The 104,052-nt window shown below is 36.7% G+C and overlaps 1 protein-coding gene across 4 annotated transcripts; it reads left to right on the top strand.

Annotated features, from left to right (window-relative positions):
• Positions 1-9,209: 9,209 nt before the first annotated feature.
• SS18 (SS18 subunit of BAF chromatin remodeling complex) lies at positions 9,210-84,629 on the top strand. 4 transcript variants are annotated; one of them, XM_060028823.1, is made up of 11 exons: positions 9,210-9,460; positions 12,333-12,409; positions 21,124-21,208; positions 46,286-46,439; positions 50,466-50,687; positions 63,059-63,226; positions 63,898-64,002; positions 66,839-66,931; positions 67,645-67,767; positions 70,090-70,223; positions 83,338-84,629. In XM_060028823.1, the coding sequence occupies exons 1-11, from the start codon at positions 9,392-9,394 to the stop codon at positions 83,362-83,364; spliced, it is 1,257 nt and encodes a 418-aa protein (XP_059884806.1). In that variant the 5' UTR covers positions 9,210-9,391; the 3' UTR covers positions 83,365-84,629. The 4 variants fall into 4 exon arrangements, with proteins under 4 accessions (XP_059884806.1, XP_059884807.1, XP_059884804.1 ...); XM_060028824.1 differs by lacking the exon at positions 66,839-66,931; XM_060028821.1 differs by lacking the exon at positions 63,898-64,002 and having other exon boundaries at positions 9,342-9,460.
• The last annotated feature ends 19,423 nt before the right edge of the window (positions 84,630-104,052 follow it).

Raw genomic sequence — 104,052 nt, 5'->3', positions numbered from 1 at the left:
GTGAGAGGCCCACGTACCGCAAAAAACACAAAACAAAACAAAACTAGTTTCCTGATCTGTAAAACAAGGGTAATAATACTTACTTCATAATCTTGTTGTGAAGAGCAAATAATGTGTTAGTGCACATAGGGCAGTGCCTGACACAGATAAGCACTTGAAAAATGTTAACTATTGTTACTAATCATTGAGTTAACTAAAAAGTTAAGATTATTCTGTAAGAGAGAAATTAGGAAAGTAAAAAAATGTAGCATGAACCCATTTATATATTTTTAATATGTATATATGTATAAATATACATTTGTAAGTATACAGACAAAAAAGAGTGAAAGAACATACACCAATTTGACAAAAGTGGTTTTCTTTGCAGGAGGCCAGGGATTGGAAGGAGAATGGGGAGACATGGTAAGGAAAGAGAAGTTACTGTTCTAAACTTCATATGTATAACTGTATTATTTAAAAAATTTTACAGCAAGCATAGTTTATACTTAAACAATAAAAACAACATTGAGAAAGTTTAATGCTTAGAGGCTTCCAGCAATGACAGCCTTGATGGTTTGAGCCAAATATCCTACTGAGAACAATTAGAAATATTGAACAAAGTATTTTTTTTAAATTATGTATGCTGACTCCAACTAGGGTTTGTGGTGCCAAGATTCAGAAGAGAAGGAAAACTCGTAGAGAGTAAGCCTAGCATCTTCCCTTGGAGGTATTTGCCTATTTCCAAAGCACTCACTAGGTGAGAAGGAGACCTTTGATAAACAAAAACTGGAGTTCAAAGTCTGTCAGGGTATAGAGGTCATGAAAAACACCTAGGCTTTTGTTTGGGACTCAGGGGGCCACAGCCCCGAAGTAAGAGTGAAACAAAAATAGACCTGTTCTCACAGGGACCTACGTTGAGCTTTGAATCATCTCAATCCATGATTGGAATAAAGCAGTGTTTCTCAGACTGTGGTTCAGAGATCTTGGAGGTACCCAGAAAACTTTCAAGGGATTCACAATGTCAAGCCTATAGTGAAAACACTAAAACAGTATTTGCCCTTTCACGGTGTGGATATTTACATTCACAGTGCAAAAGAAATGGGTAAAACTGCTAGAGCCTTAGAATAAATCAAGGCAGTAGTACCAAACTGTGCTAGTAAACATTGTATTTTTTACCACCAAGCACCTATGGAAAAAAATGCCAATTTCATTTTAGAGTATCATTGAATAAGCAGTAAATTATTAATTTTATTAAATCTTGTCTCTTGAGTACCTGTCTTTTTAATATTCAGAATGACATAATGGGCAGTACTCATAAAGCACCTCTGCTGCCTCCAAAGTAAGATAGTTAGCTTGAGAAAAAGCACTTTTTAAAATATTTGAGTTGCTAACCGAACCAGCCCCCTTTCTTGTTGGACACCATTTATACTTGAAAGAATGACTGACACACTGTGGTTATTCAGAGTTATAATTTGGGCAGGCATTTCTTGAAAATGAACAAAATTAGCCTGTCATTTCAAAAAAACAACAGTATGTGTTTCAAAAGATAAATTTCAAGCTTTTAAGCAAAAATTAGAATTTTGGCAGACTTGTATACATCACCATGAACTTGACAACCTTCCCATAATTAAAAACTTTACTGGGACTTCCCTGGTTGCGCAGTGCTTAAGAATCCGCCTGCCAATGCAGGGGACACGGGTTCGATCCCTGGTCCGGGAGGATCCCACATGGCGCAGAGCAACTAAGCCTGTGTGCCACAACTACTGAGCCTGTGCTCTAGAGCCCACGAGCCACAACTACTGAAGCCTGCGCACCTAGAGCCCGTGCTCTGCAACAAGAGAAGCCACCACGATGAGAAGCCTGCGCACCTCAACGAAAGAGTAGCTGCCGCTCACCACAACTAGAGAAAGCCTGTGCGCAGAAGCGAAGACCCAACACAGCCCAAAATAAGTAAATAAAATAAATTTTTAAAAAATTAAAAACTTTACCGGGACTTCCCTGGTGGCACAGTGGTTAAGAATCTGCCTGCCAATGCAGAGGATACAGGCTTGAACCCTGGTCCAGGAAGATCCCACATGCCATGGAGTAACTAAGCCCCAGCACCACAACTACTGAGCCTGTGCTCTAGAGCCCGTGAGCCACAACTACTGAGCCCATGTACCGCAACTACTGAAGCCCACGTGCCTAGAGCCCACGCTCCTCAACAAGAGAAGCCACTGAAAGGAGAAGCCCGCGCACTGCAATGACAAGTAGCCCGCGCTTGCCGCAACTAGAGAAAGCCTGCGCACACCAACAAAGACCCAACACAGCCATAAATAAATAAATAAATAAATAAATAAAATTTATTTTTTAAAAAAAAAGACATTCAAATTGCTGTAGACCAATGGATTTTAATGTAATAATCAAAGTTCACTCATAGGATTCTAAATTGTGTTTCAACCAACTTTGAGAAACTATCACATTTTGAGCACTGGACTAGTATCAAAGGAGACCCAATGATTGAAATTCACTGAATGATTGATGTGCAGTGATTTAAAAAGGCTATAAAAAATACTCCTCTATTTTCTATTACATATCTTTGTGAGTTTTTTCCCTGTATTTCAACCAAAATAACATATTGCAACAGTTTGCATGTAGAAAGAGATATAAGAATACAACTATATTTTATTAAGCCAGACATGAATGAGATTTACAATCTCATTCTTCTCACTAATTTTCCCAATTTGGGAAAATATAGTTTTTTTAATAGAAATACATAAAACATACATATCAATATGTAATGAGTTTACTATTTTAAATGAATTAATAAGTAAAATGTTTTAGTTTCTTATACGATCAATATTGATAGATATAACCCACATAAACAAAAGCTCTTTGAGATCTTCAGTAATTTTTAAGAGGGTAAAGTGTTCCTAAGGCCAAAAAGTTGGGAAGCACTGGGATAAAGCATTGCTAGTGCCCCTAGATGATTAGCTACCTGCCAGAAGCAAAAGTAAATCCTTTGTAGAGGAAGATAAGCTCATGTAGAAGCTCAAATAATTACTACACTTTCTCATTTGCAATATCATGTACTCAATCAAAAATAACCGGGCACACACAAAAAATGGTGTGACCAAAGAACAAGAGAAACAGCAGACAATATAGCATCTAGATAATGGAGTTATCAGATGCAGATTTTTAAAACAAATAAGATAATTATATTCAAGGGGTTAAAGACAAGATCAAGATTTTCAGCAGGAACTAGAACTATCAATAAAGCACATATTGGAAACTGTAGAAATGAAAACTAACTACATACATTAATTGAGATTAAGAGTTCAATAAATGGATTTAAAATCAGCATAGATATAGTTGAAGAGAGAAGTGGAGAACTAGAAGATAGTTTTATATGTATATAAAATCTCCATATCTTGGAAATTCAAAGTTTTCTCTGTGAATTACTAGTAAGAATGATTAAAAATAAAAACTAATGAATAAAGATGTAAAAAAAAAGTAATATAAAATAAAAACTAATGGATGCACCGAAAAAAGAAAAAAAAAACCCTCCATATCAAAGCAGAGAGAGGTAAACGGATAGAGAACACTGAAAAGGAATTTAAAACGTTTTGGATATGCTGAAAAGCCTAATGTTTGTATAGTTTCAGTACCAGAACAATAGCAGATAGAAAAATAGGGCAGAAACACGTAAAGATAGTTTGTTTAGAAATTTTCAAAACTGACAAAAGAATCAAGCAACAGATTCAGGAAAAACTATTAACAACAAGCAGGATAAATGAAAGAAATTCAGCTTAGAAAACCCATAATAAACCTGCATGTATGTATTGGCCACTTCGTTACTGTGAAGTCTTTAAATCTTTTGTCCATTTTTGTTAATAGGGTTGTTTGTCTTCTTACTGAGTTGTAAGGGTTCTTTAAATATTCTAGATACAGGTTCTTTGTTTTCATACATTTTCTCATGGAGTATAACTTGCCTTTACATTTTCTTATAATCCTTTGAAGAGCAGATTTTTTAATTTTATTGAAATCCAATTTATCAATCTTTCTCTTATGCTTCTTGCTTTTGGTTATGTCTAAGAAATATTTAACCTAAGTTCATGAAGATTTTCTCCAATTTTTTGTTTCAGAAGTTTTATAGTTTTATTTTTTACGTTTAGGTCCACAATCTCTTTCAAGTTAACTTTTGTGTCTATGTGAAGAAAAGGTCAAAGTTCATTTTTAAAAACATGGATGAAACATGGATTGTTGTTTCAAAACAATCTTTTCTCTATTGAATTACCTTGGCATCTGTATTAGTTTCCTATAGCTGCCATCATAAATTCCCACAAACCTGGTGGCTTAAAACAGAAATGTACTCTGTCACAATTCTGGAGGCCAGAAGGCTGAAATCATGGTGTCTACGGGACTGCACTATAATATTATGCTATTATTTTTCTTTTATAGAAAATATACAATAAATGTGATTGATAAGTTAGCTTAGTATATAATTAGGACAGTAGTTTGTAACGTATTGAATAACATCAATATTTTAGTGCACATTGCATAATTCAACCATCAATGTTAGATGGGGAATAAACATTGTATTAGTTTCCTATTGCTACTTGAACAAATTATCACAAACGTAAAGCTTAAAACAACACAAATTTATTACTTTACAGTTTTAGAGGTCAGATGTCCAAAAGGGTCTCACTGGGCTATAATTAAGGTGTCGGCAGGGTTTTGTTACTTCTGGAGGCTCTAGGGGAGAATCTGTTTCCTTGCCTTTTCCAGCATCTCGAGGTCACCCACATTCCTTGGCTTATAACCCCCTTCTATCTTCAAAGCCAGCAATGTCCAGTCAATTCTTTCTCAAGGTGCCATCTCTCTGATTACGACTCTTCAGCCTCACTGTTCTCCTTTTAGAGATATCTGTGATTACACTGGGCTCACTCAAATAATTCAGGTTAATCTTTGTATTTTAAGGTCAGCTGGTAAACCACTTTAATTCCATCTGGAAACTTAATTCCATGTTGCCATGTAACCTATCATATTCACAGGTTCTGAAGACTGGGAAGTAGTCATCTTTGTGAGGATGAAATTATTGTGCCTATCATACCCATTCATAGGGAAAGTAGCTATGAATTCATAGGGAAATTATAAATCCTATAAATTGTGAAGTAGTTCAACAGTTATATTCTTTTACTAAAGGTAAAGTAACTGCACATTATGCACAAGGTCAGGAAACATGTTAAACAGGAAAAAAAAATCATATGATCTCTAAATTATTGCCAGAAACTCTCTCAAGGATAGACTACCAAGTATTTTGGACCATTTCTAGCCTTGAAGTATGTATGTCTCTTCTTATTAGATTATTAAGTACAAATCTTATCCTTGTTTGGTAATTTACAATATCACGTGTTTCTGCATATTTTACCTGTTAAAATTGACACAGTCTTAAAGAACCTAAGGTAAGACTATCACTTAGCACAGTGACTGTGCATAATAAATGCTAACTAAATGATTAAACAATTTATTATTTCTAATAGCCTTTTAAATAGGGCGGCTGTTTTTTAGAAAGGTGAATGAGATACAGAAATGCCCTGTCCAGTATCATACCACAGGTGGACGAACTGGGAACTCCAAACTTGGGCATCCATCACAGTGAGTTACGACTGCATAGAGCTTCCCATAGAAACTAATTTTTTTGAAGCAATACTTTCTTATAACATTAAATCCCCAAATATAATTGATTCAGCGCCTTCTTAATTCATTAAATATTTGATACTATAAGAAGAAATGGAAATGCACCAGAGAGGCCTAAGTTATAGTCTACTTTGAATGAAATCTTCTGGAGTATTGAAAATAAAGTCTTTTATGAAGAATTGGGAAAGGTGATTTGTTCTTGCTTGGAATAGTGATTATATATATAGATGTATGCTCTTCACCTTATAGTCTTGAAATCTGTGGAAGCCACAACTCAAAATGACTCATCAAATGCCATGGTGACAGTAAGCAGAGAAATATTTTGAAAGATATGACCTGAGGGGTTTTGCTCTGAGCCCAATTACAATCAGACAGGCTTGGTCTGTGCCTTCCCAATGTATTATAAGAATTTATGGCAGCACTGGGGCTTAAACTATCAGCTAATTTGATAGTACAGAGATTCTACTAATTATAAAACAATAAGTATTAAAGAAATGTTTGTACGAAAGTAATCTCAATTATCTGCAAATTCATGATTTCTTTTGTGGATTGAGGTAATTTTAATGCCATGATTATATAGTTTCACTAAATATTGAGCATATTCCTACAGCACTTCAAGCTATCACTTCAGTGAAATACATTTAAGGAATACAGATTCATGTAAAACAAATAAAAAATTAAAGCATATTTGAAAATCAAGCATGGATAATTTCCTTATTACCTTTTTTTGGTTTGTACTACATTCATTAGTGTGAATAATCAACACTTAATTGTTCATCCAGATTATTTTATTTACTCTGAGCTATTGTATATTCTAAAAAACCTTTCACATCTTCATTATGTGATCTCAATTCCTTTTTCAGATGTCTCAATCCAAGAACAATTTAAATAATGGGACTGATTTTTCTGGTTGGGGAGATGGTTGCCTGGGTAGCTCATTTTTAAGTTCCCAGAGTCATTTCTCAAACTTGGGCCAACTGCTCGTATTCATTCTCTGTTTTCTCCTTAACTAAATGCTGGGGACTCTATTCTTTTCTTTCCAGCTCTGATACCACTCAATCTGTACCTCGGGATTCCTCTCTCTTAATGGTGAAGTGAGACAGGATTTACTAGATGCTTCTATCTTTTTTCTAACTCAGGGCGTTTTACAGGTACAAAGACTCCAAAATTCTAAGAAAGTTCCTCCAGGCTACAACGTTCCATAAGGAATGTTCCATTCACTTTCTGAATTTTCCAGTTTTCCAGGTCAAGCTGATTGATTGGTTTACAGTGGACGCTTAAGAGTAAGATAAAGTCCCTTTTAAAAAGTGTCTTCTCAAAAAAAAAAAAAGTGTCTTCTCTTGGGGAGATCATATGTATTTTTGGATGGATCTTTACACCAGTGCTACCCCTCTGATTTCATGTGATGGACACATAGAAAATACTGGTATTTTTATGGCACACATGGTATCAGAGAAAACTGTGGTCCATGCCTAGAGGCTCGGGGGTGACCTAGGCTCTAGCATGCTACTCTGAAGGAATAAACACCTTAAGCAGATCTCTTACCCATTCTGTTGATTTCCTTTCCTGCTGTTGGGAAACTGTAATTTAGACAAAAAATGTACCCATCTCTGGGTACCTCCTTGGAATAGGAGTCCCCTTGGCACATTTTTTTTTTTTTTCTGGGATATAGTAGTTCAGACAGTGTTCCTACTGGTTCATGTCATTCTTCTAAAATTTCTGTGCTATCTGCCTAGCAGACAGAACTGAAGCAGTAAGAGTATTTTTCATTTCTCCTACTGAAATATTGTTTTTAACTACTAAGGCACGTTTGTGTAAACATCAAGACAAGATGATGGCAGCCAGGCTTTCATCTTGAAAGACTTAGTGATGGATTTCGTTTCTGTTCTGAATTCAATAGGTATAGGTTTTCTAAATTGATGTGTTACATTATGTCCAAATATACCAGAGTATTTTTGTCAAGGCTTAGGGTAGTGAAAGACAATTAAATTCCTAAGAGTAACTCCTATTTGTAGGAGTACAAATCATCTTACTTTTATTCTTAGGATGGCTTGAGCCTTTTCATCCTTTAGGCCTCAGTTTAAATATAACCGAGGGGACTTCCCACCCTAACCCACACGAGTGCCTCTGTCACTCTCTCTCAGTTCCCTGTTTGCTAGTCTTTCTTAGTACTTTAATTTTTTTTTTAGCTGTGCCATGTGGCATGTGGGATCTTATTTCCCCAACCAGGAATAGAACCCGTGCCCCTTGCAGTGGAAGGGCAGAATCCTCACTACTGGACCACCAAGGAAGTCCCTGTTAGTGCTTTACATACGTACATATTTGTTTACTTGTTTCTGGTCTCTCAACTCTATCACAGCTGTATCCTAGGTGCCTAGCATAAAGCCTAGCACATAAAATGCACCCAAATTTGCTGAATGAATGAAACTCATGACCTTTTTGTGAAGAGCATTTATTTGAAACATAAATTTTAAAATATGAAAATTTCCTTTATTTTTTCCGATATAGTTTATACATAAACTAAGGGATTGATTTTTGAGCCTCATTAATGTTGGGTAGGATTGATTTTTGAGCCTCATTAATGTTGGGTAACACTTTTAAACTTTTCCTTTGTGTTACATGAAAGTCTAAATTTACACCATAGTAGTAAACCCCACACCAACACATTACACACATTTGCCCATGTCCCTTACAAAATTTGAAAGCTATGGCTTTTGCCTCACACTGATTGGAAGCCTGGTAGCTTGGGCCTAATTTACAAGCCACTAAATATTGCAAAAGAAAAGAGCAAGGGTGCCCTATTTCAAAAGTTAATTCCGAAGATGCAAGTCAGATGAAATCGACCCACATTTCTAACAAGGGTTTATCCTAAGAGGTGAACTCTTCAACTGTGGCCTTTTCAGCCAACTTGGCCGACTGCCCCGAGTGCAGGACACAGCCTTCGTTTCCCGATTTTGCGTCGCGCTTACTTTCCAATTGTTAAGAACGACTGTGTGTGCGCGCGAGACCGTGGACTCGGAGGTGCGCACTGGGGGCGTAGCTGAGCCATTCAAACCAGCGAATCCGCGTTCCCCTCGTCCTCCCAACTCTGCCTCATCTTGGCAGATGCCCCACGGGTTGGCACGAACTCCCGGGTCCTGACTTCCCTCCTCCCATCTCCGGGGTACCCGGACAGCTCGGGGAGGCCACTTCTTCCCCGGAGGGGGTAAGGATGAAGTTGGAAAAACTAAACGCGGTCTACAGCAGAGCGCCGAAACGGAGGCTGAGGGACGCTCCAGCACGCGGAGCGGGAGGAAAGCGGCCCCGCGCGAAAGGGGCGGGCCGGCTCGGGCGCTCGCATTTCCTGTGACAGGGGCTGCCCTAGCCGCTCCCTCTCCCGCGGCGGCGGGACCATTTCCTGAATCGCTGAAACGGAGGGAGGGCTGGGGCGCGGCCCTACCACAAGCGCAGGGGGCCGGGGGGTGGCGCGGAAGGAAAGGTGGAGGAACGGGAGGGCGATCAAGAGCAGGGAAGTTCTGCCGGGGCTGTGGTTCCAAAGTACCGCGCAGAAACTGGACTAGTACGGGCCAGAGTTCCCCGTCCAGGCTGGGCCGGCCGGCTGCCCGTCGGGCGCTGGAGCATCCCCCCTCCCCGCGCTCTCAACGTGGTTCGGCCCGAGAGACCGGCGTCTTTCCCCCAGTTTGCCGTTCACCCGGAGCGCTTGGGACTTGCCGATAGTGGTGACGGCGGCAACATGTCCGTGGCGTTCGCGGCCCCGAGGCAGCGCGGCAAGGGGGAGATCACTCCCGCTGCGATTCAGAAGGTGAAACCGCGTGGGGTCGGAGATGCCAGGCCCTGCCCGCGTTTGGGAGGGACCCGGGGGCCGGGCCGGGAGTCGGCCGGGCTGGGGGCGGAGGCGGGCCTGCTGGGAGGCGGGTGGGTGTGGGAACCCGAGCCGCGGGCTGCGCCCGAGTGGGTGGCTGAAGGGGGCGAACCAGTTCTCTCGAGGAGTCCCGCGCGCGTTTGGGCTCCTTCCTACAGGCACAAAAGCCCAAGCAACTGGCGCCTGATTTCTCTAGGGATGGGGCGGTGTTCGCGCGGCGGGGCGCGTGCACCCGGCGGTGGCGGCCGCGCGAGGAAGGGCTGTTTTCCGCGGCCCGCGCCCCCCGCGCGTCGCTCCGGAGTTACTTTGGCGTCGCCCCGCCCCGCGCGCCGGGGCGGCTCTGTGCAGACCTCACCTAGGGTCGCCGGGGGCCCGAGGGGAAGCCGGAGCGTTGCTGTCTCTCCGCGCAGAGCTGCAAACTCCGGCCGAGTTGGGGAGCTCTCACCAGAACTTGGGGGACGCGGCAGGGAACCTTAGTCGAGGCTCAGGGGCGGGCGAGGGAGAACTCTCTGGATTTCGGGGTTCTCTCGGAGTCCCTCCTCCCTTCCGGATGCACCCCTTACCTCTACAGCTGTAGCGAATACTCATTGATCGCCTACAGCAGGCGCTGAGGCTGCAGTGGTGAGCATGGTCCTTGCCTTCACGGAGCTTACAGTCGAGTAGTGGAGACAGTCTGATTCTCGTGACCAATTGCAGAAGTAGTGATAAATACACAGGGAGCTGTGCTGTCGTTGCTGTTACTTGCCAGTTGGGGACACAAAGATTCTTTATTCTCTACCCCTTGTTGCCTATGAGCAAGGCAGCGTTCTGAGTTTTAGTTAACCAACTTTGAAAAGTTACTTAGAAAATTTTGCAGTTTACCTTAAATATTTCGGTTTTGTTTTATGCACCGGAACAAAGGTGAAAATTGAAGAGAAGTCAACTTCTGGTACCACTCAGGATACAATCCTACGCCCGGTAGATTATGTTAATTGGCTTCTGTTGACTCTCAGGTTCTTTGTAGTGTGGTATTTGACATTTGCCCAACTGTTGCTTTATTTTTATGAACAAACCGGCTTGGCAGTGCCTGAAAATGCAGTGCTTTTCGTGTAGCGAACTGGGCTAAGTCTGCGGCCTGGCAAACAGCTTCAAGTACACATAGGCAAAACGTGTCTCTGGAAGGCTTCGCTTTTTATTTTTGGCCTGTAGAAAAGTTCTGAGTTTTTCTTTTTCTTTTTCTGTAAAGAGTTTTTCTTACATACATCTAAAGATATTTATCATGGGTGATTAATTCAGGAGATGCTGATCAGTTAAAGTTTTCATCCTCAGCTGAGGAGAGAAAAAGGATTCCAAATTAAGTGCCTCATTCTATAGTGTGAGGGATTGATGTTAGGTATGAGACAAATATTCTAATGGTGAAGTTTATTAGGTTGAAGAATCCGAGAAGATAGGTTGTGAAATCGTTAGAGTGGAGATTGTATTAACACATTTTAAAGACAAATTTTTTGGCATCTGATGATTAAGAAGAAAACTGCATTTTTTAGAAGGGCATGTTAATATTTTTTTCCAGCGATATGAATCATATGCACAGTATTTTCTTCTGCATATGATTCATATGCAGAAAAGTCATACTGTTCAATGGGTTTTCATGTTTAGTTAAAAGAATTACATTAACTCAATTAGTGAGAAAGAGTGGTTATGCTATTATACTTCATGCTTTCGTTGAATCCTGGAAGGGTGGGGCAGTTTTAGGAGGAACATCTACTCCTGTCACTTGATAAATCTGAGACCCTGAAATCTTAAGTTGTTTTCACAGGGTAGCAAAGCTGGCACTAAAACTAACTGGCCTTTTAATTGCTACATCAGTGCTTTTTCCTCAGTGCCACTTTGCTTAGATGAATTATTTAACCCTTAAAGCTAGTTTTGCTTTGAATTGTTATAAGATGATAGTATGATAAATTGATATGCTTCTTACTTTTAAACTTTTGGTACAACTAAATTATAAGGTAGGCTCATAGAGTCTGCGATAAATATTACAGTACTTACCTAGAAATTATTGTAATTATTGCATATTTGGAGAATCACAAAACCATGCTGTATAAAACTTGGAAACTAGCCAGCTATCTCCTTAAGCCTCCTGAGTTGAAGTTTTCATGAGCTTATTCTGGATAAAGACAGATTTTTTTTTCACTAAGACAAAGCATTACAATGATGCAAAGCCAACTTGGACTCTTAACTTTCAGTCTTTATTGTTTGTTTTTTTTGGCTGTACCCCACGGCTTGGGGGCTCTTAGCTCCCCTGCCAGGGATTGAACCTGTGCTCTCTGCAGTGGAAGCTCAGAGTCCTAACCACTGGACCATCAGGGAATTCCCTCTTAACTTTTAGTCTTAATAAGGCTAAAACTTCTATTCAGATAGTAGAGGTAATTAAATGTTTGAACAGAAAAGAAACTCCAAATTTTCTGTGCTGAGCTTCAGGTAATAATTCAGAGGGAGAATAATTGAAATAGAAATATTAGGGAATTCCCTGGTGGTCCAATGGTTAAGACTCCATGCTTCCACTGCAGGGGATGCGGGTTCGATCCCTGGTCAGGGAATAAAATCCTGCAAGCCGGGCGGCACTGCCAAAAAAAAAAAAAAAAAAAAATTAAAAAATGTTGATTAAACATGATAACATTTCAGAGGTATAAAATAAGATCTTTTGTGCTGAGCTATATACTATGTATAAAAAAAGTCCTGTGAATTCAGTTCCTGTAGAGATAAATGTTTCTAGAAATCTGAATTTTTTATTAATTGTTGCACTAGATTTACAATAAACTTTTTCTCATTTCAGATGTTGGATGAAAATAACCATCTTATTCAGTGTATAATGGATTATCAGAATAAAGGAAAGACCTCAGAGTGTTCTCAGTAAGATTGATATGAATTTTTTTGTATTTGTTTTTCTGTGTTGGTTAATTTTTTACTTTTCTTTTTAAGAACAGCTTTATTGAGATGTAATTCACATACCATATAATTCACCTATTTTAAAGTGTACAATTCAGTGGTTTTTAGTATATTCATAGAGTTGTACTATTACTTTAATCAATTTTAGAACATTTTCATCATTCCCAAAAGAAACCGTATCCCATTAGCAGTCACTCCCTGTTCTCACTTCCCAATCCCACACCCCTTGTTAATCACTAATTTGTTTTCTGTTTGTGTAGATTTGCTTATTGTGGACACTTCATATTAATGGATTCATTCAATACATGGTTTTTTTTGACTGACTTCTTTCCCTTAGCATAGTGTTTTCAAGATTCATCCATGTTGAAGCTTGTATCAGTATTTCCTTCCTTTTTATTGCTGAATAATCTTCCATGGTATACCACGTTTTATTTATTCATCAGTGATGTTGTTTGGGTTGGTTCCAATTCTTGACTATGATGAATAATGCTGTTGTGAACATTCGTGTGCAATTTTTTGGGTGACTTTTCTTGATTTTTTATAAAAAAAATTTGTTCTTTGGGATGGAGTGGATATCAGTGTTTTTCTAATACTTCTTATCCTGCATTATAAAATAATGACTTCAAATTTGCATAGTCTGATTTGTGGAAAAGTTAGATCTTCACATTTATAAGGTATTTAGTTACATCCATGTACAGTTGGCTCTTGAACAACATGGGTTTAAACTACACAGGTGCACTTCCATGTGGATTTTTTTCAGTAAAGATGTACTGCAGTGCTACATGATCTGCGGTTGGTTGAATATGTGGATGCGGAACCATGGATACTGGGGGCAGACTGTAGAGTTATACTCAGATTTTCAACTGCGCCGGGCTCAGTCCCTCCTACCACTGTGTGCAAAGGTCAGCTGTATGTGGTTGAGAACGCAAAGTTTATGTCTGGTACAGAATTGATTACCACTCATAAGAACCGAACTTCTTACTCTGAAGTGATGATGCGTCTGAAGTAAACGGTATCCCCTAATAGAATCTGGTATAGTGGAACAAATTGAATATTTTATCAAAAGTCTCTAGAACAACACTATCAGTAGGAATATATTGGGAGCCACATAAGTAATTCTACATTTGCTAGTAGGCACATTAAACCAGTAAAAAGAAACATGAAATTAATTTTTATAATATATTTTATTTAACTTACTATTTCTAAAATAATATCTCTTCAATATGTAATCAGTATAAAAATACTAATGAGTTATTTTGTTCTTTTGTTTCATAATAAGTCTTTGGAATCCATGGTGCATCTTACCCTACTAACATGTCATTTTGTACTAGCCACAAGTTCAGTGTGTCTAGTGGCTACTGTATTGGACAACTCAGCTCTGAATATTTTACTCTCGCCATTGTTTTGGGACACATCTATCTTTCCTAGAGATCTCATTGGTCTGCTCTCAGGAAGATTTTTTCAGCAACCCTGGCTCTTTCTCTGTGTGGCTTTCATGCTGTGCTGGTCGCCTGCTGTCATCCAATTAACTCTTTACCTAGTTTTGAGTCCCTCTCCATGACTTTGTCTCTTTCCCCTTTGTTTAAAATTGTTTTTGAATTAAGAAACTTATAAACCATAAAAGTTTGTAGGGATAAAAGTCGCTTTTTTACTTCTCACTCTTATATCTCTCTTCTCTCCACAGAGGTAATTACTTACAATGGTTTAGTACCTATCTTTCAAAACATTTTTCTGTGCATTTACAAATATGTGCTCACATTTATCTAAACACATTTAGACAGGTATTTTAGTTTTCACAGATTAAGGTTTTCTAAATGGAATGGCTGGGTCAAAGACCGTTCTAAATCTCCAAATTACCCTGCAAAGAGATTGTATTGGTTTGCTTTCCTCCCACTAGGTTTCAAGAGTCCTGGTTTTCAACCATATCTTCCAGCAACGGATACTGGCCATCTTTTAAAATTTTTTTACACATCTGATTGGTGAAAAGCGGTATCTCTTTCTAAAACCTTTTATTTTTAAATAATTTCACTCTTATAAAAAAGTTTCAAAGATAGTAGAAGAAATTGCTGTATGCCCTTCACTGAAATGCCTCAGATGTTAACATATTAGTCCACTATGTCATTCACTTCTTCCCCATGTCGTTTTTCTGAAATATTAGAGAAAAAAGTTGCAGGCATGATTCTCTCTTATCTTTGTAACATCCATGTGTATTTCATAAAAACAAGCACAAATTCTTAGAGTCTAATTGTTAAAATCAAGAATTCAGGGACTTCCCTGGTGCTTTAGTGATTAAATACTGTTATCATATTTTCAGACCTTTCAAAAATTTTGCCAATTGTGCCGTTAGTGTATTTTTTCAGTTCCGTGATCCAGTGCAGGATCAGATGTTATATTTAGGTCTGTGTCTTCAGAATACTTTAATCTGTAACTGTCCTTCAGTTTTTCTGTTATCTTTCGTGATGTTGACATTGTTGAGAGTACAGACCAGTTGTTGTGTTATATGTCCCTCATTTTGGGTTGACTGGTGTTTCTCCTTGATTAGACTCATGTTATACACTTTTGGCAGGAGTACCACAGACAAGATGTTGCGTCCTTCTCAGTGCATCCTCAGTAACCGTGTGATAGCAGTTTGTCCCAATATTCAGGGTAACTTTGGCTACTTCGTTAAGGTGGTGCCTGCCAGGATCTCTACTGTAAAGTTACTATTTCTTCCTTTGTTATTTCTGTGTATGTGTTGGGGAGATACCTTGAGACACACATAACCCTGTTTCTTAGCCTATTTCCACACATTCGTTTTAACATCCACCAGTGATTCTGGACTAAAACAGTTATTACTGTGGCAGTTGCCAAAAGGTGACTGAACCCATCTTTCCTTCTACAGTTATTTGGAATCCTACTGTAAGGAACAAATTTCCCAGCCCCTGTCCCATTCATTCATTCATTGATTTATATCTGAATGAACTTATGGATTCTTACTGTATTCTCTGGGTTTTAATTTGTTAGTCTATTATTTATTTATTTTCTTTTTCAAATTGTCCCAGATGTTGGCCACTGGGAGCCCCTCATGCTGGTTTCTTGACTTGTCTCTATTATTTTTTGAGCATTTAAAAAATTTCTTGTATGACAGAATGTTCCAGGCTCCTCTTGTACTTTTTTCTGCCCCAGTCTGGAATCATTTCTCCAAGCCCTAGTTCTTTTTTTGGAGAATAATATTTAGAAATTAAGATCTGGATGCTAGGATATCTTAATTTCTAATCACTTGTACATTTTGCATTTTATGTGACCATTGCCACTTCTTTTATGTATATTTTCTTTGATGAATCTTGTCTGTTTATATGTGAAAATTTCTTTTAAGAAATTACAACTGTGGATAATCATCAGTGGTTAGGAGATCACTGCCTCATGTCAGCCATGGAATGATAACAACTGAGCGGCACTGATTAGAATAATTATTTTCACTTACGGCTTTTTTTCTTCTTTTTACTACCTTTATCCAGCTCCTCCTCTTCCCCGCCCCCCACCACTGGTAACCACACATCTGATCTCTTTTTCTGTGAGTTTGTCTGTTTTTGTTATTCTGTTATTCTTTTTGGGGGGCTGCACTGTGCAGCATGTGGGATCTTAGTTTCCTGACCAGGGATCGAACCTATGGCCCCTGCGGTGGAAGCGCTGAGTCTTAACTGCAGGACGGCCAGGGAAGTCCCTGTCCGTTTGTTTTTGAAGTATAACTGACCTACATCACTATGCTAGTTCTTGGTGCACAACATAGTGATTTGACATATCTATATGTTACAAAATGGTCATCACACCTGTGGTCTTTTAAAATGCCAGGTAAAGCCACGGGCATAGGACTGGTTCAATTTCCTATAGGCCCTAGCAGTACGTGACAGGGATAAGACATGTTCAGATGTAGAACCCACTTTTCCAACTTGTCGGCAAAAGTTTATACTGTCTTATTCTTCATAGTCTTCAGCTTTTTTGTGTATGTGATCATTTTCCCCTTCTCTGCCTATTGGCATAGACCTCATTTGATCACATATATGTATAAATGGGGCTTAAATTGATTTAGGTAGAATCTTAAATTTTGCCCTTTCTGTTGTATTTAATTTCATTCTTAGAGTTCTTCATATACTCTTTCTTTCTCAAGTTGTCAGAATTGGTTTGTGAGTGAAGAAAAAAAAATTCTCCTCTCAACATTAATAAATGTTCTTGTTTCTCACAGGAGAAGTGAAAGGAGAATAAAGAGAAACATCAATGACAGCCATCTGGGAATTGATAGTTCAATTTTATTTATTTATTTATTTATATTTTTGGCTGTGTTGGGTCTTCGTTTCTGTGCGAGGGCTTTCTCTAGTTTTGGCGAGTGGGGGCTACTCTTCATTGCGGTGCGCGGGCCTCTCACTGTCGTGGCCTCTCTTGTTGCGGAGCTCAAGAACAGGGCTCGAACCCGGGTCGTCTGCATTGGCAGGCAGATTCTCAACCACTGCGCCACCAGGGAAGCCCAAGTTCAACTTTAATTAAACAGTTCAACTTTAATTAAACAGTTCCTTAAGATGTGATAACTGCCTGAAGCAGTGTTTTTTGTTTTTTTTTTTTTTTGCGGTACGCGGGCCTCTCACTGTTGTGGCCTCTCCCGTTGCGGAGCACAGGCTCCGGACGCGCAGGCTCAGTGGCCATGGCTCACGGGCCCAGCTGCTCCGCGGCATGTGGCATCTTCCCGGACCGGGGCACGAAACCGTGTCCCCTGCATTGGCAGACGGCCTCTCAACCACTGTGCCACCAGGGAAGCCCTGAAGCAATGTTTTTTAAAATCAAAAGTAACTTTATTTTTATGAAAGCAGTATAGGCATTGTAGAAAATTAGAAAACACAGATATTTAAAATTTAGAGAACGAACAACATATTCTCACCACCCAAAGATTTTTCACTGGTAACATCTTTGGATATATTACTCTACCCTTATCTACACACACACACACACACACGCTCACACTCACACTCACTCTCACTCTCATATAAGTCAGTGAATCACCTGTAGAGCTCATATGCCCAGATCCTCTTCCCTTTAAATTCTGACAACTTATATGTAAGAATATATTATTGCTCTCTTGTGGTGTTTGGTTTGAGCATTTTCTAAATCATCCCATGTATTTGCTTAAATCAGCCCTTATTTTTTGTATTTCAGGGTGAGTGCACCTATTTCAGAGTGTGTTATAAACAGTTCTCAAGTGAAAAATTTTTGTTCATCATAGTGTAAATGAATTTAGTTTTAAATCTCTAGTTAGGAAGTTAACTTTTATTCTATAAATTGTATTTGTGTTGACCTAAAAATACACTGTTCATAGCTTCTAGGTAAAAGTTTCTTTTTCAAAATGAAATCTGACTTTTTTGGATTCATTTTGTAATTATATCAATAAATTTAATGGTGGTTATTTTACTTTATTCGAGGTAATTCATGTAGTGGCTCTTAGTGGAATCTTTGGGAAGTGAACTGCCTCTCATTTAATAGGTTAATAATTAAGGGTATCTGGAAGTATCTGCCAGTATGTATGAGGAAGTTACCATCATGAAATATAAAATGTCGAATATATTTTATATCTTCCCTTTGCTTACATACTGTTTTCTTTTGTTAACGTATACGTTTTTAGAAATAATAAGCATATAAAAACTGCTTCAGTGACAAATTAATAGTATTTATAGAATTTAAAAAAAGTTTCTCAGGAAAATGTTTAATATTTGTAGAAGAATCTTAGAATAAGCTTATTTGATGAGTGCTGTAAAAAGAATGCAGTTTTTACAAGAAGAAACCCTACTGAAGTTACAAAAGACCATTAAAAACGATCATTTTTACTTACCCCCTTACATTAGGTAAAAAGATTTGGAGCTTTTGGGACAATTGTAGAAATTTGACTGGTTTCTGTGGATTCGATGGTAATATTGTATCAGTATTCATTTCCTTGTTATGATGGTTGTATTGTAGTTATATAGGGGAATGTCCTTGTTTTTGGGAAATTGACACTGAAGTGTTAGAAGTAATGGGGTATTATGCCGGTAACTGACTCTCGATGGTTTTGGAAAAAAGTGTGTCGTTGCATGCACGTGTATGTTGGTGTAGGTGTTTAGAGATAGTGTAAGACAGATGTAAGATGCTGACAGTTGGGGAGCGTGGGAGAAAAATATTTGGGAGTTCTTCATACTATTCTTGAAACTGTAAGTTTGAGAGTATTTCAAGATTAAAAATTAAGATTTGATAGTTGGGGAAATGTCTTTAAAGTATTTCATAAAAGTTGCTATATTTATAGATATTTAGAACCACAAGGACTTTAGAGATCTACCCTCACTGCCATATTTTTTTAAATAAATTTATTTATTTTTGTCTGCGTTGGGTCTTCGTTGCTGGGCGCGGGCTTTCTTTAGTTGGGGCGAGCAGGGGCTACTCTGTTGCAGTGCACGTGCTTCTCATTGCAGTGGCTTCTCTTGTTGTGGAGCACGGGCTCTAGGCGCGCAGGCTTTGGTAGTTGTAGTACGCGGACTCAGTAGTTGTGGCTCGCGGACTCTAGAGTGCAGCCTCAGTAGTTGTGGCGCAGGGGCTTAGTTGCTCCACGGCATGTGGGATCTTCCCGGACCAGGGCTCGAACCCGTGTTCCCTGCATTGGCAGCAGATTCTTAGCCACTGTGCCACCAGGGAAGTTCCTGCCATTATTTTATAAATGAGGCCTCAAGCGTGTGGCAGATTAAACAGTATTTTAACACTGGCTTACCGAGGACCAATAAGCATGAGTAGAATTTTCTTAAAGGGTCATGAGTAAGCCATAGTCTCTGAGTAAAGTTGGTATTTTTATTTTTGATAGGGCAGTCAGCAAATCTCATATCTGAGTACATGTGATAGAGCCATACTAATATTCAGAAGAAAAGAAAAACTTGAAAGAGCAGCCTTTGCAATGGGTTACATGTTCTAATGGCTGGTTGGTTTTTTAAAGATGGCAAGATTGTAGAATCCTGTATCTTAAATTCCATTCAAGATGTCTATGGAATAATGAAGTAGTTCCAGCTAGTGGTGCCTGTTAGTGCTGTTTGAAGAATTTCAATGACATAATTAACCATTATGAATAATTCAGTGCAAAATAATAATTCTTGGTCCTTGTTTGTTTAAGGATCCCTATAACAATATATCATGTCTGATTGAGCAACATAGTGTATATGTGAGGAGGAGCATTAAGAACTTAGACTTGTTTTTAAACAACAACAAAAAAACAAAAACAAAGAAACAAGGAAACCTTGGGAAGTGTTGGATATATCTGTTACCTCCATGGTGGTGATGTTTTCACTGGTGTTCGTGTATGTCCAAGCTCATCAAATTGTACACATTAAATACGTGAAGTTCTTTATATATATCAGTTATATCTCAATAAATTTATAAAAAAACAAACAAGCAAACTATAAAAGTATGATCTTGTTGGTGAAGAAACTTTAAGTTCAGTGAGAAATAAGTTTTTTCCTCCCTAATAAGAAAACAGTAGTGAAACCAGTTTTTCCAGCAGGATATAAATAATGCAGCGAAGAATTTACTAGGATTCCTCTTAAGGGTGTCTGTCTTAGAAAATTACTTCATTTGGGATCCATATTAGAAGACTCTATTTAGCTGAATAAAGTTCTTTTGACTTATTTTCATTATTTTAATTTGTATAGTATTTATTAGTAAATGAAATTCTAAAAGCTTAATTTGATGCACGTTTTACGTTTGTATTATTTTGTGGGTTTACCAGCACTAGTAATTGGATCACTACTAATTTCAATCTGGTTTCATCTGAGTTAATTTTTTAAATTATGAAGAGTGGCTTAGCAAAATTAATTCATAGGTAAGTAAGATCACAATAAACATGTTTAACCACTTGACTCTGATAATGAGAATTTGCTTTATTTTTTAAAGTTAATTTGCAGTGTTGTTGGTGTTGGTGTCCTATTATTTCCTCCATCCCGGTGCTTTAGCATATAACTTTTTTCTTTTGTTTGTAATTGGAGATGCCTCTTTATTGTCCTCTCTATACGTCCTGATAGATGGGCAGCATAACCACGGCAGGCATAGATTGTTGGTCACTGCTGCAGGAATGAGAAGGGAAAAAATGTGTGGTTTCCACCTCCTTTCTGACATTTTAGCAGAGCGTGTTGACTGTACTTGGCTTTGAGGTTTTTGGCAACACGAAAATGGCAGAGGGAAGGGAATAAGCATATCAGTTTTGTTGATTCCTTCATTCTAGATCTCTTTGCATATGTTATATGTGTGGAGCCAGTACCTGTCTCAGTTATTCCATTTACTATGCTGTACAATCTTGTACAAGTTACTAACCTTTCTAAACCTCAATTTCTTTATCTGTGAAATGGAGAAAATAAGAATCTTCACTTCATAGTGTTGGTCTGAGGATTAAATCGGATGTTTAAGTATGTAAAACAACTATAGCAATATCTAGCACATGGTAAGAGCTCCGTGTTTATTATTGTCTTTGAACATACTTATTTGGAATTATTTTGCAGAGGAACTAGGAAAAATTGAAGTGCTGTTGATGTTCAGGTAACAGAAATCACTCATTAAACTTGAGGAATAAAATGCTGTTTGTATAATATGTAAGCAGATAGGAAGAAAATTATTTTTTAATATTGATATTTGTTTTGTTTTAATAGGTATCAACAGATGCTGCATACAAACTTGGTCTACCTTGCTACAATAGCAGATTCTAATCAAAACATGCAGTCTCTTTTACCAGCAGTAAGTACCTTTAAAGTAGTGTGAAGTAGATAATTTTTATAGAGTTCTTTACAGAATAACACATTTTTGTTTGGTGATTCTGAGTTTTGTTTAGCAAATCCTGCCCTCTTCTGAGAACATGAAGATATTCTCCTATATGATCTACAAGCTTTATTATTTTGCCTTCATATTTAATTTGAATTAATTCACCTGGAATTGATTCCCTGACTGAAGAAGTTATATCCATCCATCTATTCACTAACCCACCTATTTATTTATTTATTTATTTATTTATTTAAATGTGTAATTGCACAAATTATTTAGGAACAAATCTGTAATATTTTAAAGCAGATACCCAGCCAATCATATATGTAATTTAATATGCATCTCTGGCAGATAAGGACTATTATCCCACACCACAAAATTAACCAGAATCTCTTAATGTCTTATAATACCCAGGATGTTTTCAATTTTCACCAATTATCTAAAAAACTCGAATGTTTTAATGATTGTTTGCCACAGAATCCAAACAAGGTCCACCTGTTGCATTCGTTGATCTGTGTCTTAAGTTTTTTTTAATCTGTATCAGTTTATATTTTTTATTCTCCATTTATTTGTTGAAGAAACTGGGTCATATATTTTGCAGAACTTCTCACATTTTGGATTTGGCTGATTGTATCCTCGTGGTTCTTTAACGTGTTCCTCCATCTCATCTCTGTTTCCTCTAAACTGATAATTTATAGATTGAGAGGCTCCATTAGAATTAGGTTTAGTTTTATGTTATTTCATTGGTGGCCCCGTGTTTGTGTTGCCTATTGTATCTCGTTAGCAGGGACATATTTTGTTGTCCCGTTTTTAGTGATGTCAGGATTGATCAGTGCACACAGTTGGTATTGGTCTGATCAGTCCATTATAAAGTTCCCCATCTACCTTTCAGTTAGTGGTTTTAGCAGTCATTGGTGCTTGTTGACCAGGTTCGTTGTTTCATTTTAGGATCTAAGAACAATGAGTTTCTAACTTTACAGTTCCTCCTACAATGTACTTCTTTTAAAAAGGAAAATTTCCTTTAATCAAATATTTGGTTATCCTGAAATAGAGAGTTCTATAGGAAAGTCATGATAAAGGCTTGATTCTATTCCTTTATCAATTTTCGGAATAACCAGTTGGTCTCTAGCAACCTGCAAAAGATGACCAAGGATTTTGTCTTTTTTTTATTATCTGAACTTATACATTTTTATATTTTTAATGTGTTTAAATCCATTGAGTCATTTTCTGTGATACTCAAGTTTTCTCACCTGTGGTCAGTGGGTACCCCTTCATTTGGCTCCTGTGTCCTTCTGACATGATTTCGTTATTGTATAGCTTCTTCGCTTCAGAATTTGTGAGAGAGATCAGACTGATTATGTTTTCTGCCCCAGAACTATTCTGCCCCAACTATTTTTCCAACCAGCCTTTTTCCTATGGGAATTGGTATTTAGAAACCACAATTTGGATGTTTGGGGCATTCATTATTACTGAGTTTCCATTTTTTCTTGGCATTTTCAGCAGACAGAGGTAGTAAACACGCTTTTTTAAAAGAAAGAAAATATTAAATTAGTGATATTGCCACTTCAGGAAAAGTTTTTTTACCCAGATTTGATTTTATGTATTAGTATCTCTTCTGTCTTACTCTAAAAATCTTGATACCTCAATGACGTTATTATAGTCACTTGTTTGCTTTATACTACTATATATGTAACATAATTTCAATATAACAATACCAGGATTGCCGCTAACAATAATATGGTTGTCCTTAGATATATCTCACTAGGGATATATAATGAATAAATTTAGTTTTGAATCTGAAAGAATGTTAATGTGATTTTTTGCCATGGATTTCATTATCAGCTAGTATGAGCAATAGATTTGATTTCATTTGCTTCCAGGTAGATAATTCTCTCCCAGCATTATCTGTTAGAAAAATAAAACAAAATGTCTTTTCTCTATTTTGTCATGCCACTTGATATTATATATCAAGTGTCCATATATGTGCGGGTCTGTGTCTAATCTCTCTATTCTGTTCCATTGGCCAGTTTTTATAAATTCCACTATCTTGTCACAGTTGTCATAGTCCAATAAGTCTTGATGTATGTTAGAGAAGTTCTTTACTTATTCCTTATATTCCTTATTTTTTTCAAGAATATCTTGTGTACTGATCCTTTGCATTTCCATATACACTTAAACATCAGCATGTCCAACATAATCCGCTTGTGATTTTCATTGAGGTGAACTTGACTATAAATCAATTTGGGGAGAATTGATGTCTCTACAATACTGAGTCTTTCAAATCATGATCATTGCATGTATTTTGATTTATTTAGTCCTTTACTATCTGTCAATAAAGTTTTGTGATTTTCCTGCAAAGGAAATTTACACATCTCTCTCCTGCAGAGACATTTACACATCTCTCTGGATTTATTGCTAAGTACCTCGTATTTTTGAGGCAATTTGAAATGGAATCGTTGTTTTTTAAGTTTTATTTTGTAACTGTGATTACAGTTTACATAGAAACTCAATTGATTTTGAATCTCACAGCCTTGTTCAACTCTTACTTCTAACAATTTTTCTGTAGATACTTCCAGTTTTCTATATTCACGAACATATTTGTGAATAATGAGTTTTGTTTTTTCTTGCCAATCCTTACACCTTTTATTTCTTTCTCTTGCCTTACTTCTCTGGCTAGGACCTCCAGTACATTCCTGAATAGAAGTGGTGATAGAGGACATCTTAATCTTGTTCCTGATCACAAAGGGAAAGCTTTCACTGTTTGACCATTATGTATGATGCTTGCTGTAGTTTTTTTTGTGGATACCTTTTATCAGGTTAAGGAAGTTCCCTTTCGTTTCTGTTGTGCTAATAGTTTATATATTGAATGGATGTTAAATTTTATTAAATACTTCTATTACATCTAATGAGGTGATCATAGTTTTTTCTTTAATCTGTTAATGTGGTGAATTACATTGATTTACTTCTCAATGCTCAGTCAGTCTTGGATTTTTGTAATTAACCTACTTTTTCATGACCCACTTGGTCATGGTCTTTTTAAAAAAATTGCTGTATTCAGTTTGTTAAATTTTTGATCAAGATTTTTATGGCTGTTCATGAGTGTCATTGATTTTTAATTTTCTTTTCTTATAATGCCTTTGTCTGTTTTTTATTTTGAGGTTATGCTGGCTTCATAAAATGACCTGCAGAATTTTCCCACTTTTTCTTATCTGGAAGAATTTGCAGAGTATAACCGTTTCCTAAATGATTGGTGTAATTCTTTAGAAAAGCCATTTGGATCTGAAATTTTCTTTGTGAGGCTTTTATTTACTGACTCAATTTCTTTATGGTTATAGGACAGTTTATACATTTCTATATCTTATGAGGTAGCTATTTTGGTAAATTGTGCTTTTTAACATTTTATCCAGATTTTCAAATTTATTGACATAAAGTTTGTGAAATAATCTCTTTTTTCTAATGTCTGTGGGATCTGTAGTGATAGTTTATTTTCTTCTTAATGTGGTTTATTTGTGTCTCCTCGTTAAAAAATTTTTTTGATCACTGTTGCCACGTATTTATTGTATTTTCTTCTTTTAGTCTTTAAAGCGTCAGTTTTTGACTTTCTCTGTTGCAGCATTTCTCAAACTTTTTGTTCACAGAACCCCATTATGTTATACTTAAACATTACTGAGCACTCTGAGGAGTTTCATGTGAGTTATATACACTGATATTATTGATTATATTTTACTTATTACACTAATATTCATTTAAAATGAACAACAGTAAACCCATTGCATGTTAATATAAATAACATTCTTTAAAGGAAAAATAACTGTATCTTTGAAAAAAATTTAGTGAGTTAAATGACACTTTAATAATTTTGCAAATTTCTTTTAACTGGCTTAATAGGAAACATCTGTATTCTCATATCTACTTCTGGATTCAATCTAGCATATGTTTTGGTTGAAGTAGAAGAAAATCCAGTCCCACACAGATGTGAAATTTGAAAAGGGAAGAATATTTTTAGCCTTTTTAGGTTGTGGATAATCTGTGATAGTATAGCAGATCTCAGCAAGTGTTTTTTAAAGGTTAGTTGCAGTATGGAATCTGAAATTATATCAGTACATTTTTCTTATTCTGGTACATTAAAGTTCATTGGTCTGTTTTGCATTCTGTATGGATCTTTTACTCATGTGTGATTTCATAACATCATGCTTTGGTCATTTGGAAAATAATAAGTTCACTTAGTTATGCACCTTTTCCAAATACTGATATATTTCATTATATGATACCAAAAAATTGGTGATTTTTTGAAATCACCACCAATCTAATCAGAAAGGTCTCTTAAGTACTGGGATGTTGTCAAGCTCAAGACAGTAAATCTTAGTTTGCCAAATTCCCAGTTCTTCCTTGAAAAGTCAAATTTGATCATTCGCAGAAAATGCCATCAGTTGTTTTCCAGGCTCACGGTGTTCAGTTTTGAGGAAATGTCTGCCAAATACCCAAGCCTGGATAAGTATAATTTGGCTAGATATTGTTCTTTTGTTTGTTTTTTTTTTGCGGTACGCGGGCCTCTCACTGCTGTGGCCTCTCCCGTTGCGGAGCACAGGCTCCGGACGCGCAGGCTCAGCGGCCATGGCTCACGGGCCCAGCTGCTCCGCGGCATGTGGGATCTTCCCGGACCGGGGCACGAACCCGTGTCCCCTGTATCGGCAGGTGGACTCTCAACCACTGCTCCACCAGGGAAGCCCTAGATATTGTTCTTTTAAGTAAAATTGGTGTTCCATGAAAACAGTGCCTAAATCAGCAAGCAGCACAATCACAAAGTGTTTTCATTTTACTTTGATTTGCAGCAGATATGTTTATTATTTTCACATTTTGTCACACAGAATATTTAACTGACACGGAGAATTTAATAAATGAATAATTTTTACTGCTTCGTCAAGGACATTCTTAAGTGAAAATGACTTTTTCTTTCTTTAACTGCTAGTCTGGGGCAGTCAATAGTACGATGATTTACAGTAGAGTTTGATACCTTGATATATGCCAAGGCTCCATCAGTGACATCCACTTTTGCTTTTGCACCATGATGTTGTAAATATCAACATAGCCTAAAAGACAAACATCATCTTAGTATTATTATGGAAATAGTTTTGTCCTTTTAGATTCCCTAAAAGAATCTTGAGAAGCAGACTTTGTGACCATTACTCTTTTGTACGTTTTTGGATATGATTAATTTCTGATCTCATCTTTATTATTTCATTTTATTTTCCTTCAGTGTATTTTGCTGTCCTTTTTCTGAGTTTTAAGATGAATGCCTTCTTCATCAGTTTTAATCCTTCCATACTAATACATGCATTTGAAGGGTGTAAATTTCTGTCTAATTAGTTCTGTTATGTAGTATATTCATATTTATTCAGTTCCAAATAGTTTATAATTTCCGTTGTTATTTCTTCTTTTTACATGGGTTGATAAATATATTAGTTTGCAAACATAGGGAGATTTTATTGTTTTCTTTTTCTTAATGATTTCTGACTTCTTTGCATTGTGGGTAGGTAACACTTTGTATGCTTTCAGTTCTTGGGAATTCTTTGAGATTTGTTTTACAATCCAGCATATGGTCAGTTTTAACAAATGTTCTATGTATTCTTTAGCCCCTGAGTGCAGAGTCCTGTATATGTTCACTAGTTCAGGTGTGTTAATCTTGTTTGAATCTTCTGCATAGCCTTACTGAATTTTTTTTTTTAACTTTGTGATGTTTCATTTGTGTGTTTGTTCTATCAGTTACTGAGAGGTGTATGTTTAAAATGTCCAAGTATAGTTGTGGATTGACTGTTTTTCCTTGTAAATCTTTCGAGTTTATTACATTTTGAGGCACTGTAGTGGATGCATGTATGTTTAGAAATGTTATAGCTTTCTGGTTCTTTGTAACATGTCATTATGAAGTATCCCTCCTTATCTCTAATTATGCTTTTTGTATTAATGTCTGCTTGTCTGGTTTTTGTGTAGCTGAGTCATCTTTCTTTAGCATTTGCATGGTATATCCACCTTTCCATTTCTTTGTGTTAGAGATATGTGTCTTATGAACAGCATGTTGTTTTTTTAAAAAAAATGCAATCCAGCAATCTTTGTTATTTACTTGAAACATCAAATCCATTTACAGTGAACGTAATTGCTTATATATCTTAATTTAAACCTGCCATCATAGAATGCACTTTATTTTTGTCTCATCTGTTTATATTCCTTTTCTTCTGTTCTTTTTGTCTTGATAATTATTTAAAAAAAATTTTTCCCCCACTAGTTTGGAAATTATATACTTATATACTTATTATTATTTTAGAGGTTACTATATAGTTAACAATTCAAGGACCCTCAGATACTTTATTTCAATTAATTCCCTCAATGACTTATCCATTGTGTTACACATTTTAAATCTGTGGATGTTTACTCACAAGTGATTTTTACTTTTTTTTAAAGTTAGTCTTCATTAGGTGATTATCATTGTTACCATTTTTGATGCTTTTCATTCCTCCCTTCATTTACAGCCTTTTCTCTCAGATCATTTCTTTTTTCCTCCCTAGAGAACATATTTCAGTATTTCCTTTTAGCATTGGTTTGGTGGTGACAGATACCTTCAGGTCTTTTTTTGTTTGTTTTTGTTTTTTTGGTGATCTAAAAATGCCTTTTCACTATCATTCTTAAAAGATGTTTTTGCCAGGGACAGGTTTTAGGTTGGCATGTGAGCACATTAAATTAATCATTCTGCTGTTTTCTGGCTTTTATCTATTGACAGTTGAATGTCAGTGTAAACGTTACTATTTTGAAGGCAGTTTGACTGTTTTCTTTGACTGTGTTGAAGATTTTTTGCTTTGTCTAGAGTTTTTTGCAGTTTTACTATGATCTCTCTAGGTGTGCGTTTCTTTTTATTTATCCTGCTTGGTGTTTGTTGAGATTTCTGAAATCTGTGGATTGATATCAGTTTTGGAAAATTCTCAACTGGCTTTCTATATTGGCTAACATGCCCACAGCAAATGTAGCCCCCAAGTTTGGGCCCATGTCTCTAGAATTTTTTTCTTCTGGATCTTGGCCTGTTCATTTCTAACTACTTTGTCTGCTCTTCCATATCTTTAAACATATTTTAAAAGTATTTTCTCCAGCTTTTTTTGTTGTCCGCAGTGGAGGGTTTGAATGACCTAATTTGCTGTTAACCTGTGATTCCTTAGTATTGGAATAGAATTCTGTTTTGCTATCCATAGAATATTAGTTATTTTTAAGGCTTCTTAGATACAACTGTTTCACTGGAGAGAGAACAAACACTTGCAGAAGGACTACTAAGTATTGGGTCCTTTCAATACTTTATTTCATCCTTAGAATTTTTTAAGATATTAGTCCCATTCTATGGTTGAGGAAACTGAGTCTCAGGGTGATTAATGCATCTAGGGACTTGTAGTTGCTAAGTGGTAGCATGGCATTTGAACCCAGGCCTTACTGAAAGCAGTTCATGCATTATGATACCAAGTCATGTTGCTATTAGGATGGAATAGAAATTAAAGTCTGACCCATTTGCTCTTAAGTTTGTGTATCAGGGTAGGACGTGGCTAGATTTTTCAAGAGCTTGAATCTAAATTTTACAACCTGCAGTGTCTTGATTGTTCTACTGTGTTGTTATGGAAATGAATGCCTTGATCATTTTTGTTTCTTTCTTGTCTAGCATTATTCCTGTACTCAGGTGTTAAGTTTAAAAAATAAAGTTAAATGAATGAGTCTGCTTATAGTTTGGGGACTATACTATAGATTTAAGAGGCAGGTTAAGAATTTAGCTTATTAGTGGGAAGCAGCCACATAGCACGGGGAGATCAGCTTGGTGCTTTGTGACCACCTAGAGGGGTGGGATAGGGAGGGTGGGAGGGAGAAGCAAGAGGGAGGGGATGTGGGGATATATGTATACTTATAGCTGATTCACTTTGTTATACAGCAGAAACTAACACACCATTGTAAAGCAATTATACTCCAATAAAGATGTTAAAAAAAAAGAATTTAGCTTATTATCACCATGGTGACCTATAACTCAGTGATTCTTTTTTTTTTTTTTTTGCGGTACGTGGGCCTCTCACCACCGCGGCCCCTCCCGTTGTGGAGCGGACCAGGGCACGAACCCGTGTCCCCTGCATTGGCAGGCGGACTCTCAACCACTGCGCCACCAGGGAAACCCTCTTTTTTTTTTTTTTTTCTCCTGTTCTAGTACATCTGAAAGATGTGACACATTGTGAACATGTTCTCATCAAAACAGTAACGCATTGCACAGGGGTTCTCAAGTCAGGGCACTGAGTGTGAAGAGGGGACGTTCTCCTCCAGATAGTCTTAGAGCCTCGTGGGTGGTTGGGGAATGAGGGTAGTTTGCAGAGTGTTCTCAGGTGATTCTGTTGACCCTTCCGTATCCCTTCTACCCAACCAATTGAGAGTCTCTACGTGACTTATAGTACTGTGCAATTCTGGATTTTGTCATTTTGTCTTGATTTGAAATATTGTCTTCATAATATATGGAAATGTCTTAAAGTCTTAAACATTACAGTTTCTCAGATATGTCCCATATTCTCTCCAGCTTCTATGCAGAACACAAAAATGTTGGGTCATACCACACATCTTGAGATTTAGTTACTCATTTCTCTTGCCCTTCCTCAAGGAGGTGGTAATTATTGAGAAGCCAGTGTGGTAAAATTTAGCTCCCATAGATATTCATTAAGGTGCTGCAAAATCTCTAACTCAGAATTTACTATTCCATTCTCATCTGTTGCTAAGTTATACATTGTTATTGAATTTTTTTCATTTGTTTTTTATAGAGTTTACATTTTTCCCTACAAATCAAATAGGACAGTAAAAATTATTATTTATATTCAGGGAAAGTATTATTTTACCGTCACCTGGTTAAGAACCATTACAAAGGAAAGACACACATTTCATTACAAACCTACCATTGTTTCAGATTCATTTAACACAGTTACTATTTTACATCATATTTTACTAAAGAATACAGTTATTGCCATTTGTGTATTTTGAAATAAAATTTTTCCTTCTTAATATTGGTCAAAGTTTTATTTAAAATGTGTAATCAGGGCTTCCCTGGTGGCGCAGTGGTTGGGAGTCCGCCTGCCGATGCAGCGGACACGGGTTCGTGCCCCGGTCCGGGAGGATCCCACATGCCACGGAGCCGCTGGGCCCATGAGCCATGGCCGCTGAGCCTGCACATCCGGAGCCTGTGCTCCGCAACGGGAGAGGCCACAACAGTGAGAGGCCCGCGTACCGCAAAAATAAATAAATAAAATATGTGATCACATTTTCATTTTAAAAAATGGGTATTTTGAAGGTTAGGTTGCTTGGGAAGCTAAGTTAACAAAGGAAGAGGGGTTTTAGAAAGCCTAGAGATAAATAGATCCTCATAGTAGGGGTAACAACAGAGTTGGACCAATAATAAAAGCGGGGCTAAAGAGGGGGAAAATCAGCAAGAAGGAAACAGTTGGATTAGAAATGAAATAGGAAGAAAGCTGAATTTGAGAAAACTAGAATAGTAGAATACATACAACCAATCTGCCAAAAGGGATAAAATATACTACTTACTAACTGTAGTTTGAGAAATTTTGACCCTGAAAAAGGACTGTATGTTTTAGGGTGATTTTACTGAAGTTTTCCAGAACGGCATTTTTCACTTTATTTAACTGGTTAGTAATGTGCTCATGATTATACATATGCTCAACTTTTAGGTTTTTTAGTGTCCTCCCAAAAGAGGAATTATATATTTATAGTAATATTTCATGTATCTGGAACAAGACCAGATCTAGCAAACTTCTCCTATTTGAAAGAAAGTCAAGAATTAGAAAACCAGGAATAAATGGAAAAAGACCTAAAAGGAGAAAAACAATTTATAAAGCCAGTGTACTAACACTTAGGTATTTTGCTTCTTAGTTTGGGCCCTGGGTGTTCTTTTCTTATTTCAAAGGCATTGTAAGTTTGTAACAGAAACTATTCTTAGTCTTACACATATTTGAACAAGTTTGCTTTTTCAATTTTAAGCCCATAGCCAAAAGCAGCAAATCACACATCAGAACTTGGAGAGTGTATTCCATAGGCAGGCATACTTACAAGCAGTGTACCTGACAGCTGAGGTGGCATTGAAAGAGACCAAATATTTGTACAAAACTGACATAATTCAAAATTTACACTATTCTGACTCCATTTAGTAGAGGTATATAGGGTCCTATCTACCTTGGTAACTGTTGGAGGCATCATTAGAATGTTGGTTTTCAGAGCTGGTATACTTTCTGAAACAACATAAACTATTGACATAATTATTTTCATTATATGAACTAGGAACAATTTTGCCAGTAGAAAATATGACTATATTATGTGTATGTAAGTCCTTCCTACAAATGTACTTTGAAGAAATTGCATTTCTAAGTTTTAGGCTAATATTAGTTATTGTTAGTTTATTTTTGTCATCTGCTAGTATTATGAAGTAGTAAGCACCATTGATTTAAGAAAGAATTATGAGAGAACAATTTAAATTAAAAAAAAGCTTTTATCCATTGATTTAATTTTTCTTTGGGAAAAACTTGGGGAGAAAATAGTCTTTTTATTGTGGTAGTTCATTTTGAAGGCATACAGTCTAGAAATATTTCTACAGAATTAAAAGTTTTAGAACTGGAAGGAGCTTGGATAATCACGTAGTCTAGTGTTTCTTTACCTTGGCTGCACGTTTTAAAAGCTTTTCAGGTGATTCTATTGTGTAACTAGGAATTGAGGATTTTATATTGCTACGCATTTTAAATGGAATATCCAGTGATGTTTGAGGATATGCAAAACTTTGGAAAAATATGATTCCTATTTCTGTAGTATCACCTTCATTTGATGTGTATCATGGCCATTTTTACAGTATGAGAAAGATAATACTTATTCTGTAATGCTGTTAAATGAAGGATTAATTCAGACAATTCATGATGTCCAGTATATAGGAGGTACTCAGTAAATATTGATGGTAATGAAGATGAAGGTAGTACGCAATTGGAATGTGTAAATGGAAAGAGAAGTCAGATTAAGGAGAATTTGAAAGAAGATTAGCAGGTTTCAGTTACTGAATACATATGCAGGATAAGGAAGGAGTTTGGAGACTCGAGTGACATTAATGCCATTCCCTAAGATCGAGTATGTATGCATTTAATTTTCTTTTGTCAGTATGGAAGAAGGCAAAGCATATATTTGTAGAATCAAGTTTTTTTTTAACATCTTTATTGGAGTATAATTGCTTTACAATGGTTTGTTAGTTTCTGCTGTATAACAAAGTGAATCAGCTATATGTATACATATATCCTCATATCCCCTCCGTCTTGCGTCTCCCTCCCACCCTCCCTATCCCACCCCTCTAGGTGGACACAAAGCACGAAGCTGATCTCCCTGTGCCATGCAGCTGCTTCCCACAAGCTATCTATTTTACATTTGGTAGTGTATATATGTCCATGCCACTCTCTTACTTCGTCCCATCTTACCCTTCCCCCTCCTCGTGTCCTCAAGTCCATTCTCTACATCTACGTCTTTGTTCCTGTTCTGCCTGAATGTTCTTCAGAACCGTTTTTTTGGTAAGATTCCATATATATGTGTTAGCATACGGTATTTGTTTTTCTCTTTCTGACTTACTTGACTCTGTATGACAGTCTCTAAGTCCATCCACCTCACTACAAATAAACTCAATTTCATTTCTTTTTATGGTATGCATTTAATTTTAAAAGAAGGCTGAAAGTTGATTGGAATTACTTGTCTTGCTTTTCACTTAATTCATTATGAGCATTGTTTAAAGAAATCTCTAATTTAATCAGATACACTTGAATTTTAAAAGTATTAAAGATCATTTTTGTTTAATAGGTGTTCTGTCCAAAAAATAAAAGTCTTAACTATTAATGAAAATTGGTTAGAGGGAGTAGCCTTACATTTTATATATTTTTTATTTCCTAAATTTCATTTTTTGGTGATACCACACTTGATGTTTTGAGTTAGCATTGGGCACTTGATCAGCCTTTCCTTACACAAGTGTCAGTAAAAACGATAATATATTTGTCTTCAGGTTCAGTGACTGCTGGCAGAGCATCCATCTGTTAAGGTATTTCACTGACTAAAATTTGATATTATAGGATTTACTGTTTACAGGTGTGATCCAAGTGAAGTGAAGGAACACGTGGGAACACGTGGTTAGAGTTGTGGAACATTTTAAAGATTAGCAGAGTTTATCTCATTTATAAATTTTAACTTAATTTTTAGCACAGGTAGTACTTTGATGTGGTTAGAACATTAAAAACTACAAAAAGTCATACAGAAGCCTACTTGCACCTCTGTCTTATACCTGCTTTTTATGCAAATAAAAGCCAATGTAAATACATACTTTCCCCTTCTTTTCTAGGCAGGTAGAACCTTGATTGCCATACACACTGTTCTGTACCTTGTCTTTTTATTACAGTTTTCTTAATGAAAGCGTTTAAGTTCTTATTTAGAATTATGGAAAGAACTTTTCTTCAATATTGTCATCATTTTCAGCATGTCTTAAGTGTTTGATGAACATGATCATATTTATTTGGTCAGTGTGATAATGTTGAAACTTGTATTCTTTAACTTATGTGATAGTTTTCTTTTTTACCTTTCTAGCTGCTCGGCTCCCTGTGTTTTACCTGCCTATCAAATGTTGATGATCTGTACTTGAACAACTTTTTACTATACACACCCGTCCTGGGAGATTTCACCCACACTCCTGATTTTTTATATTCTTGACTTGATGTTCCCCTCCATATTCTTGGCTCCCAAATATGTATCTTCTTGCCCAAGTGTGCCCCATGAATCTAGCTTCTACTTGACATAACCAGTTTGGATATGCCTCCACACAGTGTAGGCAAAAGTCATCCGTCTCAGTTCCCCCTCTGTTCCCTGCTGTTAAAGGAAAAAAAGTGCACAGCCATTTTGCTATTTCCTATCTCAAGTGAGTAGTGTGAACACTGAGTTCTTTTAGTCAGAAACATAGTGATCATCTCAGACTACTCCCCTTTCTTTCACCAGCCACAGCTGTCTTCTTTCTCTTCTACCTAATAAAGTTCTGCAAAATAAAAGGTGTCTAATTAAGACATTTTGGTATTAAAAACAGAAGCAAGACTACAGGTGAAATGGTCTTTTGAAATGTGTATTTTATATGCCAAAAAGTTCTATAAATGATATTAAAGACAGCAGATAGTAATTCTATAGTACACTTATATGCTATTTTAGAATTATGTATATTTAAAGTACATTTGAAACATAGAAGTAATTAGTTCTGTTGAGGATTAGGGAAGGTTTCCTAAAGGAGGTAACCCTGTATTTCATAGAGAATTGATTTATGGGGGCACATTTCTCTACATTAATGTATGATAGGGAGCATTTTGCCAACATTGTTGCCTATCTTGTCTTTTTAGAATCCTAGGAAAAATCATGTTAACTATTTGCTGGATAGCATATATAAAATTCAGAAGACTGTCTGAGTCCAAATATGTAAAGAAATTGGATATATCTTACTGCGAGAAATACAAATGTGTGTGTAATTTTTCTTGCAGAACTATATTAGTGAATGAAGCTTATAAATGTACTAGAGAACCTAAGGGTTGTCCCTTTGTTATTAATTGAAAATAATGTATCTAGCTCACCTCTGTAAAGAGCAGAATTTGCCATATAGCTAAGAAAGTAAAGAACCTAAATGTTGGAAATTAAGTAATTTATTCTTATTTGCACAGAATAAGTACAGAAAAGTATTTGTACAGGGTTGTTTAAGCATTATTTTTATTGGCAAAATAATGAAACAATATAAGGAAAAACTGTCAGTAGTGAGGATGGGTTAAAAACTGTTATATCTTATTCAATTGAGTTCTGTACTTTTGCATGAGATTGAATTATATGCTGATATAGAATAATACCTACAGTAGAGTTAATAACAGGATAGTGTGACCCTACTTTTAAAAACTAAATATATGTTTATATATATGAATTTTGAAAAAGATTCTGGAGATGTGCATACCAAGCTTTTAGCAATGGTTCCCGTGTGTATTGTTTCTATTTTTATAATGATTACACATTATTTTTGTAATTAAGCCAGACTGGTATAGATACAAAAACAATATTTAAAAAATCCAAGATCAAGCAAATATATATTTCTTCATTTTTTTAAAGAAATGTATTTATTTATTTATTAGTTTTGGTTGTGCTGGGTCTTCATTGCTGCACACAGGCATTCTCTAGTTGCGGTGAGCAGGGGTTACTCTTTGTTGCGGTGTGCGGGTTTCTCATTGCAGTGGCTTCTCTTGTTACGGAGCACGGGCTCTAGGTGCGCAGGCTTCAGTAGTTGTGGCTCGCGGGCTCTAGAACACAGGCTCAGTAGTTGTGGTGCATGGGCTTAGTTGCTCCGCAGCATGTGGGATCTTCCTGGTCTAGGGCTTGAACCTGTGTCCCCTGCATTGGCACTGCGCCACCAGGGAAGTCCCAAGCCAAATATATATTTCTTAATGGGCGGTATTATTACAACTTTAAGAAAGGCTTAGGGCTTCCCTGGTGGCGCAGTGGTTGAGAGTCCGCCTGCTGATGCAGGGGACACGGGTTCGAGCCCCGGTCTGGGAAGATCTCACATGCCGTGGAGCGACTAGGCCCGTGAGCCATGGCCGCTGAGCCTGCGCGTCCGGAGCCTGTGCTCCACAATGGGGGAGACCACAACAGTGAGAGGCCCGCGTACCGAAAAAAAAGAAAGGCGTAGAGTCCTATCTCCCAGTGTTTCCGGAGTAGATTAGTTTATTTATTTTTTTCTTTTCTTTTGAAAGAATACTGTAGAGAAATCTTCTGGTCTGTGAAGAAAAAGACATTTACTTTTTGTTCTTTAGATTATATGGTTCTGGAGTGATTGTTTAGTGGTTAACATCATCAGGGTCTGGAAGACTTGGTTTTTCAGAGCTGAGACAGTGTAATGTTGGATTTGTTATGGTAAAAATGTTTGCTGTTTCATAAAGTTGAATTTAGTGGGGAACCTAGTACTAAAACTGGGGAGAGTATTTTTAGTAGGTCAGTCATTCTGGGGCCTAAGCCTTTAGGACAGTTGAAGAATCAAAATGCTGTGAAAATAACTGGGAGATATTATTAGTTATGAAAGTTAAACTGATCACATTTTACGATAGGACTGAATATTAGCCATCTTTTTTGGAACAAGGTGCCATATGACAATTTATGAGATTGCTAAATTGAAGAAATCAATTGGTGAGGTCAAAAGTCAGCATAAATTCAAGGCTACCCATGGTGGCATCCTGAAATTTCTTGTAGGCATGAATGAGGAATCGAGGAAACCTTCCTAAGCTGTTTCAGATATGTGTAAAATTCATTTTGGGGAGACTGATTTTAGGACTAGGAAGTAAGGCAAATATGATACAGATGGGGCTTTTGGATCCAGTCTTGGTTGACTAATCAAGAGTCTTTTGTGTGTATAGGGATCATCTCTTTATCAACTTTTGGAAGTATTTTATCTGTGTATATGTATCTATATATGTAAAATATGTATAGCCTGTTTTGAATAATTTATTTTTAAATCTCCTATTTCTACATGTCACTTTAGTGCCTCCTTTGGGGAACTATTTTGATGACAGCTATACTAATGATAGTTATACAGTTGAAGAATTGTTAAACTAAAATTTGTATTTTTCAGTTTTTTTATATTCTAAAGAAATATTGAATAATTTTATAGTCAAAATTATTTTTAGTTTTATAGTAAATCATTTATATTTGATGGTTTCTTCATTTATTTACTAAATATTAAGTGCCTACTGTGTGTCAGGCAATAGTTTTTGAAACATCAGTGAGCAAAACATTCCTGCTCTCTTGGGTTTTATATTCTAGCAAACGAGGCAAGCATAACAAATAATTAAATCACGTAGTCTGTTGGACAATGGAAAGAGCTAAGGAAAAGGAAAACAAGTAGGAGAGGGAGAGGTGTATTGGAAATACTGGAGGCAGGGGATGGAATTTGTAATATGAAGTAGACTGGTCAGGGTATACCTCTTTGAGAAGGTGACATCTAAGCTAAGACTTGAGGAAGAATGTTTTAGGCAGAGGAAAGAAGCAGTGGAAAGCTCCTGAAGTGAAACTGTGCCTGGCTTGTTGAAGGAACAACATAAAGGCTGTTGTGGCTGGGACAGAATAAGGAGTTTATATGAACAGAACCTATTGTGTAGACTATTGTAAGGACTTTTTCACTCTGAAATCGGAAGCCCTTGGAGGATTTTGAGCCGAAGAGTGAATTGGTATATTTTAATAAGCTCATTCTGCTTACTGTGTGGAGAATTTACTATGGAGAAGTGTGGGTCGGAGCAGGAAATCCAGTAAGGAGGCCCTTGCAGTAATCAACATGAGAGAGGTGATGGTGGCTGGTAGCAGGGTGGTAGCAGAAGAGGTAGTGGTAGAAGTGGTCAAACTGTTGAGTATATGTTAAAGGTAGAGATCAAAGGATATGTTGAAAATTGGATGTAGGGGGCAGAGTGTAAGAAGAAAAGTGTCAAAGATGACCCCATGGTTTTCAGAGCAACTGGACGGATGAAATTGCCATCAGCTGATACTGTTGGGTAAAGGGATTTGAGGCTGAGGCAGAGATATCAGGGAGTCAGTGTTGTAGATTTTAAGTTGAGATGTCTGATAGACTTCCAGATGGAGATGAGGTAGAATAGGGAATTTTGACAATTAAAAAACATGAAAATTACCACAAAGATCTGGCCCCTGATTTAATTTTGAAATGCTATATTTTAAAATCGTTTTTTCATTTAACAAATCTTTATTGAGTACCGTATTTTACACTAGATGATTGGGGGCTACAGTGATAGGCAAATATAATTATGGACTCAGTCCTAACAGAAGTTAACATACAGTGTGGTCGGCAGACATTTATTAAGCAATTACACAAACATTTTAAGTGCCAATTGTAAATGCTATGAAGGAAGGGCATCTAGGACTAAGGGAGCAGATAATGGGGGCTGATGATTCTGGTGGTCTTCCTTGAGGAAATGACATTTGAGGTATAATTTACAGAGAACAAAATTCATTCATTTAAATTGTATAGATGGATTAATTTTGACAAATCCATGTAACCACCACTACAATCAGGATATAGAACAATGCTGCCATTCCAGAAAAGTTTTCCAATGCCTGTTTTTTGCCCATTTTCCATTGGGTTTTCCTTTTTAAAATTTATTTGTAGGGGTTCTTTATTCTAGATACAAATCTTTTATTGGCTATATATATTGCAGATACCTTCTTCCAGTTCGAAAGTTGCTTTTTTATTCTCTTTATGATGTCTTTGGATGAACAGAGTTTCTAATTTAAATGAAATCCAGTTTATCAATCTTTTTTATTTCTTTTTTGTATCTTGTTTAAGAAATATTTTCTTGTATCAGGGTCATGAAGATATGCCTATGCAGTCTTCTAAAAGTTTGTCTATCCATGATTCATTGCAAATTAAATTTGTTTATGATCTGAGCTAGGAGTCAGGGTTCATTTTTGTTCATATGATATTCAACTTACCCGGTACCATTTATTGGAAAGATCAGTTTTTACCCATTGAATATAAGTCGTTTTGTTGTAACGTGACTGTATGTGTTACACTGTTCCTCAACTCTATTCTGTTGGTCTTTTTATTCTATTGGTTTGTTTATCTGTCCTTGCACCAACCAATATCTTAATTATAGCAGAAGATAGTGTTGTTCTTTGAGTGTCCTGGCTATTTTGTCTTTTGTATTTCCATATAAATTTTACAGTCAGCTTGTTAATTTCTACAGAAAGCCTGTTGGGATTTTGATTGAGATTACATGGAATCTCTAAGTCAATACTGGAGAAACTATGAAGATGGCATATCCCTCTGTTTAGTAAACTCCTTAATTTCTCTCAACATTGTCGCAGTGTAGAAGTAGCACATATCTTGCTAGATTTGTTCCTAGCTATTCAGTTTTTTTGGATGCTATTATACATGGTATCATCTTTTAAATTTAAATTTTCTAGTTTATTGGCAATATATAGAAATACAGTTGATTTTTATATATTGACCTTGTCTCTAGTTACCTTAGTGATTCTCATAGTTTGTTACAGATTTTCTTGGGGTTTTCTATGCATTCAATCATGTCATCTTTGAATAATAATTATGTCTTTTCCAATCTTTTATTCCTTCTTATTTTTTTCCTACTTTTTTTTATACTACTGATTTGTTTAGTGGCTTATTTATTTTGTTGAATAGTCTTGGTGTTAATGGATATTCTTGTCTTGTTCCTGAATTCTTGTTTTCTTTCCTGAAAGTCCAGTATTTCATCAGTAAGATGATATTGAGTATACATTTTTTTTGTAAACTAGATTTGTTAGATTAAGGATGCTCCTATTAATTTTTTAAAGTCTTTAGTGGTTGTTGAATTTTATCACATAATTTTCCTTTATTGAGATGATTATATGAATTTTATATTGGTAATTTGGTGAGTTACAATGATCAATTTCCAAAAGTTAAATCAGCCTGTACTCCTGGAATAAATTCCATTGGTTATATAATGTATTGTCTTTTTAATACAGTCTATATTTGATTTGCAAAATTTTGTTTAGGATTTTTGTGTCTGTTCATGAGAAATATTGGCCTGTAAATTTCTTTCTTGTAATGTCATATTGAGGTTTTGGTGTCAGAGTTTTGGTGACCTCATTAAGGATTGGGAATTGTTCTGCATTTTTGTGTTCTCTGGAAGATTGTATATGGTGCATTGAGTACTTGTCTATTTTATTTCCTTCATTATACTACTTTGGGTTTGACTGATGTCTTTTCCTAGCTACTGCACATAGAAGCTTATATCATTAATTTTTCAACTTTTCTTAAAAATGAATTTTAAATATGCATTTTAAAGCTATAAATTTTCCTTTTAGCATAGCTGTAGCTGCGTCTCACAAATTTTGATGTTGCATTTTCATTACCATTCAGTTAAACGTATTTTCTAATTTCCATTGTTGTTTCTTCATTAACAGGTTATTGGTTTTCTGTTATTGATTTCTAGTTTAATTTCACTGTGCTCAAAACATACAGCATAAGATTTCAATCATTTGTTATTTGTTGACTTGCCCTGTGGCCCTGTATATGACCTAGTTTGGTCTATATTCCTTGAGTATTTGAGAAGAATGTGTATTATGCAATTGTTGCATATAGTAGTCTGTGCATGTTAATTACATTGAGTTGTTAATAATGATGTCAAATCTTTCATATTCTCAGGGTTTTTTTTTTCATTTGTTTGTTGTTTTTTTGGTCTCCTTGTTCTGTCAGTTACTAGAAGAAGTATATTAAAATCTCCAACCATTATTATGGATTATTCCTTTTTTCCTTTTACGTTATAGATTTTGAAACTGCAATTATGAGATGTATGCAAATTTATGATTGTTACATTTTTGTTGAATTGATCCTTTTATTATAATAAACTATCCCTTTAGTATTTCTAGTAGTATTCCTTTTTATTTTATTTATTTGTTTATTTGGTCACACTACGTGGCTTGTGGGATCTTAGTTCCCTAACCAGGGACCAGGGATTGAACCCGTGCCCCCTGCAATGGAAGCACAGAGTCCTAACTGGACTGCCAGGGAATTCCCCCAGTAATACGTCTTGATTTAAGTCAACTATCTAATGTATGGTTACATCACCATACTTTTGATTAGAGTTTACATAGTATTCTTTTTCTTTTTTTTTTTTTTTTTTGCAGTACGCGGGCCTCTCACTGCTGTGGCCTTTCCCGCTGCGGAGCACAGGCTCCGGATGCACAGGCCCAGCGGCCATGGCTCACGGGCCCAGCCGCTCCGCGGCATGTGGGATCTTCCCAAACCGGGGCACGAACCCGCGTCCCCTGCATCGCCAGGCGGACTCCCAACCACTGTGTCACCAGGGAAGCCCCCATAGTATTCTTTTTCTTTTAACACATATGTGTCCTTAAGTTTAAAGTGGATCTCTTGTGAACAGAATATAGTTGAGCGTTTTAAAAAATAATTTTGTTTTTTTATTGAAATGAGGGGTCTATATACATTTAATGTTGAACATGATATAGTAGGCTTTCCGTCTATCACCCTGATACTAGTTTCCTGTTTGTCTCTTTCTGGTCCTTCTTTGAATTAGTCAAGCATTATTTGTTCCTCTCTTCTAGTTTTTTAGTTATACATTTTTTATATGTGCATATGCATTTTTAAGTAGTTGCCTAACAGATTACAATATGCATCCTTGGTTTATTAGATTCCGCTCAAATTTGTACTTTTAACAGTTGCTGAAAAATACAGGAAACTTGCAACAATATAACTTCCTGAATTCTGCTGTCCTTTATGTTAGTCTTGTCATATTTTATACTTCCACATATGTTTAAACTATACTATTCATTGTTACTATTATTTAATTAAATTAATTAATTTATTTTTGGCTGCGTTGGGTCTTTGTTGCTGCACGTGGGCTTTCTCTAGTTGTGGCGAGCGGGGGCTACTCTTTGTTGCCGTGCGCATGCTTCTCTTGTTGCGGAGCACAGGCTCTCGGCGCACGGGCTTCAGTAGTTGTGGCACATGGGCTCAGTAGTTGTGGCTCGCGGGCTCTAGAGCGCAGGCTCAGTAGTTGTGGCGCACGGGCTCAGTTGCTCTGCGGCATGTGGGATCTTCCCAGACTAGGGGCTCGAACCCATGTCCCCTGCACTGGAAGGCAGATTCTTAACCACTGTGCCACCAGGAAAGTCCCACTATTATTTTAAATGTTAATATTTTTACTTATCTACATATTTACCTTTCCATTCCTATTAATCCCTCTAGTTCTGTGCCGTTTTCATTTAGCTGGATGAATTCTCTTCATTTGTTACAGGTTATCTTAGCTTTTGTTCATCTGAAACTATTATTGTTTCATTTTTGTGTTTGGAGGTTATTTTCTCTTAGTATAGAATTCTAGGTTGGTTGTTGATTATTTTCTTTTTCTGTCTTAGCACTTTATAGATGTCATTTTTTAAATATTCTATTTCCATTATTTCTGATAAAAAATAGGTTTTTAGTCTAATTGCCATTCACCTGAAGGTAATATGTTTTATTCTCCCTGGCTACTTTTAAGATTTTCACTTTGACTTTGTTTTTTAGGACTTTGAAGTATCTAGCCATGGTTTTCTTCATATCCTGCTGAGGTTTGTAGTGCTTCATACGTTTGCTAGAGACTCATGTCTTTTGTTAGCTTTGGAAAATTCTTGAGCAGTATTCTTATTGCTTATGTGTTATTTTCTCTTCTCTACATTTTTTCTCTTTTTTTGGCTGCACTGCATGGCTTGTGGGATTTTAGTTCCCCAACCAGGTATCAAGCCCATGTCCTTGGCAATGAGAGTACGGAGTCCTAACCTCTGGACCTCCAGGGAATTCTCTCTCTTCTACTTTTGTAACTCCAGTTAGATGTGTTTTAGGCCTTTTCACCATGACGTACATGTCTTTCTTTACATTTTCTGCTCATATTTTCTCTCCTTTATATCTTTTTGATGTGTTGTATTTTCTATATGTTTGTTGCTCCCTTTGACTTAAGAATTCTAGGCTTTGCTGAAATTCTCCATTTGTCCTGTTTGTTTTTTTCCTTGAATATATCAGTCATTTTTAAAGTCTCTCAGATAACTCTAAAATGTGAATGACCTATGTGTCTTCTCCTGTTTTCTATTATTTCTATTTGTTGTCTATCTACTCTTTTTTTTTTAATGGAGATGAAATTCGCATAACATGAGGTTCATCATTTTAACCTTTAAAAATACAGGCACCCCTCAGAGATATTGTGGATTCAGTTCCAGACCACCACAGTACAATGAATATTGCAATAAAGCTAGTTACAGAAATTTTTTAGTTTCCCAGAGCATATAAAAGTTACGTTTAGACTGTACTGTAGCCTATGAAGTATGCAGTAGCACTGTGTCTAAAAATCAATGTACATACCTTAATTAAAAAATATTTTATTGCTAAAAAATGCTAACCATAATCTGAACCTTCAGTGAGTGATAATCTTTTTGCAATAGTAACATTAAAGGGCACTGCTCACAGACCACCATAACATATATAATAATCATGAAAAAGTTTGAAGTATTGTGAAAATTATCAAAATGTGACACAAAGACACGAAATGAGCAGATGCTGTTGGAAAAATGGTGCCGATCCACTTGTTCCACATAGGGTTGCCCCAGACCTCTGATTTGTAGAAAAACATGGTATCTGTGAAGCACAATAAAATGAGGAATCCCTGTATACAATTCAGTGGGTGTTAGTATATTCATAGTGCTGTGCAGCCATCACCGTTATCTTATTCTAGGACACCATCACCCCAAAGAAGAAAACTCATGACCAGTGACAGTCAACCTCAATTCTCCCCTCTGCCCGTCCCCTGGCAAAGACTGATCAGTCTACTTTCTGTCTCCGGCTTTGTCTATTCTGGACAGTTGATAGAAATGGAATCATACAATGTATGGCCTTTTGAGTCTGACTTCTTCACTTAGCGTAGTGTTTTCAAGATTTATCCATGTTGTAGCGTGTATCACTACTTCATTCCATTTTGTGGCTGAATAATATTCCATTGTGTGGATATTTACCACATTTTGTTTATCAATTCATCAGCTGAAGGACATTTAGGTTTTTTTCTACCGTCTGGCTATTATGAATAGCGCTGCTGTGAACATTCACGTATAAGTTTTGTGTGAATGTACGTCTTCAGTTCTCTTGGGTCTATACCAGGAGTGGAATTGCTAGGTCATATGGTACCTCTGTTTAACTCTTTGAGAAACTGCTAAAGTGTTCTCCACAATAGTTGCACCCTTTTACAATCCCATCAGCATGTACAAGAGATTTTCTCTGCATTCTTGCCAACACATGTTACTTTCTGTAGTTTTTTTTTTTAATTATTATAGCCATCCTAATGGGTGTTGGCCATTTATTCTTATTTTTTTTAGAATGCCTTGTAACTTTTAATTGAGGACTTATTGACTTGTTAGGGCTGATCTGTTTCAATTTTTACCTTAGTCCAAGGAGAGGCTTTTTTGAAGTCTCAACAGAGAGACTGAATTGGTTTTGAAGGCCCTTCTGATTTGGTGGGGCCTACACTCCAATCTTTGTCTCCCTCGAACTGGGCAGAAGCTGAAATCTCTTTTCAGCTCTTTTGCTTCCGAACTGCTGTTTTCTGCTAGTTTTCTTGAATTTACCCCTCTTTGTGTTTCTTCCTCTCTGGAACTTGGTTCTTTAATTTCCAGCTCTCTGTTAGCCAAAAATTCTCTCTTCTCTCAGTCTAGTAGGACTGCCACTTTCTACTTGGACTCTATTTTCCTGTTATACAGCAAAGTAAAGGAAAAGCCAAGTTGATTATGGGACTGATTTTCTATTTTTCCCTTCTTTAAAGAGTTGTAGCCCCCTCTTGTTCCTCTCTGTGTACATTACTCTTCAGTGCCTTCAGATGGTTTCTACATTTGTCTAGATTTTATAACTTTTATTAGCAAGAGGGTTGGTTTGGTACAAGCTAGTCTGTTATGATGGGAACCACGCATATTGATGTTTCATGAATTGAATCACAAGAAAATGAAAAACTGATACCTATTGAGAGTGAGAGCATGAATTTTCAAGAGAAAATCTGGACAAGGATATAGGAGAAAGGAATTTTATTTTCAAGCAAGAGGGCCAAGTCAGCCATACTGAAGGATGGTAAAGGATGATTTAAAGTGAGATATGTGACACTAAGTTGATATTTAGTAAGTTTTTTGAAAATGGAACAAAGTGTTTAAAGAATACGAATTGGATGAAGAATTTAACATAAGAATTGAAGAGAAAATATTTAATGAGCAATTATTGGATTGGATTTAGTAGTGAAGAAATTAAGATTATGAATTTGGAACGAGTGCTATTAGAGTAGTACTTGGTTAATTTTGTAAATGTTAGTGGTTATTAGGTAGTTGGAGATTTGAGTGTTTACTGTGATGTCTAAAGAACAATGTATATCTGGTAAGTATGCCAGGGAGGATTGTGTTCGCAAAATCTGGGTGGTACAGACACAGTAAACATATGGGCGGAAGAGAATGACTGAAGTTCTAGGAATGGACATTACGTTTAAAACATAGACAAGTAGAGAAAGAAGGCAGAAATAGATTTGTAAAGAACAATACTTCCCTATCCTCTTGTAGGATTAAAAAACTGGGGTTTGGAAAGAAACTATGTGCTTTCTCTACCCAAATATTCCCAAGAAGGGAGCCAGGTGTTATAGAGCACCTTGTATCTGTGTTTTTCCTTTCGCCCTTTTGTGAACTCTCAAGGTTAGTCAGTGATTTTTTTCACACTTTCATTAGGAAATTTGCCAAAGGCATCCTTTTGAGGCAGCTGTCTCTGTACCCTTGGAGGCCATCAGTAATGTTTCCAATCCATAGGAGTAGTCGGCACAAAAATGTTGGGCTGAGCTGAGTCTTTGTGGTTTAAAACATTTCCCCTCCAAAACCAGTCCCCCTCCTCAAACAGTATAATATATCACATTTTGAAGCTTCTGGTCCTTAGTCTTTTGTTACTATATCTTTTCAGGTAAAATTCATCATTAATAGTAAATATATCCAAATATATTAATAATGAAAGGAGACTTAATTTTTAAAACATAATTTAAATAACAACAATAGTGGGCACATTAGAAATCCTTATACATAAATAAATAAGAATTCTTTTTGTATAGAATGTTATAATTTTTAACTTTCACTGTAAAGTAGAATATACTTGAATCATGGTGTTCTTTTGGTCTAAGGTGGTCGGATGATATATTCATGCTAACAATCTTGTGAAGTCTTTTGAATCTTGTGAAGCATATTAAATATGCTGTTGTTAAGTTCATGATTAAAATGCATTAGAATAAGTTGAAATGCATTTGTGTTTTTGTCCCTATTCAACTGAATAGTATAGGCAACTGTTATACCATATGCATCTTTAGTATATTAGTCTGACTGTTTTTCTTATTTTACTAAACTGTCTTCTTTCAGCCACCCACACAGAATATGCCTATGGGTCCTGGAGGGATGAATCAGAGCGGCCCTCCCCCACCTCCACGCTCACACAACATGCCTTCAGATGGAATGGTAGCTGGGGGTCCTCCTGCACCACACATGCAGAACCAGATGAACGGCCAGATGCCTGGTAAGTTTTTCTCCTCTAAGACATTAACACCGGAGTTGCTTAGCAACTGAAACGACGTGGGGGCTCAAGGGATACTAGATTGTTGATGACAAAACTGCTTTGAATGCCCCCGAGTCCAAGCTCTCTTAGAGTTTGTTAGCTACAGAGCTACGTGACCTGTATTCAGTGTTTATCAGGCTGCCCTTGGGCTTTGATGTAGCTGACACACAGCATTCCTCTGATGAACAGAACTGGCTAAATTTAGTCTGTCTGAAACTATGCAATACAGCTGGCTTTAGAAGCTTTTGGGGGAAAAAAGGCATTGTGCCATGGCTTAAGAATTAAGATCTGTTTATGAAAATGTGTAACATTTCTCTGAGTTTTGTATTTACTTAAAAATTTATTGGTCTCAGAAACAGTATTGCTGGAAAAGACACATAGGGAGAAAAAACAAAACAGGCTCTAAAGTGCTCATGTATTTAGTATTTCCTCATTGGTCTTTTGAAACTGAGTATGCATTTTTATGAATACATATGTTTATAGTATAGTAGAAATATGGAAATTGATATTGAAGCAAAATTAAAAGCTGAAAAGTGTCAGGTTTCTTATATAATGAACCATTTACTATTTATCCATTTTAAGTTTAGAGCCGCTTAAAATATCCTTGAGACCATTGGATGCTTATTTAGTTACCTTTTGCTGGTTTGAATTTTTAATCTGAAAAGTATCAGTATCTTTAAACTATTTTGTTTTTGTAACATCAGTCACACCCATACCTATAATTCATATTTTTACTTTCTAAAGACAAAGGTTGTTTTCATTAACAAAAAGAAAGTATTAAACAAATAGCAATAAAGAGAGTAAATTAAAATAACAGAGCAATTTATTTTTTAAATTAGTAATATTAGCATCCTTAGGATAGTGTTGTCTTAACTGATTATGTTGGTTGGTAGCATTGGTGTCCAGGGACTATGGGTGTAAAAAATGAAGCAAAAGAGAGCACAGAGCAAAAGAGGCCAGATAGCCTGGCTTATAGGAGATTGATGTGTGATGGGTCATGTAGGAGGGCTGTGGTGTCTTGGTGGCAACCTTCTCTTTCCTGCCAAGGCTTCCACGGTCATGGCCCAGTGGCCCTCTACCATGTGGAGGTAGGAATAAAGAGGTAACTACTTGTCTGGTTGTGGTCAGAAGCAAGCTTCTTGCTTAATCCACATCTAGCTCATTAGGACACATTGTTTTTAAAACTGGTGGGGTAGTGCTAATGCAGGTTAGCATGTTAGAGGAGTTTTGTGACTTTTTATGGTGGTACATTTTTTTTTTTTTTTTTGCGGTACACGGGCCTCTCACTGTTGTGGCCTCTCCCGTTGCGGAGCACAGGCTCTGGACGTGCAAGCTCAGCGGCCATGGCTCATGGGCCCAGCCGCTCCGCGGCATGTGGGATCTTCCCAGACCAGGGCACGAACCCATGTCCCCTGCATTGGCAGGCGGACTGCCAACCACTGCGCCACCAGGGAAGCCCGGTGGTATCTTTAATTAGGATTTTGACTCAAGTTCTCCAGATAACATTCAAGCCTAAGGCTGAGGAAGCAAGCAGCAGCAATATAATTATTGTTAACGTGACATTTTCGTTTTTGTGTAAGGCTGTCTGGAGTAAGATATACTCTTTATGAGCCAGAGATTTTCAACCACTTATGACCTAGATTGTCCAGAATACCATAGAGCTTCTAAAACAATTTATAGTTAGAGAGTTTACAGTTAGGTGTAGGAGAAATTGGAAGTCCAGTTACTTATATTGTCTTTATTTAATAAGTTTTGTATAGTATTTAGCCAACCTTTTTATGCACACAAATTTATAGCTAGGCTTTTAATGTCCGATTTTAGTTTTGTTTTTAATATTTTATAATGTAAGTTGTAGTGCTTCTTATATGCTGTTTGATTTGTTCGTATATCCTCTTAGTCTTAGGTTCCTTTTAAAAAAAATTAATTGATTAGAAAAAATAGATAATATGTATCTATGGCACCAAAATAAAAAAGGTACAAAAAGGCGCATACAGCCCCTACCTACCTACCCAGACTCTTTGTTCCAGACAGGCATTGGTACCCAGTTATCCTTGAAAAACATATGCATGTGCATGTATACATTCTATTTTCTTTCTTCTTATTCTTTTTTTAAAAACACAAATGGTAGCATATAGTAGATATTACTAGATATCATTTTTTAACCTCTTAAAGGTTTCTCTTGGAGACCATGAGTATATAAACATATATTTTGGAGACCACTCGGTATATAAAGAGCTGCCTCATTCCTTTTGATGACTGCATTACATTCTTTTTGATGGATGCCTCTTAATTTACTTGGACAGTTCCCTTCTGATAGAAATATAGGTTATTTCTAGTCTTTTGGTGTTAAAAATTATGCTCTTGTGACTATGCCTGTAAAATATAAATAAATAAGTAAACAGATAAACTAAAAATTTTGCATCCATATACGTACACACACAAAAACTTGTATATTTATAGGATAAGTTCCTAGAACTGAAATTGCTAGGTTAAAGGTACATGCATTTTATTTTTATTCATTCATTCATTCATTCATTCATTCATTTATGGCTGCGTTGGGTCCTTGTTGCTGCATGCAGGCTTTCTTTAGTTTCAGGGGGCTACTCTTCGTTTCGGTGTGTGAGGGCTTCTCATTGTGGTGGCTTCTCTTGTCGCGGAGCACGGGCTTTAGGCGCGCAGGCTTCAGTAGTTGTGACACGCGGGCTCAGTAGTTGTGGCATGCAGGCTCAGTAGTTATGGTGCATGGGCTTAGTTGCTCCGAGGCATGTGGGATCTTCCTGGACCAGGGCTCAAACCCGTGTCCCCTGCATTAGCACCACTTCCCCTGCACTGCGCCACCAGGGAAGCCCTAAAGGTATATGTATTTTAAAATATGGTAGTTATTACCATATTGGTCTACATAAAAATAGTAGACCAATTTATAGTAGATTTATTTATACATTTATATTCTCTCAACAAAGTATGAAAGTGCTTCTTCATAATATAATTGGAACAAAACTTTTGATCTTTGTAAATCTAATAGGTGAAAAATGGATCTCATAGTTTAAATTTGCCTTTTTATTATATTAAATAAAGCAAGCAATTTTCTCATGTTTTATGACCCCTTTTGTAGTTTTCTTGTGAAGTGATCATTCATATACTTGGCCCTTTACTGCTGGTGGTCTTTTACTTGCTTTATATGTTAAGTAAGTAGTTTGGTCTGTGATATTTCTTGTAAATAATTTTTTCCCAGTTTATCTTTTTATTACTTAATTTTGTTTTGTTGGTCATATGCAAATGTTTTATTTTTATGTACTCTACTTTATAAATCTTTCATGGTTCTGGGTTTTTTGGCATACTTAAAAAGGCCCTTACAGTCCAAGATTATTTTTAAAATTCTCTGTTTTGCAATACTCTGTTATGATTTCTTTGCTTTTTCTTCTTTTTTAATGTTTAATTTTTTTATTCATCTGGACTTAGTTTTGGTAGAAGGAATGTGGTAGGGACCCAACCTGTATTTTTCCAGATTATCTACTCAGTTGTTAAACATCATTTATTGAATTATCTATTCTTCTGCTCATTGATACTTAACGTTCAGCGCCATTGTTATTTACCAAATTATGCATTTTGGTCACTTTCAGACTGTGCTCTAGGTTTATTGATCTGCATTTATGTGTTAATACTACATAGTTTTAATTCAGCTTTATATGTTTTGGTCTCTTACAAAGCAAGTCCTCCTTCATTACTCTTTTTTTTTTTTTCCAGGATGTTCCTGGCTTTTCAAAAGCAACAGTTTCTTAATCTGTAAAACGATAATAATGTCTACCTCACAGTATTTGCTATCATTCATGTAAAGCATTTACTTTGTTTGCTATTGATTAAATACTCAAGTTATTGTTTGTGTTCTTGTTACATTAATGCAAAAAAATAAATAAGCTTTTTAAGGTACTTTTGTATAGGTCATCTGTTTAACTTTCATATTTTGGTTCTGATCACTTTTCTTCAAAGGGCCTAACCATATGCCTATGCAGGGACCTGGGCCCAATCAACTCAATATGACAAACAGTTCCATGAATATGCCTTCAAGTAGCCACGGGTCCATGGGAGGTTACAGCCATTCCGTGCCATCGTCCCAGAGCATGCCGGTACAGAACCAGATGACCATGAGTCAAGGGCAGCCAATGGGAAACTATGGCCCCAGACCAAATATGAATATTCAACCAAACCAAGGTAAGTAAGCTTTATAAAATTCTTGACTAGGATGCTCCATTAGCCTTCGAAAATCGAACAGTTTTTTCAAAATGTTAGCTGATTTGCAAAATTACAAGTTTGAAGTGAGGAACAATAATACCCATAGAAAAGGAACATCAAGTTCGAAACCAACTTAAAATAATTTTTTCCTTTTACATTTAGAAATTAAAATGCTCAATTTAGCTTTTTAAGCTTATTTATTTTTATGTCTTTGGACAGTTTGAGATTTTATATTTTTGGATTTTTAAGCTAATCAATGAATAACCAAACATTTGGTTAGAGCTAGAAAACTGAGAAAATACAATTTTATCTTTGTAAGTACACTCCTTAAAAAACATCTGTGGTTCATTTTACTTGTGAAGAATATATTAATTTCTATGAATTTCCCTTGATTTAATATTTTCTGATGCTGTGTTTCAGCATTAAAGGTAATTTTAACATAATTTGTTATTAGAATGTTCAGTGGAGGTGCTGCTGTATTCTTATATTCTTAGAGTGGTGTGAAGTCTATTAAAGTTTATTACCAGCCTCAGAGAATGAAATTGTTATCATGTTTCTCTTTTAAGTATTCTTGTGAATAATAACTAAAAACCAGTAAGTGGCGCTCTGTTCTGCTAATTGCCTGGGAAAACATTTGGCCTGTTGCCAGCCTAAAGCTATTTCAGTTACTAAATGCAGTGAGGTTAAGAGTCTAAGATAGAATTAAATGTATTTGCAATAAAATTTTCTAGATTTTGCTTATGAAAAACACATCACCAGAGTACACCCAGAAAAAGGAAGTTAATCTGTTGATCATGATTTTTGATGAAATAATATATTGTAATTTTAAAATATTAATAAAGATATTTTCTGTAATTTAGATAAAATACACCGGAAACAAAGGGAGATAATAGAACAAATTGTCAATGGATGCAGCTTCACAAAACTGGCACTTGCTCCATTTTTCCCCGCAAAAGTTGTTCAGTGCCCATGGTGGAGTATTTTTTTTTTTTTATTCTATCAATTAAAGGTTCAAAACAACAGCAAGATCCAGTCAGTGCTAGATCAGAAGGGGGTTCAGATGTTTCTCTGTACAGTTTGGTTACCAGGAAAAAGCAGAAAAATTGATAGTGATTCTTTACAGCAACCACCGTAGTTATGGTACACTTCTTAGAAACTACAGTTAAGGAAAGGTAGGATGTGCGCAAAAATGATGTTGCTGCAGCATGATTTGATATGACATTATAAGATCTGAAGAAGAAAAAATAATGCATGCAGCAGTGTGTATGTAGAAAATAGTTAACTGTTTTTGGAGAAAGGACTTGAAGTGTTTATAGGAATTTTTTGTTCAAAACATAGGGACCAACTAGTCTTTCTATTTTTTTTAACTAAAATTATTTTTCTTTTATTGAGTTATAATTAACATACAATATTAGTTTCAGGTGTACAACATCATGATTCGATATTTTCACACATTATGAAATGATCACCACGATAAGTCTAGTTACCAACTGTCATTGAACAAAATTGTTAAATATTATTGACTGTATTCCCTATGTGAAAAATTAAAAAAAAAACATATTAATACAAAGGCTAATATAATAAAAACATGTAGACCTACCACACAAAACATATCATTTCAAAAAGCTGCTCAAAAAGTTGGCCCTATTAAATTTACTGATTATATATTACTATGTTCATGGTCATTATACAAATTTCAAGTTACTATTTTTTTAGCTTTAAAAGAAAAATGAGTTTAGATGACAGTGGCATTGTAATTGGTGCCTACTTTTAGTTGTAGTTTTATTTATTTTTTTTAGTTGTGGTTTTATACATATCTGTGAATTGAGAAAACTGAAATATTTTTTAATTCAGCATTTAGGTTTATTATTTTAGCAGAATATTTCCCTCTAAGTTTTCTTATGAGGACTACTGCTTTTAGGTGAAAGGTTTAACAAGTTTTTAATGTTAATTTCTTTCTTAAATTGCTAGGAAAATATTGTAAATAGTCAATCCAACAAACTTTCCATGTTATTCTCACTGTTATCCAGATAAAGTTCAGTGACCATCACTTTGAACTTTAGGAGTAAGACCTGTGTTCAGAGTGAATCACTGTCTTCTTACGTATTGGATCTACTCACTCATGGAGAGAGAGCGTAAGCTCCACTGGAATTCAGAAAGCTCCAGAAAGGGAGAAGTTTGCCTCTTTTGTTCACACTGTTTTGTTCTGGTGCCTAGAACAAAACCTGAGGGTAGGCATACAAATCTGTCTCTTCAGTGAATAGGAACTGAAACCAGATGTTATATGATAACCCGGAAAGACAGAGTTAGTGCCTTAAAGATGTTTCTTTAAAAGTCAAATTGGAATAGTAAGGCTTTCTGGACCAACAGATAGCATTTGGTAGAATCAGCAGTTTTCATTCCCAGGCATTAGTGATTATCGCTTTCCACATTTAACATCATTTTACTTACTTATTCCATATTCAAATATAAGGATTTTCACAAAGTGTTATATTTGTGTTAAAGCATGTATTTCACAAGTTCCGGGTATGGTATATAATTCTTCAGACTTGGATCCAAGTCTTGGCCCCATAGATTACCGTGTGTGGGATCTTTGACTCACTCACTCAATTTCTTTAAGTAAGATTAAGTGAGATCATAGCATTTAAAAATCCTAATTCGGTTATAAAGCAGAAACTAACACACCATTGTAAAGCAATTATACCCCAATAAAGATGTTAAAAAAAAAAAAAATCCTAATTCGGTAATTGTATTGTTTACATAAAATCAGTTAGAATAAACAAGGTAGTTTTTTTTTTTGTAATAAAAACTCAAGATCAGTTTATTGGCTATTGTCTTTTTTAACCATAAGATCTAATTTATTTCTGGCTTTAATTTTGTTTGAGTAGTATTAAGAAAGTTTTGATTCATTTAGCTAATAAGTTGCAAGTGATAATGATCTGATCTAGAGGCTTGGCATTAGAGTAGTGGGAAATTTTTCTTTCAGTACCTTTATTATTGTAAATATGAAGGGCAAAAAGTATGTATTACCATAGCCAGGATTGTTATATTTACTCTTATTATACAGTGGTTTATTATCTGATCAGAGCTGTACACATCTTTGGGTTAGTAGCTACTGTTATTATCCTCATTCCGTGCATGAGGAAACACATCCTTTGGAAATACAGGCAGGCCTGCTGTTGCAAAGTTCTGATATGCATGAACTTCTGTTACCACAATTTAGTTAAATAACACCTGTTGTCGAACAACATGGTTCAGAGTTCACTTACCATGGTGTATTAACTGTGAGGAGTTGCATAAAGCACAAACTTGGCTGCTGTCTCCTCAGTCCACAAATCACTGTATTTATGATTGTCATGATCGATGAGCATTCACGTCACTTTCAGATTCTGTCAGTGATTGATCACTGTGCATCCATCAGTTATGCACATAACAGCAAAGCATGGAGTTGTGTTGCTTCCTTGGCTCCCAGAGATACATGTTATTTTATAAAAATAGATAATTCAAAGAGGGCCTTGGCCAGCAAAGGTAAAAGTCTAACAAAGAAATGAAAAGTAATACTGCGGGAAATAAATCCAAGTCCTTTGTAAGTAGAATTAGAGAAGGAATTGCTGACCTTGGGAATGTTGACACTGCTGCCATTTGAGAGACTCTAGATCTGCATTGCAGGTCCTCAGTGAAGGTGAACTTGCTGATGTAAATGAGGAAACTGGCTGTGATGAAAGAACGAAGATGTCCCAGAGAAAGCGAGACTAGCAAAATATTTTGTATTAAGGAAAGTCTTGGAGACATTTCATAACATTGAAAGCGCAAAGGATAAAACGTTGGAAGTTGATCTGCACTCTTTTTTAAAAATTTATTTATTTTTGGCTGCATTGGGTCTTCGTTGCTGCACGCGGGCTTTTTCTAGTTGCAGCGGGCAGGGACTACTCTTCGTTGTGGTGCACAGGCTTCTCATTGTGGTGGCTTCTCTGGTTATGGAGCACAGGCTCTAGGCACGTGGCCTTCAGTAGTTGCAGCACGTGGGCTCAGTAGTTGTGACTCACAGGCTCTAGTCGCAGGCTCAGTAGTTGTGGTGCATGGGCTTAGATGTTCTGCAGCATGTGGGATCTTCCGGGACCAGGGATCGAACCCTTGTCCCCTGCATTGGCAGGTGGGTTCTGAACTACTGCGCCACCAGGGAAGCCCTGGAAGTTGGTCTATACTTAAAAAGGAATATGCCAATTTGCCAAGCTATAGAAAAGATGCTAACTCCGAATCATCAGTTACATCATGACAGTTTGGAGCTAGCATCTTTTTGAACTAAAGATGGGAAGATACTAAATCATGTTTGTATACTGATAGGAATGATCCATTGGAGAGAGGGGAATTGATGCTGCAAGAGAGTGAGGAAAGGAACAATTGCAGGAGCAATGTATTTGAGCTGCTGGGAGGAGTTTGAGGTCAAAGTCCCCAAGACTTCTGTCACCTCAGAGCCTAGCCCACTGCAGAGTTACCGGGAACAGTCCCCAAGGTTGGCTTCATATCTAACACCAGTTACAAGTCTAGGGTTCCCAAAACTACTCTCAAGTTCAGTGATTTGCTGGAAAGGCTCACAGAACTCACTAAAAGTTGTTATACTTAGAGTTATGATTTATTACAGTGAAAGGATACAGATTAACGTCAGCCAGGGGAAGAATCCAGAAGACGTATGAATGCAGAGTTTCTTTCCTCATGCAGTCAGGATGCTTTGCTCTCCTGGTCCAGCGTGTGACACACAGAGTATTGGTAACCAGGGGAATTCACCCGAACCTCCATCAATGTTCAGAGTTTATATTGGGGCTCCATTATGTAGATCTGATTGATTGATTGATTGATTGATTGCTCACGGTGTCTATCTCAGTCTCCAGTCTCTGGTCCCTCTGGGCATGATTCAAAGCTCCCGCCAACCAGGTTCAGGAGCTTTAGGAATCCTCAGTTTAATAAATTTAGTAAATCTTCAACATAAAAAAGCACTGTGATATTATACTGAATTTCAAGAACAACATAGAATATCTACAAATGAAAGAATTATTTCAAACATTTTATTCCATAGAAATATCATGTGTACCTCCATAGTGGATTTGAGTGAGTGAGAACTGTGCATATGCTCATCTTTCTTCACTGTAAAAATTGGTAAATTGGGCTTCCCTGGTGGCGCAGTGGTTGAGAGTCTGCCTGCCGATGCAGGGGATGTGGGTTCGTGCCCCGGTCCGGGAAGATCCCACATGCCCTGGAGCGGCTGGACCCGTGAGCCATGGCCACTGAGCCTGCGCGTCCGGAGCCTGTGCTCCACAACTAGAGAGGCCACAACAGTGAGAGGCCCGTGTACGGAGGAAAAAAAAAAAATTGGTAAATCAACATTGGTAATATTGCAAGTTTCTTTTTGTTACAGTTTAGGTATACACAACCATTACATTGTAGTTCAGACTAGATGCTTTGTTTAAACATTTGATCATTATTCCTATATTGGATGGGTTTTTCAAGATTGTAATCTTTCCCCCACTGATGACATTTTTCTGGTTATAAAATATTTAATATGAAAAATTTGGAAAAGAAGGAAAAGCATAGAGCATAAAATAAAATCACCTATATAATCTTGCACTATAAGTTTTAAATTACTCCACAGACAGGGTACAGTCCACTTATGGATAGTAAGTAACCTGTACTTAGGCTCTTTGTAGCAACAGTTTGAGTACCTGTAATTACATAATTATTTGTAAATATCTGTTTAATTATTTTTCCCTAGACTCTTTAAGTTCTATGAATTCAGGAACTGTGTCATGTTTTTGTTCACTATTTTATCCTATTTGTTAACTGATAGATTAGCTAGATTTCCTGCTGCTGTAACAAATTAGAAAACTAGCATCCTTGTCTGTTGTATTGTCATCCATTGGCTGTCATTCCATGAATGAACCAAAGAAGGAACCTGTCAGGTACTGTCAGAGAAAACAGATGATTGTCAGTTATACCAAAACCTTTCAGGTTTGGGAGACAGAATCCAGATGAATTTCTATTCAACAGATTATAAACTTAGTTTCATTATGACTCATTTTTTATTTTGAAATAATTGTAGGTTTACAGGAAGTTGCAGAGGTAATATAGAGAGATCCTGTGTATCCTCCTTTCAATCATCTTTAAGCCCTGGCAACCACTGTTGCTCTTCTCTCCATTTCTATTATTTTGTCATTTTCAGAATGCTACATAAATGGTATCATGCAGTGTGCAGCCTTTTGAGATTGGCTTTTTTTACTCAGCATGATTAATATTTATTCAACTTGTTGCATGTATCAGTTGTTCATTCCTTTTTGTTGCGGAGTAGTATTCCATGTTATGGCTGTACCACAGTTTGTTTAACCATTCATCTGTTGAGGGACATTTCAGTTTCTAGTTTTTGGCTTTTACAAATAAAGATGCTCTGAACAGTCGTGTACATGATAATGTTTTTGTTTGGACATTAGTTTTCATTTTTCTGGCATAAATAACCAGGAGTGCTATTGCTGGGTCATATGATAAGTTATATATTCAGTTTTTTTAGAAACTGCCGAAGTGATCACCAAAGTAACTACCATTTTACCATCCCACCAGCAATGTGTGAGAGATCTGCTTTTTCCAAGTCCTTGCCAGCATTTGGTATTGTCAGTTTTTTTCTTTTTTATCTTAGCTGTTCTAAAAATGTGTAGTAGACTACATCTCATTGTGGTCCTAATTTGCATCTCCCCAATGGCTACTGTTACTGGACATCTTTTCATGTGCTTATTTGCCATCTCTATATCCTCTTCAGTGAAATGTCTCTTCATGTCTTTTGCCCGTTTTCTAGTTGAATTATTTTTTAACTATCTGTCCATCCATCTACTCATCCATTAATAGCATCTTTTTCAGAATGCATTTCAGGGTAACTTGCAGATGTTAGTACACTTTACCCATGAATACTTTAGTCTGCATATCATTAGAGCTCAACGTTTAAAATTTTTTCTTTTTTCTTTTAATAGTTTTTTCTTTAGGTAATATTTACATGCAATGAAGTGCACCAATCTTAAGTGTATCATTCACTGGGTTTTGATGTATTTGTAACATTTACTCCTTGGGATTCATTTTATAGCTAACATCCTAGGTGCCCTTATGGGATGCAGTTCTAATCCAGTTTAACCATTTTGCATGAACTATAATCTGGTTGCTTTTATGGTAAAAGGGGACAATTGGTTACTTTTTTTCCATTACACCTCTGTCTCAACGTGTGATCCTAAGACTACCGGGATCAGAATCATCTAGGGTAGTTGTTAAAACAAGATTTGTCTGCTCCACCCCATACCTGCTAAATCAGAGTCTCTGGGGGTAAATTTTAGAAATTACGTTTTACAAACATTCCAAGTTCATACTTACTTACAGTCCATTCCCTCAGAAGTTTTTTCTAGGCAGGATCATTTCTTCTGTACCTGATGGTTCATAACTTTTCAGCTTTCATGCTAAGTGACACAAAGCTATATGTTCTAATATAGCCCATCTCCATGGCTTTCTACTTGGACAAGATAGGACCTTACTTTCACAACAGATTGTCACTTGTGTCCCATAAATCTAGAGCTTCTGGAATGCCTTTCATTCTACAATAGATGTTTAACAGTGACTTTGTTTTCGAATTAATATTGTATAGTATAGTTGAAACTATTAAGAGAAGTTGGCTAAGAGATTGCCTAGCTTTTTACTTTGCTGGATTTATTAAGCCACAACACATCCCTTTTCCAATTTTCAATCACCAGAAAACTGAATACATAATCTAATTCTCAGACTAGTTTGTAGAGATGCCTGTGATTTAGAATTATGCCCTTGAGAATCCAGGACTTCTTAACTCAGCACTATTGACATTTTGAGCTGCATAATTCTTTGTTGTTGGGGCCTGTCCTGTGCATTGTGAGATATTTAGCAGTATTTCTGTCCTGTACCCACTAGGTGACAGTAGCAACCCCCCACACCAGTTGCGACGACCAAAAATGGCTCCAAACTTTACTGAATGTACCCTGGAGACAAAATCACCCACAATTGAAAACCACAGCCTTAAGAAATAATTACTGTAAGGAAGTACATGTAAGGATTGTCTGTGCTACTGAAGAAACTAACAATAACAGAAGTTATTGATTGATACTATTATGTTTCAGTACTTTTTAATACTTTCATGAGATTTCTCTAAAAACTTCATGTTATAAAAAGTTTGTATCTCTTAATGAACTGTTCTTTTTACTAGATAAAATCTATCATGGTTCTATTTCTTCATTGGTTTCTAGGAAATTCAGCTAAGTTTGTACTAGTTAACAGTGACTTTACTAAGCTGCTGGGATTTTCTTAGTTACTTGGCTCATGTTCTTTTATCCTTGGTGTTATATCTAAATGTCTTATTATGAACTGCTTGAAACTCTTGATGAGGACAGATGTACGTTTTTGGTAAGTAAAGAATCCTGTTCGCTTTAAGTGGCTATTTAATAGGTGGGTGAGCTAATTGAATTTACTGGAATACAGGGATTTTTTTTCTGGCAAATAAACCATTAGTAATACATTCAAATGAGAGCTGTAAGTGGTTTAGTTTGAGACTGAATGGTTAAGGAACAAGTAGTAAAATGTGAGCAGTAGATGATGAAACATGAACAAGAAAATAGGCTTGGAGTAGGTATTATCTACGCGGTTTCGTGGTCACTATAACAGAGATAATAGATGAAGTGAAGAAACTTCTTGTATTCTAGGATTTTATTATTAGAGTGATGATGTTACATAGAACTGTTTTCCTGGGAGATATTACATGGGAGAAGTATGATTTGACTTCGAAGAAGAGGTACACATAATGGTTAAGAGCATGGCTTTAGAGTTCTCACCACCATTTCCTAGCTATGCAACTTTAGGTAAGGTTCTTAATGCTTGTATGCCTTAAGTTTTCTTACTTGTAAAATGAAGTTGATAACAATACTACATGTTTCATAGGGTTCGAGGAGGATAAATAATAGACATAAAGCTCTTAGCTTGGGCTTCCCTGGTGGCACAGTGGTTAAGAATCCGCCTGCCAACGCAGGGGACATGGGTTCGAGCCCTGGTCCGGGAAAATCCCACATGCTGCGTAGCAACTAAGCCCATGCGCCACAACTACTGAGCCCATGTGCCATAACTACTGAAGCCTGCAACAAGAAAAAAAAAGCTCGTAGCTTAATGCCTGGCCCATAATAAGTGCTCATTAACTGTTAGCTGTCATTTTTAACCTTTACTTAAAATAATTCATAGATTAATGGTATGATTTACAGAGTTTTAGTGTATTGGTTTGCATCTCAAGATATGAATATATATGCATGTATGTATATATTATATGTATATAGAATTTTAAAAATTATATAGTTCTAAATTCTTCACAGATTATTTGAAGCTTATTTTTTTTAATTAATTTATTTTAGTTCAGTTTTGGCTGCTTTGGGTCTCTGTTGCTGTGCAAAGCTTATTGTTATCTTTTTGAACAAGTAACTTGAGACAAAACTAAGTATTAACTGTCTCATTGGAGCAAAGAATTCCAATAATGTAAAATACGGTGATTTGGGAATATTTTACATCTGTTTAAGATATAGGACATTGTTTCCATAGAATATCTGTTAGGGTGTGAAACTCAAAATGGAAAGAAATAATGTGGTGATGTACATTTGTTACATGTCCTTTTAAAACACTTTTACAAAAGCATATTATAATTAAGACATTAGTAGGATCTTTGTATCACACTTTCTAGTTCATCTTAGCATCAGAATGATTTATGTAAAAGATAAAGAGTAACCTTTAAGCATACAGTAATGTGTGAGGTCACTATTTGTAGAAAATGATTTTAATAGACTTATTATCTTCACTTTGTAGCACAAATTTTTAGAACTTATTTTGGGGGTAACCTTTTGAGATTTAGCTATCTCATTTCCATTAGTATCTCAAGAGATAACATACATTTATTTGCCAGTGTAGCATATTTCATTATCATAAGAAAAATAATATGCTTCCTAAACAATCAGAATTGAAGTCTAAATTTTTTTTAATGGATAAGGCTTCAAGGGAAAAGATGAAAAGTACCATGTTTTAGCAGTGCTCTCCTCCTCCATTCTCTGCCGTTTTAGGCTTGATCTTGAATGATGTCAGGGATCCTTAGAGGGAGAGAAGTGACAGAGAATAAAAGAAGGGTGGTAATTGAGCTCTTTGGGATTGGAAGTGCTGACAGTCCCCAAAGATAAAGCACAAGTGGCATGGTCTTTTCTATCTAGGGCTTAAACTAGAATTACTTTTCTCCTTTACAGCAGAGCTTGGAATTTTGTTGTTATTGTATCCTTTGGGATTTTCCCCCAGCTATTGTGTTTTTGCTTTCTTTCTCCTTTATTTTTAATTTTGCTTCCAGTGCATATTATATGCTTTAATTTTATAGTTATCTTCTGTTAAGACAAGAGGTCTTTAATCAGTGATGGAGAAGAAAGACAAGGCAAAACCTTCATTTACTAAAAATGAATTCTATAAATGGCCAGTCATGCTGCCTACTATATTATGAATGCTAGTATTCAGTACTTTATTATATACAAAATACATTTTAAAAATTGTAACCTCAGTTAAAGTAGTTAGTGTTTTGGAACTTTTTAAATTGCATAATTTGTTTCTGAACTACTAAGTTTGCTATAGCTTCAGTAGAGGCAGTGAAGAACAGTAGAATAAATGTGCTTTTGAAGTCAAACTTGAGTTATGCCTGATTCCCAGTTGATATCTATTAGCTTATATGATCTTGATCTTTGGATTCTTTGGCTAAAAACTTGACAATTAGTATCCTTACCTTTGGTAGTTGTTAGTGATTTACATTAAATAAATGTGAAAGCATGTCTGGTAGTGTTAAGTGCATTCTGTATCAAGTTCTCTTCCCCTCCACTCTCCACTGAGCCACCTTATCCCTACTATTAGGAGTTTATTGTTGAAAAACAAAGTCCCAGAGTAAACTTTGAAAGGTTTATATTTATGACAAAATTAGAAGGAAAAAGGAATTTGAAAAGAAGTAGAAGAACAGAAGAAGGCAAGTAGGAGAAAAAGAGTTAGCTCTGATAAAATACTTCTTTAGATAACCAGTTCTTCAAACTGGAAGAGTGAGTTCTTTCTGCTTACATTGTTGCTGCTATTGTAGGTCAGCAACATATTTAAAGAGGTGGGCATGTTTTGTTTTGAATTTTTATATAAATAATGAGCTTTTGGCTCATCTGGGCAGTTTTGCCTGTAAAAGTTTTCTAGTTCTTTGCCTTTTGTACTTTCTTCTTAAATTTTCCCCAAGTCAGTAAAGGCGGGGAGTATGTAGCTCTTTAGGCAGTAGACTGGGGGATGACTCATACATACTTCTCAGATAGTAATGGTTATAATGGTAGAATGATGAGCTCCCCATACCATAACTTAGCCTGGGGAACCTCTGAAGAGCTGCTTACATGTTTACATGACAACACAGAACTTTATGGCCATTGTTCATTATATCATGTGATATATTTTTACTGTTGCCAATGTGACACTATAGCAGTGGTCGTTGGGCTACCTCGATATTACTCACTTTGGAAACCGCATAGTTCTGATTTCTAAGTCTATGGCTTATTGTAGTTCTCTGCCTAGGTGTTTTTGATTGTGTATGTGTGTGTTAGAGCTTATTAAGAAGCATTGTATAGTCTTGATTTCAGGAAGACCTTTTTAGTTTATATATCTTAAAGTTGGAAAAAGGAAAGAAGACCCTTAGATTTTTGTTTTAAAATTGTTTATGAAATTCCACCAATATAAGGAGTATATTCATAAATGTGTTTGTAGTTTCCCTGTCTACCATTATATAATGACTGGGCATTGAAAAAGGAAAAAAAAAATGGATACACTGAAATTAGATTTCTTTCCGTTAGTTCGACTACTGATTTGCTGTGTGATTTTGTGGTTTACTTTGTTTTGGCATATGTTCTTATGTAGCATAAGGATTCTATCTTTCCTAGAAAGATTGCATAGATAAATACTATATAGTACATAATAAAAAAATATATACATTCAGGATGTTTATATATTGTATCCACTCTTTTTTTAGAAATTGTTACAGTTTTCCTCCAGTGGAATTCAAATCAGCTACCATGGATTACTTGTTTTCCCTTGTTTGCAGATTATTTTAGGCGTGTGAACTGTAGTTCAAAGATTTGTTTTTATTACTTGAAGTCAGTTTATCTTGCAATAAATTATATAGTTTAGGGATTATATGATAAAAGATTTTTGTATTTCTCTTAAGATGTTAAAATTATATGCAAAAAATTACGTGCATATGTTTTGTCTGTTTTCAGGTCCAATGATGCACCAGCAGCCTCCTTCTCAACAGTACAATATGCCGCAGGGAGGTGGGCAGCATTACCAAGGCCAGCAGCCACCTATGGGAATGATGAGTCAAGTTAACCAGGGCAATCATATGATGGCACAGAGACAGATTCCTCCCTATAGACCACCACAACAGGGTACGATTCCATTTGGAAAATTTTTAACAGTAGTCGAAAGGCTTTAAATTTTAATGAACTTTTCATACAGGCAAAGTCAGAGCTTTTTGTTTCTTGATTTTTAAAAATCATATTTTATTATTTTTCTTACAAGGTAGTGGGTATAGTAGGTACAGAGGGTCACAGAAAGTGGATATGAACTTCCTGGTTTATAGCTTTTATTTATTCTTTTATGGGAAAAGTTTACGTCAAAATTTTATATCGAAAGCTTACTAATTTACAGCAGAAAATACTGTTTTATTTTTGAGAAGTTACTAAATTTGAGAAGTTACTAAATATATGATCAGAAACAAACCCTAATTTATTTCAAACTGCTCTAATATCAAAATAAAAAGGAAATTAATTTTCTTCCAGTTTGAATCTCTTAGGAAGTTAATGTTTGTTTTTTTGAGTTGGTATTGTTTGATATTGCATGTATGGTCTTAACATTAATTTTTGTGAAATGTGGTGTGTGGTGTTGCTGTGTGTTTATGTATGTGTGTGTATACGAATAGTCAAAAGTATCTGAAATGCCCCAAAGCATGGGAGGGGAATCTACAGAAATCATCTCTCATAACACCAGATTAGACGGAAAGCCTTTGAATGACCTGGAGAACAAATTATTTACATCTTGACTGGTTGTGGTTTTTCAGGCCCACCACAGCAGTACTCAGGCCAGGAAGACTATTATGGGGACCAGTACAGTCATGGTGGACAAGGTCCTCCAGAAGGCATGAACCAGCAATATTACCCTGATGGTAATCTCTCCTAATGTTAACTTTCCCATTTTCTATCCCTGCCCAGTATTAATGTGGGTAGCTACTCAAAACATTCTAATCAGAATGAAGAAACTAACAATGTGTTTCTTCCAAATTTAGAAACACTGCAGTAATCTAAAGCATCAATGGTAGCATTCGTTTATAATCTATTTTAAAGTATATTTTGTTTGGTTATTCCATATTAGTACCATCAGGAATCATGTTCTGTCATTGGAATCCTTTCTTATATAAAAGAGGATCCTTTTATATTTGGAATTGTTCATTTGAACCAAAGCAAGTGTTACTGATTTACTTTTTTAAATAAAAGCTTTTTTGAGGTAATTCATATACCGTAAAGTTCACCCACTGGTTTACTTTTATGCATTGTATAAATACGAAGAGAATATAGTTTTGAGTATTCTTCCAAATTTCATCATGTTCGTTAATGTTGCATATGTCTCAAAGAACAGAACTATGTTTATATACATTAGCATTTGCACTTGAGAAAGATTTTAGAGACTGAATCATATCCATAATATAGCTGTTTATATATATATATAGTTAGTAGAATAGAAAGGCATTTGGAAACCAGATTTTAACTTTAGTTACTTAGTTTAATGGTATGTTTATTTTTTAGTGGGAAAGTGGCTTGTGAAAAAGTGGTCAGTAAAAGATGTACTGTGCTTAGTAGTAACACAAGCACACAAGCAGGCTTTCATCATACAGTTCTTTGTTTTCCTGTATGTTTGAAAACTTTATGATACAATGTTGAAGAAAAAATAATACAAACAAATAAAATTGATCATATAGAGGTGGTTAGATTTTTCTTGTTTGGAAGGACTTGCCAAAATCTTCATTTATATTAAGCTCCCTTGATGTATTTAAGGTAAACTGCTTAACAGAAAACTTGGGCAAACTAAGAACTTCAAGCTAAAGTGTTGGGACCATTTGACTAGAAGCTAATGTAAGCTAGCACGAAGATATAATTTGATGTATTTAAAAAATAATTTTGTCCACCACTTTTTATCAGTGTATAAAGCATAAGTGGTATAGGGATGTTGGTTTTTTCCTGCAAAGATTCTGCTTACACAAGCAGAACAAACACCTGTAGAATTTTGCACACAAAATCTCTGTTAGTGGCAGTGATATGTATGGATAATTCTGGTTAGAAGACAACATTGTTTTTTAATGTTTTACTTGCCCTGAATTATTTAGAATGTTGGTTTTTTTTTTCTTTTTCCTTTCACATGTAGACATTATATTAAGTTTTTTTTTAATGAAAAACTTTAGTTACATTTATAGACTATAGATATTTTAAAGAAATGAACTCTAGGTTGTTAAATATTATACATTAGGAAGTCTGCTGAAAATAAATGATTGTTTTGTTTTATTTTAAAAATACATTTTAAGTAATTGAGTTGAATTTAACACTGTTATTTTGGTCCTGAATATTTCCTGAAATGTGAAATTTGTATTGTTATAAATATGAACTTCAAAATAGAGATGTTATTTTTGTAAATAGCAGAACTTTAAGGTTGCTATAAATAATTCATTTTATTACATAATGGAATTTTAAAATTTCAGTGGTATCATTTTTGCATAGCTGTGTATTAGTATATTTGTCTGACATTTATATAGAGTATTCCATTTATAACAACAATTTTCTTAAACAGCATTGGATATTTTGTTATTATGTTTAGATACTATGTCAATAAATATGTAGATTAGGGGTTGGCAAACTTTTTTCTGTAAAGGGCCAGGAAATAAATATTTTCGTCTTTGCAAATCATGTGGTCGCAGTCTAAACTACTGAACTCTTGTGGTAGCATGAAAACAGCTATAGAATATATGAATGGATATGACTGTTCCAGTGAAACTTTCTTTACAAAAACAGGCCACTGGCTGTGTTTAGACTGCAGACCATAGTTTGCCAATCCATAATGTAGATATTTATGAGGTGGTTTGGGAACATTGGAATACTAGAGCAATGAGTATTACATTTATTCATAACTATATTCCTCCTTACTTAATTAGGTATTTTTCTAAAATTTAGTGTAGATTTTACCTAACTGAAAAGTTACTTCCTGCGATTTCTTTGAGCAGCTTAGTTAAAAGGACTAGAGTATTGATTTCATTAAAAGTCTGGTCATCTTGCAGGTGTAAATTTATCGTGCCTTAAAATTAAAGGTGTACTCTAGCACTTAACACAGTATTAATTTTATGAAGGTGTATGTTTATGATACTCTAGAAATATTTTCTAAAGGCTCCTAGAATGGCAGGATTAAGCAATATATTTTTGCATCTGAAAATACTTTGAGATACATATACTTTAAGCAAGTTAATAGAAAATGTGAAAAATTTGTTTCAGTTTCTTTTAGGGGAAAAAAACTTATGGAGCTCTTTTATATTTTGCATTGTTTTAGCATATGCCGTGGAATTGGCGACCAGCAGAACAGGTGTTTGACAAAATATAATTGCTTCCTTTGTTCGTTCTAATTTAATTCAAGTTATTTACATGTGAAAGTCCTAAATGCTTTCATTCTTTTTTTTTTAATTGAAGATAAAGTTTTTTTTTCCCTCCTTGATGAGGATTGTCAGAGTTAAGACTAAGTGTAATGTTTCTAAAACTGTTTTTTGCTTAAAAAAAATTTGCACGTTATCTCAATATGAAAACAATCACATTTGGTAAATATTTGGCTAATGCAATTGAAATTATTTTTTATGTATTTCCATTTCTTTTTCTTTTTTTCAATTTTATCTGAAAGTTTAAATATATTTAGGGTTTTCACTCAGTGGCCATTAACGTTTCTTCCTGTCTCTTGTCGAATTGATGTAGGTCATAATGATTACGGTTATCAGCAACCGTCGTATCCTGAACAAGGCTACGATAGGCCTTATGAGGATTCCTCACAACATTACTACGAAGGAGGTATCTATATACCTTCACACACATACACATATATATCCCCTTCTACAGGAACGAAAATTCTTGCATAAGGCAACTTCTACCCACGCAAAGCTCTCGTAGAATACTAGTTGCTGGCTGTCTTGAAAGTTGCAGGGAGCCTAGAACAATCAAAATAATTTCCTTACAAATATTTAAAATGTATAACCATGACTTGCCATTTCTAACAACAATAAAAAGACTAAAACATTTTAAAATAATTTTTTCCTCAGTGGAAATTTTCTATTTGAACATAAATCCATCAATCCAATTTTTTTTTCTTGTGTGTGTTTACATATGTATAATTTTACATATAAGTTTAGTGCCTTTAGGAAACAGCTTGCTGATCTTGTGTAGCTAGTGTGTGCTCTTGTAGCTGTCTTTAATTTTGTCTTTTTTATTTTATTTAGCATAGTCATGATCTTATGACTGTGATGTTCCAGTAAATGTAATGCTCGTATGGCAGAGACGCTGAAAATGCTGCAGTTCAACCTTGCACAATTGGCTTTAACTGCAGTTTGTTTGGCCGAAATCCTTCTGTTTGGTTTGAGTTTTTTCTTTGTTTTGTTAACTTTTAAAAATCAATATGGCATTTTATTTTGTTCTTGTGTTGTTGGCTATGCATCTTAGAGGAAAAAAGTTAATTAAGCAAACTTCTCAGTTTTTTTTTTTTTTCCTCTTCTCCAATTATCCTGTAGGGAATTCACAGTATGGCCAACAGCAAGATGCTTACCAAGGACCACCTCCCCAACAGGGATATCCAGCCCAGCAGCAGCAGTACCCAGGGCAGCAGGGCTACCCAGGACAGCAGCAGGGCTACGGTAATGGCTTACTGCAGTTTATTCTTGTCACCAAAAAATGTGATGGTTACTCTTTCATAATACAGAAGTGGATATTTAATGTTTATTTTTCTAAGAATTATTTTTGAAAATTCACAGTTTTAGCTTAGCTTGTTACTGGAGTGTTTATATTTAAAGTGTTGTTCTTAAACTAGTAATCCATTTAAAAAGAAACATAAACTAGAGATGGTTCATTGACCAAAGGTAAGGTATGTAGTCACTCAAAATGAAATCCTTAATGAATTCTTAAACCTAAACCTTAAACCTAACCATAAACCTAAACCTTAAACCACAACCAGCCAATAGCTTTGTATGTGCTTGGAAAACTGATGAGTTGGGTGATGATTAACAACATCTACATAATCTGCTTGGCAAATTCGTTTCTAAAACTAATGACTGTTACCATGAAAAGTAACATTGATCTTTTAGTGTACAAGTGAGATCTATTTGGAATGCATAAAGAAAATGTCTTTGTCATTCTCTGTTAAAATAGCAGTTTACACATTCATAGGAGTATATTTATTGCAGGTATGTATCTTACACTTTGGGAGAAGTATAGCCATCTTTTCTTATTATATACTCACTATGATGTCTACTAGTTGGCTATCTGACTGTTAGATAGGGAGGAGGGGAGTAATACAGACCTGATATCTCAGTCTTAAATTTTCGGCTTCTATAATAACTATTTTAGATATAGGAAAATATGATTCCTACGATAGGAGAAGTAGCTGCTTAATCTGACATCATCTCTTGCTAACATGGCCTCTTTTTTAACATTAGTAATGTCTTATTATTTTTATTCATTGGTTTAAACTCTGCTGTTATTATGGGCACCTCTTTCCACCTGTGATAGCAAATCTAAGAACCAGGATCAGGCTGAAATTCTCTTGCATCTTCAACAGAAGCACTGGAATTCAGCCAGGTATTGGGTGTCAGGAATTTTCCCCATAATGATCAGTTCTGGTTCCCAAATTCCAGCTATGAGTTTAGAAATACTCCATGTATTTCTTGTCTTTACAAAGGGACTTTCTTGCTCCTCTCAAATGGCATTTCCATTTCATGCCCATTAAATATTTGTACATTGAATAAATAGAGTATTCTGGTTTTATTGTGTTTGCATGAAAACATATATTATGTGGATCAGTCAGGTAAGTTTATTGATTTAAGAGCAATATTATTTTCAGTGGAAAGAGAGAGTAAAAGAAATTTAGTGATTTTGGCTTAAGTAGTTAAATGCTGTTTTGTCAGACATCGTTGGGCACCCTAAAGGAGACGTTCCCATTTTGCTTATCTATAGGTTTCAGCTGTCAGACTTGCTTCTAATAAAAAATACAGAGTTTTAATAATTGGATGCATAATAACTAAATAAAATAATAGACTGGTGGAATTTAAGCTTGAAAATTTCTTGTTCTCTTTGACATCTTTCTCTGCAGTGTTTTTTATGACAGGATTTGAATGGCTGTGATAGAAAACATTTAAGTATCAAAGCTTTTCAGCTTATGCTTTATATTCTTTACAATAGACAGGAGTAGAGTTTATGAAATAGACGTATTTGTTTGGCAAGCCAAATTAGTCCCTTGTCATCTCTGGAAGTTGAAATCATTCATTTATATGGGTTAAGTATTAAAGGTGATGGGTACACAGAGTGTAACTTCTGAATCATGTTTTTTCCACATACAGCCTGTGGCTTTTCAAGTCTTCTTTAGTTTCTGTTTGAAAATATTGTGATAGTGAGTTTGTCAGTGCAGAACGTAAAGCTTTCTTTTGGTGATTGCAAATGCAAATCTAGAAATTACGTGTAAAATCATTCTTTGTGATTCTTTTAGTGATTGCAAGTATAAATCTTAGAGTTATACAGCTGTAACTATCACTGATTTCCAAACTTTATTCAGAAATTACTTCAGTATTTCAGTTTGAGTCTGCTTCTTGCCTTTTCTTTCCACTGCTTGCTTATTATACTGGTTAACTTCCTACTAGAGGTATAGATAAATTTCCTTAACATCATGGAGTTAACTTGCTTTACAACTCCTGAGTCTCTTTTACTCATTTTGACATATAAAATCTTAATGGCTAACACATAGCACAATAGTTACACTGAATCAGAGCATATTGGTACATGGTAGTGTCCTTAACAGTATTTTTACTTCTTAGAACTTTTGGAATGTATTTCAAAACGCATTTGAGAAAAATCGAGATACCAGACTGCAAGGGAATATGGTAACATCTAATCTTAAACCGCTTCTGGAATTCTAGGGACTTACTGTATTTTCTCCTGGGCTCTTGTGTGTGCTGATTATTTTACAGGTCCTTCGCAGGGTGGTCCAGGTCCTCAGTACCCTAACTACCCGCAGGGGCAAGGGCAGCAGTATGGAGGTTACAGACCAGCCCAGCCTGGGCCACCCCAACCCCCGCAGCAGAGGCCTTACGGGTATGACCAGGTGAGTTACCCGGGTGGCCGGGACTGCCCTGTTGTTTGCTCACTCTCGACTAGGTTGCACGTTTCTCAGCTGAAGATTCATTTTTCCCGCCTCTTGTTTATAGTGTTAACCGAAAAAAAGTGGTTACTTACTCTTGAGTCTTCTTCATAGAACGCTAACACAGTTAATCATCGTTGCTGTAGCCTACAAAACATGGCGTATCTCTAAGCACCAGCATTCCTTCATGTTTGTTCATTCATAGTCTCTCCCTGGGCTTTACCCCCTAGGCATACTTCCCTTCGCTATCCCAAACATTATTCCGTGTTCTGAAGCCCTTAATTTCTCTGATGTCCCTCACGTTTATTGTTCCAAGACTCTGCTTTGACTGATTGAAATGTGGAGTCCATCTGAGGCAGTGCTCTTCCTGGCTCTCGTCTTCACTCCAGCATATTCACCCTACTCCCCTCACATGCACGATATCCCTTCTCTTTAAACTCATACTCACCACCTGTCTCTTTTGCCTCCTTCCATACACATATCCATTATCTCAGATATTAATCATCTTTCTTTCTCCCCTGTTATCTTTCCTTCTACTACCTTCAGAGATCTATAAGTGTATCTTGTCCTAAGATGACTGTATTCTCTTGAACCTCGTGTTACCCTTCTTTTCATCAGTAAATTTCTCAGACTTAATAATCTGTGCCACAGTCATTGTTCTGTGAATCTTCTCATACATACTCTAAATTATTATTAAAATGATTTATTATGTTGGCAGGTTTTTTTAATTGATTTCAGGTTTGTCTGATGACTTTCTAGTGAGGAGAATCTGATCTCTTCACCGCTTAAGCTACCTAAAATAGGTTACTTTTTAATGTTAGGGTTCCAGGACCAGTGGGGATGATCTGGTTTGAGAAACAACGCATATGCAGTGCTGATTAGACTCTAAGGCATAAGCAGCTCTCTCATCGATGCTCTCTCAAGTTTACAACCCCCTGTACTGACACGTTCTAGTTAAGTGGAAAATATAAAAGAGATATAAGAGGCTTAAAAGTATGGACAGGACTTCTCTGGTGGCGCAGTGGTTAAGAATCTGCCTGCCAGTGCAGGGGACACGGGTTTGAGCCCTGGTCTGGGAAGATCCCACATGCCGCAGAGCAGCTAAGCCCGTAGTTGCTGAGCCTGTGTGCTGCAACTACTGAAGCCCGCACGCCTAGAGCCTGTGCTCCGCAACAAGAGAAGCCACTGCAGTGAGAAGCCCACCCATCGTAACGAAGAGTAGCCCCCGCTCGCCGCAACTAGAGAAAGCCCGCGCACAGCAACGGAGACCCAACGCAGCCAAACATAAATTAATTAATTAATTAAAAAAAAAGTATGGACAGATAAGTAATACTAAAAAAGATACACTAGAACTAAATCAAAGGAGTAGGCAGAAGTTTTATCTAAATTTTTAAAGTAAAATGAGTGTTGACTAGTGAGTATCTAAGGACAAGATCCCTGAGCAGATAAAATGTAGGCTCCTTCACATCCACAGGTTAACTGCTGAAAAGTGGTCCTTTACTCCCTAATTCAACAAATATTTATTAATTTTCTGTGTGTGCTGGATACTATATTATGTCCTAGATGAGTAAAACAGACCTGGTCCTTATGGCTTATGGAGCAACTATCTGGATCTTCCTTGACTTCACTTTAGCATTTGACACCTGTTCCTGTCTTCATTCTTAAGTGGTCTTCTTTAGCTTCTGTATTACTGTACTATTTTGTTCCTCTTACATTTTCAGTGATTCCTTCTTTATACTTGTTTCTCATCTTTCTTTTCCCCAGATATCAATCCTTGGCTTAGTGTTTTTCCCAGTCTCTGTATTCACCCTGTCTTAGATTTTCAGTATCCTTAGCCTACTCTTCTCAGCCCAACTTCAGCTCCATTTTTCCAGCTGTGAGCAGAACATCTCTCTTTGGATGTCTTGTCATTTTCCTCAGCTTCATCATTTTCTCTCTAAATCAGCATATTTCTAAGTCTCCTAAACTTAACATCATTCCTTAAGCAAATGTTTCTCAAGCAACATTTATATGCCAAGTACCTAAGATGGGGCTATATTGGGAAATAAGATCGACATGGACTCTGCCTTTGTGAACTTAAGTCTAGGTGGGAACAGACAAGTAAGCAGATGATACGATGTAGTGTGAGAAGTACTTGGATGAGGAAAGGCAAGATTTTTGTGGAAGGGAGCTCCTAACCCAGGCATGTGTTCCTTGGGAAGTATTATATAAGTGCGAGAGCCCAAGGATGAGTAGGTATTAGCCAGCTGGTTGTGGAGGAGGGAAGGATATTCTGGTCAGAAAGAAGTGCACTCACAAAGGACTTGTGTTAAGATGTGTGGCTCAGTAAAGCAGGAGTGTGGGGAAGAAGAGGCAAGAGTGGAGATGAATTGGGGCCAGATTAGGAGGGCTCTTGTAAGCCATGTTGGGGAACCTGGGCTTTATCCTGATAACAGTGTGGAGCCTGTAAAGTGTTTTAGATGATGTATCTAAAGTATATAGCAGTGGCTGGCATATATAATAGATACATACTATGTTTCTTCTTTTATCATGATAATTATTCCACCCTTTAAGGTCCTCAGGAATTTGGGGACTATACAGTAGAAAAAGACCCGTGATGTTGGGGTAGTTGCCAGCCACATCTTCTTCCCCATTAGAAAAGGCTATGAGGAGGGGACCATTCTAGCTACTCTAGTGTTAGTAGCCTCCCCACATCTATCTCATGGATTCCCTCAACCCAAACACCTGTTGGTTTCTTCGTTTTAGGGAAAGTTGTTCAACTCTTCAAGATAGTTAAGGCAATGGAAAAGAAATCTAATTATAGTGGTGTTTAGGCAGGTGACTCTTGTGGCAGTATGCAGGATGAATTAAAAGAGGGGCATTGAGACAGAATCCTGTAAGGGGCTGCGCCCCCCGACCCCACCCGAGTCAGTCTTTCCATCTCCGTGAACAGCAGCTCAGTTTTCCACTTCCTCAGGCGGAAAACCCGGAGTCATCCTTGACTCCCTTCTTTTTGCAAATCAAACATCTAGTCAGCCAGCAAATCTCATCACCTCTTCCTTCAAAATACATGCCGTATCTATAGTCATTTTTCACAATTTCCTGCCCTTACCCAAGTCACAGTCACAACTCTCACTCATCTGGACTGTTGCACTGTCCTCCTTCCTGGTCTTCCTGCTTTCCTCCTGGCTCCTCTACAGGATGTGCTCCTCACAGGACCTAGAGTGATCTTTCAAAAACGTCAGTCTGATTAGGCCACCCCTCCGCGCATAACCGTGTGGCAACTTCATTCCCGCCCAGAGTAATATAATGGCCTAGAAGGCCATGCTCAGCTCATGTCCCCAGCCCCTACCCCACCATCTCACCTCTGTATTTATAGCCGCCTTCATTCATTCTGCTTCAGTCACACTGGCCTGTTTCCAGCATGTTTCTCCCTCAGAACCTTTGTATTTACCGCTCTCTCTTCTGTTGTGTCTTTATTTGCAGTCAGTTCAAAGTATTTTCTGATTTCACTTTTGATTTCATCTTTGACCCAAGAGTTATTTAGAAGTGTATATAGTTTTTGAATATTTGGGGATATTCCAGATAGTTTTCAGTTACTGATTTCCCATTTAATATCATCATCTTGATAGAACATACTTGGTATGACTTCAATTCTTCTGCATTTATTGAGACTTCTTTTATGGCTCAGAGTATGGTCTGTGGGGATGTTCTGTAAATGTCAATTAGATCAAGCTGCTTGATAGTGGTGTTCAAGTCTCCTATGACTTAGCTGATTTTCTGTTCTATTAGTTATTGAGAAAGGGATATTAAATATTAAATCTCTGGCTATATCTGTGTGTTTGTCTATATTTTCTTGCAGTTCTGTTCATTTTTGCTTCATGTATTTTAATGTGACTTTTAAAAAAATTTTATTTATTTATTTGGTTGCGTTGGGTCTTCATTGCTGCGCACAGGCTCTCTCCAGTTGCAGTGAGCAGGGGCTACTCTTCGCTGCGGTACACGGGCTTCTCATTGTGGTGACCTCTCTTGTTGCAGAGCGCGGGCTCTAGGTGTGCGGGCTTCAGCAGTTGTGGCGCATGGGCTCAGTAGGTATGGCTCGCGGGCTGTAGAGCACAGGCTCAGTAGTTGTGGTGCACGGGCTTAGTTGCTCCGTGGCATGTGGGATCTTCCCAGACCAGGGCTCCAACCCGTGTCTCCTGCATTGGCAGGCGGATTCTTAACCACTGCACCACCAGGGAAGTCCCAATGCTACATTTTTAAGGTGCATATGTTTTAGGGATTTCTATGTCTTGATTAATTTTCTCCTGTATCATTATGTAATAACTTTCTTTATCCCTGGTCATATTCTTTGCTCTGAAATATGTTTGTCTAATATTAATATCGTTTTCTTTGGATTAGTACTAGAATGATAATATATTTTTAATCTTTTTTATTAACACATTTGTATTTTTATGTTTAAGTTGTTTCATGAAGTCAGCGTATACTTAGGACTTGCGTTTTTTTGTTTTTTTTTTTTACCCAATCTATCTCTGCCTTTTTTTTTTTTTGCGGTACGCCGGCCTCTCACTGTCGCGGCCCCTCCTGCTGCAGAGCACAGGCTCTGGACGCGCAGGCCCAGCGGCCATGGCTCACGGGCCCAGCCGCTCCGCGGCATGTGGGATCCTCCTGGACCGGGGCACGAACCCGTGTCCCCTGCATCGGCAGGCGGACTTGCAACCAGTGCGCCACCAGGGAAGCCCCATATCTCTGCCTTTTAATGGAGGGGGTTTGAACATTATGTTTAATGTGAATATGGATAATGGTTAAGTCTGTCATCTTGATATTTTTTCCTATTTGTCCCTTCTGTTCTTTGTCCTTTTTCCTCATTTTCTTATTTTGAATTTTTTTCTGTTTTTAAAAAATGGTTTTTATTAAGATATAGTTCACATACCATTCGTCATTTTAAGATGTACCATTCTTTTTTTTTTTTTTAAGTATGTTTATTTCCCTCCAAACACCCAGCCCTAGGAAATAGCTGCTTTACTTTTTGTCTGTATGGATTTTCCTCTTCTGAGCATTTAGGCTAAGTGGAGTCATGCATATGTGGTGTTTGTGATTGGCTGCTCTCACTTAGTATAATGTTTTCAGGGTTCATCCATATTGTATCATGTATCAGTACCTTTAAGTGATATTATACCACTTCATATAAAGTATAATAGTTTACCTTCATTTCTTCTCAACCTTTGTGTTATTGTTATAATTTCCACTTCTACATATGTTACAAACCCCATAGTATGTGGAATTAGTTTTGTTTAAAATATCAATTATCCTTTAAAGATACTTAAATGATAAGAAAAGAGTCACATATTTACTAATGTACTTACTGTTTCTTGTACTTTCCATTCTATGATAAATCCATATTTCCATCTGGTATCATTTTCTTTTGCCAGAAGGATTTCCTTTTAACAGTTCTTGTAATGCAGGTCTTCTGGTGGTAAACTGTTAGTGTATTTTGTTTTTTCTGACTGTTCTTAAGATTTTTCCCCTTATCAAATTATTTGAGTGTTTTCTTATGCTTGGGGTTTGTATAGTTTCTTGAATTTGTGACTTTATGGTTTTCATCAAATTTGGAAAAATTCTGACCAAATATTTTTCCTTTCTCTACACCTGTACCCCTATCTCTCTTCCTCAGACTCCAATTACATGTGTATTTGACCGCTTAGAGTTGTGCCATAATTCAGTGATCCTCTGTTTGTTTATTTAATTTTTAAGTCTTTTTTTTCTCTCTGTTTCATTTTGGGTAGTTTCTGTAGCTGTGTTTTGAAGTTCAGTAATCTTTTCTTGCTCATTGTCTTACCAGCTTTTAATCCACTCCCTGATGTGTCTCATTGCAGACATTGTATTTTTCATCTCCAGGTGTTTGATATGGGTCTTTTTCATATCTTCCATGTCTCTGCCTAAAGTTTTGAACATGAGGAATACAAGTATGTTAACTGCTTTCATATCCTTTTCTGGTAATTCTAACATCTGGGCCAGTTTTGATCTACTGTTTTTTTCCCCTCCTCGCTTTGGGTCATATTTTCCTCATCCTTTCCATGTGCAATGATCTTTGATAAAACGCCAGAAATTGCAAATATTACTTTTATGTTGTTGAGTGATGGATATATTTGTATTCCTAGAAACATTCTTGAGTTTTGTTTTGGGATGCAGTTTAGTAATTTGAAAACAACTTGATCTTTTGGGGATTGCTTTGAAGATTTGTTAGGCAGGACCAGACAGTGTTTAGTCCTGGGCTAAATATCCCCACTAGTAAGATAAGACCCTTTTGGGTACTCAACCCAGTGCCCTGGAATTATGAGGTTTTCCACTCTGGCTGGTGGGAATAAACACTATTTCCATTCCTCTGTGAGTGCAGGAATTGTTTCCTCTAATCCGTTGGGGTGTTTTTTTCCTTGGACTTGGGTATTTTTGTTGCATGCATTTGCATATCAGTGCTATGCTGAATACTCAAGAGGTTTCCTCTGCAGATCTCCACAGTGCATTTCTTTTCTCTGTGCATTTTTTTCCTCTTTGGTACTATGGCCTGTGAACTCTAGCTCCTTTTTTTCTCTTCAGACTCTAAGCTTTATCTTCTTACCTCAGACCCAGCCTTACTTCCTCTCCATATGCTGCAGTGTGGAAACTCTCAGTGCAGTAAGATGCAGTAATCAGAGTGCTCGCCTCATTTGTTTCCCATTTCTCACAGATTGCTGTTGTTTATTACCTTCTGTCCTGTGTCCTGAATACAAGTATTTCATATATTTTTTGTAGTTTTGGGGTTTTTTTTTTTGGCCACGTTGGGTCTTCATTGCTGCGCATGTGCTTTCTTGTAGTTGCAGCAAGCAGGAGCTACTCTTCGTTGCGGTGCGCGGGCTTCTCATTGTGGTGGCTTCTCTTGTCGCAGAGCATGAGCTCTAGGCGCATGGGCTTCTATAGTTGTAGCATGCAGGTTCAGTAGTTGTGGCTCGCGGGCTCTAGAGCGCAGGCTCAGTAGTTGTGGCGCACAGGCACAAGGTGGCATGTGGGATCTTCCCGGACCAGGGCTCAAACCCGTGTCCCCTTCATTGGCAGGAGGATTCTTAACCACTGTGCCACCAGGGAAGCCCTGGGTTTTTTTTCAGGCTGGAGTATAAATCTGTCTTGACCAGAAACCTACTTAATTTTTAAAAAATAGACTTTTTTTCCAGCAGTTTTACGTTCACAGCAAAATTGAGAAGAAAGTACAGAGAGTTTCCATTTACTCCCTACCCCTACACATACATAGCCTACTCCATTATCAACATCCCACACCCTAGTGGTACATCTGTTATAATCAATAAACCTACCACCCCAGGTCCATAATTTACATTAGATTCACTCTTGGTGTTGTACAGTCTGTGCATTTTGACAAATATATGATGACCTGTATCCACCATTATAATATCATACAGAAGAGTTTCATTTCCTTAAAAATCCTCTGTGCTCCTCTTATTCATCCCTCTATCCTTCCTACTGATCTGCATAGTTTGCCTTTTCCAGAATGTCATGCACTTGGAATCATGTGCATGACAAAATTGGCTTTTCACTTAATAATATGCATTTAAAGTCTTCTCATGACTTGATAAAGTGTTTCTTTTTAGCCCTGGATAGTAGCCCGTTGTCTGGATATACCATTCATTTACTGAAAGACATCTTGGTTGCTTTCAAGTTTTGGCAATTATGAATGAAACTGCTATAAACTTCCATGAGCAGGTTTTTGTGTGAACATAAAATTTCAACTCATTTGGATAAATGCCAAGGAGTGAGCATGATTTTTGGATTATATGGTAATAGTATATTTAGTTTTGTAAGAAACTGCCATACTATCTTGCGTAGTGGCTGTACCACATTGTATTCTCACCGGCAATGGGCAATGAATGAGAGTTCCTGTTAACTCCACATCCTCATCAGCATTTGCTGTTATCAGTGTTCAGAATTTTGGCCATTCCAGTAAGTTTATGGCATATCTCGTTGTTGTTTTACTTTGCATTTCCCCAGTGACATGTGATGTAGACACCTTTTCAGTATGCTCACTTGACATCTTTGTATCTTCTTCAGTGAGGCGTCTGTTCAGGTCTTTGGCCCATTTTTTGATAGGGTTGTTCATTTTCTTATTGTTGAGTTGTAAGAGTTCTTTGCATAGTTTAGATAACAGTCCTTATCAGTCGTGTCTTTTGCAAATACTGCCTTGTCTTCTTGGCTTGTCTTCTCATTTTTTTGACATTGTCTTTCTCAGAGTAGAAGATTTTAATTTTAATGAAGTCCAGTTTATCAGTTATTTCTTTCATGGATCACGCCTTTGGTGATGTGTCTATAAAGTCACTCCAAAACCAAAGGTCATCTACATTTTTTTTCATGTTATCTTCTAGGAGTTTTATAGTTTTCTACTTTACATTTAGGTAAATGTCCTATTTGAGTTTATGTTCTGAATGAAGAAAATCTTGTTAAGATTTGTGTCTAAATTTCATTTTTTTGTACGCGGATATCCAGTTCTAGCACCATTTGTTGACAAGACTATCTCTGCACTATTGTATTATCTTTGCTCCTTTGCCAAAGATCAGTTGACTGTATTTATGTGGGTCTATTTCTGGGCTCTCTATTCGGTTCCATTGATCTGTTTTTCTGTTCTTTCACCAATATCACATTGTCTTGATTGCTGTAGCTTTATAGTAAGTCTTGCAGTTGAATATTGTCATTCCTTTGACTTTGTTCTCCTCCTCCAATATTGTATGGGTATTCTGGGTCTTCTGCCTCTCCATATAATTTTAGAATTACTTTTTCAATATCCAGAAATAACTTGCTTGCTGGGATTTTGATTGGGATTGTGTTGAATCTTTAGATCAAGTTGGGAAGAACTGACGTTGCAACAATATTGATTTTTCTATCCATGAACATGGAACATCTCTGCATTTATTTAGTTCTTTGATTTCTTTCATTACTTTTTTAGTTTTTCTCATACAGTTCTCTCTATATATTTTGTTAGATTTATACCTAAGTATTCAATTTTGGGGGGTGCTTATGTAGATGGTATTGTTTTTAATTTCAAATTGGACTTATTCATTGCTAGCGTATAGGGGAATTTTCTGTGTTAACCTCGTATCCTGCAACCTTGCTCATTAGTTTCAGGAGTTTCTTTGGTTGATTCTTTGGGATTTTCTACCTAAACAATCATGTCATCTGTGAACAAAGACAGTTTTATTTCTTCTTTTCCAATCTGTTTACCTTTGTTTCTTTTTCTTATTGCATAAACTAGGAATTTCAGTACAGTGTAGAAAAAGAGTGGTGAGAAGGGGACATCCCTGCTTTGTTCCTGATCTTAGAAGGAAAATTTCATGAAATATGGTGTTAGATGCTTTTATTTTTCAGCATAGCATTTATTTCCATGTGACAGATTATGTAGTTATTGTTTATTATCATACCCTCTTCCCCTAGGATGTCAGTTCTTTAAAGACATCACCACATCTGTTTTTTTATCACCGTTGAGTCTCCATCACCTAGTAGAACACATTGAGTAGTCAGTAAATACTGGTGAGTGAATACGTAGCGCCTTCACTTACTAAATTTGAATGGTGATTGTAAGAATAGAGAAAGAAACCCCTAAAAAGTACTGGGACAGAATATTTTTAAGAAAGAAAGAAATTTATTGCTCAGTCTAGGGACTCTTCACTCCATACAGTCCCTAGAAAATCTCATTTATGCACATGATTTTAATTTACCATGCTGTTGACTCTCAAATCTCTATTTCTAGTCTCACTTTCTCTTCTGAAAGTCAGGTGCCTAGTAGTCATCTGCACTTGGAAATATCATGTCAATTTCACATAACCAAAACGAATTCATAGTTTTTGTACCCACACATTCCTCCTTTCTATGCTCTCTCTTAGAGAGAGGGGCACTATCGCCAAGCTAGAATGCCATGTGCCACATTTGATGCTTAAGTCTTCCTCCCTCTCCCCATCTAATAAATGACAAAATCTTATTAGCCTGACTTCCTTCAACATTCTTGAATCCATCCACTTCTCTCTGACCACTGCCTTATCTTTGTTTAGACCATTAACATCTCCTAAGTTCATGATGGCATGAAGGATCCTCCCATGCTGTCTTGCCTCCTTTCCCATTTATTCTTTACTCTAGTCAGAGGAATTTTGTAATTTACAAACAAAGAAGCTGAAGAAGCAGAGAGAAGAGGGAGAAGCGAGGCTTAGAGAGTTGGAGTGATCCACCCAAGATGATGGGTAAGCAGGGCTGAGCTGAGTGGCTAAGACCCAGGGACTGGGCCCTTCACGACGCCCCTGCCTCCAGCCACACCAGCACTTTGCAGAGTGCTGTTGTGCTTTTCTTATTGAGCAACTGTTTGAAGCAGAAATCATGATTATCCTCACTTGTTGGATGAGACAGTCAAGAAAGGGAAGGTAGATAGCTTGCCTCAAGGACAAGAAACTGGTAAGTGGGAGAATTAAAACTAGGCATTGATTTCTGCTTCCCAAACCCATACTTTTAACCCTGGAATTTGCTAATGGTCGCAGATATACAGTATTTTTTTAGGCTTGCTTGTGATTTGATTTTGTCCTAGCAAAGTGATCCGGTGTGGGTCAAGTTACTTAAATTCTCAGTGCTTCAATTTCTTCATCCATAAAATGGATATCATATTTACTGCACAGGTAACAGATGGACACAAAACACTTGTTACAGTGTTTGACACATGGTACGAGTTATTGAGATATATTAAGAGTTATTGAGATATATTGTTATTGACATATATTAAGTTATTGAGATATATTAAGAGTCGGCTATTGTTGATATTAGCCAGACTTCTCGTATCCATTACTTCAAGCTCTGTGTTAACAAATAATCAATAGCTTCTGGTCCTGATTGTTGTATATTCTTTTTTACTCTCCAATTCCCTGAGCATTTTTTACCTATTTTTTCTCCATTCTTTTGCTTTAGCTGTTTCTTCTATTTGAAGTGCCCCTTTTCTTTTCTCTGCCATTCAAATTTTACTATTTTCTTAAGGCTCTCACAGTCTCTGAAATATTTTTCAAATTATTTTAGCCGCGATAGCCTTTTCCTTTCTGAACTCTTGTAGACCTTGTTCTGCAATTATACTTTATTTGTAAGTCTTACCTTCCCTGTTTTTCAAATTTATTATGGTGATGAGCATATAGTATTTGCTCAATAAATGTTTCTAATTGCTTGAATATCATATTTGGTGTACATTATTGAAGAAGTCTTATGTGTCAGGCACTCTTCAATACTTGGGGCATAAGAATGGATAAGACCTAGTCCCTATCGTCAAGTAATTCATGCTATAGTAGATACATTGTAGCTTTTATTTATATAGCACACCAGTTCTTAACCTCTCTTCTGCTTTCACATCATTCATAATATGTGCAACTCGCTTTCATCGTTAATATCTCATCACACATACTCACTGCGGGAGCGTTTCCTTCCAGCATTGAGGCTTGCTTATTTATACTTTTTTATAATTTTTGAAAGCTCTTTCTCATGTCCTCTCTTATTTAAGTGTCCTAACAAATAAATGAGGTAGAACTAGTGTAACCTTAAACAGAAAGAAAATTGAGAGCCAGGGATGGGTATGTTACAGTCCCACCTTATAGGTAAAGAAATCTCAAAGAGCTTTCCTTGGGCTCAAATGAAAAGGCAACAGTAGAGTTGGGACTTAAACTCAGTATTTAGATAATGTAACAATTGAACAGTAAGTTCCTGTATGCTAAGCATTTCTTATTTTAAACTTGGTATTATAGGAATTTTTCAACAAAGACAGCAAAAAGAGGAGCATCATGAATCCCTGTGTACCCCACCAACCAAATTCAACAATTATTGGCATTTTACCGATGTTGTTTTATATACCCGCACCCTATTTTATTGAGTATGTTAAAGCAAATCTTACCTACAGATATTTCAGGATGAGCATTGACTTTAAATTTTTCTGAATATAATTATGTAAAGTACATCAATATTTTTTAAATACCTTAATTCTACTTATAGTGCATTATTCCATTAGATACAGTGGTATTCAACATATTTTGAAGTATATCTTACTTCTTTGGAAGTGTAAACTTTTAGGGTACTATTTCTTATTGTACAGAAGGCTTTCAACTATAGAATACTTACTTGATATAAAATAGTTACTTTGACTTAGAGGGGGATATTTAGCCAAAGGAAACAGTTAACTGATTATGTGCCCAAGTGCTTTTATGAGCATCTATTTTAAACACATTTAAGACATTTTTGTTATTAAAATAAATTTTTTCTAGTACATTCCTCTTTTCTTCTACCTTTCTTCTCTGTTGAAGGAAAAGATGTTCCTTCTCTTCTCCAGAAGCTAGCCTTAACAGCTGTATACTGGACACTGTTTACCTCCCTTGTAGAATTTTGTTACTTCATTCATTACCTTTTTTATACCTGTGCTTCATTTTCTTTCCCTTCCTGTCAGCCTACAGGCCCTTCAAGTCTACCTTACTAAAAGCAACAAAATCAAAAACAATCTTTCTTTGATTTTATGTACCAGCTGCCTGTCTGAATACCTCTGCGAATACCTCATTGGCCTCGGGAAGAGGCCCAAATTCCATAGTGTGGCTAGAAGGTTCTTTTTCCTTTATCTCCCAGATATCTGTCCATCCTTGCTACTTATCTCAGATACCCTTGTTGTTAATTCATAAGTCACTATAATAATCTAAGCAGTCACAAACTTGTTGTACTAGAATATAATTGACACACTAGTATATGCTATGCCAGCATTTAGAACCAGAACTTCACTCATTCTTGATTCAGTTCAATAAAATTCACCAAACATCTAAGTTCTCACTCTGATAGGTGCTGTTCTAGGCTCATAGACTTTGAAATCCATTTGCAGTTGACTGTAATATCAGAAGAAATTACAGAGATACTCTGTACCTAAATATTATATGTAACGGTTTTTGTTTGTTGTGATTGTAGTGGCTTTTGTAGTATGACAGTGTTAAGATTGATTTGTAATTTTCTGTGCCAAACTGTTATGGTCAAACTATGATCTAATTATATTTTTAAATTTATCTTTTAGGGACAGTATGGAAATTACCAGCAGTGAAAAGTACTTACATTCCAATAGCCAGAATCTGTTAGCAGCCATATTGTCGCCTCAGCACTGTGGACACCTCCCTGTGAAGAGACCCTTCCATTCCATCTAGTTTTTGGAAAAACCTTGTGGATAAGTGGCTGTTTCATCAGTAAACAGCCTTTGTGGCTTAGTTATAAAAGGCTTTAGTAGCGCAAAAATACTCTTGATTTCACATGTCTACTCTAGATGGCAACATTGGACAGAAAATAGAATGACATAACCAATTTGCAATGATTTCGGAACAGTATTTCAAATGGACTGTTACAGACTGAAAGGTGTGAACAGCTTTGTATGTTTATGAAGGTTAAGGGAATTTAATACTTTTCCACAGATTCTTTTGTAAGGGGAAGAGGGAAATGTACACTTTTTACAGCAGCAATATTTTGTATATTATGTTTATTTCATGTGGTGAATATGCAAGGAGGTACACTACGCACTGGACAGAATCAGAAGTCCTCTGTTAATGGGGATTGGAGCATGGTGGATGCTTGATTGTGTTGGTCTCAAAGTGGTGTTCTGTGAAGCTGAAGGTGAGGGAGAAGACAAAGCACACCATATGTCCACTGTTATGTTCTTTAGAGAAAATTCAGCTCCCTTTTATGTGTTAGATAATCAAGGGCACTGTGATACAGTTTTAAGTAAAAAGACATTTTTTAAAAGCTTTCCAGTTTTGTGGGTTAAAACCTTTTTATAAAAGATCATTTATAATACAGTTTTAAAATGTGAGGCAATAAGAATTACTTCATATTGGATCTGAAGAATCTTGCTAAGTTTCATGTAAATGAAGTGGTAATCCTCTCCTAAAAGAGCAATAACTGAAAATGAAAAGTGTTAATTTTACCTTGTTTGAGTAATCAGGGAACTTAGTAAGTAATATCAAAACATTTTATAAATGATGTCAAAGAAGAGTCAACGTTGATTCAGTAATTTTATTTTTTAACATTAGAAGGATAATTGGTTTATATGATAAGAATAGTTCAGGAGACTTTACAAACCTTTATTGACTGGAAATAATGCCATTTATAAAGGAAGGAACACTTCTAAGTTTTTCCCTTTTTTATGTTGGTTAATATAACATAGAGATGTTTAGGAAAATGCTTATTGATGATGTTTATTCTGATCTGTATTAAAAGCATAGAGGTTGCATTTCAGATCATTTTATTAGCATGGTATACTTAATCATATTTGAGACTGTCCTGTGCCTGACTGTTTTAGGTGATTTCAGGGATATTGCATTGGGCAGGAAATCATGCATTGAGAAGTTTATAACCACAGTTACCTAGCCCAAAGGTAAGTTGCTGTTTTCATCACAGTTGCCTGTGCCCAGGGAATAAGGTATATTCTTTATAATTGAATTGTTTTTCCCCCACTTCTAACTGGAAACAAAACAGAAGGGGTGCGATAAATCTGAATAAGCAAAATGTACTGTTCTCAACATACTGTAATCAAAAGGAGAAATTTTAATGTGTCTCTGTGTGTGTATGAAAGAGTGTGTGTGTGTTTTAAGGTCAGAATAGGGTTTTTTTTCAACATGGTCAGTAGAAAATGGACATCAAGTTTGAACACATAAAGCATGGACAGCCTTATTGTGATGGAAACGCTTTTAGGTTCTGTGCCAATTTTCCACCACTGTGTACTTTGTTGCTATTTAAAACTGTATCAACTCTAACGGAAGAATAAATTATTTGTGATTTTAATTTTCTCATTTGTTTTTTTAAATTAGATCTCTTTGACTCTCTTGTTTTGTCTGGAGACTATGCTGTGGGTTTTTTATGTAAGTTAGCCTAGTATAAGCAGACTATATTTGTATTCTAGGACTTTATCAAAATTCTCCTGTCATGCCCAAGTTAATTAGAATTAACTGTTCAGTAATCAGCATGTGTGTGGGCTGTTTGTTACAGAATTCTTTCTCTGAAAATGAAGTCCATGAGGCCATAATCAAGATGACTGAATTAGATAAATGAGTTGAAGAGACAAAATTGTACTGAACCCAACCTGGTGTAGATATGCTATCTCATTTGAAATAAGCTAAACTGACATTAAGAAATAATTTGTCTTGCCAGCCCATCTTCTGTTGTCTTATTCCCTTTTAATGGAAACTAAAATTGCAATTTTAATAAGCAGAATTTCCTCCAGGACTTTCTTCCTGGAGACTACTGCATTTGTAAGGTTTAATTGTTCTATAACAGTCCTGTTTCGTAAAAGTTTTTAATTGGTGGTGACAAAAATTACCTTACTCCTTTGACACCTCGTAAGAAGAATAACTTTACCAATAGCTTTCTACCAAGTGTGACACTGCCATATAGACTAGATATATTCCAAAGCTGGAAGTTTCATTTTAGCAAAATGTATTATTACGAAGAAATATCATACCATCCCATGAAATTTCAGAAGCAAAGTATTACTAAGAAGAGAGCAGGGTGATTATTGATCAACATTTAAAAGTATTTAACTGTGCTAGTTTAGTTGTTTGAGAAGATGCTAGCATTATTCTGTAGAGTTGTGGTGACAGATTGTTTTCGGTTTTGTTTTTAATTTTTTAATGGAATTTTCAGACATACATCGAAGTGGAGAGAATGGTATAAAGATCCACATGTACCAGAAACCTAATTTATGCACTTAGCAACTCATGGCCAATCTTGTGTTGCCTGTACATTCTTTTTTATCTTTTTCCTGATAGAGATGTTTAGTTTCAGAACTTAGATATGATCAGTGCATTTATGTTTAGACTATAATCTTTAACTGTGATAACCTACTGAGAGGTTTTTCATGAGATGGTACGTTATAAATAATTATTTGATGTTAAAATACCTGAATGAAAAACCTTGAAATATTCTGAGAGATATCAAATATATTTGGTCTCTGTTAGGGAACACTGATTATCCCCCAATATTCTCCTCTCCTTTTAAGAATAATCCCCAGGTTTTGGGTGGGCACATGGCTGCCTACCCAGTGACTACATTTTACAGCCTCCTTTGCAGCTAGGTGTGGTCATATGACTTTAAGCTCAGCCAGTGGGATGTGAGCAGGAGTGATATGTGTAGCTTCTAGATTACATTTTTAAAAGTGTGCTCCATATTCTTTTTTTCATTTCCCAAGGGCTGGCATATAACATATTAGTGGGGAGGTCTGGCCTTCTAGATTAGAAAAATACTCCAGAGAATGGCAGTGCAGCTAGATAGAATGAAAAGTCTCCTGAATGGCCATCCTCATGAATCTCCCTACTGCCTGTCTGCTTGGATGTTGACAGGAGAGAAGTAACACTTCTGTCACATTAGGCTCTTTGTTACAGCCGCAAACCCCATACTCTAACGTAGGGTCACGTAGTGGAGGGCCAGTTCATACTACCCTACGACATTGTCTGGGGTCACAGTTTTTAGGAATGACAGATTAGTGTATTGTGTGTGGAGTGTACTTCATGGTCATTCAGTTCATATTCTTGACTAATGAAATAGGACAGAATCCATTATATTTCCTTTAGGATCATCCTCTGCTTTCCATCACGTGAATTAATTGAATGCTATATTTATTAACAATAGATTTAGTTAATTTTAAAATACTGGGAAAAATATACATACTATTATTTTTTTGGCATCTTTATGGTTTCTAAGTACTTATTTTGAGAATTACGTTAGGTAGGGCTTTATAAAATCTCTTGGGTTTTTAACTTTATTTTGGCTTCTTCTGCTTTAACTTGTTCTTTGGACTTTTTTCTCTAATGTTTTCTTGATATTTCCTTAGTTTTCTGATTTTCACTATATGAAGTGTGTACATTGATTCTAATTTCCATGCCAACTTTTCTTTTGGGGGGAAAAAAAGATGTATAATAGTAAAAGCATTCTGATTTTACACCTATAGTAGCCCTTATTATTCAGCTTCAGGTCGAATATATTTACTATCTACAGGAGGTGTAACTGTATTAGCTATGGAAGGATATTTTGGAATAGTGATCGTTTTTCATATACTTTTCATACACATCAAATTTTTTCACTTTTAAGACTCCTGATATCATGGATCAAAATACTGTTCATGGCTATCAAGGATTTTATCTTCTATTGATATGACTATACTAGGGAATTATTTCTGTTAATGCTTAGTAAATTAAGAACAAGGAAGTGTGGCTGTGGCTTTCTTTTTGGTCCTAATATTATTCTATCCATAGAAATCCTATTTCCTGTTCATTAATTTCAGTATTCCATTCTTTTCCAAGATTTTGCTTAACAGCAAGCTTTCATACTTCAAGCTCAACATGTTAGTGCTCAGTCCTCATTCCCACATAAACACAACTATTTTGAGAACATGAACTGATATTAATTACCCCCTTGGCACCAAAAAAAGTCAGGATTTCCTGATGTGGCACGCTAATGTAAAATGCATTACTGCAAACGCTGGCTCCAAGGGGTAATACTCTCTAAATAAACACAGCAATGTTTTTCTTTATTCATGACTCTCAGGCTATTCTGAAAGTCATTCATCCTCCATGCCCCCCCAAAAGCATTTTGAGTTTTAGTAACTTATAACTGGATTTTCATAAGAAGAAATTGAATTCCAAGCTGCAAATCAGTGGCACTTAACTCTTTGACATAAAATATACCTAAACGTTCCCATGATTAAATGGCTTTGAACCATGATTTACAGCAGTCTTTGGAAGGTAACAGTTTATGTTTAGTCATTAGTATCACTAAATATGTCATTTGACTTAAAAGTTTCTTCGGAAATAGAAAATGAACAAGATCAGTCACTCAAGGCCAGAAAGAATGTGTGTGGGGTTTTTTATGGTTTGTTTTGGGGTGTGTGAGTATATGTGGGTTTGTGTTTGAACATTCCATGTAGACTTCTGATCAAGAAGGCATAGTTCATGCTTTGATGTACTATCTCCTAACACACACTATACTACTACTACTCTTAGATAAAACAAAAAAGTGAACCAAAGCAGAGACAGCCAGCCTCAAACAAACTAAGCATCTTGTGGAACCAAAAATAGAATAGAAATGAAAATCGGTGAGTGAGGCTGAAACCATGGACAACCTGGGTTCTGAGTCTAGAAGCAGATAGCGGTACTTAAGAAATTGGTTCCTATGAAGTAGTAGAAACTAGAAATATTACACAGGATTGGATACTGGAGCCAAGTTTAACTGCTTGACATCAGAGGCAGATAGAATGTGACTCTTCCCAACTATTCACACATAAAGGCTTGCTGCTGCTGACCACTACCTAGGGCCTCCTTTTGAGGAAGCTAAGTATAATGATGCTAGAAAATACATATTTAGCATCTTAATATGGAGCAGAACCAAGGTATTCCAGAGCTTGGTAATTAGGTCTAAAATAGTCCTAAAACAATCACTGAAGGGAAAGAAGTTCTCAAAGATTTGGTTCTGGACTCCCCGTAGGGGTCCAGGTGTACAAATGGAAGTACAGAAATAAGGAAGAAGGGTGGGGAAGAGAGAAAATAAAAATACAACTAAAACCTACTTTAAGCCCATGAACTAAAATTTCAAAATATGTCAGGATCTCTTGGCAGAACATGTATTCCCAGCACATAAAATTAAATTTTGTACACCGGTCTGACATTTTAAAATATGAATGTTTAAGATGCTAAAGGAAATATATCCAGTCACATCATGAAATGGATATGAAATTACAAAACAAAAACATGGAGAAATGAAACATATGTAAAATCTATTGAGGAATCTTACAAGTAAAAAATATAATCATTGAAACAAGCTCAATTGGCATAAACTGCAGGCTGGACACAATTGAAGAGGAAATTTGTGAATTAGATGACAGTGTGAGAAATTGTCTCATACCCAAAACACAAAGAAAGAAAAACATTAAAATATATATGAATGAAGGAACATTGGCGAGATATGAAAGTGAATGCAGAGTTTTAATAAGGTAGCTCCAAAAGAAGACAATGGAGGGATTGCTGGAAAAGCTATACACAAATAAAAGCTGACAGTTTTCCACAATTCAGTCTGTTAATACTCAGATTGTTAATTTTCCCTAAATCCAATCAGGACAAAGGAAAATGAATCCATATTCAGATACATTATCATCCTGTTCAAAAAGCAAAACATGTAAAAACTACCTGAGAGAAAAGACACATTACTACCTATAAGGAAATAAAATTTAGACAAGAGAATTATCTGCAACAATCAAAAGATAACAGAGTCAGATACTGAGGGAAAATAAGTCAGCCTAAATGTTACTCCCAGCTAAAACTAGCATTCTTTAGTGAAGGCAAAATAGAAACACTTTCAGACTTACGAAGACCAAGAGAGTTTATCATCCATGGAAGATGTACTTCAGCAAAAAAATAATAATTCAGAAGAAGGTGTGGGATGAAAAAAAAGATTACATAAAATTTGTCAAATATTTATTCATAGGAAACACATCACTTCTTTTTGGGATGGAAAGGAAAGGTAAAGTTCAATGTGATAGGTTGGTTGCAGTCATGATCTCAATTCTTTACCCCTCTCTGAGTTCATGCACCTTTGCCATGTGATTTTGCACTTCCTCACTGAAGAGGCAGAGTTAATTTTCTTCCTCCTTGATTCTGAGTTTGGCTATGTTACTTGATTTTGTCAGTGGGATGTTAGCAGATGTAACTTGCAGAGTCCTGTAAAAGCACTGGTGCAGTTCTGCTTCCACTCTATACCTCTACCTTTGCCATGGAAATCTGCCCAGGATAACCTGCCCAGGAATGTAAGAGACATAAGAGGCAAAGCCAAATCAACATAGACAACACCAGCCAACAACCCCCAACCCCCAGCCAACCAGCCAGCTGACCACAGATGCAAGTCTAGTCCAGACCAGCTAGACCCCACAGGCTCTTAAGCTACATAAATATTTTTTGTTGTATGCCCCTGACTGTGTGTGTGTGTGTTTCTTTGTTTGGCAGCATTGTTGTAACAATAGGTAGCTGATACAAAAACAAGATACAAGATAGGAAGCAAGTGGGTTTTCATGTTCAGGGGAATAGAAAGACTGAAAAACTTTAGACTTTGTTGTAAAATTTTAAGGTGAAATTGTAAGAGTAATGTTAAAAGTGTTAGTATAAAAAATATGAGTCATCATGTTAAAAAGACAAATATATTTTATAAGTTTAAGAGCCTGGAAAGAAGGAGGAAGAGGAAAAAGTGAGGAGAAATAGAGAAAATGTATGAATTCAGTGGAAGGAAGGAATGAAGGAAGAAAAGAGGGCGGGGGGGGAGTGGCAAAAAGTCACAAAAGCATATCATAGAATTAGATCTAAATACATCAATCACGATAAGTATAAACAGATTAAGCTTATTTATTAAAAGACATTGGGGACTTTCCTCGCTGTCCAACGGTTAAGACTTCGCCTTCCAATGCAGGGGGTGCGTATCTGATCCCTGGCCAGGGAGCTAAGATCCCACATGCCTTGTGGCCAAAAAACCAAAACATAAAACAGAAGCAATACTGTAACAAATTCAATAAAGACCTTAAAAAAAAAAAAAAAAGACATTAAATTGGGAAACCCTGCTAAACTCTTATTGAGATATTACTAAAATATAACAAAAAGGTAGAAAATAAACAGGTATATTGGTATCAAAGTGGAATTTATAAGCAAAAGCAATAATAGGAATAAAAAAGGATCTGAAGTTAATTAAATAGGAAAACCACTTAAGATTTAATAACTTTGGAATATATAAAGCAAAAACCGAGAATTACAAGCAAAAATGTAAAACTCCAAAACCATAGTGAAAGGATTTTAATCTCGGCTCAAACAGACAACAATAAGGATAGAGAACTATTGTGTCTAATAGAAATGTAATGTCAGCTCCATATGTAATTAAAATTTTTTCTAGTAGCCACATTTAAAATTATGGAAACAGGAAAACTTAATAATATATTTTATGTAACCCAAACTGCCCCAAATGCTATTTCAAGAGATTCATGAGATGTTTTACATTCTCTTCATAGTGAGTCTTAGAAATCTAGTTTGTATTTCATACTTACAGTACATCATCTGCCACATTTAAAGTGGTCAGTAGCCCCAGCTGGTTAGTGGCTACCATGCTGGATAGTCTTGATGCAGAAAATCTAATAGGTAAATATAAAATCCTATACCTGACAGAGTATACATTTTTTTCAAGTACATGTAATATTTACAAAAATTGACCTTATGCTAATTTACAAAAGAAGTCTGATCAAATTTTAAAGAATCAATATTATAGAAGTCACTATCTGACAACAGTACATGTGCCAGGAGCCTTCAAAATTTATTAATAAACATCTGTAGTTAAAGAGAATATTGCAGTGGAAATTTAAAACATTTAGAACTGAGCTATAATAAAAGCTGTCAATATCAAAAACTCGTGAGGTGTTGATACAACAGTTCTTAGAAGTAAACTGATAGCCTTAAGTGCCTTCATGTAAAAAACACAAAAAAATGGAAAATAAATTCAACTCAGGAATATGGATGAGGAAGCCAAAACTAAATGCAGATAAAACAATATAAGGAAGAATTTTGAAGGGAATAATAAAGATAAGATCATGAACTAATAAGGCAAAAAACAGAGGATCATCTAAAAGAACCAAATCTGCATTCTTGAAAATAACATAAAGCTATAATCTGACAAAAAATACTAAGGCACAAGAAGCAGTTTTAGAAAGAGAGGAGTATGATTACAAATGTGGTGTATATTCCAAATAGTTTGCTAAAACTATACTATAAAAAAGCTGTATAGCAAGCCTAATCATAAAATTCTTACATTTGGCATTAATACCACAAAATATGATGGGTGTGATGTGGGATGTGGTCTCTGGCCCCTTTAGGAGCCATGACAAGATTTAACAATCAAACTGAATTCTTTAATCACTTATAGCTCATCTATGAATTTTCCTGTTGCCCAACGGGAGTCATTGTCAGCTCCCCAAAGTGAGAGACTTTGGTTTTATCTAGTGCTGGTCACACGGTACGTGGAATAATGCTTAATATGTAATGGGAGTTCCATAAATATTAGTTGAATTATCAGGAATTTTGGTTATGAATTAGGATGTATGCAGAAATTAAGGAAACATAAATGAAGTGATAAAACAGATGGGTTAAAATAAAAGTCAGGTTTTTAACAGACCCACAGTGCCTTCTCCACAATTCCCCCATCCTGACCTATCCTGAGGTCATCTGGCTGCAAAACCTGGCCTGACTTATGGTGAGGTTATTTATAGTCTGTCTTTATCTGACTCAGATTCTGCTTGAGGTGCCAATGTAAGATACTGTATATGCCCACATGTTGTCCTAGGAGTTTCAGATAAGGGATTGTGAACCTGTTTCAATGTCTATACTTAAGATGTGTAGCAGAAGGATACATTTCATTTTTAAGTACGCTAGGGGTAGTTGCCTGGTTATGCTGGTGATTTATTAATGAATTAGAGTACTGCAATAATTTTGTAGTTATAAAATGGTAAGCAAAGCTAACTTTGTCTTATTTCCCCTTGTTAATAAAAAAATGTCTCCTTAGGAGAGTCTATTTTTGTGGGAAGAATGATGACACTGATGACAACATTCCTCACTGGTCTCTGTTATCCTCTATTCTGTGCCCAGAGCTAAACCATTAGGATTCTACAACTTGCTAGGAAAATACGTGCTATTTTGCTCCTTCACCCATACAGCCAACTATATGATACATATAATGATCTTACCATCATGTGTTCCTTCGGCCTCTCCACTTCACATCTCTCTCGTAGCCTTGGCTGCATGGCAATTCTACCTTAACAATGCTCCTTTTATTTCCTCGTGCTTCTCCCCCGCTCTGTATCACCCTCCACAAACATACTGTTACATTCCAAATGGCTTTCCTTACTGCGTAATATTCACTCAACCATGTTCAATCCAGTTGCCTGTTAAACCTGTTTCCTTTATTAACATTTTCTGGCTTCTAAGCATTTCCTCTAGTAGACAGTTCCCTTACATGAGGGGTGATGGGCTTCTGACGTGGCTTTATTATTATTAATAATTTGTCTTCTGTGAAAAATAGATAGCAAGAGCTCCTTGGAGCACCTCGGTTAGCATGGGTGGGATCTGTACACTCACATTTGGGCTGACGCATCATTAAGTTTGCCACAGTGGAGAAAGGAAGATGTATGCAAATTCAGGCTGAAAAGGATAAGCCGTATTACATCACTTCAGTTTGGACACTCAGATCTAAGATGAGTCTTAGATTAGATGAAATATAGTGTATTCCACTCAAACTAGGAAGTAGTATTTCTTTCTGAAGATAATTTTATGGAGGAGTCTCGGTGACATAAGGAGGACTGAACTCCTAAAGAGGTAAGCAGAGGGGGGAGTGGGTGGATACGGAGCATTAGTGAGACAATGTGAGAAATGTCACAAAAACTAAGGAAAGAACATTTTATACAGTAAATGGGTAGCTGTAATCTCTGCATCCAAACATACACCTCCAGCCTTTCTGCGGAGACCGCCTAGCCCTCTGGCAGAACCTTCTTAGGATGCATTCAATGGTTCTGAGGTTCTACTTCTCAAACATAGCCTCCTGCTCTGGCTGTAGACCACTTGAGCCCACCTCTCACGTGTACCCTTTTTCCTGGCGTGAGTCAGCCACCAGGCTGCTACATCCCCCAACCTTGTCTAAGGGGGCTAGCACCTTATTTGGAGTGTGTTTTGGTCCTCAGCCTCAAGTAAGGCTAACAGATCCCACTTTAATATATTAGATTTCCAAGCACTCCAGAGTGCTCAGCAAAAATGAATTCTCAGTGTTGCATGAGTGAACAAATGATCCCGTGAATGAATGGGTACTTTTCATTCCTTGTGATCACCTGTTGGCATCATTTCGTACCGCTGACCACCCCGTTTCTTATGTCACTCTTCGCCCTTGCCCTGCCCCTACCGCCCTCTGCTTCCTACCCTTTTTACTCCTTCATAGTTTCTCATCTCCTCCCCATGCTCACTTTTTACTACCTGCCTTTAAAGGCTGGTTTCCTCCAGGGTTTCATCCTCACTACTTTGTCTTACCTTCTTATTAAATATATTCGTCCTGGGGGAATTTCATCCATATCCCTGGTCTGACGAGTATCTATACACTTAACGTCTCAGCCCGGACCTCTCAACTTCACTTTAAACCAGTGGTGTGCGGCAGCCAGCTTGTACTACCTCAGGAGAGCCGACTGTTAAATTTTCAGGATTTTATTTTTTTTTTATTTTTTTATTTTTTTTGCCGACCCATGTGGCTTGTGGGATCTCAGTTCCCCGACCAGGGACTGAACCTGGGCCATGGCAGTGAAAGTGCCAAATCCTAACCACGGGACTGCCAGGGAACTACCAATTTTCAGGAATTTTGTGAGCCAGCTGCTAAACCCAGCCTTTATTATAAATTTATGATAAAATAAATTATAGTAAAAACAGAGGTAGTAAATACTTAAAACTCATTACTTCCTAACAATTTCTCTACATTTTAAAACTATTAATGCTCTTGAGATTTGGGATGTCTGTTGTATTTGTATATTGAAAGGACTTGATAGTGGTGTATCGCTGCACATCTCTTCCAACTCGCATTCAGTAATATCATCTCGGTAACTTGAAAACTGCCACAGTGAGAATATTTATGCCATGGAAATTGGGAAATACTTCAAGTCAGGGCTTAATTTATTGTTTTGTTGACTGTCTAGACTTAAGAAGGTGATTGAGAAAATGTTAATGCAGATTAAGCTTAATAGTGTGTCATGTCTATAGCTGTAACACTGTAACACCAAAAAATTGAGGAAATACTCAAAAATTATTATCCAGTTCAGCAAAGAAATTACTCCTATCATTGATGAACAAGAGAAATTCTGACCAACATCTCCATTGTTTCACTTTCTCTTAAAATAAACGTAAATATAGGGCTTCCCTGGTGGCGCAGTGGTTGAGAGTCCGCCTGCCGATGCAGGGGACACGCGTTCGTGTCCCGGTCCGGGAAGATCCCACATGCCGCGAAGCGTCTGGGCCCGTGAGCCATGGCCGCTGAGCCTGCATGTCTGGAGCCTGTGCTCCGCAACGGGAGAGGCCACAACAGTGAGAGGCCCGTGTACCGCAAAAAAAATAAAATAAACATAAATATAGACCATAACTGCAGTCATTTGTCAATTGCACTTATAGGTTGTCTATGATACAACAAGCACTTGGTAAAAGTCAACAAAAACATTTTGTGAGTATTGATTGGTGGTATGGAATTTACAATAGAGTGTTACATACTTCATTATTATTTGTAAATTAGGCACCACACATCTTTCATATCAGGAAAATGTATAAAAACTTATGTACGTATGTGTGCATGTATTCCCCCTTCCCCACCAAGAGCCAGTTATATGTTTACCAGCACATCACTTCTTGAAACCTTCAATATCATTGCCTACTAAACATTTGAAGTTTAATATCATAGGCATTTCAGACTTAACATGTCAAAAACAGAGCTCATTTTTCTCCTAAAATCTTTTCCTCTTCTGATACTACTCTGCATCTTCTCTATGGGGTAGGGAAGAAAGCTAAGCAAAAGTGTGATCTTGACTGGAAACTAATGTCAGTCTGATCATGGAAGGAGGGGCTGCAGCACAAGGTTACCCACCTTGAGGCAGGAGACTGGCCTTTCCCCCTGTGTCAGTTACTCATCGGTTAAGGTCTGCCCACCAGGGGAGTCAGCCATAGCCTTCGAGACTAGGTGTGTCTTGGTCCGAGGGCAGTTCTCCAGGGAAGGCAATAGCTGTGAATTTTAAACAACCAGCTCTCAGAGCAGCTGAGGGACAAAAGCACCTGCCAGTAAGGGGATCTGGGCACCGCAGCCTCCACTGTAGTGTGGATCCATGCGTAGGTGTAAGGTGGGGAGAGATGGCAGGGAGAAGAGATTGAGACAGGTCCTGGTGAGTGGGCTGTCTCTCTAAGAGCAATCCAAGTTAACTGCTGAGGGTAGGCAGGATCCTGGTGGGGGCAGAGAACTTGACTAGGGTGGGAAGCTTTGGAGCAGCTACTACATGTAGGCAGTATGAGAGAGGCTGCCCTGGGCAGTGTCAGGGTCCAGTTACTGTTGGAGACAGCACTGGACCCTGACAGCACTCTGCATTGCTATTTAACCATTCCTCAGCAGTCTCAGTGTAGGAGTGCAAGGGCAGGTGCCTGGCTTGACCCAGTGTTGGGATTTTGCTGCATAAGTGTAATGCAAGCAGAAGAGGGTGAGGCATGAGGATGATGGTGAGAGTGACTGAAGGCTCTTACTACCTTTTGTGAAGGCACAAATGTACACAGTACATTACAGGACGAGACAGTGTGTTCTCACGCAATGACGGAAGTAGAAAGTATGGGCAAGATCAGAAGAGAGTGAAGCGTTTTCTTAGAGTTAAGGATGTAAATTTTTACAACTTCAGTAAAGACTTTCACGTGAATGAGACTGCATTTGAACTGCCTCTTGAAGGGCCAGTGGGGAGAAAAACCTCCCTGAGGGAAAATGAAAGGAGATAGTGTAGGAAAAGCATGGAGAAAAAAATGCATGAACACAATCTGGTTAGAGACCTGTGATTTAGAAGTATGGTAAAGCCTGCAACAAGGTACCCACAGTAAGTAAAATCAGGTAGAGTGGTTGGAATTGGCTTTTGTCCTCACTCAGCCCCATTTTCAACGAGGGGCAGGCCAAGTCTCTTGTACTGGGGCAAGAGGGTGGCAATGGTTTGGGATGGAGACCTGGCCAGGGAAGTGGCAGATAACCTCATCTTTGGAAGCAGGGAGGTAAAAAGAGTGTGTTGCCACATCCCAGTAGTGTCTTAGACTTATTTCCGTGGCTGTGAAATGGATACCAATTAAGTAGGAGATAACTGGGGTTATTGGCACTGCCTTTGAAATCCTAGCCAGATATGAACCCAGAATTGTAGCTATTGATATTTAAACCAAAAGTAGACACTGTCTAGACTAGTAGACAAACCAGACCTCAACCAAAGCACATTTGGGTTCAGCACCTGACCCAGAACTACTGGTGGCTAGTTAGTTGTGCAGGCTCCACTGACCTTTCATTAACTTTACAGTAACACATTTTGCTCAACTGAATATTTTGGTTCCTGCAAATGGGGGATTTTGGTGGACTGTATATAGGTGGTATGGAGGCCAGAAAAAGTGAAAACCACTAGAAAAGGCATTTTTGAGGCCAGAGAAAGTGAAAATAGTTGAAAAGGGGGACTTCCCTGGTGGCACAGTGGTTAGGAATCCACCTGCTAATGCAGGGGACACGGGTTCGAGCCCTGGTCCAGGAAGATCCCACATGCCACGGACCAACTAAGACCGTGCGCCACAACTACTGAGCCTGCATGCCACAACTACTGAAGTCTGTGCGCCTAGAGCCCGTGCTCCACAAGAGAAGCCACCATAACGAGAAGCCCGCGCACTGCAACGAAGAGTAGCCCCCGCTCGCAGCAACGAGAAAAAACCTGTGCACACCGCACAGCAACAAAGACCCAACACAGCCAAAAATAAATAAATAATTTTAAAAAAAAGTTGAAAAGGTTTTTCTGTTGTTGAATACGGCTATGAAAGTAATACATATTCTTCATACTAATTCAAATAACGTAGGAGTGTGTGAAGAAAAACAAAAGGTAACCATTTTCCTATTGCACCAAAGCAACTCTTTCCTCCCAGTGACGATCACTGGTAAATGTTTGGTATATAAGTTTTCATGCATACGTAAGCACATATGGAATTTACATGTATATATGAATATGTGCAAAATATTATATGTAATATTCTGGTCTTTAACCTACTACTTTTCAGTCAGTACTACATCTTGGATATTTTAACATGATTAGTTTTACCCTAATAGCTACCTAATATTCCATGATATTGAACAAATTCCCCATTGATAAGAATTTAAGTAGATTCTTTTTTATTACTATAAACAATATGATAAGGAACATCCAATATATACTCCTTTTTCTACTTAGTTAATTACTTTAGGTAAGTTCCTAGAAGTTATCAAAGTTATCTGTAAGTTCCCAGAATTATTGTGTCAAAGGGTCTGATAATTTTACATACCAGTTAATTAACTAATACACACTGCCAGACTGCCTTCCAAAAATCTGCATAAGTTTATTTCCCAGTCAACTGTGTACAAGAGTGCTTGTTTCTTTACCCACACAGAACGTTATCACTATTTCTATATGATGGGTTAAAGTTATATTTTAAGGTTAAAAAACCAATTCTGGTGATAAAAGATGAAAACTGACATTATGACAGTTGATATTGCAAGTGGAAAATATTCTCTCAGTAGTTGAGTTTAAAAATGTGTTTAGTAGTTAACTTTTCTAAGAGCCTGTTGGACATTTTATTGAGTTGAAGATGGTTTAGAAATTCTGGGGCTGCTACCTCCACTCATTAGTTTGAAACTCTCCCAAAATTCGTGGAGATGGAATTCACCTCTACGGTTGAAGACAGTATCTTGGTAGAACACTTTTTGAGAGTTTACTTGTGATATACAGAAATGACACTATCAAAGCCTTTCAGTACGTGGCGAATGCTTCTCAAAGAAGCTAAGCTCTCCATATTATAGAGCCATTATGAAGTTCTTTAAGTTTAAAAAGAAAAATGCCTTAGACTTTTTATCAGTAAGAAGAGAACTGATTGATGTCAGCCATTAGAATTATATGCCCAAGTGAACATATACACATAGATGGAAAAGAAATTGAACACGTCATCATTTCATAAATATTTTGTTAAAAGTTGTACTTCTGTATCTCAGGTCCACCTTGATCTCTGTCTCTGGACTTCTTTTTTTTTTTTCCAGAGCTTTTTGATATATAACTTTGGAACAAAATTCTACTTGAATTCTTGGGCTCAGTTCTTCATCCTTCCTTGCATTCACATTCTGGATCCTCATAACACAAAGAGTGTGCTTCCCTGCTCCTTGACTTTGGGCTTGGCAATATTCCTCACTTTGGCTGGCAGAATAGAGTGGAAGTTTCAGTTTTGAAGTCTGGAACCATGAGGAGAACATGCCCTGCCTAGCTCCCTGGTTTAAGGAGAATGAGAGACATGTGGAACAGTCCAGCCTCATATGTGAAATAGAACCAGCCCAAGAACAATGAGAGCAAGTGCTTGTTATATGCTACTAGTTTTTGTGGTTGTCTGTCATGCAGCATTATTTTGGCAATAGCTAACTGATAAATAATGTCTTTTTAAAGTTTTTAGTGTTCCTGTAATGTCTCCACTGACTTTTTAATTTGGCATACTTACCTCATTTTGTATTTGATGCTTATAGTCTTTATTTCCTACAGGGCTTTCTTAGTCAAATCACAGGCCAAGAGAAAATTCACCCAACTTTGTTCCCTCATATACTGGTAAATATAAAAAAAGCAACCTGAATTTTATTTTCCTTAAATCCCTATTTAATTGTAAATAAACTTTGTCCTTTTAAAATCTTTGCTCAGATCATGACAGTGAGAAATGGATACAGAAGTTCTTAAAATGTTTCCTTTTTGCATTCAGTTTTAAGAATTCTCTTCATGTCATGCAGGTCTGAAAGGTTAAAAATAACTGTACCTCCAGAGACTACTTCTTGGGCTGTATTCTTCCTTGGGAACCTCTAAGCTTTTCCCACCCAAACTGGGTCATCATCCTTACCTAATTTAAAAATCTCTCAGATCCAATGCTCTACAAAAATCAATGAGATCTTTCCCACCAGATAATCCCAGCAGCCACACATGATATTCTCTGGTCTGATTCTGCATGAGTTTGATTTTATATACTCTATTGTAATAATTTATTAACTTGATAAAATCTGCTGACTCCTCGTGGAAAATATTCTGTTTATATTTCCTGCAGCTTTCTTTCCATAGCCTTTATTATTGCGTATTTACATGAGAATAGGGCCTTTGTTTTTTAAATGTTCATCTGTGCCTGCTGACTGTCTCCCCTCCCCTGAAGTTACAGCCCTCTGTTTGTGACATACACCGTGCTTTTCATATTGAAAGCATTCAAGGAACCCTGAATAATTAATCTTCCTTTCATGTCTGTGAGTTATCTAGGTGAGCTGAGTTAGCCCCATTTTATAGGCAGGGCAACACAGAGAGATATAGAAGGTGGTCACTTGAGGATCTCAGAGTTCAAGTGTTAAGCCCTTGCATCTCTCGTACTAGATGAAGCCCCTCTCCTTGGTTATAGTTAGTTCTTCTGGGTTACGATCTTGTATATTATGATATGCTTGCTTTTACTCTGCACATTACTGATGGAAAGATATATTGGTGGGAAAGGAAAGATGAACATCAGGTGACAGAACTTCACAAATAGTCACTCCAAATATTTCTTAAGGGAGTGGTTGCTGCATCATCCGTTGGTCAAGCTGAGGCAGAGGCCTTATGTAACAGTACCTTTGCATGGCCTGAGAGCCAGGTTCTGACTTTGAGATATCCTTACCTGTTGTCTATTCCTGGACCACACCTTTGGAGTCAACTGGCAAATAACAAAGTGAATCATGAATAGAAGATCCAGTATATTTACATTAGTCATTAAATTAGCTTGATTTATTCTGGTTCTTTTGATTGTTATGCCCAAATTAAGAATTTGCTTACTGATTGGTGATCAAAGGCAGTGATGATTAAAACAGAGTAAAATTTTAAAAGTCTGTGGAGCAGTTTTAACACTCAGTTTGGTTTTTCAGAGAAGAATAAGTCATGCAGTTCTTATAGATCAATGTTCAGGACCATGGGCAATGGGACGGGAGTATCCATGCTTTCCTGCTCCCTGAGATATCCTCCACAACTCTGTATTCCTCTCCCTCACCTCAATATATTCCTCATAAAATCCTTCAAGAACCTTCTCAAATGCAACAACCTCTAGCTCTCAACCCATATTTTTCTTTTGAATCTACATTATATTTTGTTTGAAGCTCTCTTATGTAAGCCCGCTGTCTTATCCTCCTGTTGGATTATAAACATCTTGGGGGCAGGGACTATAATTAATTCATCTTCATATTCTCTGAAGGCCTAAATTCCAGTGATATTCTGCTATTCTCACAATCTGAATAGTGTTCAATTCAATGCTAAACTAACAAAATGAAATACTTAAAAAAATATATATATATATCCCCTTCCCCTAGTTGGGTTGGACTTGGATAGAGAATCTAGTCTCAGAGTAAACTCCATGAGGAAAACCAAACTTTAACAGAGCTAATAACTTTAGCTCTGTTATTGGGAGCTTATCTAAATCAAATCCAGGATCACAGTTTTGGTGAATTCCACAATTTTTATAGCAATCATATAATAGAAACTCCAAAACTTTTTAGTTCAAGTTTTCAAAAGGATCAGGTTTTCTTCGTAAGAAATCAAGGACTGTGAAAGCAGCTCTGCTGTGTGCCATCTATAAGAGAAAAACACGATGGGATTTAAGTAGGGGGAGAGCATGTTCTCATGTGTAATCAAGAATTAATTCCACTGCTGTTCACCAAATTTTAGGAATCTGGAAATAATATGCCTGTTGGCTATTTGTGTTAGAACAGATGTAAAATTAACCGGTCTAGCTAACAGTACCAGGTCTGCCTTGGCCAGTGAAAGATTTTAAAACAGTTTCCCCAAAACAGGAATCATATAAAAGTCCTCCAAGTCACATTATTAGTGGGCCCAAATATTGTTGTGTCGTATTTACTCATGTTTCCCCTCATTTTTACCTTCTCCCAGGAAACATAGGGTCATTTCTCTCTGTAACTCACCGTTCCTGGAAGGCAGTCTTCTTGCCCACTGCATCAGTGCCTTCTTGGAAAGCCTGGTAAGAATAATGCACCTGACGTTAGCAGCTAGCTCTTCAGCTGCTCTTCCAGAAATAGACTAGACAGCAAAGGATGGCCCTGTTGAATTCCAGAAAACACAGGGTGCCCCCGTTAGCCATGGTATTTGAAGCCATACACATCCTAATTCTCTTCTTCCTCCCCTGCCCTTTTGCTACTAGCATGAACATGGAGATGAATTACTTCAGTAAATATTCCTGATTCCTAATCATCTTTCCAGATTGAGCTACACAAGGAAGTTATTAATTAAGCTGTTAGATGAGAATGACATCTACAATCCATAAAATGGATTAAGGAAACCAAAAGCTTTATAACATAAAAAAACAATGTTAACGGCATTTGACTTTGAGGAAGAGGACCTCCACTTGAGTCCTTTCCTCAACATTTTCATACCAACCCCACACAACAGCCAGTAAATATAAATCTTGGAGATAATGTGAACAGCTCTGTTGTTGTGTGGCAATTACCCAGACCCCTTCTTGCTAGGTTTATGTCCATGTGCTTCCAAGTATCCTAATTTTCTATCTTTTTCCCCTCTTAACTCCCAGCATTCTTTAGAACCTAGATTCAAACTCACTTTAATCTTAGCCTTTTTGAACTAAGTTATCTAGCCCTAGCACCAACCCTTGGTGACTTAGTTCCCATTCTGGCTCACCCAAGACCCTGTGAGGATGCGAGTTACACATAACTTGTCAGAGCCTCCAGTTTCCTCCTATAGAATGGAGCTGATAACCTATCTCATTTGGTTTTGTGACATTTAAAGTACCCTGATAGCTCAATTTTATTCAACAAACTTAGCACTTCTCCAAGCACTGGGTTCTACAGATGAATAAATTACAGATTTCTGGTGAAGACAAATAAGAAGTCAAGGCTTAAGGAGAACAGAGAGGAAATTATGGGAGGAGGGGGATTGCTCAGTGGAGTTTCAGTTTATCAGCTTGGGTAGGAGAGAAGGTGCATCTCTAAAGGCTTCCAAGAGAGTCACACTTGAGCTGAGTTTCAAAGCACATCTTGGAGTTAGGCATGTGAAGAAATAGGGTAAGAACCTTCTAGGCGAAGGGAGAAGAGAGATGTTAGGAAGCATTGGTCATACTAGAGAGACCTGGCCTTTGTGATCCTGGCCAAGTGGCTTGACCTTTATTGCCAAAACTGTAAAAAAAAAAAAAAAAAAAAAAAAGAGGAAAGCATTATTTATGATCATGGGGTTGTATACTGGGTGTTAGTTATTTTTGTTACTTATTATTTACCTCCTTTTCTTGTTATAACTGTATGCTAATTTTGCTTTGGAGAAACCACCTGTCTCTTATCTTTCGGTGAGACTCATGAGGCAGGGTTCACTCCCAGCTTCAAGTGGAGACATGTGTGTCTTCAGCCTGGGCCACTCAATGCCTTGTGTCCTCCCGATGGCAATGGCTGGTCCAGGAATGGGCACTTGAGGGCCAGCAAGATTCAATTTTGAGTCTTTTTTTGATTCGCTACTTTTTCTGGGGAGGCTTGAACCTAGAATTATATGGGCTAGACCTTCTACAGCCATCTGAATCCCACAGAAATGCCAATATAAGGAAAGCAGATCTCAGAAGTGAGAACAGGGAAACTGAGTGCCAAGGTCCTCCCTGTCACCCCAGTGAGGTCAGGCCTGACCCCCGTTTTGCTCCTGCACTCTACTATTATGAATCAAATCTCCCTATGCATGAGTCAATTTCTGTGAGGGTTTCTGTCCACTGCCATTAAAACAAAAGTTCTCAGATTGTTTTAAGTCCTGAATGAGATAATATATTAAAAGCACCTGTTACCATGTTTGATTCATAACAGGCCTCAAGAAATGCCAGTTCCTGTTGTGAGCAAAGGCCCAGAGAGCTGAGAGCATGCAGTGCACTGGGTGGGA

The sequence above is a fragment of the Delphinus delphis genome, chromosome 13 (genome assembly GCF_949987515.2).
Source record: "Delphinus delphis chromosome 13, mDelDel1.2, whole genome shotgun sequence".
In the NCBI taxonomy this organism is placed as follows: domain Eukaryota; kingdom Metazoa; phylum Chordata; class Mammalia; order Artiodactyla; family Delphinidae; genus Delphinus; species Delphinus delphis.
The sequence above is the reverse complement of the archived record's forward strand: the minus strand, read 5'-3'. Positions and strand labels throughout refer to the sequence as shown.

Excerpts from the sequence above, each read along its gene's own strand:
- SS18 (XM_060028823.1), top strand. The coding sequence starts at position 9,392 with ATGTCCGTGGCGTTCGCGGCCCCGAGGCAGCGCGGCAAGGGGGAGATC. Across the intron at positions 9,461-12,332 it reads CTCCCGCTGCGATTCAGAAG|ATGTTGGATGAAAATAACCA; the intron begins GTGAAACCGCGT and ends TTCTCATTTCAG. Across the intron at positions 70,224-83,337 it reads GGCCTTACGGGTATGACCAG|GGACAGTATGGAAATTACCA; the intron begins GTGAGTTACCCG and ends TTTATCTTTTAG.